Source organism: Anabas testudineus, chromosome 2 (assembly GCF_900324465.2).
Source record: "Anabas testudineus chromosome 2, fAnaTes1.2, whole genome shotgun sequence".
NCBI classification, from domain to species: Eukaryota; Metazoa; Chordata; class Actinopteri; order Anabantiformes; family Anabantidae; genus Anabas; species Anabas testudineus.
In genome coordinates this window covers 19,049,728-19,158,671 of record NC_046611.1, presented here as the reverse complement: position 1 = coordinate 19,158,671, position 108,944 = coordinate 19,049,728, and the positions used below count along the sequence as shown (strand labels likewise).

At 39.0% G+C, this 108,944-nt stretch overlaps 5 protein-coding genes across 8 annotated transcripts; 3 read left to right on the top strand and 2 right to left on the bottom strand.

Moving 5' to 3' along the window:
• The first annotated feature begins 5,278 nt into the window (after window positions 1-5,278).
• Window positions 5,279-50,866, top strand: cnksr2a (connector enhancer of kinase suppressor of Ras 2a). 2 transcript variants are annotated; one of them, XM_026361300.1, is made up of 24 exons: window positions 5,279-5,415; window positions 17,183-17,346; window positions 18,625-18,827; window positions 25,675-25,762; window positions 26,253-26,294; window positions 27,327-27,446; window positions 28,514-28,573; window positions 28,878-28,946; window positions 29,850-29,996; window positions 31,125-31,237; window positions 31,377-31,531; window positions 31,958-32,047; window positions 32,977-33,191; window positions 34,900-34,951; window positions 36,899-37,074; window positions 40,398-40,471; window positions 40,610-40,681; window positions 41,456-41,523; window positions 41,785-41,882; window positions 42,445-42,663; window positions 43,598-43,739; window positions 44,282-44,506; window positions 45,303-45,490; window positions 48,593-50,866. In XM_026361300.1, exons 1-24 carry the CDS (start codon window positions 5,352-5,354, stop codon window positions 48,788-48,790), a joined length of 3,042 nt encoding a protein of 1,013 aa, XP_026217085.1. In that variant the 5' UTR covers window positions 5,279-5,351; the 3' UTR covers window positions 48,791-50,866. The 2 variants fall into 2 exon arrangements, with proteins under 2 accessions (XP_026217085.1, XP_026217084.1); XM_026361299.1 differs by having other exon boundaries at window positions 41,782-41,882.
• Window positions 50,867-54,090: 3,224 nt separating this feature from the next.
• On the bottom strand, window positions 54,091-56,195 carry LOC113164440 (kelch-like protein 34). Its single transcript, XM_026363744.2, has one exon. The coding sequence runs from the start codon at window positions 56,180-56,182 to the stop codon at window positions 54,383-54,385; it is 1,800 nt and encodes a 599-aa protein (XP_026219529.1). The 5' UTR covers window positions 56,183-56,195; the 3' UTR covers window positions 54,091-54,382.
• Window positions 56,196-58,980: 2,785 nt separating this feature from the next.
• On the bottom strand, window positions 58,981-71,483 carry smpx (small muscle protein X-linked). 2 transcript variants are annotated; one of them, XM_026364254.1, is made up of 5 exons: window positions 71,131-71,483; window positions 68,006-68,065; window positions 64,453-64,539; window positions 63,111-63,269; window positions 58,981-59,677 (listed from the first exon to the last, which is right to left on the bottom strand). In XM_026364254.1, exons 2-4 carry the CDS (start codon window positions 68,039-68,041, stop codon window positions 63,117-63,119), a joined length of 276 nt encoding a protein of 91 aa, XP_026220039.1. In that variant the 5' UTR covers window positions 68,042-68,065; window positions 71,131-71,483; the 3' UTR covers window positions 58,981-59,677; window positions 63,111-63,116. The 2 variants fall into 2 exon arrangements, with proteins under 2 accessions (XP_026220039.1, XP_026220040.1); XM_026364255.1 differs by lacking the exon at window positions 71,131-71,483 and adding an exon at window positions 70,198-70,300.
• A 1,228-nt stretch (window positions 71,484-72,711) lies between these two features.
• Window positions 72,712-83,666, top strand: mbtps2 (membrane-bound transcription factor peptidase, site 2). Its single transcript, XM_026364211.2, is given in 12 exon segments — window positions 72,712-72,994; window positions 74,115-74,263; window positions 75,627-75,765; window positions 76,435-76,538; window positions 77,007-77,112; window positions 77,114-77,138; window positions 79,420-79,538; window positions 80,299-80,479; window positions 81,008-81,114; window positions 81,811-82,009; window positions 82,385-82,460; window positions 82,591-83,666. Coding segments are annotated over 12 exon segments (1,503 nt in total). The 5' UTR covers window positions 72,712-72,919; the 3' UTR covers window positions 82,814-83,666.
• Window positions 83,667-89,004: 5,338 nt separating this feature from the next.
• phex (phosphate regulating endopeptidase homolog, X-linked) lies at window positions 89,005-104,392 on the top strand. 2 transcript variants are annotated; one of them, XM_026363842.1, is made up of 22 exons: window positions 89,005-89,422; window positions 91,865-91,921; window positions 92,089-92,250; window positions 92,706-92,789; window positions 93,762-93,988; window positions 95,461-95,529; window positions 96,071-96,187; window positions 96,398-96,481; window positions 97,049-97,191; window positions 97,347-97,440; window positions 98,294-98,422; window positions 98,758-98,859; window positions 99,515-99,592; window positions 99,828-99,931; window positions 100,180-100,238; window positions 100,390-100,444; window positions 100,767-100,834; window positions 100,932-101,062; window positions 101,183-101,248; window positions 101,516-101,620; window positions 102,235-102,311; window positions 102,392-104,392. In XM_026363842.1, exons 1-22 carry the CDS (start codon window positions 89,299-89,301, stop codon window positions 102,492-102,494), a joined length of 2,238 nt encoding a protein of 745 aa, XP_026219627.1. In that variant the 5' UTR covers window positions 89,005-89,298; the 3' UTR covers window positions 102,495-104,392. The 2 variants fall into 2 exon arrangements, with proteins under 2 accessions (XP_026219627.1, XP_026219628.1); XM_026363843.1 differs by lacking the exon at window positions 89,005-89,422 and adding an exon at window positions 90,968-91,018.
• The last annotated feature ends 4,552 nt before the right edge of the window (window positions 104,393-108,944 follow it).

Genomic DNA, 108,944 nt, shown 5'->3' with positions numbered 1-108,944 from the left:
AGTTTTTAGACATATACAATTTTAAAACATCCAAGTGATCAGAATCATGGGTGCCAAAACAGCACCCAAAATAGTCTTAAAATATTATGACGTCTTTCAAACACAGTGTTAATAAAAAAGAAAGGAGGTGAGAGGATAATTTTTAAAGGATATAACTCAATAGACTATAACTTGATAGAATCTACTAATGTAGATTACAGTAAATTACTTTATTTGTTTTTTTGCAGTATTTGTAGTCAGGATGTTCATGATGTAATTATGAGCTTGTTTCCCGATGTATGTCACAAACTGGGTAAGAGTGGAAATTATGTTACAGTAGGTGATGAAATATCGATTTCTGCAATTAAACCTCTTTTTTAAGTTCTTATTGAAGTTTTGTATTAAATCTGTGGACATGGCATGGATATCAGTTTTCCCCTTTTTTAAAATAAATGAATACCTTTTTTTACGATTTGTTTTTTTATGGATTGAATAAATAAAATGTTACAAGGTGTTAGTTGGTTGGCTGTTGGCTTGATAGTCTACAAATAATCTGACATCTGATTAAAGTTGTTAGCAGTATACCTAATAGTTAATAGTATGAACTAATCCTAGTTTGTCCAAAGCATTCTTTGCGGAAAGAAGAAGCTTAATGTTTTTAGCCACCAGTATTGGGAAAGCCATTTTGAAATAATAGCTTTGTAAACTACTAGTTACTTCACACCAGAAGATGTTGAACTATACATACCCTAGAGAAAAATCAAGTATGATTATGTCCTTATATGATCTGAACTTATAACAAGCTATAATATAAAAATGTCAGATAGCACCACAAATGAGACTGAGTTTATTTTAAAAAAATACAAAAAGTTCTTGTTCGCTTGTCATACATTAATGTGCTCATATTTTGCCTCTTTTGAGGCATAAAAAACAAGTCCTTGAAGTCGTCAGCATATGCCTGTACACTGTGCTGAAAAGCCATGTGTATTATAAAGAGTGGCAAGTCAAAAGCAGCTGGTTTTGCCTCTGAAAGTTTCTCCTGCTTCGGAGTCTGAGAGAAGTTAACACTAGCGATGTTAGCTGTTTAGCATTACTGTGCACAAGTAAACCTGAACAAAGTGTTCTGCTGAAAAAATATGGAACTATGAGGTCTATAAAATATGATGGAGCTTGATTATTAAGTGTTTCATATGTGAGAAGTGTTTTAAACTCTATTCTGGATTTTACAGGGAGCCAATGAAGAGGCGCTAACACAGGAGAAGTCAGAACTCTGGCTGCAGCATTTTGGATTAACTGGAGGCTTTTTGAGGAGTTATTGGAACGTCCTATTAGTGAATTACAATATTCACTTTTACAATTACAATAGTAACAAATGCATGGACTAGTATTTCAGCATCACTTTGAGACAGGATGCTCCTAATATCAATATTCTTCAGGTGGAAAAAGGCCTAGAATTTCTAGATATGTCTTTTGTGTATGAAGTAAAGGAGATATCCTAGTCAAAGATAACTCTGAGATTCGTCACAGTGTTACTTGAGGCTAATGCTGAGTCATCTAAGGTCAGATTGTGATTAATGATCACACAAAAAGTGAGCACTGTCCGTGCCTCGCAGGCTGCTGCTGCTGTTTGGCTGTTTTCAGAGTGAGTCTGCTGTAGACAGGAAAACCAATGTTGGACTGCAAACAACTGAGGTCGTTGTGGGCGGTGTTTGGACCAAGCTTAAGCAGGGATTGGGTCTCTGAGACACGTCAATACGTAATTGTAAGCGCAAACTTAAAATGGACCACTCGGGCACTGGTTTCTTCTTTAAATGTAAAAAAAGGACGGAGTGCACTTCTAACATACTTGGTGTGTGTGTACATGCACCAAAATGACCAAAAGATGGATTTTACATTATATGACCTCTTTAACTGAAATAACATAAAATAGTCTAGTACTATGCAAAAAGGCACTAGTTTAATTACATGTAATTCACTTTTCCCCAACATTGATAAACACACCAAACAAGAGACAAAATATTCCAACTCTAAGCTAAGTCTACAGCCATTCTTACATGTCTGCAGTGCTGATTGCTTAATGTTCCAACATACTCATATTTGCAAATGTAATATATTTGCCATTTGTCATATGTTTTAATGTATTAGCATTGTGGCATTAGTTCATTATCTTTCAAACACAAACTACACAACTAATGTCATTGAATTGGTGGAACTCTGTTTTGTTGTTTTGTTACAGTTCTTTCCATACAGAATTTCATTGTGATACATCATTAATTGTTAAGTTTAACAGAGATGCTAGAAAATGTCAGGGAGTTGTCAAAACCCGGAGGCTTTATCCAGCTGCAACCAGCTGCTGTTATATTGAAAAACTTATTAAATTAACTGATGTCCACTTAACAAAAATAGGTCACACTACTTTGTTAGTCCTTTTCACAGACCTCCCTACCAACAACAACAACAACAACAGAAAAAAGCCTAAATCTTCCTTTCTCGTGATGAGGCCCTGACAAATACTAAAACCCTGAACACCGATTCTGGCCTCCAGGGGGTCATGGTGTTGAGTGTGAAGTGCTGTTTCCTTTTATCCCATGAAAAACATTCACTGTTGTTACCAGTAGATGTCTCAGTTGGGAAAGGAAAGTTTAGATCACCGGATTTCAGCCTCTGTGGAGTATGTGCATACATCCACCTACAGTGGAGATGACGCAGTAGTGAATCAAATCAAAAGAAACCAGATCTGATTTTATCTCCAGGACTTCTTGTCCCTTCCTTTCTTATAACAGGACTGTGTGTGCAGTGCTTGTCTGTATCTGCATACAGTTTCAAAGTGTGTGAAAGGCATGAGAGGTGAATAGATTATCATCTAACAAACATGCAGTAACGTAACACAATCAATATTGAATGGTTTGATCAAATAAAATAATGTTCTAGTCTGGTGATCGACATGTGTCCAGGGTTGTACCGTGCCTTCACCCAATGTCAACTAGGTTTGCTCTAGTCTGCTTCAGACCTCAAGGATAAAAGCAGCTATAGCTAATAAATGATAATGTTCTCGTCATACACTCATTGTATGATCAAATTAACTCAAATGACTACAGTGTGTTAGCTTAATATCCCATTGGTAAGCATAATATGTTTAAGAAATCATTAGTGAGGCCTGGAAGAGCGTTAATCTCCGGTACTGGTGTACAATCACAAGGTTAGTTTAACGATAATCATTACAATTTAATTGTATGGCCCTGCAGTAAAGGTGGGAATATGATAAAAATGGAAGTGAATCCAGAGCATTTGTGTTTTGCCATAGAAAGCGGGTTGGTTCAGCTAAAGTATGAAAATATATTTGTGTACTTACCTCTGACACCGTTTCTTGGAAGATTTGTTGAACCACAAGCAAAATTCAATGGATTGATGATTTGAATTTTGGTTCAAAGACTCAGTCCATATTGACTAAGTAGGTTTTGACTTTCTTTGTGATTCCAGTGATTGAAGTGATTGCAACAAGTGTTTATATCCACTTCACAATGCATCACGATTCACATGCACTTCACTGTGTACATCACACTTCACTAATCATGTGATCACACAGCACACTTCCTTGTTGTGGAGTAGATTGTACTTTATTGTCATCACATCATTTGAAATTATCTACCATAACCACCTCATTGCAACTTGCTTTCTGTTAGTAACTGTGGTGCGTCAGTTGTGCAAAACATAAGTTGCATCACAACGTAATGCATCATAATGATACTAGAAAAATGTAATTACTGTTGCAGTCTGGTTGCATAGTCAAGTTATTTTACCATTTACATCAATATCCCAGGCTCAGATTTGGTTGGGGTCTTTTTTGCATCCCTGTTTGGTTACCATTAATTTATCAATTAATGATAAAGAACAATTAGTTTCTTTGTAATGAATCCAAGAGAGGAGAAATGTCTACCCTCACTGAATATATTAACTACTAGTGATTTGGTCAAAGCCTCCTGTGATGCTCATGCACTAATCAGCAGTGCCAGCAGTGCAGAGATATTTGCTTCTTCTCTTTTAGCAAAGTTTCCAACCAGTCAGAGAATTTCAACTCTTTCTGCTTTGTAAGTTTTTGAGCCTTTCGTGATTATTTGATTTCATAATGAGGACTCGCTGCAGTGCAGAGCGTGGCAGAGTAGCAGAGCACAGCAGAGCAGGCGGAGGGAGGGCCGGTCGGAGCAAGGTGGGTTGGATTTGTGGTCTCAAGTTGTACATTGAGGAAAATGAACATACAAGTGTTGGGAGGATGCACAAATATGACCTCAGAAACTGTTACACAAAGTATGACTACAACCCCGTCCTCAAAAATATTGAAATGATCAAAAGGAAAAGTACAAAAATATCCTATCTCTGAATCTAGAACCTGAAATGTTTGACATGTTGGCATGAAAAATGATTCCAATTATAATTAATAATTAATAAACCACTGCCAGTATATTAATGAAATAGGTAGCCTACATGAAAGAAAGAAAATGTTTTGAGGCTACAGAGAGGCTACTGATGTCTGGAGGTGGCTGACTGGGGTTTCATTACGTTTCTTCACACAGCAGCTGCAGAAATTGAGTAGGTGCCCCATGTTTTAATGTCCCCAGAGGTACTACCTCTCTATCTGGACCACTATCACACTCTGTATCTCTCTGTGGCACACAGGCGGCCTGATTAAACATCCTCTGAGAGCATCTTTTCTTCCCCATATATCCTTATATCTGCAGGGTTATACCGCTCCACAGGGAAATACACTAAGGTAACGCGCGGGAAGACACCCACGAGCCGCATGCACCGTGCAATGTGTGGGGATGGAGAGAGAGAGAGAGAGAGAGAGAGATGCTGTCGGGTGTTCAGTCCGGTGTGACTTATCTATCCTACACTGCCGCTACCGGTAACGGAGCGGCTGCGCACACACCTACACACACTCCTCTCTATCTCTGTCACACACACACACACACACACACACAGTGGGAGCGCAGAACCGGACTGGCGCACCAAATAACTAGGGAGGGAACAGAGAGAGGGATAGAGAGAGGGAGAGAGAGAGGCGACACATGTCAGATCGGATCGAGCAGGGGAATGTAGCGGATTCCGCTGCGCACACACACCCGGTCCGTCCCGCACTGTAGGCTGCGCTGTGTTAACGGGGCACGACACTGGGCTGAGTCAGGGGCGGGAGGAGGACCGGACCGGGACAGTGTAGGAACAGTCACCTGGCTACGGCGGGGGAGGCAGGGGACGAACGCAGGGAGGGAGGAGGGCGGGAGGGTCGGGGGAGGAGGTGTGCCCCGGCTGACAGAGCTTTTGTTTAGGGCGAACGCCACTTACGCACGACGGAGAGTCAGCGCAAAGTTTCCTCGATGGCGTTGGTGATGGAACCGGTGAGCAAATGGAGCACGAGCCAGGTGGTGGACTGGATGAAAGGTAGGCTCTAGAAACACACACACACACACACACACACACACACACACACACACATCCCTAATGCGCATGATCAATTAGTAGTCAAAAACCTCACCTGGCTGCACGTAAACCTACTGACACATACTCTGAGTGATCATGACTGATGAACGTTAATGCAGGGAAGACAGAGGCTGGCACGATGTTATGTCGCGTGGGAGGTGTGTGTGTGTGTGTGTGTGTGTGTGTGTGTGTCCATGCATCATCCTGGCACCTGATGATCACTGGGTGATGATGTAATGTGTGAGTGACAAGAGGAGAAGCACTGAAACTTCACTGGTGAGAGCAGAGGTGGGTGTGGAAACTTTTTACAGGGAAGCAGAATTAGTATATTAGTAGTGTTATTCAAATTAATATGTGTATCTGTATCTCCAAATAGCCTATAGGAAAAAACTGAGTCCTGGGCACAGACATGTTACTGGCCCCCCACCTGTCCTACATATGCTAATACTGTATAACAGCAAGCCAACCAGACCGAAAGAGAAACAGAGAAACTGCTGCTTGTAGTTTTTTTTGTGCTTCTTTGCTCTTGTTTATTGAATTTGAGGGCTGGTTTGCATTCGTTTGCAGCTGCTTTACTTCTTAGTCGTCGAAACAAAGATTAAAAACATTAAATTAGTAATTTCCTAAAGTATAATTCAGTTTTGTTTATAAGAATGCATATGATACCTTGCAGCGATCAGACCAGAGATTAAAGTCATGCATAATTCAGCACCACGCTGATTAGGTCTGTACCCAGCGGCTTGTGTGAACATTGTAAAACAGTTTTAAACATTAAAAAGAACTAGCTGTTACTGATATATTGCGCTTTTCAGTTTCCTCACTGCTGTTTGGCTTATTTTTTTCCCTGTGGGTAACTACTTCTACATGGTATAGACAGTGTAACATATACAGTACTCTACAGTTTCTGCAATAGACACCATAAGTGGTCTAAACCATCCACATCAGGTTTTGGTCCCTCAGAGATAAATGTCCCTTTAGAATTGGCTTTTGCCAATCATCATTTACCTCTCATAAGGTGTGACTTGCTCCCAATAACATCGTGCATGTTGGTAACAGATCAATTTGGAGCTGGAGCTGCGGTTGCAGTGCGAATATCACCCTGGCTTTACCAAAAAACACCTGCTACAAGGATCAGTCTGTTAATCAGATTTATTATGTAACGCTATTTCAAATTAACTTGACAGCCAAGTTTTAGCTGTGACACCAATACTGTAAGTTCTATTAAAAAAGTAATCCATGTCCAGTTTGGCAAAAACAGCCACTATGTGAAGGTCATTGAGAACTTTATAGAAGTCTGTTCAGATCGTAAAAGCAATTTGGCTGTAAACAGAGACTATAATTCTTGATTTTGTAGCAGTGAGTAATGTCTTCATATCCTTAGTTTTCCTCCCAATAGCTACTCAGAGCTCTACAGAAATGTATGGATTCTGGGAATGTTATAGGTGCTAAAACAAAACTAGAGGGTGTCTCTTTAAAGTGTTAAGCCACCCAAGACCTTAAGTAAATGTTTAGCACCAAACCCGAGCTTAAAAGGTGGCTGTAAAAATGTTTGCAGTTTGCTCCTCTGAGACAATGGAGTCCCTGGTCAAGCAGCACTCCAGACAGTTGTAAACCAGTTTCACTGCAGACATTTCAGCAGGACACGACAGTAAGACAGCATGCACAATAATAGGATCTTGCCTAAATGGAATAGTTAACATTATCAGTTACTTCTGTGATATATTACAAAATGTCGGCCGTTACAAGGCTTATGAGAGGCATGGTGCATTTTTTACACTAATTAGCAACGCACATGTCATGATCCTGCCCTTTATCTGTGCTGTGCTCCTGGTTTTTCCCCCTGCACGGTCACGTTCATCCTCAGTCTCTTCATTTTGCCATGCCTGGTCACCCTCACTCAGCCCCTCCCAATTGCTTTGTGCCACTTTCCCTCCATTTCTACCTGGCCCCACCCTGCTCCACCCACCACTCACTCACCTGCATTGCACCAGCACCAGCCACTATACAATCCCTCAGCTAGCATTCCCTGTTTGTCAGGTTGTACTTTTCATCTTGTTGGTTCCTGTTTTTTCCAAGGTCTGTGATTTTATTGTTATTTTGGTTATGGTTAGACCTGTTTGTCTGTCACCTGGTTCTGGATTTTGGACTTTGCCTGCTTGCTGGACGCTTTTGTTGTCTCTGACCCTGCTGGATTTGTTTCTCCCTGTTTGTTCTGGTAACTTTAGACGCTGTAAACCTTAACTACGCTCAGGTTTGCTCCCTGGTTCTTCTAATTTTTTACATGGTCAGTATAGTCACCTGTTTGATAAGACTTTCACTCACCCTGCCTGGTATCCTGCTGCTCACCTGAACTTTTACTTGCTGCCTGTCAACTAATATTTGCCTATTAATCCTTTTCTGACTGTCTGCCTTTTACCTATCGTCAGCCCCCCAACTTGCTTAAATCAGTAATTATATCAGAACTTTAGACTCTTTTTGTCTCAATTTGATTCCTCTATGTCCCTATTTCACACCAGAAATTGGTTCTAAACTGTAGCAACTAGTTCACAGTTGATCCTCTAGAGTTACCTTTTAAAAATATTGATGTCGATTTTTTCTTAAAATAAAACTCAGACATTTTAATTGTAAATCCACTTTGTGTGGTTATTTACCTACATCACTCCTCATGACACTGAGGCATGTGCAGTAACTGAATTACTTCCCGTGCTAAACTTCATTCAAAATGATGTTGTTGTGTACCCTTTACTGATATTGCCTTCTTATACTGCTTACACGATTACTCGTTGATCTGACCTTTTAAAACTTTGACTCTAATTTCATCACATTAAAGCCAGCACCACTGTTCGTTTTTCTCCTTTGGTGTGTACTGCAGTTAGAATGTCAAGACCTCAAAGCGCCACTATATTATTAGTTAGTTATTACTCATGTGAAACATGACTAAATTCTGGGCTTGGTGGTGAACAGGGACCAAATGATGCATGTGTACTATCTAATAATTTCGAGATATATTTTGTAGTAGACAATGGATTTTTAACTTGGCTCATTTGAGTGTCACACCAGTGAATGGTAGTAATGGTTCAGTAGAGAACCTACCAGTAGGCGAGTAGATGTGTTTTTATTGGTACGTGATAATTAAATGACATCTAGCTGTGATATGACAGAAGCCTAAAGCTTTGTTGTTCTTTTGTTGTCTGCTGTTCTTTCCACTCACCCCAACCGGTCAAGGCAGATGGGTGCCCACCCTGATCCTAGTTTTCTGCTGGAGGTTTCTTCCTTTAAAGGGGGTTTTCCTCTTCACTGACACCTAGTGCTTACTCAAGTGGGATGGTTGGATGTTCTATATAATGCTGTATAGTTATATTTTGTAAGGTCTTAAACTATAAACACTGTAAAGTGCCTTGAAATTACTTTTGTTGTCATTTGGGGCACTACAAATTAAATTGAATTTGAATTGAGAGACAATTTTTCTTCCATATTAGCCCATATCTATGGTGCCAAAAACTGCCAAAATGATTGATAACAAATGTGAGTGGGTGTTTAACTTATTTTAGTATTTAGTTTTTCTACTCTGAAGACCTTTTTTCAAAGTTAGATTTATTGACTTTAACTGACAGCATCTTCAACAGGCCAGTCAGTGTAATGTCATAAACACTGCACAATAATGCACCAGCCTACATAAGTTTATAAAAAGAATTGTCCACATGGTTGAAAATAACATCTAGCATATGACTGATTTTTTTTTGACCTTTAAATTTTTTACCTTTTGACCTACAGCAGCATCGTCATCAGGTCAATCATTGCTATTTGCAAATGCCAGAATACTGTGCCAAGTTGCATTATCACTTCACCAGATCCAGCAAACACAGCACGATGCAAAGTCCCACCCTTCACATAAACTGAGGAAAATGACTAATAATTACTAACATTAGCAGTAAGTGTTATTCAAAATGTTGGTTTGATGCATAAAAAGCAGGTCACAGAATCTGTTGACTCACATGCTTCAATAAAATGCAAATTAAATCGTGACAAAATTTATTTACATGATGTACTGTGTCAGTTTCTCAGAGCCTCAATACTGGATGGGTTATTGGCTGGTCATGTGCATAAGGCAAGTGTTTATATGTGTGTGTGTGTGTGTGTGTGTGTGTGTGTGTGTGTAGTTAGTGCGTGGGTGGATGGTGAGTTGTTCGTCTCAGACCGTCTGTGCAGAACAGCTGACAGACACACACCCGCTCCGAACAGAAGGCTCCACCCAGGTCCTCGGATATTTGTGTGCACACACACACATGTATACACACACACACATGCACAACACACGTTGCATGCCTTGGTGTGGTATTCGGTTCATGCTCTCTTGGGTGTGTCTTCGGCAACAGAGGAAATATGATACAGTATACTGTGTGTGTGTGTGTGTACAGTAACACACAGATCACATATGTCACAGGTATTTGGGGCCAAAAGGTCTGGCCATTGTGGACTTGGCAATGGCACCACTGAGTATGAAACAATAAGGGAGGGGTTCACTTCACCAGTAATATGAGAACTTACTGTACATTTGTGGGAATGCTGAGAATGTTTGCCTCATATCGTGTTATCTGTTCACAGAGGACGCCGGGAAAGATGTACCCAATTTTCCTTCCATGAGTTTGATTGCTAGACTTGAAAATCAGCAGTGAAATTGTTGTGACAGCATTGCCAGCACATCTGATGACACCACTTGCCACAACAGAATCCTGCCAGAGAGACAGCCCTTAGGATCAGAAGATGTTTGGACTGTGGGGTTGATCTTTATTGATTTTATTTTAAGACTCGACAGGGATTTAGATTGCTCAAAACATGAACCAGTTTGCATCAAATGTGTCAGGCATGGTATTATTTGGATAGTACAAGTGTTTGGATCACTAGGAGGCCGTGCAGACCATCAAAAGACACATAAGCATGATCAGCTATGGGTGAGGACATTTAGCATTACTCAGCGGTTGTCAGCGCATCAGTTAATGTTATTTTTCTATGATGTTCTTTCTTTCTTTTTTTTTTCATTTTTTTATTGCTATGCCACGCAAATGGAAAGTGCTGCAGCTGGAGGATGAAGCCAATCCAAGTAGTACTTTGAAGTGCAATGTTAACTGCCGGCTTGCAGATGCAGGCGCCAAAAATCCTGGCTTTGCATTGATTGACAGGTATGATTGACAGATCTCACAGATCATCTGCTGCTCTCTCCAGCTCCTAGACTTGTAGTGAGTCAGACTTCCAGAGCTTCTGCTTACATAATAAACAGTAGTTGTTCTCAGACATTTCTGCTGTGGCTGTAAAGAGTTTTAAAAATCTTTGCTTCATTTTCATTCAAAACTAGGTTATCGTGGTTTACAAAATAATCTAATTTAAAAAAAAAGGACATTTGATTAATTTTGTCCTTTGTGTTTTCTTAGCTCGTGGTAAAAAATTTTTTCCTTTGTAAAACAGAAATGCACAGCCACCTTCTGGGTATAATCTTATAATTTTATAATCTTAATAATTTTTTATTTTTTTTTACCTGGAGGAAAGTTGCACTCTATTTGAGTTACCTCCCTCTACAGTTTTCTCATGCAAGTCCTGTGCCTATTTGCTACGGTTGGCCCAATAACTGTATATTGGCGCAAGTCTAATGTAATAGAGAGAACAAATATGTAGACGGTCTTTCAGATGAAGTTTCTCAAACCATGTTCAACCAGGAAAGGGAAAAGAGCAAAAATATGCACGAAAGTACAAAAAAAAACTATTATTAATGGAGAGAAACTAGAACGTCTGGTTGTTTTCCGCCATGCACAATCCTACCAGGCACTGTGAAACACTGTGGTTCAAACTGGCAACCTTCTGGTCTAACACCTGCTAGGGGTTCTAACATCGTGCATTTACAAATCCCCGGCACAGCGATTGAACACTCATCTAACTTTTATTGTTACCGAAGCTTCAGAGTAACACACATAACAGGGAGGACCGGATCTTTTATAGGACTGTCAAACATCCCAGAAGTCACCGCAAAATCTAGCTTTATTAGATGCGTGTGTATGTGACAGAGAGAAAGGGGGAGTTTGTGGGAGTTTGGCTTGACTGCTGTTGTGAAAAGTGTGCCTCTGTGGGAGTAAAGTGTGTGAGTCAGCTATGAATCACACTTTTTCTGTACCAGTCAAACACATGCACACACATGAACTCTCTCACAAAGACCCACATATACTGTACATACAGAAATATGAGTGTGTGTGATTGTACAGAGACACCATTACACAACAAACCCACGCAGACACTGAGCTTGTGATTGTCAATTTGTAGGAAAATTTGAGCAGACACATTTTTACTGGATGTACGGCAGAACACTGATTCCCATCCAGTAGTCTGACTAATAATAAAACTAAAAAGTAAGTTTAAAGAAAAACAATCAAGAAACATAGTCAGACCATAAAAAAGATGTTTATATGTGTGAGCATTAGTTTGTAAGAAAATATAAAGGTAGACAGATTTTTGATGATGTTGAAATTATGACATAAAAGTCTGAATTAAGAATTAAGAATTAAGAAGTCTAATATGAGGAAATGTCAGAATTTGACTTCCATAAAAAGTAAGTTAAGTAATGCTAAAAACCACTTAAAATATACCTACACAGTTGAAATATTTGCTTTTGTAATAGTTTAACTAGTTAGCAAAAAGTAATAGCAACAGTGTTAGTAAGCTTAAAGCTAAGTGATGGAACAAAAAATATTTGACTGGTTAGGTAACAAGGTATGGTGGAGTGGTTGAAATAAATGGTTGTGGGTAAACAGTTTAGTTATACTTAAGTGAGTTGTGAAATATATTGTACTTAGCTAAAAGATAAAATGCTGGAATGAAGAAGATGCTGGCTAAAATGGAGAAATAACTGATGGAGGGATCGACGAAGGAGAATGAGTGCCGTGGGGGCACATATGACAAAAAAAAAAAAAAAAGATGTTGGGAACCACCACTGCAGAAATTAATGAATGCTACACAGCCATCATTATACTATATGTATATTAACTGTATGGCACCATTTCAGTTTGTGTGGGTGTGCACGCGCCCACTGATGTAACTTCAATTTTGACTCATCAGTATTCAGGGTATTCACGCTCTCCCTCACTGCCAGTGATAAGCGATGCTGATTATCAGTGATCTTTTGCCACACAGTGTATCTCCCTCCTTCTGCTGCTCTCTGTCGCTCTCAGCAATAGTAACACTCTGCCTGTGAGAGCCAACATTCTTTTAATCAGCTTCACGTTTATTAAGAACCAGCCAGCTATTAACACTCATTAAAACAAAAGTCTCGTTGTTGGAGGGGGGAAAAAGTGCTCAGGCGCCTGTGGGTAAAAATAGCAATACCACAATGTAAAAATGGCAAAGGGTAGGCCTAAGTGTGTATTACACTGATAGCTAAACCTATTTTTCGAAATACATGGGCATTATCTGCTACTAAAATAGCCCCAACACCTCTGGGACCTGGCTGCAGGGATTTTGGCCCCTTTTAGCCACAAGAGAAATAGCGGGATTCCTTTGCCACAGTTTAAAACTATTGCCACAAAGTTGGAAACACACAACTGTCAAAACATGTGTACTTTAGCATAGAAAAATGTCCTTAATTGGAAGCAAGGGACCTGGCCCAAGTCATTAAAAACTGCCTCAAAACAAAAGTGCACACATCATTTTATCCACGTATTGTACTTTAATAGAAGCACAAGTCCTGCACTCAGCAAAATATACAGTAGACATGCAGCACTGAGTGAGCTTAGATCATTATTATTAATAATGATTTACTGACATTTAAGCTACATTTGAATATTTTTGCTTTAGTTGGCGCAAATTGTAGCATCTGGGTAGTTTAAAGGTATATATTTTACTGTTGGGTGTGTGCTTACCTGCTTGCTAAGATTAAATGAGAATACTGATACTACTCTCGCGTCTTTGAATGAATTTTGAAATTGTAAAATAGCTAGCCTGGCTTTGTGCATCTCCCTCTTGTCATCTAAAACCTTTATGTCTACTGTATATTTACAGAAATGACACGTTTTGACTTTAATGAACAAGTCACATTTCTGAACTTTGTACAGTACCAGGGTAACTTTATTCCTCCTGCATCCATCCATCCATCCGTTATCCTAACCGTTTGTCCTCCAAAGGGTCGCGTGAATGCTGGAGCCCATCCCAGCTGCCAATTGGCGAGAGGCGGTGCACACCCTTGATAGGCCGCCAGTCTGTCACAGGGCCAACATTCAAAGACAGACAAACATTCAGACTCACATTCACACCTATAGGCTTCTTACATCCAGTCTTTGAGATAAGCTATCCTAATTATATTCATATTCTAGCTCTCAATGAAAGTGCTTTTTGTAATAAAGCAATATATTTGACCAGTAAAGTGTACACACATGTTTTGGACTAAGTTTATAGAGGAGTATTTAACATTAAAACCTCAACAGATACACATACCACACAAGTTAATCCGACTTTGTGTTGCATATTTACAAGGCTTTCTACCAAACTTGTGTACCTTAAGTGACCTGCACTTACCACTAAAGCCGGAAACTGAACCAATAAATCACACCCGAGGAGTTGGATGTCTTTATTCTTATCAAGTCCTTTCACGTTTGTTGTTGCTGAAGCTGTGAGTCAAGATATCACATCGACGTGAAATCTTTCGGGGTCCAGATAGCGGGATCAATTTGTCGAGTTTCCTTGCAAAATCAGATAATGGGGAAAAGACGATGCCCAATCTAAAAAAAAAGATTTCTGGTATGTCATTTTAAGACTGAAAAAAGCTTTATTTATGTTTCAAAAGATAAAATATTGCGCTTAAAAAAATTTCAAGCTTTTATACAAGCACAATATACGGCATTTTGGAAGTGAACGCTTCATTTAGACTTTAGATGAAGAGGGGAGGAAGCAGTGGGAGAGTGCAGAAGCCGACAAATGCTGTTTGCTTGTCACTGATGAGAGATGGAATTTGTGTGTGTGTGTAAGTGTGAGAAATACTTTGCATGCAATTTAGCAGCTGGCTTATGAAGTTTTTTTTTTCCCCTTTCATTTTTTCGCTCCCTCTCCTCATCCGCTCTCTTCCCATTCTGCCTTTTTCCCCATCTTTGTTAGCGTGGTTATGATAGATGAGTGTATTATAAAGCGGGGACTTGAAGCGGGGGAAATCAATGCTCATTCCTCAGAGGTGTGGGTGTGTGTGTGTGTGTGTGTGTGTGTGTTTGCCAGTTGGCTGTTTGTTAAGTGGTCAGAAGCTGGATACATTCATTGTTTTGGGAGCCAGGGGCTGCAGCTGAGCTGCTCTGTCTTGATCTGCTTTCCTTTGACTCAGCAAACGCACTCTGGCCAGGCGAACACACATACACAAACACTAACAATGCACGCACCCACCCACCCACTTGCATGCTCACACACTGGCAGATCTAGAGAGACATACTCTCACAACACAGACATTACACAATCCAACAGAGAGTCAAGACTTACCTGGATGGCTGCCTGATTGTCCATGTATTACCTTTTGTTCCAGTCTCACGACTCTGGTTTCAGGCACAGAGTTTGTTTTGGGTCCTTTGGAGACTTTTAAGTAGACAAACTCATAAATATTGCTGATCTAAGGGCATTTTTACAAGAATCATAATAAAAACGAATATGCATAATGCACCATCCTCTGTTGTCGTTTTGGTTACAGGTACACAAAAGGGTTCATGGTTGGGGATACAAATACAGTTTATTAAGCAAAAAGGATGAAGTGGTTCTGCACCATGCACACTTACTGTAAAATCACAATGGTTCTCCCTCAATTTATTCCTTTTGCATGGTCAAATAGGTCCTAATGTCATATTTGGTACATAAATTGACAGGGCTTGTTTTCTGCCATGTGTGTTTTCTGCTGTCTCTTAAAGCAAACTGTATTTCATGCTTCTATTTGTTCCATTTTGTAACAGCATTGTGCTGAAATCTACAAAACCGCAAACAAGCTCAAATGTCTCAAAGCAGCTGTTGTATTTTCTGAGAAATACTGGAAGAAGCTGCAATATAAAAAAAAAAAAAAAAATCTTACATCTTCATGTGCAGACTAAAAGAAATCCATCCTCCCCATAGGCAGACTTTGAAGGGGGGAACTGCTGGTGAAAGTACGGCTGATTAGTGCTTCTGGAGTGAAGCCCAAACCCTACTGTGTAATTTCAAGTAGGGATGTTTCTGGTTATCGATCAGGGGATGGACATGTTGAAGAGTGTCTGAGCTGTGCACGCTTGAAGAAGAATGATGGTGTTGTGGAGATGAGTCTCTCTCAGCCTATACGGTCCACTTATTTTCTCATAATTACCATAAAAACAAATGTGATTACTGCCAGTATACACTAAAAGCACCTTTAACCAACAGTGCAGCTGCTTTATACAGTAACAGTATAACTGTATACAATAACCCAACTAACCTGCTTGTACTGTTTACCACTTCACTTTTAATGGTATATAACACAGCAGAATAAATAGATATATAAAGTTGCTGTAAAACCATTCCTCCATAAATCACCTTGTTTAAGATGTGCCAGTACTTTCCAATTATTCCTGCATGTACAGCTTCTCATTGGCTGAACACAACTGAGGTAATTAACAGTGGGAAGGTCTAACACTAGCTAAAGGGATCAAGACACTTTCACGTCATAAAATACCGCCACAAGAAAAATACGGTTGCTAACAACTGCCTAAAGGAGAGCTTGAACATCATTATGCCGCTTGGTGTGTTTGTACTTTCAAGCTATTCTTAGTATGACTTTACAACCTGTAGATTTATCAAGACCAAGCAACACTATGAGGAAAGGCTTTTAAAGAACAGGTACACAGTGATTCTCACACTAAATCAAATGACAAGTTTAAAGCTTATGGGCTGTGACCTAATGTGATCAGGCTTTTACAAAGTGTATTTAAGATACAAAATTTACATCAAGGTGATATAATCTGTGAGATTATCTCACTGAACACATTGTACATCATAAGTATCAAAAACCTAGCTTATTTTCTACCACAATCCAGCCAAAGGAAAAATCACTTTGGCTATTTGTCAAAAGAAATGTGGTGATGATGAGATTTCAACATGAAAACAACAAGTGTAAGAGCCAGTGTCGATTCTGGTTTACTGCAGGAACATGGCAGCCTCTGTGAAAGGGGACCCGCTTCTTATATAGATATAAAAGGCCAATGTTAAGCTAAAGAAACTGCAGTGCTTCCTAATATGAGTTGAATACACAAATGAAAATATAATAAAATACTATATTCAGTTTCTGCAAACAGATTGCTCTAAACTGTCTGCACATTTAAGTAGTTGCGATGGTCTTGACCACAGTGATGGGCAGTTATTTTTGTCCAGAGAGGATGCTGTGTGCATCCGCTTAAAAAAGAAAGTACTATTACATTTTGTCAATTTTATTAATGCAAGATTTACAAGCTAAATTATGGATATAAATTACTCAAGTCGCTTGATTTTCATCGTACATTTAATATCAAGAAATATCCTGCAAACATCAATGCAGGATGTTTACACGCTTCTACACAGGAGCTTGTTTTTTTTTTTACCAGAAAATACTTAATGAGGTTTTGTTCCTGGTGCCTCAGATAAAAGACAACAATTAATTTTCCTTGTGGTCATGATCTAATTTTGGAAAACAATTGTGAGTGTACATATTGTGAGTAACCTTAATGTGTGTTTGTTTCAGGTCTGGATGACTGCTTGCAGCAGTATGTATGTGTGTTTGAGCGTGGAGGTGTGTGTGGGGAGAGGCTGCTGAGGATTAGCCATGCCGAGCTTGAAGAACTGGGAGTCTCTCGCATCGGGCACCAGGAGCTCATTCTGGAGGCTGTAGACTTGCTCTGTGCTCTGGTAACTTTCTTTGTCTGTGTTTGTGTGCTGGACTCTCATTAGCCAACTTTACAGCTGCAGCTTTAATGTATGCCGTTCTGCTTGAATGCACAATGTAACGGATTGCAGAAAGTAAATTGTCAGAGTGGTGCATCAAATCTGTAAATCTCCCAATCGCAACACTGACAAAAAAGTTAATTCTCAAAGTTTAACTGTGGAGTAAGAAGGATGAAGTGTGGGGATATACCGCAGTTTACTGCAATTGCTCTTCTTGTTTCTAATGAACAGAAGGAGAGACCTTGTTAATCAAAATCCAGAGGCTGCATTCTGTGTAAAATGCAACTCTGTATGAAGCTTATATGAGGCGACAGCAGCCGTTTAAATACTACATCCACCCTGTGGGTTTCTCCACACAGTGTATCCTTCTGATCAAATAGCTTTGTACTGAAAAGAATTTGGACAATATCTCATCGATTTGTCTAACTCAGTCTAATGAGCTTCAGGAGTAAAATACCAATTTATATTTATGGTGGCATATTTCTTGAATTTAAGTGCCGACTTAAAATTGGGAGAATGCAACTTCAAGTACTTCCCAATGTACAGAAAGAATTACTCTGAATCTGACAAATTGATAACACTTGCAACATACAATAAATTATTTAATAAAGTAAGTATAGAGTGGCAAGAGCTACGTTCACACATTCCAAAAGGTTCAAGGCTCTTTTTCTTGCCACAGTATATTAATTTTTTTATGTAAAAATATTATATATTAACAGCAACATTACTTTTAACATTTAGTTACTCCTTTCTGCAGCAGAACAGCTTCTTTAACTCTTTGTAAATTACATTACTGGGTTATTTCTACTGTATAAGCCTGATTATCATGCTGTATCTGGTGGAAGCAAAACTATTAGTTACTATTTAATTTCCTGTTGGGCAGCTTAATCTCTAACAATGCATAATTTCAAAAGCTAACCATATATTTATTTATTATCTATATATTTTTGTAAAAAACAGATTCTGCTAAATAACCCATGCCTATAGCTGTCACATTAGGGTATTGGACTTAAAATAAAGCATTTACTTAAAAAATAGAGTCAAAAAATGAAGTACAAGTACCTTGCCTAGTAATCTCTATTAAATATATATAATAGGAGCCATTAAAATGCACCAACCATCTTAAGAGAAGCTGGTAAACATGTTGACAAGTAATACTGTAATTTGTATTCATGGTGGTTCGCGATCTGAAGGTTCAGCTAATCTGTTTTTACCTCGGTTTGTGTGTGTATGTGTGCTCAGAATTCAGGACTGGAGACCGAGAGTGTCAGGACTCTGGCTCACAAACTCGGGGCCTCGGCCAAAAACCTGCAGAACTTCATTTCCAGCCGCCGCCGAAGCAGCCAATCGGAGAGCAGAACCTCACGACGGCTACCAAACGATCTGCTGACCTCCGTGGTCGACCTCATCACGGCCGCTAAGAGCCTGCTTGCCTGGCTGGACAGGTGATATGTTTAAAGACACACTCTTTTTGTTTTTCTTGTACGCAGGCGTGGTGTAGCTGGTATAACAGACAGCTGGCGGTGTGGCCGTCACATAAACATCCTAAATTAGCTTCATTTTTATAAATTTGATGTACAAGTATGCACATAAAACAGCTGAATAGAAACCCATCTACTTTTACAAATTCCTGTTATATTGTCCTTACTTCTGACAACATAATCATTGAGAACTCTCTGTCCTCTAATCTGTCATGTCCCAGAAATGATTGTTTGGGCTGGATGAGCCACAACAGTTTAATGTCTCACTTACTTTCATCTGGGCGTGACAGAAGCAATAATAATTAATCAACCAACTGATCATTAAGCCAGTCGTTCTTTATGGTTTTAAATGTAATTCAAATTTGCTTTGTAAGTACAACAGCGAAAAAGAAGTCAGAAGAGCACGGCACAGATTAGCTGGACCTCAGGACAGTGAGTGAGTATTTGTCAACAAACACTGAATCACTCTTAGAAAATTAATAATAATAATAATAATAAAAAAACCTCCTCAAACATAAGAAGGCTGGAAAATTCTCACCATCAGCTAAGAAAAAGTAGCAGTGTAAGTAAACTTGACGTTTGTATGTGGAGGTGCAAAAAAATAAATAAAAAAGTGTGTAGCAAAACGTTTAAATTAGATGACTTTTATATAACTCATCAAATTTATATATTTACATCAACGTTTTTGCAACTGAAGATGTTTCATAAAACAACAAATAACATCACAGGTAACAATGTGCTGTCGAGTTAAATGACTAAGTCAATTTGTTGATTGACAGGCAACTATTTATTTTGTTTTAAACGTCCTTGTGATAGCAAACTGAATATTTTAAGACTACTGGTCAGTCAAAACTAGATGCAAAGATGAATATGGGCATTTTCCAGTGTTTTGTGTCATTTCACAGACTAAAGGAGTAAGTGATTAATGATTAGTTGCCAAGAAACCAGTGAAATCAGTGCATCCCTAATACACATTGGGGGTGCACTGATTTCATTGGTTTCTCACTGCGAGACCTCTGTGCTCCAACACTTACAACAGTTTCTTCCACATTTTACTATATGTTGTTGTTGTAAATTCACTGTTTTGTTTTTGTAAATGTAATCAGGATTTTATTATTTAACATTGACAAGATGTCGTTATATCCATATTTATCCATATGTACTTGCACCTGCAAATATTTTTTTTTTTGTATTCTGGTTTTCTGTTTGTACAACTAAAGAACAAGTCTGCAAAACACAAACGCTCCGGCTCCGTTGGTTGTTGATATCGTTTGAGAAATATGTTTTTTTTTTTTTTTTAAAGGGATAATGTCAGACCTTTTTCTCACCATGTTTCCCTCGCTCCCGCTCTCTCGCTCTTTTCTTCTCTCTGTCACTTCATTTATTCATGACTCGACACGATCTCCTGCACACAACGCACACATCAGATACAGAACTAAAGGTCTTTGACATCAGTTCTTGAAAATGTCAGGCACCCACATCGGTCCTCAGGCCATCGAGACACAAACACACACACGCGCGCACACACACACACTTGTTTAATGCATAGAGCCATGTACACAAGCACACTCAGACCCATAGAAACACCCACACAGTCAAACACACACTTGCAGACGTACTCCCACGTCTGCACGCACTGACACACACTTATGCAAGTGCACACGCAGGTCGCCCACGTACTGTGATGCAACTGTAAATGGCAAAGCGACATTGAGAAAGGGATAGACTCAGCAGAGCTGGTGCTCTTTATTCCTCAGATGTTTGCAGACGTGGTCAAAGGCGCATTTTTAGGTGTTAATCCTGCCTATTGTACATATTACTATTGAGAGAAGAGCGTTTTTTCTGTTATGTGAGGACCTCCTGGTAAATTTAACAAGCATGTGATCCCACCAGAGCTTTTATTTCAGTCCAATCTCCTCTTTAAAAATTGATTTTTACAGCCTGAGAAGAACAAATGAGCAAGTAAAACAAGCTGATTTTTTTGTAAGTAAATGAAAGCTACGTGGTGGATGATGTTGAATTCATTAATAGACACTAATGATGTGGAAAAGGTTATGATTTCCATGCGTGTTGGGCTAGAATCTGTCTAGTTTTATTGCCCACATGATGACTCCCTGCTAAAAGGTTTACAACAGACACAAATTAGCATAAAGCATGCTACAAATGAACTTTTATCTCCCTCTGATTGCTGGTTATTAGACCTCTCAGGGATGGAGGGAAATCAACAGTCCAGCACTCAGGCAGCCAACGTGCAGTGTACAGCATGTTCTAGTTTCTGTCTAAATGACTTGCGAAGACATTTTGCAGCCTTTTCATGTGTAAAATAACAGTGTAGGTTCAGCACAGACGATCTTTTCTCGTCTCTGATGCTGTCATGTCTGATAATTCTCTCTCTCTCTCTCTGGGCTGATAAACATAATTTTCGTCTCCACGCAGACGTCAGATCGACACACACACACACACACACGCACACACACACACACAGCAGAAGGCAAACCTTTTTTCTGAAGCTGTCAGGGAGAAAAGTGAAATTATCCTTCAACGTTGACTGAAATTTGTAGTCATGTTTCTGTTTCTTTGAACTCTTTATACGCAAATTTAAAAGCACCAGCCTATGAATTAATAACACGGCCTCAGAGACTTGAATTTATACGTGATGTATTTTGCTTCATAATGCACTAGTAGTTATTTTATTTGTGCAAACTATTTAAAATTGAATCTTAACATGAGCGACATGTTAACATTAACATGAGGGCTCAGTTGTATTGAGTGAAGTGAGTAATGTGCAGTGGGGAGTAACTGAGGAGTAACTTAGTGTTGTGATATTTTGGGATGCAACATACTCAAGTGTTTGATGAGCTAAATTCACGTTTCCCTCAAGAATGAGAAATCATCGTGGCCCCGAACAGTTTATTGAATGTTTTCCTTGGATGTGTTGTGACTTCCTGGATGAGGCGTTGTTGTGCTCTTGGACTAATTTTAGACAACTGGAAGTTTCAGTATTGTTCCAAGTCTTCTCCATCTGTAGTTAGTGCCTCTCTCTGTGTAGCCTTAAATTCAGCTTCAGACCCTTCACAGACTGATCAGTGCAGTTTGGTAGGTGGGTGTTGAGATGTGGTAACTACTGTAGGGGGGTGAATACGTTTTCCATAAAATGTTTCTGAAGCAAAAGTCGCTTAGGTTGTTTGAATCTGTATTTAGATAAGTGTGTGATTTTACTCAATATAAAATAGAAAGGTTGGTGATAGTCACATTCAATTCTACTGTGGTACTTTTCATTATGATCCTGCAATATTATGTTTACTGCAGATTTAAAAAAAATATATTTTCTACAATGTGGCTTTCTGTAATATCTCTGAATTTCAAAGGTAAATATTAAGTGGCATCATTAAATGCATGCTGAATTAACTTTTAGCAGTTCCTGTTCACACTGCACAGACAACTATGTTGAACTACTAAGGTCTCGAGTTGTAAGAAGTGTTATTTTCTACGATTTCTAAGTTGATTTATTAGTGTTAATTTGTAATGTACATCACGGATTGATGTGATGATGATCAGGAAATGTCTAAAGTCCGATACAAATCCAAAAATGTCTATCATGCCTGTGTGGTCAAATTTGACTGAGTTATGACTCTGATCTGAAATCTGATGCAAATTGTAGCAATCGGGACTGAACAGGTTTTGGTGATTAAATTAATTATTTTGCAACTCATGTAGTTAGGACTTTCAATAGTGTGTGTTTTCTGAGTGTTTTTTTTTTTTTTTTGAGAGAGAAACAGTCTGTGTAGCCTTAGGTCCTGCGTATATATAGCACTCAGCCTCAATACTGATGACCCAAATCACACACACACATACCACAGATAAATCATACACCAGAGTCTGTGGCTGAATTTAAATCTGGGTCTTTAGAACAATGAAGCAAAGTCATATGGTGTGTGTGTGTGTGTTTCTAATGTTTATTACATCACATCAAAAAGTGTCATTAACCCCTGAATGTGCACTGTTTAATATGACTTTGCTGCACATATATAATAATTAGCACTGATGCCCCTTTGTATGCAGTCATTATCACCCCATTAGCCACAGCATCTATCTTACTGTTTGCACCTTGTTCAAACACCTCGTCTAATATGGGACAACACACTTTAGGCCTCACTTATGCACGTTGTGTTTGCACAAAAAAATTGTTTAAAGACTTTCTTCTCACAGGAAAATGAGGCTCATAAAAACAAACACAGTGTGCACACTTTAGTGGAAACTCTGACCATGCAAACACACTGAAAACATTAGAAGCTGACAATGCCAGAAGCAAAGTGGCACAATAAACCCAAAGTGGTCTAACAACAGTCCTTACAAATTTTATTTCAATCATTTAAAAAAACTAAGTCATTAAAAGAGTTTTTTTAAAGTTATTTTCCCAAGCCTGGGTTGAAATGACAAGTAGTCAGTGTGAGGTAAGTAAATTAGTACACTGAGAACAGGACTGGCCCATTTATCTGGTTCCCTAATGCAGCTTCATTCATCCAGCCACCGGAGCTGTGTCCTCTCTGTGGGAGAACATTGCTGTTGCGTTTCCACTTAAAGAAGCAAGACGTCAGAGCAACTTTTCTCCAGAGTCCTCTGAACATACCTGGAGTGGTTTCGATTTCAGAGCTGGTAGTGTTCATAATACGTAAATGTCTAGCTTTTTTTTTTTTTTTTGTAAGTCTCTGTTCCCCCTTAGACTCAGGACTCAGACTCACCTTTAAGTTAAACTGAGTTTCATATGTTTTACCCTGGTGTCTCTAGACTGCATTCACAATGGGTTTTTCATTAATCATTATAATAATGATAACATGTGCATAAATGGCTCCAAATGATGCATCACTAATACTCAGCTGTGACGTGACGTGTGCCACAGTTTTATCAGTGAGGTTGAAGAGAATCGTGGTTTAAGATGTTAAAGTCAGTTTTGACAAAAACTCTAACTTAATTCACACACTCACTGCTGTGACGTGATTTAAGAGCTGTTTATGTTCTTTTCTATCACAGTACATTAATGGTGTTGAAATGGTTAAAAGCCTATTACCGACAGTCTTTGTTGAGTCAAAGAAGATCTGTCACTTAAACATAAACATAAAATGTTAGCATACTGTGTATGTAAAATATTCTGTAACTCAAATATTTTTGGTGATATGGCACAGTTGCAGTTATATAGGTGAAAAAATAACAAATATTTGTCAGCATTGGTTTCGGTTAATTTATGTTTACAGGTGAGCTAAAGTATATCCATTGAAGAAGGTTAACAGTAATTAAATAAGATGTCCTTCTCGACGTTTGGCAGCTAGTCGATGACAGATAACCACCTGTGACCATGACAACCGGGATGGATTATACTACGACTCTGTGAGCTGTGTAGGTTCTCCATATTGAAAATCAAAAGTGTTACCTGATCCAAACAGCCAGTCGTTAGAGAGACAGGGGAGACGTGATATGGGGATAATGGTGCCCAATTATGGACAATCTCCCCTGGAAGCCATTTACAGTTTGCAATACAAGTGCCACAAATAGTTGTGTAACAAATGGAGAAAAAAAGAAGAGAGACAGAAGAAGATCCAGAGAGAGAGAGACGTTGAAACCCTGGCTCCTATCTCATCCCTGTATGGTGTGAATTGCGTGCTAATGTCAGACTGTCCACTTTGGAGCATTGCAGTAATAGTTGGATTTCACCATCACACATGTACCAAAGACATGTGTTTTCACAATTTTCAGATTTATCTCCAGATTTAACTCCATCAGTCGATTAAGTGGTTAGCCCATGAAATGTCTGGGAGTAGTGACAATATCCATCCCAGTTTCTCCAAGTCCAGTGCAGATGATTTGTTGTGTGAAGTCAACAGTCAGAAATCCAAATAGAGTTGGTTTACAAAGACATTCAGGAAACAAAAAACTCAATAAGAAGAAAAAAAAAATCTCAAGATGGATGAAATAAGTCAATAATAGTCCAGGACTATTGGCTGGAGTGTAGTGTAATGAACAGTGATATAAGTGATACATGATTATTGATGACAGAAGCAGAATATTATGATATATGATATTTTGTTTTCTTGAAATATGATTAATAACTATCAAAACAGTTGATTTCTGTTTTTAGAATCAGTAAACTCAGCTAATCGTCGCATCTCCACAACAGGCTAAACAATTAATTTAACAACAAAGAACTGACTAACTGATAAAGTAAATAATTAGTTTCATCGCTTTTTAACACAGACATTTTTTGAAGTAGAAGCTACAGTCTGGAATAAAAATATGATAAACATTGTGTTGCCATAAGTTTCATAAATTCATTATTAGGTAAATAATGAATCTGTCAATTGATTACTTATTCACTCTACAGTACTGTGTAAAATGCAAATACAGTTATGTTAAAAGAAGCATTTCTAAGGCAAAGCTACGATATCTAAAAGCTTGTATAAACCAGCTAATAATATATATATAATATAATATATAATAATAATAATAATAATAGTCCAAAGCTTTTTCAGTAAATTAATCAACTAATTGTTGCAGCTCCATCTGCATCTTGTCTTATTTATAATGCATATACACTTCTTTTCAGTTAGGAATCAGTCTTGCACTGCTTCCTCTAAAGGTTTTGGACCCACTAACAAAAACGATTCTTATGTGGCTACGTGAAACCTGTAGTGTATGTGCACACAATGTCTGTCTCATGTCAGCTTCTTCTGCCAGTGCTCCTTTCATATCCTGTGTACATTATCTAATGCAGCAGAAACATTATAAGACATCGTGGTGTGTTATCTGTTCCTCCCAGGTCGCCCTTTGCTGCAGTGGCAGACTACTCCGTAACCCGAAATAATGTCATTCAGCTCTGCCTGGAGCTCACCACCATTGTACAGCAGGTGTGTGGAACTGTGCCTGCCCGAGTGTGTGTGTGTGTGTGTGTGTGTGTGTTTCCAAGCTCTTATTCTCCTCCACTTGAAGTGAGTGTCAGAGGGGAGCTGCTGTGGGTTGTCATATCCCCCTATGAACGGCGTGTGTGTGTGTGTGTGTGTGCGTGTGTGCGTGTGTGTTTGTGTGGGTGGGATGCAGCAGCCTCCGACTCGCTTGCTTGCTGATCTTGAGTGAGACTTGATTCTTGGCTATTTATGTCTTCGCAGTCTGTCTTTTGTATGACTGATGTCTGTATAAATAAAAGATAAATGTCTGTTTGCGTGGGCGTGTTTTTTTATCTGCCAGGCTATAGAGTGTGCAGGTGGAGCATTCAGTAACGTGAGGCCTAGACAGTATAGAGGAGCAGCAGCGCGAGCGCTATGAAATGCTGTGTGTTTGTGAATGTTTACTTGACAGGATGTACCGCTAGCTCTACATTAAATTCTCCTTGTCCCTCAGGACTGTACAGTGTTTGAGACGGAGAACAAAATCCTTCATGTGGTGAGTCCTGTTTCCTCAGCCAGCTGTTGCTTATGCGCTCTGTGTTGATGTCTAGTCCTCTATTCCCACCTATTCACTCATACCATACTCCACAAACACAGCAACTCAAGAACCAGCAAAGCTCATCCATTATTTTCTTTTATTGCCAACATGATTGATACCACACTCAAGCTTGTCTGTTAAGTGTTTTTAAGTATTAGCTTAACATAAAGAATGGGACCAAAACCCATTGAACTGATATTTTTCACAGCAGACATTTTGACATGTCAAGCAGAGGTGTTACTAATACAATCATTAATTGCAGGACTTTATTGGAGTAATGGCTGGAACGGAGCCATCAGTAAGATTATTAGTTCCACTCGTGCTTCGCTGTTATGACAAGTCACCATGTCTGCAGCAAAAAAGAAAAAAAAAATCAGATTCATTTGGGAATAACAAAGAAAGAAGAGTGCTCTGATGCTAAAATGGTATTTATGTTCAGATAGCTAAATCACATGCACAGGGAAAAAACAGTAAATGTTCCTGGAGCAATCTTAAATTTTAAATATGATAAAGCTTGAAGGACTTTTTTTTTTTTACTTCCAAAATGAACCATAGCAGATGAAGTTTGAAAGCCACTGATCATTCCTAAAGCGCCACAAATTATATTGATACATTTTAATTTTTGGGTAAAAAGACTAATACTGTAGAAGACAGGTATCTCAGGGGAAAAAATAAAACCAACCAACTGTGACTAGATACAGCTTACGATATAAGATCATTTAGATTTCAGACATCTGCTGCATGCAAATGCTATTTTCCTCAGAAACACTACAAAAAAAAAAACTCTTAGAAACACAATCAGTTAGATCTTATGTGGCTGCAAGAAGAAACTCTGTTTATTAGACATGCAGTCTCACTTTGTCAAAAGCAAGGTACATGTTGTTTATCCTTTTTCTAGTTTTAATTTCCAATTTCTTAATAAAGCACCAGCAGTCATCCTGTTTTAACAAAGACTCTCTCTGTTTCTCATTTCCTCCTTCTTCTCTGCAGTGTAAGACTCTGTCAGAGGTGTGTGAGCACATTGTGTGTGTGTCTTCAGACCCGCTGGTTTCCCAGTCAGCCCACCTCGAATTGGTTCACCTCACCAACATCAAACCCTCTGAAGGCCTGGTAATGACTCAGTTTGTTTGTGTCCATACTGAGATTGGTGTTGTTTAAACTGGTATCCTCTGGTTTAATTTTTTCTTATGAGTTTGACATTACAAATATTGAATGCTTGGTTAAATGGTGCTGATATTTTTCATGTTTCATTTTCATGTTTAATTAGAGGATTAGCTAGTTGGCTACAGTAAAGCACAGTGAGCACAGAAAACCATTCTGCCATTTAGGTCTTCTCAAATATGTGTCTAATATTATAAAATATAATGTATTAAATGTAATTTGATCAGTCCACAGTCTTGTTAAACAGGAAGAGGCACCACCTAGTAGTGCAACAGGTTACCACAGCAAACTATAATAGGTTATAAAAGGTTCATCACATCACATACTGTATTGTCGTCGTCTGCATTACTAGTCCATATATTTTTTATGAATTCAACTATTAACAACCAATAATCAATTAATTATTGACATCCAAATATAATAAATTCTAATAATATGTGCCCCTTTAAATAATTAACTAGCAGCATTAAGAGTGGATCAATCTTTTTCAATAACAGAAATCTAAAGCATGATGTGTCATTCAAGGAAAAAAAGAGAGATACAGTAGAAAAGACTTTGTAAAATGTATGGTTAGTGTTATTAATGGCGTCTTCATTGTGTGAAGACGCCATTAATATCCACTCCTAAGGATATTAATGAACATAACAAGCACAGAAGACTTCCCAGTATACAAAAGACACAGCCCTCCTTTTATGTTGCTGCACCGAAGACCAACTGTTTTTGTATATAGAAGCTAATTAAGCAAAAACTGTAATAACCAAATATATAGTTTTGTACTGGGTTTGTGCTTTTACTGGTACTTTAAGTGCGGTGCTGTTTAAAACAAGCATTCTTCCAAATTGCCTTGTCATAGTGTCTAGATAAAAACTGCTTTTAGCATTAATATTGTTAATGAGTAGCCATTCATGACACGCTCACAGACACAAGAACTTACATTTGTTCCACTTTAACATAAAAAGTTCCTTTTACTCGATCTGAACCCTCTTAATCAAACTTTTTGTTCTTCCATCCATCAGGGCATGTACATCAAGTCCACTTATGATGGCCTCCATGTGATCACAGGAACCACCGAAGGGGTAAGAGCCTCACAATCTATAAGCAACTGCTCATACTGTATATTCACGTAAATAAACTACTCCCACCACGGCTGGGGTTTGTAGTGTATAGAGCCAGTTCTTTTTTCACAGTATCTGCAAAATGACATCATTTGGATCCACAACAGTGTCGCAGTTTCCACAGGGACAAATGCAAGGCGATCCTTCTGTTATATTAGAGCTTCTTTCAGTGCACTTTGTTGTGAAACCTCCCCGCTCTGGTATGTAGAGATCAATAAACTCAGATCAATTTATAGTCAACAGTTTTCTTTCTCTTGCTCTGTAGTCTCCAGCTGACCGCTGTAAGAAGATCCATGCGGGAGATGAAGTCATTCAAGTCAATCACCAGACCGTGGTGAGTTAGTGTGTGTGCGCTCCAGTATCTTTATTTTTTACTTACTGTACAGTTGTTCTGACTGTTAAAGTTTCACATTTGACATGTTTAAAGGGACATTTAAACTTTTTCAATCAATATAAAGCTATTTAAGAATTTGACCTATTGATGAAATTGACCAGTGTTAAGAATGTAGCAGCTTTTTATTTTGCATGTTTTGTATATGTAAACAAATATGTTCAAGTAATGATCGTTTCCATTATCAATTTATCTGTGATCTATATCTGAACCTATCCTAGAACACTTGATTAAATGTCTTATTAACAAACAGTTAGAACCTTTAAAATGTTCTGTTTATTACATATAAACCTGGGAAAGCAGGTAAATGCATGCAGCATGCATTGCAATCACGTCTTCTGTTCCTTGTCTTGCTTTTTGATAAGATCTTAGATCGATCCAGAAATGCAATTAAGAGTACGTTTGTTTCTTTTAATAAGAACGTTATCGCCCCACACAGAGCAGATGACTAACAAGTTATTAAGAAGTCGTTGTGAAAAAGAGTGAAGCCATTTTTTAAATTGTGTTTACAGTAGGTTTTTGAAAACAAATCTCATAAACAATCCGAGTTGCCGTGGGATTTGTACGGATAGTGGCTAAAAATGTAGAAAGATGCTTTGTTTTTAAATTGAGGGCAGGTTACATCACATGAAAGCTCTATAGATAGACTCACCACCTCCACACCCACTTGCTTAGCACAGAAGGCTCAGTAAGCAAGATCCAATCACGATGTGGACACAATTCAAACTTCATGCTGAATATAAATGCTAGACACACTGCTCATCTGATGGCGATTGCATTGTTCATCGTATGATATTCTCCAGCTGGTCTGCTGTGTGCCTTAACCATGTCCTCTCCCATCCACAGGTGGGCTGGCAGTTACGTAACCTGGTTGGCTCGCTGAGGGCCGATAAAGGCGTCGTGTCCCTGACCCTGAAGAAGCGTCCGCAGAGCACGCTCAGCTCCGCCCCTGCACTGCTGAAGAACATGCGCTGGAAACCCCTGGCTCTGCAGGTGGGGCCAGCTCTACCTTTTATAGACTTTATTAAAGCGCTGCACTGGCCCACATAATTCCCCACAGCATCCACTCTCCCCGTACAACTGCCGCCAAAGCGTGTAATTAGGTCAGGGTGGCAGCACGGTTTTGTTTGCCAGCTGAAACACATTGTGCGAATGGGGAGGGAAAAGTGATGGCACTCGCCACCCGCATTCCCAGTGCTCCCACAAATTATGAAAATGTATCTCCCCAATTAACACTTAGTATCTCCACAATCAGAAGGGAACTCAAAGGAAAACAGTTTTCGCGTGCCCTCCGTCACCACCATGTGTAGCAACATTAACCAGAGATATATTTTTTTCAAGGATAATTTGGGTTTATTACAACTTGGGTCTTATTTTTATGGTTTTGGCCATTATCTGTGTTGCAAGATAACAGTGCAGTAACCAAATAATTACTATGATCTGGGAACAGCAATATTGCTACAATATTGTCCAACTGGGCACAAAACACAAGCAGTAAGACAATCAGACACGTTATAAACTGCTTATCCATTATCTAAGCCATTTTATTTGAAGGTAAGATTGAAAAAGAGTACTATATTTTTACATGTGCAATGGACTATCATTAAGGGGCTGCTACATGTTTAAGAAGTCTTTATAGCTACTGGGACTTGCAGCTTCAAACATCAGTGGTGTTCATTTTGGCAGCAAACTCTGTTGCTTAGACTTTATGGTTATGAGACTGAGTTTTACTCATTGAATTTGCAGCCTGATTTGTCAATTTAACCAAACGTGTAACAAAGAAAAACTGGAATCTGTAAATATTTTGAGAAATATGCATATTCATTAATAGGTCACTTGCTTTTTTTGTGCATTACCTTTGACCAGTTTTCTTCCATTGTTTTTTTCTCTTAAGATTTTCCTTTTCCATTTAGAGGGTCTAAAGACAGAAGGTGTCATACGATTGCAGAAGCGCCTTTAGCATTTGTTTAAAGTTTGTTTTGTATGAAATTGGACTTAAGTAGAGCCTTTTAATTACTATTAACTTGCTAAATACTGTAGGACTGATGCAAGACATCTGCCAAAAATCTGTAATAAATAAATAAATAATGTGTCCTAACCTCATCCACTTGCTTTCTGCAGCCAACCAGAAGCCCAGGCAGCAGTTCAGCCACACCCTCAGGCACACCTACCAAGAGCTCCGCCCTCCAGGACCTTTACATCCCCCCTCCACCCGCTGAACCATACACACCCAGGTATTGTAGTGTGTGTGTGTGTGTGTGTGTGTGTGTGTGTACTTGCAAAGACAGAATCAACTTGTAATAAAGTACAACTGCTGATAAGCTCTGACTTACATTTTGTTTGCCGGTAAATCTGCCTCTGTTGTCGCCATAGAGATGAGACAGGAGCCTTGTCTGGAGATGAGGCATCCCGTAACCATGGTGGAGTCAGCATCGCTAAACGCTCTGAGTCACCAAACTCCTTCCTGGATCAAGAGTCTCGCCGGCGAGAAGAGGAGGAGCCTGTGTACTGCACCACACCTACATACGGTACCCTCTTATGATAATAGATTGTTTGTGTGCGTGTGCATGTGTGTGAGGGTGAGAAGCGAGAAGGGGGATTGAGTTCAATCTCATTCTGCTGTATTGAGCCACTTCAAAAAACAACAATCATGAGTGTATGAATCAGCCTGTCAGCCCAACATGGTTAATAAAAGGTTTTCGAAAGTTGTGGAGCTCTATACATTGTAGATAAAATACAGTTCATGTTCATGGAAACCTGTATATGTGACAACAGTGGTATGAATTTGGTATAATGAATTTAGCTTTTTCCATGTGATGTGTCAGACAAGACGGTTACTGCTCACTAGTGATTTTGCTAACTGCCTTGTCAGTGTTTCCCACTTTATTCCTGTTATTAAATCAATTTAAATATTAAGTTTTTCATTTTTTTTTTGTGTGTGTGTGTACATGTAGGCAGACTGAGGCCCATCTCTATGCCTGTGGAGTGTAACTGGGTGGGCGACTATGAAGACCCAGCCAAGCTTAACAGAGAAAGCCGCAGAGGTGAGTTGCAGCGTGTGGAGTGCATATGTGTGTGTGTGCACCTCCTGAAGAGCCTGTTAGGCTCTGTTAAATGTTCCCGTCTCTCTGTATTATGAAGAGATCAGTGTGTGGAGATCAATGCGCCTCCGTCCTTTCTCTAATTCTCTCAGTGATTAGCATCACAGAGAAATGAAATAAGAGGGGAAGAGAAGGGAAGGGAGGGAAAAAAAAAGGTAGACAGTTGGCACAAAGGCAGAGAAAATGAAAGGGAGGAAAATAAAAGCATTAGAAAGAGAGGAAGAGAGTCACGAGGAGGGGGCGAAACTGAAAAAAAAAAAAGACTATTTTCCCTAACCTCCACCTGAATCACTCACACAGTTGCTATGGCAACGCTGACAGCAGCTCCTCTCGGTGTCTCATTTTCCTCTGGTCGCTGCCTAGCAACCAGGGGAGGACAGGAGGGTGGGAACTGTGGAGAGACCTGAGGTTGCTCCCCGGTGAAGAGAAGTTGAAAAAGACGGTAGAGAGTCAGAGTGTGCACCCTAAGACATTCACTAAACACCGATGAACTGCCGATGAACTCTCATTCACACAGTCTGATGCTGAAATATTACCCGGTTACATTTGGAGACTTGACAGTTATTTAGTATTAGTACTGATTAGCATACAGTAATAATGATGCTGTGATTAAAGGTCATGATATGTAGATCGGATACCAATGGTCTCATTTTGATGAATCTTGAACTGCTCTGACCTTTATGATCTGTGTTTTATTCTGTATTTTTAAGAGAACTAAAAAAAAAAAAAAAAAAAACATGAAACACACACAACAAAATTATATTACAGACAAATTTAGAAGAATCACTAATATGTCACGTGCTGACTCGTATTTTATATATTTCTATTTACTGTGATGACATGTTGTGCTGCTTTGAATGTATGCTCCACAGAAGCATCGCTGATGCGTTACGTGGGGCTGTCCGGTGGGGACGAGAGAACCGGCCCTGACGAATACTCCTCCCACACAGCTCGTCCAGGTAAACGCTCCAATGACACGGCCAAACGCACCAAGAGGCGAAGCCACCACAGCCAAAGTCCATCTCACTACGTCCTCCAGACAAATCAGAGGGACTCTCCACCCAGAGAGCCAACGTCCATTTATCACGTAAGTCAGTTTTTGCATCTTTTGCTAAGCTAAGATAGTGAATGAATGATTTGGTGAACAGAATAGTAACTGGCAACCAATTTTGAACCAGTTCTCAGCCTCAAGCTTCTCAGAAGTGATGATTTGCTGTTTTTCTTTGCAACATAGGGAGGTGTTTTAATATTATAAGGTCCAGACTGACCTTCCAAAAAAGTTTAGACATTGAGAAACTGTAAGTGAGTAGCTTCCTCTGTTTTTAACCTGCATAAACGAGTACATTAAATTGATTAATCTGGAAAAGCATAGCTTTCAGAAAAGCGCTAAGGCTTGAAATAAGACTAGACCAGAGCCCGAGCTGATGAAACTTGGCCGACTCCCTCACAGTAAAACGTTTTATGTAGAAATCTGCTTCCTCTCCAATACATCTAATATAGTAGATAGTAGTAGGTATCTGTCCTAGCCCTGAGAAAAAGTGCTGCAGTGAAGTGTGATCTGAGCGAATGCTGACTCGTTATTACCCCCTGTCACTTCCATGACATCTGTCCGCCCTGCCTGTCTGTCTGAGCTCGCCGCTCTCCTGTCCAGACAGCCAGTTTGGCCGGCCGTGACCTCGTACATCTTGACGGCAACTCTTTGGAAATTAAATGTGCTTGCGTGTGTGTGTTTGCGCGCCCATGGCCGATAGTGTGTTTACAGTGTGCACGGACGCTGTGATGGCAGATGGCACATCAGCGGGCGTGGGCGGGCCCATGTCATGTGCCGTGCTGAGCATGGGGCTGAGAATGGCTCGGCTCCAGGCTCCGACACGTGTAATACCGTGACATCAGAGCTGGTCTGCTGCCCCATCTGACCTGTCGAGAGAGGTCACAGCTCAGATATATCAGCTCAGTCAAACCTGAACACAAACACACAGGATATGCCTAATTTTAGATTTATTGTGACGCCCACTTTTCATTCATATGATCTTTGATCTCAGGAATTAAATTCTTGTTGTATATCTGCTTACAAATAAGAAAATCAGATAAATAATACAAATGTTTCTGTGTTTTTTTTTATTGTTCATCTACCATATTGTTTATTATTTTTATTTTAATTACACCCATATTACATACAGTCTGCCTAAGAATTGTGACGCTTTTAAGTTTTCTTCAGTATCATTGGATTGGATTGGATTACAGTAGTATTCATAGGTACACTGGACACCAGACCTGAGAAGAACCAATTCGTCATGCTTTTAATGTTTTGATGTTTCCAAAATAAGATGAAAAACAGGTCTCAAGTAGTAGCACGTAGCTAGCTGACTTAATAAGCTGAGAATTAGATAGTAGCGTTAGAGGAAAGTTTTTTTCTCTCATCTCAGTAACTCCTGAGCTCTATGTTCTCACGTCTTCCATCACCTGGACGTCCTATTGTGCCGCTGTTCCCACCCCCCCCCCCACCCTTTCTTCTCCATTCTATGTTTAGAGGTGTGCGAGAGCCAAGTCCTCCGCGAGGTTGACTGATCCGTCCCCACATATGTGTGTGAGAGAAGAGATAATGAAAGATACACAGTTTCCCTTTGTATGCACAGATCTTCTGCCTCCTCTCCTTTGCTCTCTGTACCCTACGATGTCATCTTTTATATCCCAGGATTCTTTGCAGCAAACAAAGGCCACTGATTCATCCTGACAGCCTGCTTTCCCCCCCCCCTCCCTTTCACTCTCTTTCTCTTCTTTGCAACTTCTCTCAGACATACCAACAGTCCTCATCTCTGCAGACAAAGAATAGGAAGAAGAATAAAGGTAAGCAGGAAAACCACGAAAGCTGCTACCACGCCCACATGCTTGCCCGTCGTGGTCATTCACGCCTTCACCCTCTCAGGGAGGCTGAACTTATGCATGAAAACATGAAAACAGCTGCTGCTTCAGTTGAACCATCTCTCTTACTAACACCTTACATGTCTGTAATATGTTAATTTCCCAGAAGGTTTCACAGTCCGGAGTTGTTTATTTGTTGAATTTAGTCTAAAACTACTGGATTTCCTTGAAACAACTGCTCCATTTATGTAAATATCCCTTTATTAATCAAATTATGCCCGTATTTGTTGCTCACGTGAAGACAGATTTCACATTTTGCATGTTCGTCTGACTTTCTGTGCAGTAACGATTATCTAGGTAATATAATGTGGTAATATTAGCCAGTCATTGGAAATAATTACATGCAAGTTTACCGACTGTACCATTCCACAAATGTAACTATTCATCAGAAATAGTTGTTAATAAGTTTTTATTCTAATGGGTCCTGATAGCAGCCATTATCTGCTTCAGCCTGAGTCTCCACACCATTCATTTCATAGCGAACAAAAAGATTTTTCTCACATTTTGTGCAGTGAGCGCTGTATTTGCATTTTTATCACATCTTGCTCATTTCGCAGACTTTGATGAGTCCAAGCTGTACTGCAGGCGAGACAGCTGTCCGATGGTTTGCTGCATACTGTACGTTTAGTTCGGATGAACCGTCACCTTTGAAAATCCGATGATTCAGCATTTCTTAATGTGTGAAGTGGGAAAATAAAAACTGCTTTTGCTAATGTTTCTTAATAGAGAATTAAACATAGCATCTGTCCTTTGATAAGATGAGTTCTTTTGTTAATTGTGTAGGTTTTTCTGTTGTGGAATCAGTAGTTTGTACCTTTCACCCGGCTTGTTAGACGACTGTTCTCCCTAATTGACTGTCTTCCCACTCCCTGCTCGCACTCTTTTTGCCTCTTTGACCAAACCTTTTCCCCTCTCAACACACTAACGACGGCTCAACATGTTGGAAGCGATTTTTCCTTCTTCCACTGCTCCCTCACTTGTTTCACCATCTGCCATTGTGAGAAAGTCTAAAAGCTTTGGCTCCATCTGTACTCCTTCGGCACCGGCTTTGTTTGTTTGCAGCAATTAAACCAAAGTTTGAGAATTAACGTGATAATGATGTTTTTTTTTTTATGCTTTTAAATTCTGCTTGTAGCACCTTTATCCAGCAGTAATGAAATATTAGTTACTTCTTTGGTCCAGGCTGAGTCATTCTTCATTTTCTAAAACAAATAAGTCTCTCCCAAAGCCAAAAACGAAAATTAGTGATGGTATCAGGTTATAGTGTGTTACTGCAGACTATGAAGAGAGCGCCTTTGTACATTTTCAGGATAAATACTTTTCTATATCTGAGTATATAATTTATTAATTGTTTCTCCTTTTCATACTGCATGCTTAAGCTTTGGTTTTCTTTTGTCTTGCGCTCACAGACATACTGTACAAGGTCCTGTACGTTGTCACCAAAAAATAAATGGAATATTGAATTGCTTTTTCCTTTAAAGTTTTAAGACTTTTGACACAGCATAATAAAAGTTTATTATTGGTCCTCAACTTGAGCCAAGTTTCTTTGGTAATCTCTAATGAGAATCCTGTTCAGGAGTGTTACAGAGCTTTTATGCCAGAAGGAAAAAGCAGTTTTAATTAAAAACCTCTTACCTTACTGCAGTGCAGCAGGGATATGTCAAGCCCAGACACTGAACTCTTGCCAAGAATTATTAGTACATTACAATGGGGTGTTTTGTAAAAGCTTTTATTGACAGTACCATAAAAGACTTAGAGTGCGCTCTTATTTAACAGTGTTACCACTACAGTTTTTTCCTTTTTCTTTGAGCACACGCTGTCTTTCAGTTTTCTGATTTATGTTCTCTATGTTTACTTTGTGTGTTGTTCCAGGACGAGGTTTGGCCTCTCTGAGTCGGAGGCGTGTTTCCTGCAAGGCGCTGGGCAGAGGAGACTGCGAGGGCTGGTTATGGAGAAAGAGAGATGCAAAGGGTTACTTTTCTCAGAAATGGAAGAAATACTGGTTTGTTCTTAAGGACAACTGCCTGTACTGGTACATCAACGAGGAGGTGAGTCTCAATGCTATTTTTGTTTTGTCTTTTTCAAACTATTATCTGACTTTTTAAATCATCATATTTTAAATCATTGAAGAAGAAATGATGAAATTAGCCAAATGTACTAGCAGTAGCTATGCAAGTTATTGAAATACAGTGGCAAGAAAAGTATGTGAACATTCTGCATTGATTTGTCATAAAACGTGATCTGATCTTTATCTATATCAAGAGTATTAACAAGTATTTGTTGTGCTCTTGGGGTCATTTTGACTGGCCGCCCACTTCTTGATAGAGTAGCCACAGTCCCAAAGTGTCTCCATTTGTAGATTTGTTGCTTTAGACTGGTGAGTTTCTAAAGTCTTTGTAACCCTTTCCAGCTTTATGTAAATCAACAATTTTTGATGGTAGATTGTAGAGCATAGACAGTTTTTTTGACGAGACATGGTCACATAAGTGTATTATTCTTGAATTCTCAAATTCCAAAAGGTTTGAGTGGTCAGTCGAAGTAGCTCCAGTCCACACGTCAAATAGTTTTCTTAACTTCTACTAACACTTGACTCCAATTAGTTTTTTTGAGGTCATTACTTTGAGGGTTCACAAAATTTTTCCACTAGCACTGTGAGTTTTTCATGGTTGTTCTCCAGAAGCTAATTAGTCTGAGTTAGACAAATCGATGAGATATTGTCCAAATTATTTTCAGTACAAAGCTATGTACTGAATCAGACCTGATTCTTCCTGACAGAACTGCTTTAGCTCTGTCATATTATTTGGACGTGTCATGTGTTGCTCTCTTCAAGCCATTCCATATCATCTCTATTGGGTTCAGGTCCGGGCTCTGAGATTGCCACTCCGAAAGGTGGATTTTGTTTTTCTGAACCCATTCTGTTCTGTGTTTTGTTGTTTCAGCTGATGTACAGCCATTCTCATATTATTCTGAAGGATCTTTTGATATACTTGGGAATTCATCTTCCCCCCAATCACTGCAAGCCGGCCAGGCCCTGATGCAGCAAATCATGATGTTTCCCCCAAAACACATGATATTTTCATTTTGATATGCAGTGACTATTTTATGCCAGATGTAGTGCTGTGTGTTCTTTGCAAATAGTTTCATCAGTCCACAAAACATTTTGCTAATACTGTTGCACAGTGTCAGTGTTCTCTTTGGCAACAATGATCTTTTTAGTTAGCAGAGGCTTCCTCCGTGGTGTCCTGCCATAGACACCCTGCTTGTTCAATGTTTTACCTACCACAGACTCATGAACACAGACGTTAGCCAGTTCCAGTGATGCCTTCAAATATTTGACTGTCACTCTGGGTTGTTTCTTTACCTCCTGTCTTGTTTGTTTTGCTCCTGGGGTCATTTTGACTAGCCGCCCACTTCTTGGTAGAGTAACCACAGTCCCAAAGTGTCTCCATTTGTAGATTGTTTCTCTAACTGTAGACTGGTGAATTTCAAATCACTTTGTAACCCTTTCCAACATTATGTAAATCAACAGCTCTTGATTATAAATCCTCTGATCCTCTTTTTGGTAAGGCATGACTCACATTTCCCCTTGTGTGGAGCAAACTCATTAATTCAAAGGGTTCACATACTTTTTTATGGTTGTACCCAAAACAGAAATGAAATATCTTTTTTTGTTTATTTCATTATTTTAGACAATATTAAATTTGTTAATACTCTATAAAGGTCAGATCACATTTTATGACAAATTACCACAGAAAACCTAAAGGTTCACACACCTTTTCTTGCCACTGTATCTATGTTGTTGCTGGGTGGGTGACAAAGACAAAAAACATCACGTAGTAGTCAAACCTTATATGATAATATTGCCTGTATGACTGATCAGGAAGAACATAATCGAGGGAAAAGAACTTCATCCTGTTTTCAGTAAAGATTTGCATCATATGGGAATTTGCATTTGCATAAAGCAAAGGGTTTGTGGCCTGTTTTTCAAACCTCCAGGGAAAGTTTGTGTTTTAAGTGATGGCATTTAATTTTTTTAGCCATGCTTCTACTGTAGCCTAGCAACATATACCAACATTGCTCAGTTGGAACATTTAGAACTATTGTTCCACAAAGGACTCGGCTTCTTACTCATAAACCAGAGTATTGCGAAAATCTCCTTGAAAACAATAACTACAGATCTGTCAACAAACTGTTGCACATGTACCACTACTGCCAGTTACATCACAATAAAATGGATTATTCCATATGATATAGGAGGTTATAAGGCATTTATTACAAATAGTTTGATGTTTGGACAGATGTGGAGTATTGTCTGATTTCCTGGTTATAAACTGGTACAAATAAATAAGAAAAACAGTTGGTGTGGATTTTCAGTTACCTGTGTTCAATTTGGAAAATTCCTCCCTCAGGATAGGTTAGATGTCTCAGAAAAGAAGAGGCCACATCTAACACCCATTATGGGTTTACGGCGTTGCAAAGGGTCAAAGAAGTCACAACTGTTATATAGATGCTATATATTATAAGCTTTTCTATTCCTCCTTTCTATTGTGTCCACCTAATGAGCCTATTCAGTTCAGGTGAGAAATGAAAGCATCCTAGCAGAGAAATCTGTAGCTCCCTAATCAACTTTCCATATACTGAAGAATGAGTAGTGAAATGTTTCAAACTGACAAGAAGTGGAGTTGCCACCAATCAAATTCCAGACAACAAAATGGGCTAATTTTGGCTATTAATCTGCTGTGACTGCGAGTTCGCACTCGGGCCAACCAGCTTGGAGTAACGTAAATAAGGATTAATAGTGGATGTTATTCCTGTTGTTTGACACAGAATAAATGAAGCCTAGAGAAGCTAACTTGGCTTTAGACTTGTAGGCGAAACACACACACACACACACACACACACACACACACACACACACACACACACACACACACACACACACATAGGAAGCCATCTACTGCCTCCACATATAACAAAATGCATGAGGAGGTTATTAGGCATGTAGATCCATTTGCAGTTAGCCATGGTGAAGATTCAGGCAGCTACTTTATGTGGTTATTTTCAGTCAGACTCAAAAACAAAGGCGTTTAAAATGATTCATGTAAAAATCATGTTTATTTGGAAACTTGTAGGAGGCTTGCACAGCAAGCACTGATGCTTGTTGCTCTGAATAAGCTCTTATTTCCTAGAGTTTCAACAATGGAGGTGGCAAGTGCAAAGTTAGCTTGGCCCACAGAGCTTCAGCATTTATGGGAAATATGTCAGCTTGAAATAAACTGAATATATGCTTTAACGTTCTGTAGCCCTTTCCACTCTCCACTTGTTTAATAGTTTATATTTCTCTTCATGTACTTAATCTCTTTCTACTCAGGATGAGAAGGCAGAGGGTTTTGTCAGTCTTCCAGAGTTTAAGATCGACCGGGCCAGTGAATGTCGCAAGAAGTAGTAAGTGCTTGATGAAAACACATGGAATGCATGTTTACAGCATGTTTGTTTACATGGGAGTTGCATGGCAGTTTACATGCTATTATGAATTAACTTGTGCTGCAAAAATAACTCCCTCTGTTCCCCACATCTCTCTAGTGCTTTCAAAGCATGTCACCCCAAGGTCAAGAGTTTCTACTTTGCAGCAGATGGAGTGGATGACATGAACAGGTGAAGTAGCATGTGCTAAACACGGATGAAGGTGTTGTAGAAGGGCAAGCATCTCACTGGGTGGCAAAAGTGTAGCTTCCTGTTTAAAACCTCCAACGCACAAAACAAATAAGTCTTCCAGTTGATAAAAAGAAAAAAAGTGTGCTTTTTATTAGTAGAGATCTGCATCAAAGCCATCGTCTGCAATTTATTTTCATAATGGTTACATTTTCAACCTGTGCAAAAGGTTCTTAAAACTATGACATAATTTACATAATCATCTACAAAAGCATCTGCCTTAACATGTTATGTACTGTTGTGGTAGTAATCCAAATATATTAGATTAGTATGCACAAAACTAAACTAAATTCTTGAAGTAAGCAGAATTTCAATAGAAACAGTTAAAAATTACAAAATTACAACACGAAGATGTTATTTTTACTCGTTTTGAGAGAAATACATTTTCCAAGATTTTTCCAAATCACTTGTTAAAGCGTGACATTTGGGAAATATGAAGTATTCAAGTGATTTGATGAAGTAAACGCAGTATAAAAATAATTCATTAGAGGAAAAAGTTAAACTTCTTAAACTCTCTATACAACTTCATTAGAGAGTGGTATTAATCTTCTCATCAAACTGTGTTCGAAGTTTCTTTACAAGTTATGCGTGGCTTGTTTGTTTATTTCTTCCACGTTGTGTCTTCCTGCCACATGTGTCGTGTGGTTGGGTGTGCAATACTGTAAATCCACAAATCTTAATCTGTTCCTCCTTCTGGACATTCTCTCCTTCTGTTAGATGGCTGAGTCGTCTCAACATGGCAGCTGTGGGCTACGCTGAGCGAGAGCGAATACGCCAGGAGCAGGGTGAGGGTTCACTCAGTTACTTGCTGAAGGGCGCCACAACAGATGGTTGCTGCAGGATTGTGTCTCTAACTAGCAAACACGGTCACACCTATTGGGTTTACAATGTGGTTATTTATAGCATATTTTCTACAGCTTGTGGTGTTTTTTTTCTATCTTTTTATTATATTCCTGGTTTGTGTCTTTAAGCTTTCAGACAAGACAGGCACAGATCTGGTTACAGTATCCAGTGTTTCTGACCGTATGTGTGTGGGTTTCCAGCAGATTACTGGAGCGAGAGTGAACATGAGGATGACACCACCTCCAGCCCCAAACAGGACAGCCCCCCACCTCCATACGATACCTACCCACGGCCTCCATCAGTGAGTCACGCGCACATGACTATGTTCATATGATAATAATAATGCAAAAATCATGCTCACAGTCCAATGTAACCGTTTAGTTTGAGTTTATCTTCCTGCTCCTTTTCGGTCCTGTGATGTGTACAAGCAAATAAATTGTTGTGGAATTGTGCATTAGCACGAGCCAACAAAGACATGAATGAAATGAATATATTGCCAATTAAGCCTAGAGGGAATGGTAGGGCTACATTTGTTTTAATTGTTGCTATAAATGGTCCTGGAACTGGTTGCTCTACATTAGGAGTCTTTGTCTTTGGGTGTGTATTCCTTAGCCTAGATTAATGTGAAAAGCAAAAACAGCAACAACTCTTTTAGTTCAAACAATCAAGGTCACAAGACACTAAGTTGCTAAGATAGTTACACTCATTTTTACTCATGTATTGAGTATTCTCACACATGTATTCAATCATCACTCTGTCTCCTTGACTGTCATCTGTCTCTTCCTTTTTTTAAGTGTATCATGACAATTGGCTGAAACTAGACAATCAATTGACGTCTGCCACGTTTTTCTTTCCTCTGTCAGATGAGTGCCTACATGGAAGGCCGGACCACCCGACTGTCTTCCACGGAGACGTCTCGTTCACGCTCTTCTCAGGAGGACTTCCTGTGTGGTGAGCCCCCTGTGGCGGCTGCAGAGCCCCAGTATCACCCCGGTCCTCTTGGGGGAGGCAGCACACACAGTGGGAGAAAACCAGGGGGCAGCAACAGCAGCGACGTGCAGTACAGATGTGATCCTGTGGAGGTGTGTGCGATGATGTTTAACATTGAGCTAAAGAAAAGGGACAAGTTTTGACATTTTGGATAAACGCCATACCTATTTAAAATGTAAGTAATGACAGGAAGATCATACATGTGTTTTAAAATTAAAGGAGACAGTTCATTGGTCCTCCATTCATCCCTCATTTGAATCTGTTACAGTCCTTTGTGGAACAACATACATATATGGACAAATGGTAACTAAGTCGAATGGTGGCACTTACGATTTCTTTAAGATTTGCACTTGACGCATTTTCAGGCTAAAATGTCAAATATGCACACAATATAATGCAACTTGCTCGAAATGCATTACATTAATGCTTCCAATGGGAAATCTATTCTTTTTGATGACATTACAAATTATGTTCTAGTTGATCCCAGCAGACAAAATGTACATTTTGTAATGAATATCGGGGCCTAAACGGGGCCTTTGTGGATCATAAAAAAGGTTTTTGTTTTGTTTGTCTATTTGTGTAAAATTAAATGCTACTAGTAATAAGTAATAATTCAATAGTTAATATAATTCATGGTGTAGAGAAAAGAAATATTTTTTATCTATCAGACTTATAATGTACAACGTATAACTTATAACTGCTTCAAATGTCTTTTTTTTTCTTAACAACATAGCTACCTTTATTCCTATAACATTATCCCGCTACCTGAAATATTCATTCACTTTCACTTAACATCAACATGTTTTATTTAGCCTGGTTAGCACAGCCTGTTAGCATGTAAGCACAAGCCACCTGTGGTTTTTCCACCCAGAAATGTTTTATGAACAAATAAATAGTTATGAAAATACAACTGCAAACTATGTATATTTAGCTACTCTCCAAAACAACTTTTGCACATTATCTGTGATAAATAATATATATTAAAACATTAACGGCTAACTTCTTGTCTGTTTCTGTTTTCTGTAGTATCGCTCCAGTCCTGCAGGGGGCAGCAGTGAGACAGGTTCTCCTGGTCGCTCGTCCTCATCTCAGAGACGTTCTTGGCAGGACCTGATTGAGACGCCTCTAACCGAGGCTGGACTGCACTACCTACAAACTGGGCCACTTGGTAAGAGTAAAGGCCAGAGGTCTCAGGAACTGAGTTTCCGTGAATTTGAACAGTTCTACAACTTTACTTTGCTACATGCAATTCATGTTATTGATATTCCTTTGGGAAGATGCTTTTTAAAAAGCACTCTATGTAGGATATAATTAGCGATGATATATCTTAAAACACAATCAATGTTAGATGAGTTTATTCATCATGAGGAGTAAGAGTCATCCCGTGAATTTGATGCTGTTGAGTTACAACATAGGAGTCGGCATTTTGGGGGATAAGTCAAGTCTTCGCCTGTGTTTTACCACATTTTAACATTTTAATGTTTGTTTTTTGCAAGTAGTCTGTGTCTTACAAATCCTGCAGTTTTATGTCACTGCAGTAATTAATTTACTTGTGCCCTTGTTTAAATGGAATTCCTGTTGTACTGCTTATACAGAGTACTTTATGTTCACATTATAGAAAGATTCCTGGATAATTTATCATTACAGTTTCTTATGTAAACAATGAAACTGTCAGTGCAAATGTTACCTCTTCTTCTCTTTACATTACAGAGGACGCCGTCTTTGCGGAGCCTGGTCCAGGAGGTGGGACTATGATGGCCGGAGCTGTTTACACTCTTCCCGCACAAAGGAATATCCCGTTGCCCATGGCGATGCAGAGGCTGATTCCTATGGCAACCCAGGGAGGGAAACCCCGCAGCTTTACGCTGCCACGAGACAGCAACCTACACACACTCCTCATACCCCCTGCGAAGGAAGAACAACAACCACACAATGGTGAGTTCAGCCAGCAGCATACATGTGGTGTAAAACACTTGAACACAAAGAAAACACATTTAGCGCTGCATCGTGTGGGCTGGTGAACGTCAGGTAAAAGGCGAAAGCAAAAAAAAAAAATGTGTCTCACTCTGAATGACAGCCCAGCAGACTTAAAAAAAGAGCGAAGATGTTGACGTCAGTACGTGTTCCAGAAATAAAAATGCTCTCAGGCAGGGAGCATTTCCATTTAAATCATCATCAGTATTGAGTAGGGGAACACACACTCCATTTGTACACTGATCTAATGAGGCTAATGAGACAATGGCGCACTGGTTGCCAAGGTGAGCCCAGCAGTGTACAGGAAAAAAAAATGTGCCAGACTAAAATAGTAAACAAGACTGGCGTATTTAAATAGGATAGATTTGAAAAAAACGAAATGTTTAACAGACACAGTATGAACAGTGAATTGTAACTATGCTGTGAATTAGTCAAGCAGAGGAGATAACACTGTTATAGGTGAGGGCATCTGAAAGGCTGACAGACAAAAAACAGAGAAAAGGACTTTGTTGTCAGCGTCAGTGTCTCTATGACAAATTGTATTTATTATGCTCTAATAGTATGTAGTGTAAGTGTAGGGGTGCGTGCTGCTGTCCTCCAGTGGTTAATCTGAGATATAACTCAGTCCAATCAGATTTCTGACAGCTCTTTAACCTTTAACATCAAATCTTGTGAAATCCTTGACTAGGGGAGTGGAGGAGCGTTTAACTCGACATCAAATGTTGGACTTTTTCCTTTTTTTCTGACTGTGTTGCAGGTGGCAGTGAGGGTGCGTCCCTGGGCGACCTGTTTCGTGCATGCGAGCAGGGTGGGGTGTGTCCTTTAGGTCGGGAGTCCGAAGCCAAAGGTCAGTCAGAGTTCAGGCAGTCATTTCTCAGACGGGCTGCCGACCCTCAGCTCAACGAGCGTCTACATCGCCTCCGCATACTGACCTCCACATTGAAGGTTGGTCCCACAGTCTCTTATCCACACATGTAAACATACAAAGACACGTGCAGCAGGAATGTAAGAACACAAGCATTAATATCACGCTCACATGTTGGCGCACCAACTTATACATTTCTGATCTGCAAAAACTGTTCTGTTGAACTCCACTAATTATTGCACGGTTACATATTTTTTAGTAAGAGTTGATTTCTTTCTTTCTACTAAGAGTATAATCCTTAAGATTTCTGTCCTGCAGCTACCTTGTTATCACCATGTCTGCTTTATTACTACGGCAGCAACTGGTGTTTGTTTTCGGCCAAACAAATTAGCTGTGTTTCAATAAACAAATCATGACAAACACACCAAACAATGTTGCTCTTCAGCTCACTACGGCACCTCCTTCTTGTTTTATAATGTCCTGCAGTATTTAAAAATGACCTGCTATCAAAAATGCACAAAATGATCTTGTTTTTTCTCTGTAAACAAATTTCTGATGAATGACTGTATTTAGCACATAGCACATGTTGTTTCCTGTGAGAGCTTCACAATAAAGGCCAGCACATTTCCCAATAGAATCACTTTTTAATGTGAACTTGTGGCAGTCAGAAACGTTTTATTTATTGCACTTTTGGATTTAGCTTTTCCCTCATATAACTTTGTCAGGTTAATGAAAAGTTGAGAAAGTGGTAAATGTGATGCAGCAGAACCAGAACCAGACCTATCATCTTCTGAAATCCACGTTGTTCTTCTTTGTCAAAACCTGGTGCATACATTACCCATAATGCCACTCAGTCATTAACAGATCGGTTGATAATGTGGGTGTGTTATGCTAATAGTGATGAATATGAGGCGTGGCCTTAAAGGTCTGGTAAACTCACTTCGTTTTAACACTGCACTTTTTTATTTTTAACTTGTACTCTTGTACTCTGCTGGCTCAATTGGTACCACTTTATCAATTTCACATAGTTCCTTCTGGAGACATGAAACAACATTTTTCAACGTAAACAAGGCATGGAAGCATTGTTCTTTCAAACTTGTGACCTTTTAATTTAAAACAGCTCTGACACAGTATTTGAAGAATTAACCCTTTTATCTAATATGTTACTCATACTGTCATTTTCTACCTCGTGCGTGTGAAGTATCAGTCCTGAATTAAAACACCCTGACTGGCTTTGGTTAAAAAAATGAACTCCATAATCACTATCAAAAACATCATTTGTTTTCATAAAAATCTTAAGGATTATAACTTTAAATAACATGACACATCATACAGCATCTCATATACATTTGTTCTGCTGCTACGTCTTCTATTCTTCACCTGCTCATCCTACTACTACTCTTTCTATGTCGTTCGGGGTACAGTATGCTGAAAGCAAATGTCAGCTTATTTTTACTGCCCCATGGGCAGCAGTGATTACATACACACATGCGTCATACTGTATAAAGATGCACACACGCTGTAAAATGTATTTGTCTTGTTAGTTTAGTGCCGTCATCTGTCCCAGTCTGTCTCCTCGGTTTGGTTTGGTTTGGTTTGGTTTGGTTCTTTCTGCCGAGCTCTGTCAAGCAGCCATCTGTGGATTTATGCTAAACGAGCAGCGGTTATGTTCCTGGGCTGGGTCTTTGTGAATGGCTCTTTTCCTGTGGCTGTTGTTTTTGTCTGTAGAGTTTGTATCTTTGTTGCTTCTCCCGTGTACTGTGCGTGGGAGGGGATGTTTTGGCAAGGATGTGGGGGCTTTGTTGCTTGTGCGTATAGCTGCAGTGGCTTTTTTGCTAGGATCTGTGGCTTTTGGCTGGTGGAGTGAAGGAGCTTACATGTTTGTTCCCTGTCTGGTGTCTCTTAAAGGAATACACCAAGTTTCTGGGGGAGTTTGGATGAAATGATCCTCTGTGAAGTAATGAGAATATAGAATAGACACCAAAGTCATCCATGTGACCCTGGTAGACCCTACCCTTAATTGCTGTGTATAATTGATCCGTTCGTATTTGGCTGTTGAAGCAGCAATAACTTATCCGCACTGGTTGCTGTGGAAACAACAAAGCATGCATATTTCCTCAGCATCTTTTTATATATTGAGTTAAAACAACAAGCTGCAGTCGAGATGACAAGTGGAAATGTGGACTGTAATTCTTCATGGCTGTAGCAAAGAAGAACTTAGAAGTTCATATATGCTATGTTTAATGTGACGCTTGACACCATTAAAAAACTAAATATGTTGAATGATAGTATTAGACTTAAAAGAAAATATATTACCATCAAACTATCATGAAGTGATGTTGTAAAACTAAAATATGTTTCATTTACTGTAGGAAATAAATCACTTACAAATGCTATTTTATCATCCATAAATAAAAACAAATGAAGCCATCAAGTCTGCAGTTACGTCAGTTTTTCATTTTGCAGCATAGTTTTATTGGGTAAGTATAGGTGATAGGTTTTGATCATTCAGTTGATTATCAGTACAAACAGATTACCATTTAAAGGCAATAAGCTTGAAACAATACTAAAAAGGAAACAATTTTAATTTTATCTATTAATGTCTATATATATAAAAGCTAAATATATAGCTTACAATAAATAAAATCTAGAACTAAAGAGCTAAAAATATATTTAAAGTAATGTGACATCCATTATAAATGTAATTCATAAATGATTTTAACAATAATCCATTGCACCTGTTGTTAAGAGCGATTCGTAAAAAACCTGGTAAGGAAATGTGTCATCAACAAGCTGTTTGCTGAAAGAGAATAAGCACCATCCAAAGGGATGTCTTATTATTGGCTTATAAAAATTCATAAAGCATCTGTGTATAAATTGTTCATCAGTACATCTATAATAAAGCAATTAGTGACCAATAAATTTTTTGTGAATTGTATCTTATGTATGTCCAAAACAAACTAATTATCTACCAAGATTAAATGGAAGATCTCAGTGTCTGTATTTTCATATGCTTAGAAGCAAATTACCCAACACTCCCAAAAGTTAGTGTATGTCCTTAAGTGTGTGTCTTGCTTTTCGTGTGTCTGCGTTTTCAAAAATAGACATTGAAAGAATAAATAACTAAAAATTAAAAGGATTAAAAAGTGACCCGCCCCTCCTGTGTTTCTGCATCCATATAGGACAGGGAGGGGGAGCTAGCGCTGATTGACAGGCTGTTGGCCAATCCCCAGCTGTCGTCGGCTGAGTTCCAGGAGTGGAAGAGAGCCTATCAGGAGCTGTTCTCTCAGGAGCCAAACTCAACCACTGAATCAGACCCGGGGCCGCCACTGACCCCCTCGCTCTCTCACACACACTCCTACATCGAGACCCACGTCTGACGCGTAAAACACACTCTCACACACACACAGACACTTCAGCATTGCGAAGGTTTTGCATCCGTGCAGATAGTGATGGATTGTGTCGAGAGAGGGAAGTAAGGGCAACTTGATTCACATGCCGACATGCTTTTCAGCAGCCACAGTGTACAAGTTTGACATGGTGTGTCACATCAGTCTACGAGCTGATTGGTTCTCGCCAGCTGGCTCAGGGGCAGACAATACGTTGATTCTTAAGTATCACATGCTAGCTCTGCGCTCTATACTTAAAGTACTCTCCATGGACACGCCATATAAAGAAGCAACAATACTCATCGTGGACTTTCATCATCTCCATAGAGAGTTCTCATCCAGTGGGGGTTTGCAGAATAGTATTTTTATGAGCTGCCATTCATCCTGCTTATTGTGGCAAGTTTATACTGACTGCACAGTGTCTAATAGCCACCAAGTGTCATATATTGTATTCCATCAAGCCTTATACTTGATGTCTATGATGATATTTTCTGTACAGTGAGTGTTACATCAGAGAACAATAAGCATAGGGTGTTTTTTTTAAATCAACTAGTCTCAGTTTCTGTCTAGTTTTAGAGACTTTTTGTTTGTGCTAGAATAACGTACTGTGCTGGGCTGGACCTGAAGCATGCACACTCGATAGGAACCATTTAATAGGAAAAGTCCACCTTAAGAACACTTTATCACTACTTTCTCGCACTTAGTGACCGTTTATTTTGCATTTGGGAACGTAGATTGTGGCATATTTGTTATTTTGGCGAGATGTAATTGATGAGTTATCTAACTATCTAACATCCCACACATCAGATCTATGACAACAATGTCACTGATGGGCTCGATTAAAATCTTGAAATCACTGATCATCACCGCCGCAAAGTTTGGCTTTTACCTGGCTGCTTAAGCTAGCAGGAAGAGGTGGTGTTACTTTTGAACGTGGGCAGATTGTTTTTCTCTAAGAAAACCTTGTCTTACTTTGAAAATTTTTCATCATTATGTACCAAAACACCAAGACATTTGTTTTTTATATTTGAAAACTTGGCAGTAAACCTACAGTTTGTCTGATTGTGACTCTGAACATGGTCACACTGTATGAATTGCGCTTTCATTTTCTTACAGTGCGAGCCAGACCACCTCCAAATGGTTGGCCAGACCCCGGTGCATTTTGTGTGTATTTACATCTTGCATACAACACGCTTCTCCCCCCTCATTCAAATAGGAAACACAGTTGCAGACCACAATTGGCTGACTGAATTAATTCTTTTCATCATATCTGGCTAAAATACATATTTGATTAAATGCACAAATGTTACACAAATGAAGTACAGCAGCATTAAAGTGTTGATTATAGTGCTGATAAGTCACTATGGCAACTACAAGTATATGACTCAACAACAAGCAGGAAGGTTCACTGAAGGTCGCTGTTCTGGTCGCTATTGAAAAGCATCTTAAAAAGCAACAAAAAGTCCCTAATTACAGCAAACCCCCCTCCTCCTTCACTTAGAGGATTATATAACAGTGCAAAAGTTTCCTAGGGTGGACGTTTCCTCAGAGACCAGTCGTCTCTCTGTATCATGCATGCCACATAGAGAATATGAGGAGATATTTGCATAGGAGAAATATGGATCTAATAAAATTATATTAGTTTGTTATTTGTACGCTGCTGCCAAATGACACTGCACAAAACTACGAAAGCAATCATCCACACAAATACACACACTAATAAGCACACAAAACCACACATAGTACACTCAGTTTGAATGCTCTTTCTATGCTGCTGCCCGTGGTTGGTTGTAGTCTTTGTTGTAGATAAACAAAGTATTTACTTTTATGTTTTTGTGTTTGAAATTTCTTGATACAGTAGATCTCTCTTTAAAGAGTGCAAACTAAGTGTCTTGGATAATGTTCTCTAATTTCTTTTTTTTTTTCTTTTTTTTTTTGGACAGACTCACTGAGTAAAGATTGTTTGATGTTAAAGCTATAAATTATGGTTACAAAACAGTATTAATTCACGTGCTCATTCTTCATGTTCTGTTGGAAGTAGAGGGTGAATCAATAAAGTTTGGTCATTTGGATGAAGTAGTGTTTTGTTTCGATTTGTGGACGTCGTGAAGGAGATGGGTTGATAGGATGGGAGGAGGGATGATGAGAATACCAGCAACAGCTGCTGGACCGTCTCTGTCAACAAGGGTGAAAGACCACTCTGGTTCCTCTGTTTAGAAACTCTGCTCCTTCTCCCCTCAACCAAACATAAATTCATCCACTCCATGAATCCCTAGGTTAACTAAAAGAAAAGGTATTGGAAATTATTTTAATATGCAGTTTTATGTATGTACCCCATTAAACTGAAACAGCTCTTTCTAGAGCACTTTGCTTTAAAGTTTGTCTTCTTGGTTTAGATATTTCCTTGCTTTGTATCTCACTTGTAAGTTGCTTCGGATAAAAGCCTCTGCCAAATGACTAAATGTAAATGTATGTTAATTTTAATGCAAAAACTGCACAGATTTTAATTATCAAATGTAACAATTTTATTTTTACGCTAAAGTAAGTAGTTTGTGCTTTGATCAGATCAAACACAACCCGTTTGTGATAGGGAAAAACCTTAGTAATACATAAAGATAACTAAAACTAAGTTAAATTAAAGACAGGGATAACATACATTTTGCAATACAGTTTTATTGGTGGTCAATTGATTTATGATGTTGTCCTGCAGGTGTGATCACGCTTAGTTCACTTGATCCGTCAGAGTTCATGATACATTTTAATTACTTTACCAATTGGAATGTTTTATTTGGCAAACACAGTCTGCATTAAATTAAACCAATCTTTGTATCTCTTCAATAACTGGCAACAAAAGTCCTGCACACCTCCTCCATCTATATGAAATACGAAAAGTTTTCTGCACTGTAAGTTTGGATGTTGTAGGTTGCACAGTTTTTTTTTTTATAATTACTTTCACTGATGATTTTCCTTCAGGATGTAATGAGGTTCAAATGCCTTCAACCATATTAAAATATCTTATATAAATGCTGACTGCACAGTGTTTATTCATATCAGTAGAATGTGGATACAAACACAAAAGTGCATGAATAATAAACTCCTGCAGGTTACATAGCTATTAACCACAAATAATGCATACAGTTTCAATACAATACATTTTCTGCTAATGCCTCTTCCACTCTGCAGCTTTACCACTTTGCTCATTTGGTTGTCAGTGCTAGTGGAATGGGGTGACACAATAGAGAACAAAGGTCACTCACAATGCTTAGTTAGCATCTCTGTCTTATAGAAAACTAAAATTATTTCTCACTAGTAAATAAACAGGAATGACACATGCACAGAAATGTATCTACAAGTTCTAAACAATATTCAGCTTAGTTTTGCTGTTTATTTTAAATATGTCCTCCCCCACCATCACCACTTCATCTCCTGATTTGACTTCTTTTGTCTTTTATGTGTGATAACCTCCTCTGAAGCTTGGCTCAGGCTCACCTGTACCTTCGCCCTAAATCTCTTTATCTCAGTTCTGCTTGTTCTCCAAATCCACTTTATCTCTCTCTCCGTAGCTTCTGTTGTATCTACCTTATTAAAACATTCTCACATTTAGTCAGAGGGCTGTTTGTTTGTTCCTTAAACTTCTCCTTTCACAAAAATCACTAAGGTAAATAACAATAAAAGGAAAACAAAAGTTCAATAACATATGAGTTGATTTGAATTAAAGGGCACCCAATTAAACAAGTGTAAGAAATATTTACACATATACATTTGTCTATTGTGCAAAATTATCCAATACTGGTAAATGGAGAAAGTATGGGAACCTCTAATTATCAATAAATATGAGCATGAAAATAGAGTTTGGCGTCTTAATCATTAGGATGATAATCAGATGCGAGTCTGGGAGACCCTGCCTTAAGAAGAAGGGCATCTGGGTCTTGGCTCAAGGAAAGATTTCTGGAGACTTTAAAAAGAGTTGTTAATACTTATCTGACTTGAACGGGTTCCAGAAGGATTTTGTACCAGAGTAGGACTCCATGGCTTAAATTAGATGTGTTATATTTGGCGACGACCAAACGCTGCCTTCAAGCATAAAAATCTGACCCCGTCTGTAAAACATGCTGGTATCATAATGCAGGTCTGCTTTGGTGCTTTCAGGATGGCTTTCCATCATTATTGGAGCTAAGAACTTTGAGTTCTATACAGGAAAATGTCAAGGTATCCACCTCTGAACAGAAGCTCAACGGAAAGTGGATGAAGTAGATCGATGACATCATTGTACCAAACAGTGGATAAAGCAATAGAGATTGAATGTTTTAGTATAGCTGCGTCAAAGCCCAGACCTTCATCCTATAGAAATGCTCTGAAACGACCTGACCACTTGTAAAATGTAGCTTTGGAGACAGTATGCCAAGTATCCTAGAATATAGACAGAACAAGAAACAGGTTGAAATATATAGACTAGTAAGGTGGAAAATAAAGATGCATGAAAGGAGGCCAACCAATGGCCAACTAAAGTCCTTACAAGCCGATAAGCAGGGCAGATAAATGGGTACCAGAAACATTTAGTTTAGCAAGTCATTTCTGCAAGAAGTGGCCACAACAGTTACCTAAGGCACAGGTTAACATACTTTCCACTCAAACTTTCTAATATGTTTTCTCTCATTTGTTAAATTGGGTTCCCTTTATCTATCTTTATCTAGTTTTAGATCTGATATCATCCAATCAAGTATACTTCTAATATTCTGGGCATATTTATGCAGAAATAAAAACACAAACATTTAATGTCGGGCAAATACAACAAGTTTTAGTTTTTTACAAATACTTAAAATATCCCCTGTTATACAAATAACTGTATTTAACGCACAAACATGACAGTGACATCTGTTTAATTTATACAAAAAGTATAAAACAACAATCTGAATCTAAACTACTGCTACAAAGGACAGGAAATATACCGAAAGGGGGACAAACAGCCTGCCTGGCTAATTCGAGGTGTAAAACTCACTAATTACCTATGTAAAATAAAAGTAATTATGGGATAATTATAATAAAAACAGAACTGTGAAAATGGCAAATTGTAGTTTTCTGTTAGTTTGTGCTAAGTCATCATCTGGTATCGCTAGTGCCATTCGACAGGTTTTTTTTTTAGATAGAAATAGATGTATTTCCCAAAACACACTATCACCACTAATTCTTGAACTAGAGTCTGTTTAAAAAATTTTGCTTTTGAGACATTTTACCAAGTATCTTGGAATATAGCGACATCTATTTCCCTCTAATGAGACGGGACTAGAAACAGGGTGAAACATATAGCCTAGTGAAGTGGAAAATAAAGCTGCTGAAGCTGGGGTGGTAGCAAACATTTAATCTCTGACAACCCAGTTTAATTTCCGAACACAGGCTGTAAAACTTTCTACTGTGAGAGTCTTTTCCTTTCTATTTTTTCCTTCATGACTGAAACCCAATGGTATTAATTCTCGATATCCAACTTTTTTAGATTCATGGTTCGATTTGAGACAGCTGCTTGAGTCCCACAGCTTCAATATAGCTACAATATCACATTATTTGGTAAACTGTTTTGTGTGCAGCCTAATCTGGCAGGGGCAGCAGTGTGCATTCAGCCCCAGTGAGAGGTCTGGGAAGCTGACAGATCTCTCTCCAGTGGTCTTTCTTTGTATCATACTCCAACACACTCTTAACAATCACCTCTTGTCCGTCCCTCCATCTTCTACCTCCGAATACCATCAAGTTCCCAGATGGCGTTGACACCATCCCATAGTTGAAAGAACCCATGAGGAGTGGTCTGAGGCGTGTCCAGTGGTCTGACTGGGAATCGTATCGTTCAATATCACAGAAAGGCTCGTACATCCCTAACAGGGCGTAGATGTAGCCATTGACTGTTGCTAAGCGGTGGCTGAACCTGGCAATCGACATGGATGCCCTTTTTTCCCAAACTCTACCCTTGAGGTCCCAAGACAGTACCTGTTTGCTACTCTCTCTGTTTTCATCCTGGCTGTCACCCTGGTTACTACCATTGATACAGCCCTGGTTGCCTGGGATACCACCTGACACAAAGATACTGTTGTCAAGGACAGCAGAAGCATGGCCATATAGAGGGCAAGGCATCGTTGCTCCTCTCCTCCATACCCCGGTAGACATATCAAAATACTCAACAGAAGCCACAGAGGTGTGTGTGTTCATATTCGGTCGTGTGTGTCGTCCCCCAATGGCATAAATAACATCATCCACCACGCAGCAGGTGAATTGTGCCCGCCTCTCCAGCATGGATTCATCCTGCAGCCAGCAGTCAAAGCGAGGATCATACCGCCACACCTGATTGGATGTTTCCACAGTGAAACTCTTCCCATCAACATCTACTTCTTGTACTTCTTCACCTCCAATCAAAAAGAGGAAGCCTCCGACAGAGCAGACACAGTGATTTTTCACTCTCAGCGGGACACAGGAACTCAGGGATGAAAATTTCCTATGTTTATAATCAAATGCCAACATCTGTTTGTCGGGCCAACCAGCACTAGACCCTCCACCCACAAGGACAACACAACTGGGTGACACTCGAAGTGTCGACTGCCTGCTCTGTCTGATTGGCTGAGTTGGGCCCATCCTGTGGTACTCCAAAGCTCGAGTCAGCTGGCTTCTTATTAAGGGTGTGGACATGGCTCTATGGCTGAGATTGCTGAAATCAGAGGCGGCGACTAATCCAAAGCGCAGACGACTCAGCAGAAGATTTGACTTCAGCAGTGGGAGGGGTCCGTTCTCATCCAGCCAATCCAGAGCCAGTTTCACAAGCTCCAGCTCCTTGACGCCAGGTATCTCGTCTGCGTCAAGCACCACCATCAGTGACTGGAGATTCAGCTCAAGAAGGTCATCCCTGCTTTCCTGTAGTAGTGTTCCCATCTCCATAGCAATTTTTTGATTGGAGGCTTCAAGTACATCTGAGAGTGCATGTCGTTCTGCCAGGTTAGCATAGAAACAGCAATTCTCAGCGCTTAATCCATCAGTCATGAAGCGCTCACATATCGACACAGCCGTCTCCACCTGCAGGTACCTGGCTGCCTCCAGGACGACAGGAAGTGTGGATGGTGAAATGCTTAGCCAGCCTGAATACAGGAAGTCCAGGATGACATCTAAGCCCTCAGGTGTTAGTGCAGAGAGGCTAATAGAACCTGCTAATCTCTCTGTAGTAGTCTCTCCAAACAGAGCCCAAAAATACTCGCTGGAACTGGCCAAAAGGGCGCGATGACATGGGAAATATACGCCGCCAGCCTCAAGGACAACATCACACATCTTTCTCTCAGAGCGCAGGCGCTGGAAGCCAGAGAGAAGTCCAGTCCGGTGGGAGGAACTGTAGAGGACAGAGTAGCAATCCATCCAAAAGATAGGAGGCAAGGAGACAGGGAAGAAAAGAAAGCAGGAGAGAGGATTTTAAAGGTATGAAGAGAGAAAAAGTAAACTACTAGTAAAGTAAAGGAAAATAATAAAACTTAGTCAGTAAGCAGCAAGGACACAGCAGTGAGAGTGAAATGTCAGGAAGTAAGAACACAACAAAAAGCTCAGTAAACACAGTAAAAAGCGCACAACTGCACAAGCAAATGCTTTCCTGAAAGACGTTAGTAGGAGAACACAAAACTGAAATGTTAAAAGCAAGAAGCAGGAAATGACAGAGAAAGAAAAGAAAGTTGAATAGAAAAAGAAGCAAAGTGCATGTCCTCAGTCGAGCTCTGTCCATCTGTGTTTTTGTCCTGCTCTGTCTGCAGTACTCTGTCTGCCCTTCGTATCATCATGTCACATGATGATAGGCCAACAACTGCCAATCCTGTGCAACCAGTCCCCCTTTGGCCCCTAAATGTGGTTCGTCCCAAAGCCCCTTGTCTTTATCTAAGGTATCTCAACTCTGCTGGCTTTGTGCTTTTCCGCTGCCCATTCCTCTGTGTCCAAGAGGGAATATTTCCAAAATACTCTCAACGTACACACTGGCCTCGGCAAGCAAGCAGATGCACATGATCACACATATACACACTGAATACGCACACACACACACACACGCACACACGAGGAGACTGCCTGGCAGTGTTTTCGCGTCTATCCCTGCGGATGAACTCATTCGTAAATACAGCTGCTAGAGTTTGTGACCAAGATTCCAGGGCACGGTTACCCCGGCGCCTATCTGTGCCCTCATCACCATGGCGATAGGAATAGAAACACAGACGAGCTCAATGGATTCTGCACGAGGTACATAATAAACCTCTGGACATGTTGCCAAGCTATCACACATCTTAGAAGTGTCAGAAGTAGCTTGTGGAGTTTGGTATTAGAGTGCCCTTTAGAGCGGTATTTAACCTTAATATGACATGCTTGAAAATCATAGATAGATGTCATGCTATTATTTTTATGCACAGAGAGGGGGGGAGGGGATGGCAGGACATTTGCTCGCACTATCGGGATACAAGTTGACCAGCGTGTTTATAGTTGTCTGATTAATGTTAAGCTACTGCGTGATGTGTGGTTTGCTACTGTCCGTCTGATACACGCGGACACATCAATATGCAAACATTACTTTATCGTGCACTTGCAGCATTCTCTGCAAAGTAGGTTTTGTAGTGAGTAATGATCATCGTCTCTGGCTGGCTCACCTTCAGAGATTAGTGTGTGTGTGGGTGCATGTGTTTGTGTTATGGAAGGGTTACACTGGTTTAAAATTCAGAGCCCAGGCTACTCAAAAGCAACAACAACTACAACAACAACAACAAATAAAAACAGACTCACGCCTTTTTTTTTTCGAACTGCAAGGTTTTTTAATCTTTCCCACACAATGTCAGCTCCTCCCGTATGGTTGTTGAAGCACCATCTCAGCGCTCTCTCAGCCGATTATTCCACTGTGACTTGATGGAGGCTAAACTTAGCTTCAGCTGCTGTGCGTGTGTGTGTGTGTGTGTGTGTGTGTGTGTGTGTGTGTGTGTGTGTGTGTGTGTGTGTGTGTGTGTGTGTGTGTGTGTGTTTGTTTGTGTGCAGGACTTGTGATGTGATGATGGATATGTGCTGTAATGGGGGTAATGTGTGTGTGTGTGTGTGTTGGGGTGGAGGGGTGTCTGGGCTGCTTGGTGTTGTGAGTGATGGCATTCTGTTCTTCTCTGAAACAGGTCAGGATCAAAGTGACTCCATGCACAAAGATACCTCTAACTCCTACCTAAAACCCAGTATTACCCATTAGGTATGCACATAATACAAATTTATTCCAGTTGGAGATATCAGGGTCTAATTTTTTTTTTCTACTCTTCAGGCGCTGTGAGTAATGTGAAAACTAGTTCTAAATTCCTCCTCAAGCTACATTTTCCATCACAGTAAACATGAGGCTTTAATTTGTTTTTGTCAGAGTCTCAGGTTATTTAATTTTGCCTGAATGAAGTATGTTTTTTCTTTCTAACTACTGCATATATTATGTCATGCTCTGTTTACTGTCAGTCTCCTGACACCCACAGTGAAAAAGAAAGAAGTTCTCCGCCAGGAAACGAAATTTCACCTTAAAACTTTGCTGTCACATCCTTTGTCGTCTTTGGTAGATGATGCAGCTGCCAGCTTCACTCATAAGATGATCTTTTCTTATAAAACAACAAGGAAACAGGAGTAAAAATCTAAAGTCCTGTTACTGGGCCGGCCAAGAGGCTGCGCTTGTGTCTGGCACACGATTATGTTGAGTTAAATTTTAATGTCAGCATGTTCGCGTGCTGACAATGATGATGAAAACATGCTGATGTTTAGCACTTTTAATGTTTACCATGCTCACCATTTTAGCACTTCACAGAAAGTAAACTGTGGCTAACAGGAAGCTCATTTGTTTGGTAATAGAGCAAAGGATTGGATTGGTTAGTTGCAATCATCTCCACCCTCCCATGTTAAGTTGTAATTGATTATAGGATGTTGCCGCTACGAGACAAGTTGTTAGGATTCATTTTACGAAAACCACAAATCTCTACATTTTCTATCAATCCATCTAAAATCTTCAGGTATATCACTGGGTAAGCAAAACCCTAAAGCAGAAATTACACCAGATACTATATTAAATCTAAAAGACAGCACTGTTTAGGTTTACTGCAGTGCCCGATGTAGCTAGTAATACAGAGAAAAGATTGGACTTGGTGATTTTTTAGAATATTATTATTTTATTGCAGAATTTTCCTAAATATATCATCATAACCAATAAACAACATCAACATTATAACCCCCCACCCCCCCCAAAAAAATGCAAGACTGAACTTAAAGTCCATAAATCTGAGCAACATTTAGAAAAGAATAATGTATTTAAGAGAAAGCAGCTGTACAAGTCAATGATGACATCGTCTTAAGGTTGGTCATTTTGACGTGGGAATCACAATTTTGGTTTTGCCAGAGTTGCTTAAATTCCATAACCAGATTAACCAGGTATCAGAGACTTAAATATGAACTTGCGTTTGCTAAAACAATCTCATAAAACATAAACACACCCTAAAACAACCCACTTCTAAATATCCAAGTATTGAGGAAACTTAGCTACAGACAGGAAACAGACAGAAAAGTGTTGACCTCTTTAATGCGTGATTTGTATAAATTATGATTTAAATTAGCAACAAAACAGCATTAACTGACATGGTGACAGTGTTACAACCTGTTAGAGCGCTGACTGAAAGAGGCTTTATGTACGCTCGCTTCTTGGTGTTAGTAGAAGTCAAAAGATGAACGTTTTCTGCAGATGTTGGCGCCGCAGAAAGTTGTTAGTGTCTTCAAAAAACATTGGGAATAGATTGTAGTTTGCTATTCTTCATTGGCAGTGGGCATGTCTGTTTCTATGAAGATGATCTGCTTTCCTCTTCGCCTTGCTGGCTGGGGATCCTAAAGGAAACAGACAGATAAAGACACCGTGAGGGATTTCTGCAATCAGTGGTCTCAGAGCTGCAGGACGGTCAGGGTGACGAGGAGGGGATCAGCCTCAGTGTTTATACTGTGAAGAAATAAAAGATCTGACTGATCTATTACCCACTTTTTCTCTCCACTTATTTTTCTCTTGACCTTTTTTTCATCTTACTTTCTCTCCATGGTGTGATCCCCCTCGCTGTTTGCCACATTTTCTGTTTATTTCCATCCCAAAGAGTCAGCTTTTAGTCATACTAACACTGCCTGGGGGCAGACTTCGACTTAAACATGAGTGGATGGAGCCAAAGCCTGCAGCTACTAAAGCAGAATATTCTAAAACCGTCATGCACTTGATTTAAATACAGGATGCCATTGCTTGGTTTCACGTAAACATTCAAGTTATCCAACTAATATGCTGTCAAAAATCAGCTTTTCCAAACATAAGCTTGGTAGAACTGCATAAACATACTAATGTACAGTACATTAGTATGTTTACTGAGTATACGTTTTCTAGTATACTCATTGCAGTACATTTACTGTATAGGAAAATGTTGAGTGAATGAGCCAGTTTTAATTTTATACTAACAGACTGTCACGTGCATCATTGCTGAAAATGTGTCCTTGCATTCTTCCTGCGCAGATTTTGAACATATGATGAACTTGTGTCCACATTCTGGGGAAAAATCTGTCCCGTTCCAACATGGGAGTGTCCTTGTGCACAAAGCCAGAGGCATAAAATGGAAAAACAAACGTAGGCTACAAGTAGCTCCTGACTGTCCGTATACTTTTAGCCATGTTGTGTAGAAGACTTTACTGTGACCTCAAAATAACAACCTTACAATTTCTGAAGGGGAAAGTGGTTTTCTAATATTCAGTACTACTTGTTTGGTCTTGGCAGCTATGAGCGGCTTTTCATTTCATTGTGCAGTGCATTCAGGGACAAATAGTATCCATTGTAAGAGGTGGATTTACTATGATGCGGCAGCTGCTGACTGTTTTGGAGTCACTTTCGCGATGTTAATCCACACACTCAGAAACAGCAGGTAGTAATATTTCTTTTTCTAGAACAGCAGTGAGTGTTTATAACTAAATCCTGAACCAGCTTCTGCTCCTTTCTTTCCATCTCTCTCCCGCTCTCTCTCTCTCTCTCTATCATTTATCTCCAACACAGCACACCCACAAGGTTTGGGAGGGACAGAACAGCCGCAGTGTTTGGATATTGTGGTTTCAGTGTCCTGCTGAGAAAGTCACAGCACAGACTGCCCCTCACACACATACACGTTTTATAAAACACACACACACACACACACATACACAAATGCACACTCCTATAAAGTATAAATATAGAGCCTGACTCAACCCCTCCTGCCCACACACAGAAGTATCAACACACACGCTGCTTGACCCAAACAAAGGCTGAGCGGCCCACACTGACGCCCTGTGGCAGCTCTGAACACTGCATATAATCATAATAGAGGCTAATATCATCGCTGATCTGTGCTGGATCTCAGTGATCTGAGATCAAAAGATGATGAGATACTGACATTTGGAGGCACTGGTAATATGATGGTTATATAATAGCCATTATGAGCAATGAGCTCGCCCAATGCATGTTCCTAACATTTGAACTGGCACCAAAGTAAAGTCAAATTGTTCTTGTTTGTTTTTGTAAAGTCTTACTGCATGCTCTGTATAATATAATTTGCCTGTTTGCTGTAACTCACACGCTGTAAGCACACATCGTCTTTCTCAAAATAAATATCTGTTTACTCTTTTAATGTTAACTGTTGTCTTACAAAATATCACACGTGTTCTTAGAAACAGCCTTTTTCTGTGCTCAGTGCATTCTTAAGCATGAGGCATAAAAAACACTTTCACCGTTTTGTCAGTAAATACAGAAAAAAATATCTCTTCACAGAAAGATGACAGAATTCTTTTCCTCTGAAAACTATTGATAGTACAGTACACAACATTCACATTACGTAATGTTGTGTCAACAGGTAAATTAAGTGGTAAAATCGCAGGGTCAGTGGTTTTGTGACATTACACCAAAAAACTCCTCAGATTCAATCTCACCTGGACAACTCGGGTTTTCTAATTTGCTTATCTAACCAGCGCCTGCATTCTTTCCTCCCACAGCTCACTAACACATAGTTTAGGTGGATCAGAAACTCTAAACTGTGCATGACACTGACTGTGTTACGTCCATTAACTTCACGAGGAAAGGTGTTACTAAGTTTCAAATGTTTCAATGTTGATGCTGAACTTTCAGCATAATGTCAGTGTTATATGTGAGTGTTTGTGAAGTTTCACTTACTTAAACCGGTGTAAACAGGAGGTACAACATTGCTATGAAATCATTAAGTTACACTGTGAGCTTCAACGTGAGCCTCATTTTTTGATACATATACAGTATGAATTTGGACATGAAAGATAAAGATATCTTCAGTAGTTGTAACTCTCATTGAATCAAAAAATATCTGGACAATGTCTGTATGTACGCATTAAGCTGAATTATGACTCTCTAAGGGTTTTAAAACCCTTTACACCAACTATTTTCTGTTGATTATGTACATGTGCCACCCATGTGTCCATTCGCCTCATTTGTCGCCACTCTAGAGGAAGTTTTTTCCTCTCTGAATTGAATGGAATTGATTTGAATTGAATGTCTGGAATAGAGTCAAACGTTTGGTACGTGCAAACCACCCTAATCAAACAAAAAGTAGCCTTGTCACATCCAGTGAAACAATAAATAAGAGTCAGGAAGTTACAGTGGTGTGTTTGAGGGTTTATCACATCTTGGTGCTATTCAAATGTAGAAAAAGTCCACAGACTTAAAGCACAAGGCATGACATGTTTACTTACTAGCTGTTCATTAAAATGATTCAAATTTAATTTAGAATTTAAAATAAATGAATCAAAAACACAATTTAACTACACTCGTTGTGCAGCCGTCTACCCAGAATAAGTGCATGTAAAAAAACCTGTGGGGATTGTATTGTGTGTATCTGTGGGAGGACTTCAGCCTTGCTATTGTTCCCATTTAGCTCTTTCCAAAGGTTCCTCGCATGTTTGTGTACTAAATCGAACACGACTTACTGTTTTGATACTCGTGGACTAAATTTGCATCACTCACAAAGCACTGGTGATTCACTTTGTAAATTCATCATTGTCCTTCCTTACTATAGTTTGGTTCTCATTTGCATGCTTCTTTAACATCTTCAAGCCTGACCTGTCTGCTCCTCATGAGCGCTACCTCATAATGTAAGACGTGCTTGATTTAGTTCTTGACAATGTTATGTGCTCGTTTTAAGTCTTGTGTCACCTCCATCAAATATGCAAATTCAGTTTTATACAATAGTAAGAGTGCCTACCTCAGCACTCTCCAACATACTAGCTTATAACCACTTACCCCATGTTAATCTTTGGTGACCCATCGTAGTTCGTTCTTGACGTTTTGCAGCTCTGATAGGTTCACAGTAGGGCCGGGCAGTTTCACTGCACCCGGCAAAGCCTTCTTGTCCTCCGGTGTCTGCCCTGTAGCACTGGGCTGTTCTGGTGGTGACTGAGCCTGGAAAAAAGACACAGCAGTAGAAATGGGATCAAATCATTTCTAGAAAATAGTTTCATGGTTCATTAAGTCACTCATCTCACGCTCTTATGTGTGCACTGAATACTGTAATATACTGTATATGTGTGTGTTGTGTGTCTTCGTGTGTCTTTTTTCTTTGACTACAGCAGGTTTAAAACTCTCTGTCTCTGAAGAACGATGTTGTAATGCAACTAAACTGCAACCATAAATAAATGTCTTAGGGAGCAGATTTAACACCACGTTACATCTGTCAGGGATTTCTTCCATCAATGGGGGTTTTCCTCCGCACTGTTACCAACGCTTGCTCCACAGGGATTGGGTTTTTCAGTAATTCTGTGATTTGGCACTATATAAATTTAGCATAGTAATTGAATAGAACTGGATGTTGAGGCACGGTAAGCGCCTGGTTATGGTTAGGGAAAAATGGTGGTCTGGTTTAATACACAAAAAAGTACACAGTCAACCAAAACCATGATCTTTCCCTAATGTTAACCAACATGCTCTTGTTGCCTAAACCTAACCACAAACAGGACTCTGGCCTGTGCTGTGACAGTTATGTGCTTCGTACATCTGCCATCAGCACACAATAACTACATTGATGCTTTGTTGCTGTTAATAAATATATCCCTTCATTCCTTCAGTGAATACATTGTCTTGGAACAAAATCCAGTCATAATTATGTTTGTTTTAACATGAGAACAGAATCTGAGTTTCTAAATTAGTATTATGCCATAGTGGTGTAACCTGTATCAAATTTTGAAAAGTTATCTAAAAGCATGTTAATTTAAAGCTATCTAGTAAAATAGTCACAGCTAGCCTTGCACATAAAATAAATCTGTTGTTATTACAGGCCTGAGTTACCTGCAAGTCATCGACTCACTGAGGGACTTGACTCATTTGTTTTTGATGATTTAGAATTAGATTATCTGAACATTATGCAAATGTCAAATGTACTTCAGGAACCATGGAAGTTTCACTAGTACGATGACTAAAATAAGCGGTGCATGGCGTCTGTGTGTTCTGGGAGACAATACAACACCAAATTAACACTTTCATACTGTATTTGAAATTTGTGATGAGGTAAAGAATAGTCACATGAAGGCAGTTTTCTGTGTGTGTGTATGTGTGTGTGTTTGTGTCTGTCTCTCCTGTGTTGTCTTACCTCTTCTGTGTCTACTGTCTCCTCTCTCCTCTTGACAGGATGTCCCGCCCCTGGACGCAGAGCTCCCATCGGGATGTTCAAATTAGCCTGACGGATAGTGAGAACAAGCAATGAGATGCGTCCGACACTTACTCAAATGAAGTTTGCTGTGTCTGTTTCTCTGACTGTGTGTGTTTGCGTGCTCCTGCTGTTTCCTCAAAACCCCACGTTTTAAATATGACCACTATTTCCTGGTTATTATAATGTCCCGACAAGAGACTGATGCCTTTATGAAAATTGGCACACACACACACAGAGCTCAGAGATCCGCCTGCTAACTTGATGTTCTACTGCTGCCTGCTCTGACATTTGGTCACTTGGATTTGATGTGTTTTGTTTTGTACTGTACTGTAATGTATTGTATATATGCTCATATTGTACAGCTGTACAGAGAGGGTGTGTGCTGCGTGTCACCGAGGACGCTATATGTTGAGAGTTTTATTTTCTCCAGAGGTTACGATATGAAGGTTCAAAGGAAAGTTCTCATTCGCAGCATGTTTGCTACTGTAAGATTTATATTACTGCAGTGTTGCTTTGGCTGGGACTGTTTAGTGTGTTTTTGCTTAGCGTGCTGTTACCATGGAAGGATTACTGGATATCTCCATTGGGCACAGCTTCTGTTCTGAAACAACTTGAAACTTAATGGCATTTACATGTAAACATTTAGTGCTTTAATCCAGAATGGCTTAAGTACGAGGAACACACAACAGGAGCAACTTGGGGTTGAGTATCTTGCCCAAGGGCACTTTGACATGTCCATCAGAGGATCAGGTGAACCAGTGACCTACTCTACATCCTGAGCCACAGATGCCCAATCACCAAGAGACAAAACGATGACAAGGAAACAAAAAGCAATCATAAAAGGGTTGTGTCTCTGTCTGTAAGGTGCAAAACAATCACAAAAAAAGATACATAAAGACCATATAAATGAAAAATGAGACAAAAAAAAAAAACAGAAAAACTACAAAGACATTCAGCATGAAAACCACAAAATGACCAATAAATAAAGAAAGAAAGACAGAAAAAGGAGACAGAAAGGCACCAAATGACTCTAGTGAGACATGATTATCATATATGACATGGTTGCATTGTTTGTTGTCACTCATTCAGTCTGCATTTGTACTATGAGTGAGTGATAGGAGCATTTCGATATCTGTGCCCAGGCGACAGTTGTCTAATAATCCATCCATAGCTGTTAGCAATCACCTTCTGACATTGCACCAGACATGACCAAAGATTAGAGGAATATTTCAAATTGAGAATTCAATCATTATGTTGAGTGGCTAAATGTGTTCAAAATCAGTTTAAGAGAAAATAAAGCACACACCAAAATAGCTCATGTGGTGTATCTCCATCTCTGCCTCCCGTTTGGTAATAAAGAATTTTTATTTATTGTGGTTCTACTCGATGGCACTAGAAGTGAGATGATCATAAAGGAAATGCAAACAAATCCTGCAGCTCACTCGCGTTTATTTGGATAGTAAACTGAAGGCTAATAACCCCATTACAACCCACAATGTCTGCTGTAAACACCACAGAGTACAGCCTGATGTTCAGGGCAGCCTAAACCTAACACACTTACTGTAGTGCACGCTCGTAGGAGGACTGTCACGGCTGTACATCCAAATAAAGTGGTTTAGATGATTCTGGCTAAACTGGTTTAACTTTGTTGCCATGTGACCGTTTGTTTTTGTTTTAAGTACAAGTCATTTTTAGTTTTGCAGACACTTTTTGTGACGTATTGCTGCAGTACAGCGTTTCAGATTTACTGATGTGTTTTTGTTACACCGGGACAGGCTTAAATTGCTTTCCATTCCAAGTATAACTTAAAAATAGCTGGTGCTCTTTAATCTGTTAGAGTGAGCATCGCTCAGTCCGTTACATCATCCTTAGCCTTTGTTGTTCCACTAGATACAGAGTTGATGAGTTTAACTGCTATAATGTACAGTAATTGCAATGTAACAATGTAAAGGAAACTTAACGAACTACTTGATGTTCACTGTGATGGATTATGCAATTTAGCAACTCTGTGAGTCTGATATGAACTAAAACTGACAGATACCTGGCTGCAACAGTGGAAAATACACAGTCAAACTGTCATAACAAAGCTGATATGTGAAGCATATGTAATGTATAGCCCACCAAGTCTTCTCCAAACTGCCTGTGCAGCATACACTAGTATTTTTTTTTACTTTTAATGAGCACAGCTAATTCTGCTCTTGGGGTACGCAAGCAGCTACAGCAATGTCACGCTATAACACCTATTCTTTGATGAAGGATAGGTGTTAGACAAGTCATCTCTCACTGTTTGGATCAGTTTAACGGCTTGCTTTTTGAAACTATAAAAAGATAATTCATTTTCAAGGAGACCGAGATGGAGCTACACAAAGTGTAACTAGCTGCACTTTTGATCAATGCTTTGTTCAAAGTGTTACGTGAACATGAAGTGAACATCCAGATACTGTAAGAAGGGAGTCCTCAGACAGTCAGGTGCAACAGAGGAGTTTTTAAAAGGCATAACAAAACGCGTTACTCTCCAGGCAATTGCTTTTGGAAATTGCAAAGATGTGACTTTTCATCAAGAAAGTGACTTGCATGTGTTTTTTAGTCGATGATGTCTGCTTTCATTGCATTAATTGAGAAGTATTTTTCGTTTTGTAGCTGCATTACCACGCAACAACATTCATACTGAAGGGATCAAATGGAAGGCAGCAGCTGCGAAATAAGAACTTAATGTAGAAAACATGTTTTTTCAAAGGTATGCTTTGTAAAATGTTGAAGAAGAGATTAGAGTTTTATTAATGACGCAAAACATGTACAATTTCTGTTTTAGAAGTTTAAAAGTGAAATGTTGCTTAAAGAAAGTTATTTATAATGTCAAACTTTACAGCTGTTGTTGTTTGTGATTAAGTAGTGATGGAGTACTGAACCGAACCAAGAACCTCATGTTTGCACTGTGCTGGTATTTAAAAGAGCTCTGTCCTAATGCCTATCCTATGGTTAGACATGAAAATTAGCACAATGAGGAGAGAGACAGATGATGGAATAAACCCTCTCTGACACACACACACACACACACACACAAAGCCATTTCGACAGAAATACAGACAACCCTGCTGCCCTTCGCCTCGCTACAACTCTGCACTAATAAAGCCTTGATACTGTATATGCACAGTCTGAACTCTGTATTTGCCTTTGCCAATAAATATTTTAATGTGCAAACGCGTGTACTATTTGGAATATTTCTTTTTAATAGGGGGAAAGAGCTAGTATGTCATTCAGTTGGAGCTTTTATCCAATTATGCCTTTGTAGTTTCTGGGATGTTTATAGATGGTGGTTCTGTCTTAGGTTACGTGTTTTTAAAGTAGAGGGAGATTGGACAGTTGTCTTGCATTCTTCCTGCAACTTAATAAAGTTTTAGCTGCATGCAGGACACACACATTCAGGACACACGCACACACACGCGTGTCCATGTTCACACTCAAATTGTGCACAGAGATGACAATCCTTTACCTGAAGGGCCTTAACGTTGGACGAAGATTTGGACATAATCCACCTGGTAAGTCCACTGACCTGCAGGAAGCACAGATCACAGAAATTCAGCTGTGTCTTTCTTTTTTGTGTGTGTGTGTGTGTGTGTGTGTGTGTGTAAGAGTGCATTTGAGGGCTATGTTTCTGTGGTTGCCGTGGCCTGGTATAGCATTTCAGTTGCTTAGCGACTCTTACAGAGAGAAGCAGGTAGAGGAACTGTTCTCTGAATCATTCATGAGAGGGAGACAGAGATACGGAGGCGAATGTCAAAAGAAAAAGTGCAAAAGTGCCTCAATTTCAGCAGGAACAAGAGACGGAACCTTCTGCACTGACTATGAAACTGTATCGGCGGATGAGTTGGAAGGGAAATGTAAATATGTTCCGCTTTCCTGTACCGACATCTGCAGAAAAAACTCTAAATGACTTGTGTCAGTGTCACCGGCTCTTTTGAATCACCTCAGGATACATGTATGTTATGTTTTTTTTACATCCTGTGTTATAATATTACTATTATGTGTGTAATTTGATCAATAGTACAGCAAAGTAATACGGTGACATTTATTGTACAGCAAATTCTGCATAGAGAAGAGGCCACACTGCTTGAATGGTTAAACATAACCCTAGTTTGTCCTGCTTGGGTATGTGCTGCATTCTAGTCACTGATTTCAACATGAGATCACATAGTTTCGTAACAAATCATGTATTTTGTTATTTAATTTTAAAAAAGTGTTCCATTCCTTCTAAAAATATATGATTTTGAGTCATAAAAAGTCCCAGTGATGTCTCCTCTCAGCTGTCCAACTAGTTGCCAGACGTAAAGTTTCCACGGCCTATTTATCTTATCATTGAGTAGCTCAAAGGAGCAGAGAAATAGGCTACTGCTGCTGCTGCGGCCGCTGCTGCTGTCTGTGATGGCGGAGCTTAGATACTGTTTCCAGGGTGCTGTTTGTCCAACAACATGCGGTAAGAGCTTTGCCGTCCTTGACATGAGAGCAATAGCCTGGATACCCCTAGAAATACACAACCACAGATGCACACTCGGGCTTACACAACGTGATGATATTTATGTTGGCCACAAGTAGCAGCTGTCCTGATGCTGTCCTGCAAAGCCTGACGAACCCTTTCTCTTTCACACATACTGACACGAGCGCCCATACTTTCTCTCTGATACTACGTAACACGCTCATAACCACAGGAATCAGAACTGTTCGGAACAACATGTTTAAAGAGCTACAGTTACATATTTAGTAGGGAAACCAAATGATTATACTATTTTTTGTGTGTGTGTGTGTGTGTGTGTGAAGGAAGTACCTTAAAATATAACTGGAAATAATCTGCATTTACCTTTTTTGTCAATGGATCCCATGAACGCTCCAAATCTAACACTGAACTAATCCTTTCAACAGGGATTGTCTGTGTACCTGAGGTTTTATGTTACGTATGTGTCTCTGATGTGTTTCACTACTTGTGTGCTGGTGTGTTTGCACCACTGCAATTATACCGCCAAAATGTACTATATCATCTATGTACTAAACATACTTTTTTTTCTGTTTTTTTTTGGTGTACTACAAACAACGGACGACTTGAAGTCGCAGCTAGATGTTGAGCTTCTACTGAAATGACTGCTGTGCAGAAAAAAGAGAAGCGGTGTGTACGAGCACTGAACCCCTGAATTAAATGTGACACTATCAAGTGCGCCCAGCGGTTGTTGAGGTCTGCTTTCGTCACCAAGTGTAGTTACACTTCTGGAGAGGTGCACATCGCATCCCCAATGCTGGTTTAAAACTACAAGATATCATATTTATAATGTGCAGCCATGAGACTGACATCAATCTAAAAATGTTAAACTATTCTTTTACATGTTGACATGTAATTAGGAAGTAGGAGTTGACTGCAACAGAAGACAAATGGAAAATCTTGCTGATTTGGTGATTTCATTACACATATTGCAGGATTTAGTATTTCAGTATGAAGGTTTTTGCACTAGTAGGATAGAGCCACACGAGGATTGGTGAACACAGAGAGAACCTCCAGGTTATCTGAAACTTCTAGATTGTTCCAATTTGTTCCTTTTAAAAATCACAAGATGACTTGTGAACGTTACAGTAATAGCCTAACTCTCCACAACATGTACACACATCTACACACACATAAACAAAGCGGCAATACTTTACCTGTTGATGTCACTCTATCGCCGTGTGCTTTCTATCTAACTCTCACACTTTTGTTCTCTTCATCTCTTTCTCTTTCTTTTTTATTTTCTCCTTCTCTCCACCCTTTCTCTTTCTCTCTCTCTGCCTGGTAAGTGGCAGAAGGATTCCTCTCATATCTGGGATTTGTTCTCACTATAAATAGACTAGTGATATACAGAAGGGACCTGCTTTCTATCTACACACACTCTTAGGGACACACGGACACACACAGAGATGGACCAAAACATGATCAAACAGAATCTACAGAAAATCCTTTCACAAAGTTTTTATCTTGTATTCATAGCTATTCATACACTATTTTGTTTCAGTGAGGGAGAGAAATGATAAGCAAGACCAAACTTGATTCAAAAAATACTACATTTAAGGATGAACTACTCAAGCATAAAGTCTGTTTATATGACATCCACACATGTCTACAATGATAAGTATGGTTCCTGGTTTAAATATCTACCCTAAGCAACAATTTCAGTCAAATGTTCCACCAAGAGACAACATTTACCTAAAAGACCAAACTTGATGGGTTAAATGCAGAGGACAAATTTCATCTGTAACATGTAAAATGTGACAAATGACAAAATAAAGGTGTTTTTTCTTTCTTCTTCTTCATTAAAAAAAACGAAACATTTAAGTGTAAAGTGTGAAACGCAAAGAAGATATTCCCAAAATGTTTATTGGATATATATACAGTCAGTTTTCCACTGCATCTTCTCTGAATCCTGACACTAAAAACACTCCTCCTCGTACTAATATTAGTGACTGCCCTATTTCTGTTTTGCACACACGCACACACATTCATGATTACACAAAGTAGTTATGCTGGTATGTCTACATTTATGCACTGATCCTACAGAGTTAAAGGTGGGTGTGTGTTTGAATATGCGTATGCTCTCTTACCTCCTGACGCGCGTGGCTCCTCTGCCCGGCCTCTGCTGCCTCTGAGGTCCTCTTCAGCTACCTGACCTGTTTCCGCTCTGCCTGATTGGCTCAGAGAGACAGGACACTCCTCCCCGAGTGGAACACGACCCAGCGTGAGAAAAGTAGAATGAGCTTTCAGCCTCAATGTGTCTGTGTGTGTTTCTGCCTCTGCACGTTTCTATTTGTGTGTCCTGGAGTGTGTGTGTGTGTGTATGATTTCCCCTCCCTTTCCTTGGATAGTTTACTCAACTTTTCCTCAAATGAAGATGTCCACCTTCATTACATCACACCACACTGATCCTCCTCAGCCTCACCTATGAAAATGAACCTACTGTCTGTCGAGGTAGTAAAATGAACAGACTCACACTGCAGGCTTGTTTTATATTTCTGACCATGCAAATTAAACCCACATACACACAAACACACACTGACCGTACCTGTTGGAAAGGGACAACTCTTACCTGCTGTATTTCAGATAAACACTTCCATCGCTCAGTGTGTTTATTGTATTTAACAATGCACCATAGCTGAATGTCATATTACTTCTGAGTTCAGCAGGAAGCTGGAATCAAACTACATATGAAGGCGCATTGCATCCACACACACTGTTTTATGTGCTGTTGGTCACATTTATGGCTTAATGAGTCAGACTGGGAAACTATAGCTTCCAAGTCAGACCAACCACATTTATTGGAGTCCTTTTACCCTACTGACCTTTTGGCAAAATGAAATTCAATATTCAAACACACACTTTCCTTTTTATTGCTACAGCTCAGCCAAAATAGCTCTCCAAACTCTGACTGAATGCTCTGAACTCCCTTTTAAGAACTGATGAGGCATTCAGGAGCTCAGGGTAATCTGATATGTTTACTCTGTTTTTCCGTCTTTTTAAATTGTATTTCTTTTCTGACTTCCTTTCAGCAGTTAAACTGATCAAAATCAATCAACTTTTTGGTATATAAAACATTAAAAAGGTGACTCGGATGTTTTGTTTAGTCAAAAATCATATTTTAAAAGGCTTACATTGCAAGTATTTATACTTGATACATTTTTTTACAACTTTTGCAGCTGTGATTTGTATTTTGCCAAACAAATCTGGACAAGACTTGGACATTTGCTATTAACTGCATCTAAATCTACACACTAGAATGGTTGAAATACTTGTACGTGCACATTTTAGATCAGGCAGCTTTGTTAGAACCTAACTTAAAATAAAAATACAAAACAAACAAAAGAAGAAACAGACAATGTAATACTTTTAATTGTGTGCTATTCTTTTGGCAAGTACTGCACTTATACTTGAGCACTGGGTTTGTGCTAATCCCACCACTTCTGACTGTTTCATTCTTTTCTGAACCCTTGTCATTTTTGTGAAATGCTAATTTCACAGTTTGAAACTGTTTATGGTGAAGATCCTAAATGGCAACTTGGGCATTAATGCATGTGTTTTACTGTAAACTAGTAGTAGCAATTCTCCATGTGAACACTTGGTGGCGACAACGCTCCGCATGGTTGTTGTAGTTTCCCCGTTAAATAGAAGACGAGGAAGTCCAACAGGGAAGAGTCCGTGCTGACGCTTCTTTCCATTCACCGCCTCTCAGACACACGCCCACTTCTTTAATTTGACATTTTCTCTCAATATCCATGTGTTAATGTCGCGTCATGTGTGTAAAACCTCGGCTGGCTGTTTGGTGAACAGCGGGCAGACGCAGTGATGGAGTCAGCGCAGGTCGGTTAGTTCTGTCCGCGGAGAGTCGTCTGATGCACCATGATCCCTGTGTCTCTGCTGGTGTGTGTGATGGCAGCCTGGTGTGCTGTCTATCTGGCCGACACGCTGCTCAGGGTGAATATGTGTTCTTGTTTTGGAGTAAAATAAGATATCAGCCAACACACATGGGGCAATAAATAATTAACGTGCTGGCGAGACGGTGTAAACCGACCTAGCTAGCTAGCTAGTCAGCTAGCTACTCAGCTAGCTTACCCTCAAAGCTAACGTAAGCTAACAGTGTTGACTGTCGCCAGTCGTTTTGTTTTGCAGTGCAAAACAGGAGCTAGATAACTCATTATGGTACGAACATATAAAGTAATGTACTAGAAACACAGTGCGCATTGTAATCATGTGCAGAGTGACGGTCATTTGTATTCGTATGTGAGTGAGAGCTTGTTTAAGTACATATAGTTAGGACTATATAGCTATCATATCAATTCTGTGATGTTCAGTCGACCAGAAGCTGTTGCATCACCCATCAGTATAACCACGTTAGATTGGTATGGCAGGATGTATACATGCCTGTAATTGGTTTAATAAGCAATTGCATAACATATTTTATCCACTACATAGCAATGACAAGTTTATTTTTCTACTCTCACCGAGTACAAATCCCATTACAGTACACAGTCAGTGTAAAAACATACACAGATGTCTGTGTGGATAAATAGATAGATTTACTTCTATGGATGTGCTGTTGTGATGCATAAGACAATATATATGTTGTGATCAATTTAATGTTTAGTAATTGTTTTAGTACTCATAGCTTTTCCTTTTTGTTATCCTTTGTTTTTGTTGAATAATATGTACTTTTGTTTTATTTATGAAATATTCTAAACTGTGCTTTAAAATGTACACAATGTTTTCAAAAGTACTATATTATTATTATTGTTATCATAGACAAATGGGATATTTGTTTAGTTTCTTTAGTCTAGATTTAAAAGCCAAACTAGGGACTGAGACCCAAATGAGCTTCAGCTAGATGCCCCAGATACATACGTTACATTGCCTAGCCTTTGGTAACACTGCGTTTTTGTTTTTAATTTGTGTTCATTGTGTTTTATTAAGACATAAAGAGCGTTAGCATTGTCATCATTATCATTTTAGACTGCTTAATAACAATATACAGCAGGTTTCAGCTCGGGCTCCAGTCAAACCACTTGTTTCACTCTTTTCCATTCTCTCTGTTCCACAGTCATCAGCGACACACCGGATCAGCTACGAGTCATGGCTGGCGAGTCGAGGTCTCATGTTGTCTCCTTTTCATGTGAGATGGCAGACCACCATGTTCAACCGGTTATTTGCATACTGCGCCCGCATCAACCCCCATGCCCTTTACCTGTGGTGAGGTTAACTTTATCATTTTTTATAATTTACTCTGAATCCGAGTAGCCCTATTTCTCACATTATTTCTGTACTCTCTTCTTTTACCCTTTTCTTCCCATTTAGCTAAAAAGCTGCTATAAACTTTGATAATGCACGACTATCACAATATTGATTTCTGAAATCTATATTTTAGCTACAGTTTAACTTTTACACTGTGACTTTGTTGTGAGCATTTGTTTTTCCTTTCTGCACATACAAAAAAGTTTTTTGTTTTTCAGACAAATACCTGCCATTAAGAACAACACAAAATAACAATATGCTGTTTTCATTTCATATCAAGTGATATGTGCTGTTTTGAATTTTATGGTAATTTCAGCCTCATCTATGTATTGCTTAGTAATTTCTAGGCAACCATTCTATAATCCTCAAAGTGAACATTTTCTGTCATCTTACCTTTATCTGTCTCAAACCTAACAACCACAATCCTAAATGAAGTTGTCTTATTATATTATAAATATAGTCTAAGCTTTTGTTTCCATTGCTCACCTACTGCCATGACGTCACCAGGTTCTACTCTTATTCTATGGCCTTTTGCCTGAATAAAAACTTTTGGCTCTATTATCTGTTTTCCTTGTTATATAGCCTGCTCCCTGAAGTCATTAGTTGGGTTGCTGTTTATTCAATAAATGCATCATCATGACAGCTAAAGGATCAGAGCAGTTTAATGGTTACATTAGGCTTTGCCTGCCTTACGTGAAATAACACTACACAATAACATAATACTTCCTGTCGCTATGGGAGTGTGAATGATGTCAGAAGTCAATCAAATCTTGCTCAGTTTTATCATACTGTGTGGTAAATTAGACCATACATACAATTAACTTTGCTTTAGTGTGTTTAGTGATTAGCCAACTACCTCGCTCTAATTAATAAGGAATGGGAGCTGAAATTATTGCTATTCTGCAATTTCTGATGTTTAATGTGGGTTTTGCTAAATTATTCTTAATGACTTTTCTCATTTGTGGGGGATCTCTGTTCCACCCCTGTTAACACACAGAAAAAAACGCTGCACCAGAAACAAGTTCAGATCTGCTGATTTTACAGTTGTTGTTTTTTTTCAACCAGTAATATCATATGAACTCAGAACTCAAATAATTTTTATATATTTACATGCTCTAGGTAAATCTTCAATCGGTGGCGCTTGCTTGCTCTCTTCTAGTGTGTCATGTGATATACAGTGATGATTTAAAACAAGTTGCACTGGTGTACCTTGTGGTAACCTGGTCTAAATGTGACACAAAATGTGATTTAATGGTTGCCATGTAGGGCTCTGAGCTGCTTGAAATAAATGCTCTATTTTAGCAATTTTTATCTCTCCCAGGTTCAACAGTGGTCTGGTGTTTGGAATAATAGCCATGTTGGGATCAGTGGTGCTGCTGATCAAGACCCTGCAACAGACACTCGCTCAAATGACCACAGACAATCCTCGGATAGGTGGTCAGCAGGCGCTGCAGGTGGTGGTATGTACATACAAGACGGGACATCAATGAGCTTTTACAAGGGATTCACATCTGCTGAACTACAATTTTGGTAGCAGTAGAGCAGTTAGAGGCTGCAAAATGAACATGAACTGTGGTTGTGAAAAGCTATGACGTCCAGAATATTATGTCAATTCAATATTCACTTAAGCCTTGCATATCTCCTTTCGATGTAAAGGGTCAGAGATTAATAGGATTTCAGGACATAAATGTCCTTGAAAGTTCACACAGCCTATAAAATTCAAATGAGGAGGCGAAGAAAGCTCCCAATTATGATGATGACTTCTTTAGCATTTTCCTCCCGTTCCCTTTTGGTTCATTGAGGTGCCAAATAGCTGTGCATTAATGTGAGCGCCCCGCGTACCTCTGAAGGTGATTCATGGCAAGCTATTAGCAGGCCATTTAGAGCCAAACATTCAGCCTGTGGCGGCAGAAAATGCATCACACACCCAGCGGAGGAGGAAAATGCAGACCACACAGAAAACCACAGCTTTAGCATGAACAAATATATAATATAGAGGATGACAGAAGGAAGCAAAATTTGAACACTTATCAGTGACATAAATGGTTGACTGTTGGTGTTCACAATGTGTTTCTGTATCAGTCAGAGTTGTGTGATGCTCTTTTTTTCGGTCTCTTGTGTGTCTTCAGGTCCCTGGTGTCAATCTGCCCACTAGTCAGCTGGCCTACTTCTTCATTGCCCTGCTGCTCAGTGGAGTTATACATGAGCTAGGCCACGCTGTGGCAGCACTGAGGTAATACACACATACATAATTTCCATAAAACAAAACATTATCTTAGCAACCAGCAGAGTAAAGTGCATTCACTTGTCATTTAGGACTGCACAAGGATAATACTGAGGAGAGCACATTGGTACTATAGCAAAGGTATTTTAATTAGTATTTAAACAGTTGTCTCGAGCAATAGAGAATAGTTGTATCAGATACAGTACAATGCAGTCTAACAACAAGGTTTATTAGTCATAGACATTTATTATTAATTGCTTCTTTTAAATGATTTAATGTTGTATTAATAGACAGTATGTTCATATTGGTTTGTTCATTTTGTCCTTTATGCTAGTATTAGTATAATTGGCCATATTGGGAGAAGTGTTTAAAAGACTGAATTGAATTAGGGATTTGATTTATGTCTTTGAATATAAACTCAATGTCTTTCGAAATGCTTTTTTTTTAATACAGTGTACATTTTGCTGTTCTCTACAGGGAACAAGTGCGGGTTAATGAATTCAGCATGTTTGTGTTTGTGCTGTATCCCGGTGCGTTCATGGACCTCTTTACCACACACCTCAAATTTATATCACTCACTTCAGCAGCAGCTTCGTATCTTCTGCGCTGGTAAGACTTTTGAAGCAGAGATCTGTTGATCACTCATTACGGCAGAGGTTTAAATCCTGATTATTTTGCCAGCTAATGTGATCACTGCTATTAATCACAAGTATTGCAGGCATTTTGTTAAATGCTCATTTCAGTCTTGCCAGTGAAGGTCACTCTGAGGTCTTTTATTTGTAAGCACCCAACAGCTGCTTCACATCAGATTACTTCACTCTGCAATTAAGAAAATTAGATTTTAATGAATTGATTGGTGGAACTGACAGTTATTCACGCATGAATGTGACTGATGTCTCCTACCTCTGTCACATCAGTGGAAGCCACTAAATGGATGATTATTTCAGTGCAACCTTGTAAAGAAATTGCAGAGTTTTGGATTAGAAAACAGTAAACCGCGATTGTTGAAAAAATGCTTAATATGATACAAATTACTGGAAAAGCTTTCTTTTGTAGAGTTTCAGTCGGCATCATCAGACCTGTAGCAAACGCTGTCATTACTGCAGTAGCTAGCTACTTTTGTATTGGTTAAACTATCCATTATTGTTTTATAGAAAGAGAAATACACACAGAAATCTGACCTAAATGTAAATAAATCAGTATCATTCTCTTACCTGTAAACCTTTAGTGTTTTACTCACCCTGTATAGTCTAATGTTGTGAATACTGCTCATTATACTACAAATGAGAGTCTATAGTGTGAAAATGAGATTCTGACTTTTTTTTTTTGTTTTGTTAAGTTTGTTTTCAAACATAATTTTACCTACAAAGAAAATCAAATTTTAGACATAGAACACATACTGCAAAGTAACTATAGTGGCTATATTTTTTATATTATTCCAAATTAATTAAGTAATAATTTTACTACTTTATCTACTTTGCTACTATATCCTATGGTTATTGATAAAACTGGCCAGCAGTGTATGAGGGACTTACTTTTACCTCCACCTTGACCAGTTATGCTTTTTATGTTTTAATACAACGATAATACAATTATACATATGATAATGAATCACTTTTAATGGTGCTGCTCTGCCAAATTGCTTCCCTTTTTGAAACATTTTACTGGCAATCCTTGAGTACTTAGGTAAAACTTTACACTTACTGCATTTGGATGATTTGACAAAAATTGTACATTTCAGAATGCCCTTTTGCAGTTAGGAGCCTTTAGAGGGCAGTGGAGAGCTGCTCTAAAACCATCTGTGTCTTAAACTAGAGAAAATAATTCCTGCAGACTTTATGTCTGTTTAATGTCACAAGGAAACAAGTCAGCTTTAGAGTGCAGACATAAAACCAACATATCCAATCAAGTCCTGTGACAAAGGAAAGAAAGAAAGAGAAAGGTCTCATTCCCATCAGGGGAGTGGTGACATATCCGCATGCTGTGTTTATTTATCTGAAGACATTGCTCTGTATACTCAGGGGTTCTCTCACATCATGTTTATTATGTATTCCTGGCGTCATTGGGTTGTTTACTGTATAGAGTCAGTACCAGAAATGTAAGCTTGTAGGCTCGAAATGATAGTCCTTTAAATCATTCTGTGATTCTGTTTGACTTTAATTAGGATGACGTAACTAGCAGTGCCCACATTTTCAGACATCAAACATTTCTCCCAAGATTTTCCTATATCACCAAATACCCTATCTTATGAGGAAAAATGACCTTAAAAGTGTGTCTTGACCTCATCAGTCGATGAGACACTTCATCATGTGGTTTGAGGGGACAGACTGTGTCTTGTTGCATAATTAAGATGGTATAGATGGTTATTTTTAGTGCACAGCGGTTACTGTTTTGCCACGACATCCTACACTCTGAATATGTGGATAACATGCAAAGCAGCTGTGACAACACAACACTTGGTTATCAAGCCTCTACTGTGGACTCGTGTAGTTACATTTGGATCTGTAGTAGCTTCATTTTAACTGGATTTTCTCCCATGGAGAACTTGATCATCATGAACTTTATAATATTCAAGACTGAAATTGAGAAGTTTAAAGATGAAGAGATACTTCTGAGATTTCCTGAGAGAACCAGTTTTTCAAGCAAAAATGCCAAAAATAGATGGATCCTGGTTCTTAGATGTGAAGATTTGTTGCTGTTTTTGGTCGCACTTCAATGTTAACTGAATATTTTTTTAGCTTTTACTCGGTTGGTCAAACAAATTATATTATCATAATATAAATGATAGCTTAAGAACATCATAAGTCAGTCCAAATTAAGATTTTATTTACCTAACCTGAAAATGTGAAATTTTAAAAGATATTTCTGATTTTTTTTTCTCTGCCTACAGGAGTGTGGCACAACTTTGTTCTGTGTATCGCAGCGTTGGCCTTCCTCTTCCTGTTGCCTGTCTTTCTGTTTCCCATGTACTCCACTGGAGCCGGGGCTCTGGTCACTGAGGTTGTGCAGGTCAGTGCAGCAGGTTTTTGTGTGTAAATCATCCTGTATTATAATAATTTTTAAAGGTCAATGTCAAATGTTTAATTATATATACTAACCTAAAGTGTCCATATACTGCTTGGAGTTAGCTAAGGCTAAGGTTAGTAGAGAACAGATGTTAGTTAAGAAAACACTGCTTTAACAGTACACAAATTGTGATGCTACCACTCACAGCTTAGCTTTGCCTAGCACACAAACTGGCTCGGGCAGCTCTCTCTGTCTGAAAAATGGAAGCTTTTTCTTTTAAACTAGTGAGTCAGTTCAAACATGGAAACATCCAACACATTTTCCTGAATTCAAAATAAAATTTTCCTCAGCCAAATAAGTATGAGCTCTTGTCTGCCATTAAAGAGATAATTGTTTTACTATTTTAGAATGGTTTCCCCTAATATTGCAGTAATCTTATGTGAGCTAATTTGACAAATGAGTGTGTTTTCACATCATTGCCTCATTATTAATCATTCACATGGAGTTATTACTTAACATTTTGAGCTGAAATAATGACAGTGATGATAATATACTTGATTTCAGTGCTTTTTAGAAATAAGATATAAACATTTCATAGATACAATCAGGTTAAAGTATCTGGACCTTCTGGACCTAACTGTAAATAAAATTACTCAGTAAAGACTGATACAAAAAAGTAAATAATGCATAAATACGTTAATTAATAAATAATAATATAACCAGCAATTTCCAAATCTGTCTCTGTTTCTGTCTTTTTAACCAGGGTTCTGCAGCCGACGGCCCCCGGGGTCTGTCAGTCGGGGACATCGTGACAAAGCTAGAGGACTGTCCGGTCAGGGGAGTGGAGGACTGGAGCAGCTGCCTGTCTCACCTTTCTCACACCCCACAGACTGGATACTGTGTCGCTGTTGCCAGCCTGCAGCCCAGTTGGGCTCATGGGCGACGTGAGTGTGCCGTTTGCATAGTGACATTAGGGACACATGAAGAGACCTTTTTTAAAATAAAGGGAAATAACACCAGACTTGGAAGGGTGTGTTACTCATTCTTCTCTTTGTAAGTGTAGATTCAGAGTCAGCTGTCTTGCACATGTGCTGGAGACACATTCACAGTGTAATCATAATTACTTTAGAAATGTATACATGTCAAAAAGAAATCATTTTTACATAAGAGATTGGACGCAACAAACAAGTATTCAATACACTAATAATTTTAATTAATTAATTAACAAGGAATATAAATAGTAGTTTAATTTAACTTTGATAAACTGATGCAGGAATATCTGATGCAGTTTTTAGAATTATCACTATTATGTCAGTTGTGTCCTAAAGTGTCCAATAGTCTATTGTGTACTCATACTATACACTGTGATATGACATGTTTTCAGAGTTGTGTGAACATGTTTCCAATCCTGACCCATGGATCTAATCAGTCTGCTTCTCTTTCTTCCTCATGATTTATTTTCTCTCTTGTAGCTTTCAAGCGGTTGGATGGAACAATAGACTGCTGCAGCAACAACAGCCTGACAGACCTCTGTTTCTCTTATATCAAACCACAGGGCAAGAACAGCCAAGAGAGAGAGGTAGCACACTCACACACACACACACACACACACACACACAGACACACACACACACACACAGACTGGGGCTTTTTGTGAGTGGTTCATCATGTGAGCAGGTTTCCAAACCATTTTAGACAACTAAACATATTTATATTGCTTCCTTTATTCAGTTCAGTTCCTTTTATTCCCATTTTGGGCTACTTGTATCAAGTCAAGTTTGATTTGACTTGATTTACAAAAAAAATAAAATAATAATAAAATATTAACACTAGAAGAAAAAGGGAGGAAGACTCCTTCCAAATACATTCCTTTTGATTTACTTTTGCTTTAGTAATGGCCTCCACTTGTCTAGTTGTATTTTATTTTTGCTGCTGAATATAACACATTGTTTGTGACAGTGTTGCTAATGTGCTTCAAAAATAGGTCATGTTCACGGAAACAGCTAGCAAAAACCTGTCAAGATAACCACTGTCAGATAGAACAAGGAGTGCAACATAAAAAAAATGTTAATAAGAAACCAGAGGAAAAGCTACATTTAATAAGTGGAAAAAAAATCTATATATACAACCGCAAGAAAAAATGATGGCACTGTTGACATTTTCTGGAAAAGTCGCTGAAATGAACACAGTGTCATTAGTTTTCCTTGCTGTAAGAATCAGTAGGAACAGTTAATTGTTACTGATTTATCTTATATTTGTAATTCTGTGGCCCTAGTATGCCTGCATGCCGGTGCGTAAGATAGTGACGGGGACGCGAGTGTGTCGAACTGACGACGACTGTGCCGCACATTCTCACGCCTCCAGTGTTTGCGTCACTCCCTCTCTGGAGAACCAGACTCGCTTCATCCGTGTCACACACCCACCCAACACACACATGCTCTTTGTGGGGTACCCGCCGCACCTTCAGTACGCTGGTACGTATGGTGACAAATTCTTTATTTGTTTTGCAATTTTATTGATGTTTATTAATTTGCAGTATTCAGAAACGATTAGCTGAAGCAGAAGTATATTAATTTAAATATCTTATTATTCATTATTTTTGAAATAATAAAGCAAAAGCTGCTAGCATTTTCAGTTCACGTTGTAATGTAATTCTTTTTCTTTTTTTAATAAGTTCGTTCGACCTTAAGTCTCTAACACTGATATAATTGCTGTTTAGAGTGTAGGTGTTTAGCTGCCTTTTTCAAGTGATGTACAGTTAGTAAACATGAGTAGGCTTGTCTTTTCCACTGCTATTTAGGACTGAATCGGTGTGACAGTTAAACCTTCCTGTGTTTTGACTTTTCCAGTGAGTCTGACTAACTTTGTCCCCCGCTTTGGTTTCCTCCACTTGGATCTGCCTGTCTTCCTAGAGACGTTCTGCAAGTATCCTTACTTAGCTCCAGTCATAATCACGTGATGAATGTATGTGAAGGTGGCTTTAAAAACTGAATTCTCCTACAACATGTGTATATGAATTATTGTGTCTATTATCCTTAGCTCCCCTGTCTCTCAGATATGTGGTGTCTCTCTCAGGGGCATTAGCAGTGGTCAACTCTGTGCCGTGCTTTGCTCTCGATGGTCAGTGGATGCTGAATGCTCTCCTGGAGGCCACGTTGGTTACTGTGGTTACAGACCGCCAAAAGCGTGAGCTGATTGGCTTCTTCCTGCTTCTGGCAGGCAGCACCCTGCTGGCAGCCAACGTGGCATTGGGCTTGTGGATGGTCACAGCGCGGTAGCCACAGCGGTTAACTGCTCTGACAAAACATAAAAAATAAAACTAAATGACTAAAGCATTGTGTTTACTGAGAGATGTTCTCTCAGGATGTGTTTGGGACGTGTGGACCATTAAACTGTGATCATACAAGGAATTGACTGCATTACCCAGCAGTGCTTCCCAATTTATGGAGGTTGATGAGCAGGACGTTACTCTGCCTTTCCATCTCCAGTGGATCAGCAGGGAAAACAAACTGACTTCTTCCACCTTGTTGCCGCCCTATACACAAAAGCACATATACAACTAAATAATGCCCTTGTTCTAAAGCACTGTCCAATGTGACTGTTTACAAAGACTGCACAGTATTTCCTGATTTTAATATCTGTATTTGTGTTTAAAGTTTGAGAGGAAAACCATCTTGGTTCTTAATGGTTTTGATTCCAAAATGCCATATTTCCTGCTGAACACAGAGAAAGTGTGTTGATTCTTGCCTAACATAAGGTATCGTTGACCCTTTTTTGTTTTTCAAAAGCCTTAATTTCATTGTCTAATCGAGATTAGTACAATGATTTACTACCACATATCACAAATGGAGGAATAGTTGTACCTAACATTACTGTGACAGTGCTGCAGAAGATGCACATTTTGTAATGTCCCCAAAAATCTTTGAATGGAGGTACTGCATTTTAAAAATGAAATGGATTTGCTCAGTTAAGTGTCTCTTTCCTTATATTTCACCACAGTGGACAATGTTTTTCTCTATAAATTTCCTGCTTTTCCACAAAATGTAAGTTTAATTTTTTACTCTTAGTTTCTCAGTGTCTGTTTTCTTTCACACCGTTAATGAAACACAATAAATTATTTGATTTGCTGCATTTTCATGTCGCTATTGTAGTGACGTAACTTAATTGTCACATTTGCTATTGATGCGCAAGTCTGGATATTGAAAGAGAATGCGTTTTGGTTATGTGGGGTTAAGGTGGTAATGGATTTTATTGATTTCCTGAATTTCTAGCACAGTTTTACTTACTTTCAGTGTATATAAAGATATGTTTGAGGAACCTATAGATGGAGGACACCCTGTTAGTTTGTTAAAGGGGCCATAGATCAAGCACATTCACACTTAAAACCAATGTCATTTAAAGTTCCAGATCTTCTAACCTGCTTGTCTTTATACAGCATAAAACCTTTAATGTACTCATCTGTGAAACTTTAGATCATACATCAGACATAAGCTAGACGCCCATGCATCCTTCCAACTTTCAAGTTGATGACTCTGCATTTAATAAGTAGTGTCTCTTGATACCGTAAAAGGTCTAATTCTGCAAGAAGAGTTAGGGTGTTATTTTTTTCATGGGATTATTTAGTTTAAATTAAATTGACAAATATTTTCATTAATATAGATCTTAAATGTTCTCTAATCTGATTAGTTTAAAGAAAATCATGGGTCAAATGTTGGGCATAAAGTTAACTTAAATGTGTATGTAGTATTTGTACAGATCATACAAAAGTATATTCTAAAATCAGTTCTTAATATATTTTAAGTTCACACTACAAATACTTCTTTCTTTATATAAACATATCCACATGTGGAAATTGACATGAATATAATTAGTGTTGACTTTATGGCCCCTGCTATTTTGCTATAAATGGTCCCTCTCGCATGCAGCTGCCAGATGTTCTTGTCTCAACTGCAGAGCACATTTCTAATTTTATACCTTTTATTTTCCCCAGCTCATTAAGACATTGTCTTCTTCAGACACTAACAAAAGCACCCTGGTAACACTTTTAGTAACAGTCTTCACACCACAGTGTTACTGTACTGTTTTCAAGGTCTCGAGCAGTGATTACCTTTCCTCAGTGTGTGACTGAAAGAAAAGACGTGTAATTTGGAAGGGTGTTTTCCACAGACATATAAATACTGACAGGTTTCAGCTTTGCCACAGGCGTGTGTTTAGCAAAGACAAGCAGACACCTCCGTCAGCAGGTTCATAATTATTGCCTGTTTGGAGACTTTATCACTAAATAATAAGGGAAGTACGTGGGGGAATTGAATCTTGTTGCATGTAAGAGTTGGTGTCTCGTGTGTGTGTGCATGCTTGTGTTAAGATAAGGCATTTCAAAGACTGATTTTCCTTCGCCAATCTTCGAAAAAGATTGATGATGTGTGTTTCTGTTGCTTATCTTTCATTAGTGGCAGCCCGAAGGGATGTTTGGGCAAACAGACAGGAGGGTGATTAAGAGGAGGAGTAGAGGGGTAAAAGCAGGCATGTTCTGTCTGGTCCATGAGAGATGGACTTAACTGTGCAACCTCCTCTGTACTAACAGGACTGCACTTCTGCAGTTGTGCTTTTAGGCACAGCAGTGCTTTGAGCTAGTTGTTCACACGAGCTTTCTCACGAATGCAGTGCTACTTTATATAGTTTTTATGTTTAGCAGGTTTCACATTTACTGTTTTATCTTATTTGACATTGTTAGCATGTTAACATTTCTAGAAGTAGTAGATAGTAGTGAGTAGTAAGTGTAGCTCACGCTCAAGGAAATCCTATTAGTTATATGTATTGTTTTATGTATTTGCTCATAAACCAAATATTATACAGGTTAATACCCGATGGTGCTATATTTAAAAATATAGGTGCTTTTACAATTCATCCTTTAAGATGCATACCAAATTATACGTCTCTATCTAAGACAAGTTGAGAATTTAAATAACATGAGCAGTGGTGATGTGGGTGGAGGAAAGTCTAGCACCACCATCAATTTCAGTTAAATTCATGTTGAGGAGATCATCAGTTAGCACACACAATTTCATGGCCTTTTGAAAGTTGTCTCGAAATGTCATTGTAAACCAAAAATACCCACCTGGTCATGACACTAGAGGTTAAGTCATTAGAATACCTAGGAACCCACCATGCCTATACTAAATTTTGAGAGTCCATGTACAATTTGAAATATTCCTGAGTTAAAAAATAATCAAATAACAAAATTAATATATTGATAATTTTAAATTACATTTCACAATAGTAGTAATAATAATAATAATAATAATAATAATAACATAAGGTAATATCACAAAGAACAAAATTATTTAAATTTCTCACTAAAACTATTTTGATAAGGTTTTGGCACAAAATACCTGGTTTGGTTGGGTTAGGTTTATGGGAAAGATAGTAGTTTGGGTTAAAATAAATACTTAAATGTAATGTTCAGTGTTTTGTCGATCTCTCCCATCCTCTTACTGAAGGCTGACTTTTTTGTTGCTCTATACTTTACCTGCTCTATACTTTAGTGACTTTTTATGTCACCTAACTTCCTCTTGTCAAAATTACTACAGCTATTTGACTTTCTTGTCACATTCATTTTCTAGAATGGCGCCAGCCACAGCAGTTTCTTTTTTTGTGTGTAGCTTTCGTTAGTTTTGTTAAGTTTTGGTTATCTTTGTCCAACTTGTGTTGCATGCTTCTCTGATCTGATAGGCAAGAGGGAACTTACTGGGATCTTTCTGATTTCCTTCATTTGTGAGAGGACTTTTGGTGACCTTATCAGAAGGCATACATTACCATGGCTACAGCAATTGTTTGTATATGGCAACAGCTAGCTTGCTACTAGTTATTTGCTTTGCAGAACACAAGTCTGATCTCAGGATGAAGACCTGAAATCCACCACGAGATGAGGAGGTGAAGGTGCTGATCAGAAAAAAAAGTGCTCGGCGGAGTCTTCGGCATTGATCAAGGACCAGAATGGACATTGCTGAAGGAATTCAGTGCTGATACACAGGTGCTCATGCTGTCACCTGACTTCGCAGTCTCCAACACTTTCAGCAAATTCAAGTAACCTGAATAAACTAAAACTGATCTGCTTAATTTCTGAACTTTAAGGCACCTGTTAATCCAGTGCCATTGTTGCTGTATCTCACCTCTCTAATTGTATGTTAGTGTTAGTTACGCTATATAGCTACCCTGTACTTTTATTTTTTATTTTTTATGTTTTTTTAGAGTGACTCATTATACATAAGTTCTGTTGTTTTTAACTTTTAACCTTTTGACTCTGCTGCTGTGACATGACATTTACCTTCAGGGATCAGTAAAGTGTTGTCTTATCTTACGTTAAAAGTAAAGATGTCTGAAAAGTTGGAGGATGCTCACACAACCACTAGCTGTCTTTTCCTTCCTCAAGATCCCTTTTACTCTGTACAGATCTCCTATTTTAATACCTTCAAAGCACCTAGACCATCAAGCTGACTCCAACATGCTTGACTAACGGTATTAGGCACTGTTGTAGCATCTTTTTATATGTTCTACATCTCACAAATGTTCTTCTGTTTGATCCAAAGACATCAAACTTGGACTCATGTAGACAACACCTTGATCCTTCCTTCCAGGGTCCAGTGCTCTTTTGCCCATCTCAGTCTTTTGTTTTTATTGGCCAGTCTGAGATACAGCTTTTTCTAAGCAATTCTGCCATGAAGTCCAGCATCCTGACGTCTCATCTTCACTGTTGATGCCGACACTGGTTTATGACTTACTATTATACTATTTAGTGGAGCTATGAGGTTTCTTTGTCCTAAACTACTCACTCCCACTCCTTTTTCTTTTCCTGTTAGTCAGTTTTTGCTGCTCTCTGAAGGGAGTGGTAAAAAGTATGATAAGAAATTCCTTTCCAAGGACAACATTAGACTGAAGGTTCTCTAATGAAAGTTATTTTTTTTCTCGCTATTGGAACCTGTAAAGAAAAGGCAAACTGCTGTTGATACTAAACTAACCTAAAGAATGCTGTGCTCCCTTGTTTGCTCCATTAGTACAACTGTTCTCAACTGTGCAACACAATTGCAAAAGGGTTTTCTCATAATCAATTGACCTTATAAAATCATTAACTTGAATTAGCAGCCATACCAGGAGATTGATGCAGAGGACTGATATTGCTAATAAAAGGCCTCTATGCAAAAATGTAGATCATTCTTTAAAAAATAATCTGGTAATTTTAATTGTTTGTGAAATTGATAAAATAGTTTGTGAAAAGCATGAAATTGTGTTTTTCTTTGGAAAACAAATTTGCAAGTGATCCCAAATGTTTGAGTGGTTGTGTACATAGCGTATAAATTCTGATCAACCAAAGTTCATATTTGCACAGTGGCTTCCACTAGCTTCTTGCATCCAGTTCTAAGCCCTGAAACTGTGAAGAACTCAAACTTACCACTTGAACGCTCTGTACCAGGCCATCCAGGTCTTCCTATCCACAATAGGATACCAGCCATAAAACCTTGCTTTGAATACAAGTGTTTGCCAAATCACTAAATGCAAGAATGTAGCTAGGGCTTTCCATATAACCTTAGTAAGACTATGAATAGATGGTGCAACATAGTCCAGCTTTCCATTGCCATCCCAAGGGCCATACAGCTTGGATGGCTGAAAATTAGAGGTTAAATGAGGAGCAGCAACAAAAGTAGAAGGAAGGGTCCCATTTGAGATTTGCAACAATAAGAATAAAAACAGGCCACAAGTGATTGCGAGTCACACCAGTGAACAATAGTATCGTGGTTGATGTGTCTGTTTGATGAATGAGTGTTTTTAGCAGCACAGGAAGTGAAGTCTATGTACGGACACTGTGGCCGACACCCCAAACCCTAATGAGCACGTGCAGAAAGAGTTCTTGCCACAGTGAGGGCGGAGGTTGAAGGCCAATCAGTAGCTGTGGCGTCATTATCATCAGCACATCTGTCTCTTCAAAGAAACTATGGATGCAGTGTGACAAAAACACTGATGTGTTTTTACAGGTCACAACGTCATCATCATCAGATTAATCGATTGTAATCAGCTTCCTGTGTGTGTGTGTGTGTCTAATTTTGTTCTGGTCTACTGACTGTCTGATCTAATAAATGTTTCAAGCAGAACACCCTGCTGTTTTGTACATGAGATTAGACACATACACACTAGACACTCTCATTTCACATGTGCTTGCGCCAATAACAATGTCTGTAGGCGTTAACACACACACACACACAGATAATGTTCTTGTTTTAGCCAATGATTTTAGTAAATTATCTCTTCATCTCAATGGGAAGCCTGGTCTCTTGTTTCCAAGAGGGAGGGAGGGATGGGATGGGATGGGAGGAGAGGAGAGGAGAGGAGTGGAGTGGAGTGTTGTGCTGGAGAGAGGAGGAGTGATGAGGGAGGGAGGAACAGTTTGAAGAGCTGGGGCAAAGTTAGAGTAGCTTCAGACAGACAGATAGCAGCAGAAAGAGTGCAACAGATTGGGATAATGAATGAAGTTGTGTTTATGTTGGTAAAGAAGCAAAAAGATAGCAATAGAGTGTGTAAAAAGGAAACTGTACTATAGATTTTTATTCCTGAAAGATATCAACTTTTTGGTTTTAGATTATTATCAGATTCTTTATTTTTATTTTTGGCTTCCTTCCTGTTTTTTGTTTTAGTATTAATTTGCTCATTACCTCTCCATCTCAGTGCTCAGTACTCAGTGTGTGATTGTGTTCGGGTGATCTAGTAAGTCATGGAGCTGGAGCGTTTAGGTGGCGGTGGAGTTAAACCAGAGAGAGGCACCAATCGTCTCTACAAGATAGCTCTGGCCATGTGTGTGTGTCTCTGTGCCGCTCTGCTGCTTGCACTCATACTGGGTAAGTCCATACACTCTCATACTCACACACACGCTTTTGCCCTCATCCTGCATTATAATTTGTAAGGAATTTTGTGGAAATGCATTGTATAGTGCGCACGCTGTCCTCAGATTATAGTACATGCCATGACTAAATAACACACATAAGTTCACTGGTAGGAGCCAACTCACTGTTTTGGAGGGATAGCGGGTTCTTGTGTCAAACTATTTTTAGGTCATATAGGGTTTCAAACATACCCACATGCACATAGACAGCCTCAGACTCTCCAACATGCACTGTGGGAGTCAAATTGAACACTGGGAAAAGAGAAAAGAATGTGTGTGTTGAAAGTTTGTGGGCATTATTTCCTGCTGAATGTAAAATTAATTAGCAGGGAATTGTATGACAGAGTACTGGGTAGGGTGTGTTTATTTATTTATAGGGGGCAGTGCATTAATTATGCTGGAACTGGAAAGAAATCTGAATAGATGTACTAGTGAGCAAGAAACCACCAACCTGCACCTGAAGTCCAGCTAAAACCCGGCAAAACTAGATTAAGGTATTACACATAATAACACACTATAAAAGATTGAAAACTTGTTTTTACATTTTTGTTTTTGTACAGGTCAAAGAACAAGATGTGAATAAGCTTTAGTATCACTGGAGGGTAGGTTATTTTTTAGATGTTAAGGAAGAGGCATAGTAGCTGTTGCCACCTGTCTCCAGTGTGTATGCTAAGCTCTGCTGTTGTGTAGGATCACCTTTGTATTCAACAGACATGATGTATAAGTCTACTTAAAAGTTATTTTGGCAAATTTGCGAAGAAGTGTATTTGTCAAACGGCAACATTGAACAGTAGTTCAGAAAGTACAGAAAGTTTCAGTAGTGCATGGTTGCGATAATGGTGCCTGTGTGTGTGTCTGGGCTGGGGTATGTATTGTTTCTTTTTGTTATTGAGGGACCCAACATTCTTGTGGTGACACTGAAGTGTAATTATGCTATGCGCCTATGAATGCACCACCACACACCCACTCTAATGGAAACGTTCCTTTAGTCTCCAGCCGTGCAAATGACCAGAAGCAGGAATGCCAAGTGGCTGTTGTGATTTTTTCACTTCTTCATTTGATAATGAGTGCGTCTGTTAAATTTGTTTGTTGACATGCATGTTTTTGTCAATGGCCTGTTTTATATCTGAGTAATGAACATGAGGTTGGCATTAGCAGTGACATTGGAGCCTCAGACATCTGTGTGTGTGTGTGTGTGTGTGTGTGTGTGTGTGTGTGTGTGTGTGTGTGTGAACCCTTGTGTATGAATTTCTTAAGGAGCAGTCAGAGGGGGTTGTTCCAGGCCAAGTGGGTCATGGAGGGTTGAAGTTGTGAGTGTTTGCACTTGTAGTACGAGTGGGCTCAACATTAAGCAATCATCACATGCAGCTCGAACTGGACAACAAGACCAGTCAACCTCAGAGGTCAGACATTGCGGCGCAGCTCTGCAACGCTCCACTCATCCGTTCACAATGAGGATTTGGTTTCTAAATCTGTCGACTCACTTCGTGGGCTTGTGCTGCCTCTGTTCGCCCTCAGAACCACATCACATAATAGCGGTTTCTGCCAAGAGGTTAGAGAGACATGCAGGTTCACCGTCGAGGAACGGAAGTGAATGAGTAACCCTGTGGTTATGCTGCAAGTATTGTAAACAATGGAAGGCTTATTCTGTTTTCTTGAGGCGTTTCAATTCATTTCAACCGGGCCTCAGGTTAAAATCAAATATCACAGTGAAGACTTGCTTCTGAATACTTGCGAAGTTAAGTTGTGAATAAATAACAAATAAAGGCAGGCATACGTCTACCAACTGTTTACTCTGTCTGGGTGCTCTCCAGCTGTATCAACTGCACTTTGGTCTGTATTTGTCCCATTTTGATAAAGAGCGGTTTGTGGGAATGTTCTTTATTACACTTCACTATGATAATCACTATCATTTGAGCATGCAGTGTGGGCCCTAAGAGAGTCCTCCCTATTTACTGTATGTCATGCACATACGTGGAAATTGCAGTGAACCTGAGTCTGGTTTGAGGTGCAGCTGAAATGTTATGGTTGAATATAACAAGTCATAATTTAAACTCACATATGAGTTGTATGTAAAGTCTTAATCCCCATAGTATCTCCATCTGACAACTATTGTGGTTGAGTACAAATTAGTGAAGTAGATTTATAGAGTAGCACATAGTACAAAGGAGATGGTACTTTAATGCTGTACTCTAGTAAATGTAATAATACTAAATTAATAATTAATAATACAGTAGATAGAATATTGACCTAAATCCTTTGATGTGCAAGGTGTTAAAACTAGCTTATAAGATTAGATAATAAGATTTACTTTACATCCATTTTGCCTTTTCAATGCAAAACTATTGTTCAGAAAACAAGCTGTCACATTTTATTTTTTTCTTTTCTGTTCTCTTAGTCTCTCAAAAATCCCATCAGGAGGAGTTCTGTCTGACCCCAGAATGCATTGAAGCAGGTCAGAAGATGTGATAAACAACTGCTGAATTCATACTTGAGTACTTTGAGTTTCTCTACTGTTTGTGTGATAATTAGTTAAGCATAAGATATAACAGTTGTGAATGATGTATCTGGAATTAATGGTTATTATTGGGACTGTATTTTTAACCTCTTTTCCTCCTGTAGCTGGGTCTATTCTAAGTAAAATGGATCGGTCTGTTAACCCCTGTGAGGACTTCTATAGTTTTTCCTGTGGAGGTTGGTTAAAGGAAAACCCGATCCCTGAAGATTCCTCTTCATATGGCATCTACCCATGGCTTCGGCAGCATGTGGACATCCAGCTCAAGGGTGTGTTTGAACCCTTGAATTACTTTGAGTGTGTCCATCAGTCTACTCAATCTCGCAATGTTCTATTAAAAGACAGGGAAATAAAACTTTACTGGGAGCTCTATTGTGCAAAGAAAAAGCTAAACAAATGAGTCTTTCGCAATAGCAATTTCAGTAAATGGCGTAAACAACAAGGTCAAAGACACTTTATTTTGAAAATGAAACGTATTGGTTTATGGAAACACTTCAGTTTAGATTTTGCTATACAAATTCATCAGGATATTTCATGTTGGTGTCAATGTCTCTGCAGGACATAAATAGATTGAGTGATTCTTTAACTTCTAAGTTGTGTTTTGATACATATGTATCTAGATTTGTCTTGTAATAATTTTTCTGACATCTCAAGTCTTAATATTTATTCAGGTACAGTTCAATATCAGGACCTAGTTATGACTCAAAGTGTCATTTCCTATCAGAACTGTTGGAAGCGCCATCAGAGCCCGATGAACTGGAGGCAGTGACCAAGGCTAAGATCCTCTACCGCTCCTGTATGAACGAGAGTAAGTCTAGTACACATGCAAACTTGGTTTTGTCACTTAGGAGGACATTGCACTGATGGACATTAATTCTGATAATCTGACTTCTCAGTGCTTGTTGATCCCAATACTGGAGATGAAAAATATAAAATGTAGCTGATAAGCTTCTGATGCTGACATCATGGTATCCTGTCAGTGAAGCTGACACAATTAGCTTTGATTAGTGACAACTGAAACCACCTGGCAGGCTACATTTGTCATTTTAACCAGATAATGTAGTAACACATCAGTATTGGTAGAAAATGAGAAACTGTTAGCTGAATGTTTTGCCCACCGCCATTTACTAATGATAAATGAGGTTGGAGTTTAGTGAAACCATTCTTCTCACCAGCCCCAGTCTGCGTCTTTATTACCAGTGTGCCCAAAGTATTTTTCACATTAACATGCTCCAAAATTCACCCTGCAGATTAGAGCAGCGCTACAACAACAGCAACTTGAGACAAATCACATTAGAGTTCCATAAAGTAAGAGTCAGATTTTGATCTTCTGTACTTAGCTGAAACTGATCCTGAATATATGCCTGAAACTGTGCAGATATCAGTTTCCTGGATCAGAACAGGACATCTCTGGCTAATTCTAGCCTTAACTATAGAATTCATCTTAACCTGCGTAAACGACTCTTTGAAATAGGGAGGACCAGCTAAAATGTCCTCGCAACCAGGAACTGGTCTCAGTCAAGAGCAAACACACAAAAACACAGTGATACTACAAAATAGGAAAAGATTAGCTTTTATTGATTCCCTGACAGATCTAGGTTACTGCAGAAGAAAAAGCAATATGATAAATCAGGTTATAAAATGAAAGTAGCCCTGTGATCACAAGGGTAGAAAATATATAAACTTAAATAGTGAATTTCAATAAAATATTGTAGGATTCAAAAACAAACACTGATCTTAATTAACACCCTTTTATTTTTTTGGATGTCTGTTTACAAAGCTTTACTGGAGCAGGTGGACGCTAAACCCATGCTAAAAACACTGAAACACACAGAGTTTCGTTGGCCTGTTGTGGGGGATGGGCTCGGTGGGGAGTATCAGTGGTCAGCAGGTCAGTGGAACCTCGTCAAGACTCTGGCAGAGGTGAGGAACCAGCACAGTAAGAGTGTCCTAGTTCGCCTGTACGTCTCCCCTGATGACAAGAACTCCTCACACTACATCATCAAGGTCAGCTATCTGCATTTCCCCTTTATCATTATATTGTATGTATTATATATATGTATTTATACATGTTTTTTACATCATCAATCTATAAAACAAAAAAGTAACATCACAATCAACTAGAGCTAGTATGTTTTTGAATTGCATGCGTGTAGCTAAAAAGATATTATGTGGTAATTTTAGATTTAGTAGTGCAGGTAGGTGGACAGACCCAAACTAGACATTTCTCTCCATCTCTAGCCAGCTATTCATGCTGTGATAGCTGGCTGGTGCCTGCAGCTGCCTGTATTTAACCCTCAAACCCTTACAAAATTGGGTGTCTTGACAAAATGAGTGTGCACAGTGCACTAAACGCTGAAGGTTTCCATGCTAGGGCGTGTAGAGGTATACCACTACTGACCCAAAAGACAAGGAAAGTCAGTTCCAGCATGTTTGGTGATGCTCTGGGGCTGCTTTGCTTCCTCTGTCTCTGGAATCCCAGAGAGTGTGGAATACATGATAGATTCATTCAAGTATCAGGACATCATAGGAGGAAATATCATGCCACCCATGAAGAAGATGAAGCTTGGGTGTCATTGGACTGTTTAACATGACAACGACCCCAAACATACCTCAAAGTCCACTAAGGCTTGGTTGCAGAACAAGTTCTGGAAGAGTCACAGTGTCCTTAATTGAACCCCATAGAACATCTCTGGTGGGTTTTGAAGAGCAAAGTTGTAGTACACAAACCCAAGATTGTTTATGTACTGGAGGCCATTGTCCATGAGGATGGACTAAGATTGCTGAGGAGTGCTGCCAGAAGTTGGCGTCTGGCTAGTTAAATTGTCCTTGTTTGATTTGTTTATTGCAAAAAGCTGAAGGTTTGTAAACTTTACCAAAATATCTGATTTGCACTGAGTTGAATAATTGAATATTTTTTGTATGATATCACCTTTAAATATTGCTGGCATATTTCAAATTTTCAAAACAAATATACAGAGTTTGTGGATTTTAATCAATTTAGTATAAATTGTGAATACTGTTTGTATTGTTGACCACTATTATCCAAACCATAGGATCTTTAATTGATTTCCTACTTTCCAGGAAGCCATTGGTTTTATGTCATGCAAATAAAGTGTAATGGGGAGAACATGCCATATATCACAGTAAGGCCAGAACCTAAGGACTTATTGTCTGACAAAAGGACAAATTAGTGGTTTTACCGAACCAAGTTTAAATGAAATGGTTAGCCACAGCCCTGTCTAAACTAGGAAGTCATTTGATCAAGTAAGTGGCCTTAATTCTTGTCAGTTTCATTTTATCAGTTCCTTACGGTTATCTCTGATTTCATATAGGCACAATTTCTAGTTAAAAGATGCAAACTAGTGTGGGAAATGTTGTGTAGAGATTTAACATCTTGCTCAGTAACTTTTTCCTGTTGCTAAATAAACAAGCCCAAAAGCAGCTGAATTGTACCTGTCCCCTCTGTCTTCATGTAGCTCGATCAGGCGTCGTTGTCTCTGCCCTCCAGAGAGGACTACATCACCAACACTACCTCTGCCCAGGCGGTGAGTTCCTGCTTCATCTTTCATCTCTTTTAATCTGTCATCTAAAACCTCTTCTTTCTGCAGCGGCCATTTCTTTCCTGCTTGAGTGATAAGTTGTAGCAGAATTTTTCAGCTGCAGGAAATAACAGCTTTTAACGTTGGGTGTTTGTATCAGAGCAAGAGTTTCTTTGTATATTTAACATTTTCACAAATGCTGGAAACTTGAAATACAAAGAAATTAATTACAGTCTATAACAATTTGCTGCCTCATTAGGCAATAATGGAAAAAATATGCATTGACTAGTTTCTCAGTATTTAGCATCGCTCTCTCCACCCTACAGAGCATCCACTATCCTCCTAATGAGGCTATGAGGCTTTTTATCCTAACATCAAATAGGGTTTATCCTAAGACGGTAATGCTGTATAGCAAGTAGCGCTAGGTCTGTCAACTCCTGTAAGTCTTGATACTGATGTTCAGTAGGGGAGTAACTGCATTTTAGAGCAATTAAAGAATAAATTATGTCATTTTTTCCCTTTTCTCTGCCCTTCTCGCTTTCTTTAGTATCGTGCAGCTTTGCTGAGTTTGATGGTGGATACAGCCGTTATGCTGGGCGCACAAGAGAAAGCAGCACAGACCCAGATGGAAAAGGCTCTTGCATTCGAGACCAAACTTGCTCACGTAAAGACGTCATGATAAATATAACCCCATTTAATGTATGGAAATGACTTGATAGCCCTGCATGGCTCTGGGGCCATTTAAAATCCAGTGTTGTTAACCGTGACATATTAAAGTAATTCATCCACTTAACTGACATTATAAAGGGAGTTTATTTTATGTGCCCATGTGTGATCAGTCATGTCAGTGTAATGTTGCTCATTGTGTCCACAGATCCTGATTCCTTATGAGAACCGCACCAGTGAGAACATGTACAACAGATACACATTGTCTCGGCTACAGCGCTCCATACCACAGGTATTTTAAGTATAAACAGACACACAAAGACTAACAAAATCCAACTACCACAAAAGCTTCATTTAAAAAACACGTCACTTTCTTCATGCTTGTATTTGTTTGGTTTTTGTTTTTTTTTTTTCATATGACAATCTGCAAAGCACTGAGCCGGAACCTTAGCTTGTTTTACCTATATACATAAGTTGTAAACATCATATAGCGTTTGTCCAGCTCTGTTTTTGTTTTTATGGTCTTAAAACTATTGGGCAAAAAAGTAATAGCTTGTCATTGCTTCCTGTCCAAGCAGTAAATGAGAAGATTAAACCGCTCTCTCACATCTGATATGTTTTCTCTATAATTAGATAGCACAGGTTTTGTAGTGAATAGTTTTAAGCTTATGTATGATGTATTGCTTAATAGTTACATTAATACTGCAGCATCTCATCCATCCTTTTAAATAAATATCTGAAAGAGACAATTTGTGACATTGTTACTTTATTGTGCATGAAAATGATGAAATATAGGAAAAATAAGCGTTACTGACAATTTGGATAAAATATCAATAATATAAATATGTCTCTTTTACAGTTTGACTGGTTGGGCTTTGTAAAAGCTGTGGTGGACTCTAAAGGCGACCCGGTTCGGTCCATCTCCTCCTCTGAGCCTGTCATTGTCCGTGTTCCACAGTACTTCAAGGAACTTTTCAAGCTCATTAACACCACCGATCCTAGGTACACACACACACACACACACACACACACACACACACAGATTGATGACCACACACTGGGGCTTGGGGCTCCTGTCTCTCATTATAAGTATATTATATTGTATAATGAAGCTCCATGTAGGCATTTAATTAATGCCCCTCTTTCTCTCTTTTCAGGACTGTAGCTAACTATGTACAGTGGAGGACAGTTTTTTCCAGGATTACCTCTCTGAGCCGTCGTTTTCTTTACAGATACCTCGACTATGCACGGGTTAGTACAGACAGCATGTTCCAAAATCCATTTTCATATTTGTATTTTTTTCCATTGTTACATAGTCTAAATGGTTAAACACTCCTTTAGTTGTTAAATATGTAAAAGGGCATTAAATGCTCTGTAAAGCAGTTCATTGACATTTTGCACCTTTTGCACATTTCATCCCACTTTTTACAGCATATCTGGAAAGTGGTTGACTTTAAAGCACAGAAATGAACTTTTTAATTTATGCTATGTAGCTACTATAAACAAAACTTTTCACTGTTTAGCTACCTACATTTTAACTCCCACATTACAGAATTTACTAATAATATGAACAATAAGTGTTTGCAAACACTGTTTTCTCTGTTGTTTTTTCACTATTATGCCACTGAATAAATACTGTAAACGGGTAATTCATTGATTGTCTACCAAATGTTAATTCCTGTCATTGTAACCTGGTCTTTGAAACAGCATTCAGGTCTACACATTAGTAATTCTTTTTTTTTATGTCTGAATAACTTTGTTTTGTAGCTTTGTCTCTCTTGTGTATTGCATTGTAAGTCAATTAGTCTAAACCAATTTCATACATGCAGACGCACCTTTCTTGTTTGCTACAAAGTTCTTCACATTTACAAAAATATGACAGAACATTCAAAGAAGTGTTTACATCCAAGGCCAGTAAGTGTTAAAGAATAAAGACAAATGGTGGTTAGGGAGCATTTCTGAAATGCCTTTAGAGGCTTTAAATATTCAGTGGGAGGTCATCAGTAAAAGGCAAACAGCTTCAAAGCATGCCACTTTAATAATGTTTTGTGGAGGGACAGACAATAATGTCACCTTCCATCTCTGTCTCTCACACCCCCACCAGGTAACCACGGGAACCACCTCTCTGACTCCACGCTGGGATAAGTGTGTCAACTACGTGGAGAACTCGCTTGTTTATGCCACCGGGCGCCTCTTTGTCAACACACACTTTCAGGAGGACAAGAAACACATGGTGCGTGTATGCTGTATGTCTGTCCTAAATCAGCGTTGAATATTTGTATATATTTAGGTGAGTAACAGATGTGTGTGTTGAGTGCATTGATGTCAGCTACTTAATGTTTTGTAATCTAAATACATTTGGTTAGCGTGCTGTGGACACACATTTGTAGTTCCATCTTTGAGGACCTTAAGTGATATAAAAAAACCTAAACCCTGTTCCAAAATATTTCATTGTCACTCCCAAGGTATAAAAACGTCTAGACATCGAGGTACAAGCCCTTCGAAGACCATCACAGTTTTAGTCCTCTGTCGTCCTGTGTGTTGTGTGTTAATTTGTGTGTGCATCAGATGGAGGAGCTGATCAAGGGAGTTCGTTGGGCGTTTATCGACATGCTGGGGAAAGAGAATGACTGGATGGATCAACCAACAAAAAAGAGAGCCGTAGAAAAGGCAAGAAAACCTGAATGTCTCTTAACACTTTATTTTATTGTTCAACTACTGTATCAAACTTCGCCTTTGTGCAGTTCAGAGCAGGTCAGTTGGACCTGACTTGATTTTGAAGGATGCTGCTGCATCTCATTGTTTCATGTCTTTGCAAACAAAAATGCCATCAACCTCTACTTACAGCTTCTTGAGTGTGAGAACTTGATGCTTTTTACACATAATTAAATATCTTTGGCATTTGGACTGTTGGCTGGATACAACAACACATTTGATAGTAGAACCTTAAACTCTAGGACACTCTGATAGACGTTTTTCAACAGAGCTGTGCTGTACAGTTTTCTTCATTCCTTTCTTGGTGTACTTTGTCTCTACTTGAACCAAGCTATACTTTGATAAGATGACAACATTGAAAGCATTTAGATAATACAGGACCATTGTGAGTTCACCTAATTCACCTAATAAAACACCTACACTGGTGTGTACAACACCCATATCGTGAGGACTATGGACCTTTTCTGCTGTGGCAGTGTGGCCTTGAGTCTCTTTGTTTCATCCAGTAGATGTTATTTCTACCTTTGCACTTCTGTCAGTTGAATACATTTTAATTTATAATTATGTAAAAGTCTCAGCTTTATGTTCATCTACTGTTGTTCCTCTCTAGGCTCATGCTGTACTGGCAAAGGTTGGTTACCCCGAGTTCATTCTGAATGATACCTACCTCAATGAGGATTTAAAGCAGGTTTGTATAACCGTGATGTCCGCTGGTACTGTAGCAAAGAAGCTACAGCAGGATTTGATTTAAGTAAATAAGTACGTAGAAATGTACATAATATGTTTTATTATTTTACTAACAGATTTTGCAAGCTTGTCAGTAATTCCTACAGGCCTCTAAATATACATTTTATATGTCCATTTGCACACATGCCTTATCTGAAGTTTGGGGTTACTTGCTTTTTTATTCATGTGCATTTTAGCTTAAGTTCAGTGAGACGGACTACTATGGCAACGTGATGCAGACACTGAACTTCATCGCCCATTCCGATCTCGACTGGCTTCGAAAGAGGGTGCCCCGTACAGAGTGAGTGGTGGGACTAGTCTGTAATCTTGGACAATAAAACAGCGGGGATGCATAAAGTTAAAAAATTTTCAAGATGTTTTTTAATGCATAACTTAGATGAAAAAGTTGGCGTATTAGTAGAAGCAAAACAAAGCAACGAGGAGAAACCAAATTTATGTTAACTTGTGTTTTGTTTTTGTTGTTGTTGTTGTTGTTGTTGTGTTTTGCCTCATCAGTAATATACCATAGTGTGTGCGTTTGTGTTTCAGGTGGTTTACAAACCCAACAACTGTCAATGCCTTCTACAGTTCTTCCACAAATCAAATCAGTAAGGCACAGTATATGATTACTTTGCAGCACAAGCACTAAAATAGAAAAAATAAGGCATTTGAAAATGATGTGACCATCTACAGTGCATAAATCGTGTCTGGACAGAGCTAATCAACACAAACAAATGCTCTTTTGATTTTCTCACCTAGGATTTCCTGCCGGAGAGCTTCAAAAACCTTTCTTCTGGGGAAAAGAGTATCCTAGGTGAGAATGAAATGAAAGAAATGTGATGTACTCCACTAATAGATCAAAGAAATGACAGCCTCGTGATTCACCCTCAGGAGTATGTTCTGACATGAACTTCCTAATAGAAAATCCAAAAAGAAGCTGTGGCCAGTCTGAGCATTTCTCAAAGGACTTCATTTGCTAAATTAAAGCTGGGTTTTGATGAATGTACAATGCTGTAAAATATAATTCTGGAGTCAATGTACAAGTAATTGTTTTTCCACACTGCTGGCTTTAACTTATTGTACTTAGAAAAGGAGGCACATGACTCAAACGTCGTCCTGTTGGTGTCTATTTTCAGATCTTTAAGTTATGGAGCTATTGGCGTGATAGTCGGTCATGAATTAACTCATGGCTTTGACAACAATGGTAAATAGTTTCTGCTTGGCTATGTGTTTTTCTTTTTATTATTTATTTATTTTTCTTTATTATAAATTATTTTGTATGCAATGGTTTTTCTACACAGGCCGCAAATATGACAAGAATGGCAACCTCGACCAGTGGTGGAGCAATTCATCTGTAACAGCCTTCAATGACAAGACCCAGTGTATGATTGATCAGTATAATGACTACCACTGGGAGGAGGCAGGCCTGAATGTAAGAGCACAGTTCACAGCCAGCATGGTCTGATCCACTATTAGCTTTATAACCTTTTTAAATACTCTGTAAAGGACTATGATGTGGCAAGCTGTGCTTTATGGATGTTTCGTTTTGTAGGTGCGAGGCAAGAGGACTCTGGCTGAAAACATCGCAGACAATGGAGGAATAAGGGAAGCATTCAGGGTACGATCAATAAAACTTTCTCTGGAGCTTGTAAAAATGTGCTTTCTTGGCACAAAGAGATGTACAGGTGTAATTTTAAGAGGTGTAACATGATGATGGCTAGTGCCAGGAAAACGTACAAATGAGTCATTGTCTGGCACTGACACAGTTGTGCTTGTTACTAGTTTGGCATGTGTTTGTTATTAGGTTATTAAGTACACTTGTATTTCAACATGAGAAGGGAAGAAGTCGGAGAGAGCAAACTTTTTTTTTTTTTGGTGCATGTAGGCGTACAGGCGGTGGGTGGATGAGAGCAGAGGTGGTGTGGAGGAGCTTCTGCTACCTGGAGTCGGACTGAACAACAACCAGCTCTTCTTCTTGAGCTATGCTCATGTAAGGACACACACTAACTATTTTTGCCACACTGTCAATTTCCATGCTAGTGCCAATTTCTAAATACACACTCTTGAGCAAACCAGGGCTCATGTTGGTTAATTTCTATTTTGTATGACAATAGTAAAATGAGGTCTTGAACTAGTAAGGTCACGTTGTAGCTAAATGTAGTTGGCATAGTTGACTGACAGGAAATCAGCATGGTTCACTGTTGATTTTGTTTCCTGTACATGCTCGTAAACTGAAGATCTCTGGGTTTGTACATACATACATGCATAACATTGTATTAATGATTTGTGCTGTAGAGATGATTTACTTGTAAAAACCAGGACAAACACTCCGTACCCTCATGCAGTAAAAAACATGCAGGCATGCCATCCTCTCTGCAGCAGTCTACTACTCTGCTAATAACGTTCTATTTAGGTTATGAATTGTTAATGAAGTGATCTCTGCAAGACAGCTCCAACAGGTGACTCGGGGGCTGTAGCATGTTTTTGTGTTGTACCACAGGTCACACTGGTGGTCTCTCCACTTTTAGTGCCAATCACAAGAAAGGGGTCTGAAAAACTCAGGGTGCACACAGTTAAATAATCAATTCAACGTTCTTTCTGTAGGTAAGATGCAACTCCTACAGACCAGAGGCAGCTAGGGACCAGATCCAGAGTGGAGCACACAGCCCACCAAAATACAGGTCAGCACCCAAGCAGACACTCTGATGCATGTACACGTACACACAGCTCTTACACCTTTCTAATCGCTGTTGCCCTGCAGAGTTATCGGAGCGATGAGTAACTATGAAGAGTTTCAGAGGGCGTTCAGCTGTCCTGACTCATCCATAATGTCCCGAGGGGTACACTCTTGCAGAGTGTGGTGACCTTTGACGTAAGCTTGACCCTGAATGAGGCCAAGAGCTGTCAGCGGGACATCTGTTGGCAGGGCTCAGAATGCTGGACATGGTTTACATGATCTGGGAACCGTGCAACAATGAAGCAAAGTTGTTGTCACAGAAGCTTAAACTCTAACTCTTCGACATGTTGGGGTAAGAGTGAGACTGAAGTAATTTTCATGGGCTATTTATTGTTCCTGTTATGTCAGAAATGTGTCATTTTTCCACAGGTACGTTTAATCAGTGTGTTGCATTTACTGTGAACAATATGACTGAAGGCATCTATTTAGGACTATAGTTGATGGATTACAGAAATGTTTTCGAGGAAGACCTGCTGTATATGTACAGTTCTTGTGACTACATAAAGCTGGAGCTTTTCTTATGGAAATAAAGAATTTGTATATTAAATTTACGATAGAATGACTAGAAATGTTTTTTTACAGGAACCTATATTTGAGGTATTATGGTAAATGTGGATCATCTAAAGATGATGGTACTAACCTTAAGTTTAAGATTTGTATCACTAACGTGTAGAAACAGAAATACAAGTTAGAGTATATTAACAGCGGAATCTCGCAAGTTATACTAGGTTAAGAGTATTATTAATATCTGCTGGATGAAAAACAAACTACAAAATTCAAAGATCTATATTTTTATCTTGATATATAATGTAATATGAGTTAGATTAGAAAACTTAAGCACTGTTAATTAAACAATTAATTTATGTAATTGATCTTTCATCTGAACTTCCTATCATCTTGTATAATCTCTTTTTTTTTCCATTTAATTTTCACTTTCTCAATTTCCATATATTCTTTTTTCTTTTTATTATGGCGAGTTTGTTGTTTGGCATTTGTTCTTTAAGTAGCAGTAGTTTTAGTCACAGATTCTGTGCATATTGATGAAACCTATAGGAACACCACTCCTTAATTTTTTGTATTTAAGCTTTAATGTGCAACGTACCACTAGCTGGAATCCAGCTGGTTAGCTACACTCTAGCTAACTCGCTAGTTAACTGACACAATTAATTGAGGAATAGAATATGTATTATGGTTAATGGTTGACATCTGACCGAGGATATGATGAAGCATATAATAATAATAATTTTAAACTGAGAAAATTTAAAGGTAAGTTTAAAAAGTCACAAAAATAACACTACATGCCTTAAATAACAAAACTATACCATACAATAACATTAGTGTACATGGCTGAATATCAGTGGTTATTTTCCATAATCTGTATTTTAATATATCTTATAATATCTTGCTTGTCCCTTGTAAAACTGATTTTTTCTAGTCTATGTTATAGCTTATGATTGACTACATTTTATTGACTTCCTGTTTAAATATTTGATGTTTTTTTTAGTGTAAACTGATTTTAGTAATAGTCCCTAACTTGCTAGTGGATACCAAGAACTTTGGGTAAAGGGAGTGGCACACAGAGCTTGTTCAACATCGTCTCATTTGTTTGTGGACAGCACTCATCTCGTCTTTATTTTATGCAGAGACCAAATCTATCAGCAGTGTTTTTATTTTTATTTTTTTTTTAAAGAAATCTGATGTCAATAAATGAAGCTCTAGAATAACATATGTAAATATATAAAGTAATATACAACAAAGAAGACATATATCAAATGCTCTGGTAAACATTTGAACTTTCATGATGTAGTGCGTTTGCTGTAGTCATCATTCACTGTTTCTGGTTTATTTTATTATTTGGTTATGGTTCCATCTGTCGAGTTCTAATAAAACTGGGAGACGTTCTGCTGTCCCCTCACCTTGTTACTTTGCCGTGATTGACTGATAAGGTGAGCTGAAATCTGTGTCTGTGAGAGAGAAGTGAAGCCGGGTGTCGCGAGGCGGTGGATGGCGAACGGCTGATGGATGGAGGACAAGACATAAAAAGATTGGGATTGCAACTGAAAGCATGTCCATTTATTGATTTACCTCTTCATTCATCATCATCATCAATCATTCATTAAATGCCAGCGGTTCCCATGGCAACTTGTGTTTGTGTGTGTGTGTCTTTCAGGTTGTCTTACACTTCCAGGCAGGGGGTAACATTAATGACTTGCATCTGTGGAAACACCAGCGGCAGCCTCATGAGTACACACCAATTAGAAACAGTGTGTTGAGGGGGTTGGGCTGATAACGACACAAATAATGAGTGGAGACCATCTTTTTACTGGATGCGTGAGCAGTGTCATGCTTCATGACCCTAGCAGCCATTCTTACACTGACATTCATTATCATTTGCAGTTTAGACTGTTGACGTATGCAAACCTGCCAAGTGTGAAGTAAGTCTTTAAATTTGTAGATGCGTGTGACTGGAAAACAAACACAACACGTAGTCAATTTTGCACACACAGCTCATTTATTAATTTCAGAAATCTAAGCGTGAACTGATGTTTAATTCTGATAACTGTGAACCTTGAAAGAAATAAGTTCTAGCTGACAGAATAGAAATAGGAAGATCTCTGTCTAAGTTGTTGGCTTAGACTTCAGTACTGCACATAAAAGTTTAGTTTTATACATTTACATGAAGCCCAACAGATGAATGTATATGTTACATAGTATGCTCTATGTATACAGACAGCGCAGCCTATGAACAAGAAGGAAAGGTTATCCAAGTTCTCTTAATAACTCAGAGTCTCTAATGGCTGCAATAATTTTACTCTTCTCAGTTTTCAGTCGTCATGGTGTGCAGAAAGACCAGCAACACTCTGAGCTCCACGAAAACACAAACTAAATGTTAAATGCCTGCATCTGTGAAATGTTTTGACACAAATTACGTGCATCGTTTTTGACGTCATATCGGACCTCAAGATTGAAACACTTTGAATTTTGCACCTCTGTGTGTTCATTTGTACAGCAAAAAATAAATTAGTGTGTAATTTATCTTTAAAACAGCAACATTTTGTGTCAAAATGAATTAATTCCAAAGGAATAGCTGCCCAGTTGGCAATTGCTATCTTATGGTTTGAATGCATTTGGCTGGTTAACAAGTGGTGACATTGCAGCCACCTGTGTTTTCCACATTTCAGTTTAGCCTAGAATACCAGCCATCCCTGCAAACTGTGCTTGCCCATTTTCAAGGATCTAGCAGCCGTGAGCACAAATCATAGGTCCATACCATTTTCAATCAGTGTTTAACTTGAATCTCTCAACAAAAGTGTCCAAATCTCAGTTCAAAATATAAATGATTCACTTTCTCAATAGAAAAAAAAAAAAAACTCTTCTTGGCCCTGTGGCTGTTATATATTTATAAAATATATATATTTTTTATATAATTTTTTTAAAACACAGCTGAAAATGTGCTTTGCTTCCAGGAAACATATACATGTGATGTTTTTTTAGCTTCAAACAAAACACCCTGCAGTCAGCTCTGCTAATCAGACGCTGACATCCCTGCAGCTACCTCCATGCTCTGCCTCAGTACAGCGGATAATAATGAGCAACTGCTGGTCTTTGTGCCATTACTTCACTGAACTGTGGTAAATCTGCTTTAGTGGCCAGTAAAAAAAAAAAAAGACACCTACGGTGATTAGAGCTCTGATTTGTCACCTGGAGCCATTGCTGTTAAACAAAGACGCACAAATCTGCACAGGATTAGTAAATCAAGACACAGAGGGCCAAACGTTGGACCTGAAGAATGTCTGCACCAAAAAAGCGCAGGATAATTCGTGGTGATAAGAATGACTAATGTAGATAATGTACTTTGAGCACTGGATTTATGTCTCCGCCTTTACTGGTGGTTTTATGAAGTAATGAAACAAATCAGTCTTCGTGAATTAATACTTTCCGATGATGTTTCTGGCCACTTAGGGACATCAGAAACTGCCAGTGGGAGGACACACCAAAAAAAAAACATTACTGCATTGAACTGTGAGGGTGGTACAAGCTCCACTTTAGATCTTGAGAAAATACATGTGTGCTTTATTGGATCTTGTTATAAGCTCTGAGACTCCCCTTCGTTAAACATTTGAAATCATAAAGCTCTATAAAGCTTGCATTTATCATTGCATGCTTGTACTGGACATAAATATGCTGAAGCATCTTTTGTCCAGATTAGTATTAGTAGTATTGCTCAGTGCATGTGAATCCCATCTATGACTGTAGAATATAATGATGTGGCGATGTGTGTATATAACGGTCCAAGATCAAGTCGTACCAGCGGTGTACAGAATCGTTGCATCACTGTGGTTGAGTAACTTGATTTATGAAGCCTTTCACTAGATTATTATGAAATCTATAACAACTAATATCGAAGGATATGCTGCGAGGTCTTGGTGCCACATACCAGGGGGCACGTTCAGAGGTGAAATTTATTGTATGATTACACATAGTTTGAATTTTCTTTTCCTCATTTCACTCTTTTCTGTCCGTCAAATAGCCTGAACTCTGCAGATTTGTCAAACTGAGCAGTGAGTGTCGACAAACGTCGTTCTGCAACGACACCAGCTCAAAAGGCAGCAGCTATGTTTTCTGTCAGATCTTCGAACGCGGTCTGCTGCTCAGAACACCTTGTCTTAGTCGTCCTTAAGTGAATGTGACAGGAAAAGTGAAGTGATTCCCGAACACTTCAGATCCCTAAAACCATAAAACATGCTGTCAGATAGGTGTTACGTACACACGGGTGACAACCTTTATCGGGCTGAGTTAGATACTGTCGAGTCATGCAGTTCAGATCCTGTCCAACCGAGGGCGGAGAAGCACGCCTCTAGGCCCCTTTGAAGGTGGTGTACAGATTACAGATGGGCCTGCTAATCGCACAGATTAAATTTTGCACTCTGCGAGGTGAAAGTGGCTCCTCTCAGATATCACACTCCAACCTTTTAGCAAACCGGGTTTTCCTCAGGCAGTGCTGAAGTCATCAGGCCTCTCCCAGATTTCCTTACCAGGCCTTGTGGCCCTCCGCTGCCTGGCTCTTTATCAGATTTTTCTTCTGACTTCTTCTCCTCTGAGTGTGTATGTGAAGCAGGAGCAGAGTGAACATGCGTTTTATCTGCTTCCGTCTGCATCTATCTTCTCTGTTTCTGGCCTGTATCTGTAATCAAATCTCGGAGTCTCTAAGAGGCCATGAAGACGAATTTACTGTATTTCTCTGCTCTTGCCCCTCCCTTTGACCTCCCTGTTCCATCACCCCCCCGATCCACTTACAGCATCCTGCCTGGCCTCATGAGTTAATGACATTTAGGAATTATGAATGCTGCTGACCATCAGAAAGATCCAGAGATGAGATAGACAGAAATAGCAGAGAGGAAAATAAAGATAGATGGAAAAACCGATGAAATAGAAAGAGATGGAGATTCAGATCAGGGAAATGATAGGGCTGTCTTTGACAGACCAGCAGAGAAGAGCTGTAAAGCCCCAGTATACTACTGCCCACAGGTACAGTGAACATCTATTCCTCAGCTAACGTGAGTCCAAATGAATGATAATAATCTGCTTGGTGCATATGGTGAAGTGTTTGCTGAGTGTGGGCTAAAGAATCACAGACAGATCAAAACAGAAGTTATACCTTACAAAATAAAAGTCTTAGTAATTTGGTTCCATCTATTTGTCTTTGATCATTAAACCTAAACAGTTTTGTTAAAAATATCACATACTGTATCTGAGGCTATTTTAAATAGTGTTTAACGACAATCTGTGTGGCAAAAGAATGTTTTTTCCCCCGAACTTTATGTTTAAATGTCAAGAGCCACGATGAAGACAATCCTGTAAGGTAGACTAAACTAAAGATGAAGATGAGAGGATATAATAATAAATGACCTGAATATGAATTACATCTGGACTGTTTTTGAAGAGCAACATTTAGATTAAATGCTTCTGTCAGACAGGTGCCCTTTAAATGGGCTCTATTATTGTAGCATTTATACAAATGTATACAGAAATGATGTTTATGATGACAGTCTCAAAGGTTTAAACGTTTGTAGTTAATTACAGTTATTAGCATTTTTAAAAGCATATAGTGGCAAGAAGAAGTGAACCTTTTGTAATTTCAGATCACATTTTATGACAAATGAATGCAGAAAACTATGAAACTCTAAATGGTTCACATACTTTTTCTTGCCCCTTTACTTTTACTTTTCATCTTTGTGACTGACTCAACCTTCGGCTTCTGTGCTGAAAGGTTTAAAAAATCCTCTAATCCGGTTTAGAGCATTTAAACTGACTTGGCCACTTTAGCACATTCGCACTAAATCATTCGATTGACTTAAAAGAATCATACATTTGAGTGGATTACAGTTTTCAATATGTGGAAAAACGACTCATAGGTCAAAGGTTTGGATGAAATAAAGTTGTATTTCTCTTAGTTGTTGCTCTTAACTTTCATCCAAGAGGATGCCGCATTCCAATCTGGCAACTATATCTGCCTATAACTGGGGATAGATGAGTAAATAAATAATACAGAAGGAGGAAAAATAGAAATGAAAGG

Excerpts from the sequence above, each read along its gene's own strand:
- LOC113164440 (XM_026363744.2), bottom strand. The coding sequence starts at position 56,182 with ATGGATTGCTACTCTGTCCTCTACAGTTCCTCCCACCGGACTGGACTT.
- phex (XM_026363842.1), top strand. The coding sequence starts at position 89,299 with ATGGAGCTGGAGCGTTTAGGTGGCGGTGGAGTTAAACCAGAGAGAGGC. Across the intron at positions 96,188-96,397 it reads TCGAGACCAAACTTGCTCAC|ATCCTGATTCCTTATGAGAA; the intron begins GTAAAGACGTCA and ends TTGTGTCCACAG. Across the intron at positions 98,423-98,757 it reads AGGAGGACAAGAAACACATG|ATGGAGGAGCTGATCAAGGG; the intron begins GTGCGTGTATGC and ends TGTGTGCATCAG.
- smpx (XM_026364254.1), bottom strand. The coding sequence starts at position 68,041 with ATGTCCAAATCTTCGTCCAACGTTAAGGCCCTTCAG. Across the intron at positions 64,540-68,005 it reads CCAACGTTAAGGCCCTTCAG|GCTAATTTGAACATCCCGAT; the intron begins GTAAAGGATTGT and ends ACTATCCGTCAG. Across the intron at positions 63,270-64,452 it reads AGACAGTAGACACAGAAGAG|GCTCAGTCACCACCAGAACA; the intron begins GTAAGACAACAC and ends TCTTTTTTCCAG.
- cnksr2a (XM_026361299.1), top strand. The coding sequence starts at position 5,352 with ATGGCGTTGGTGATGGAACCGGTGAGCAAATGGAGCACGAGCCAGGTG. Across the intron at positions 28,574-28,877 it reads TCACAGGAACCACCGAAGGG|TCTCCAGCTGACCGCTGTAA; the intron begins GTAAGAGCCTCA and ends CTTGCTCTGTAG. Across the intron at positions 28,947-29,849 it reads AAGTCAATCACCAGACCGTG|GTGGGCTGGCAGTTACGTAA; the intron begins GTGAGTTAGTGT and ends TCCCATCCACAG.